At 38.3% G+C, this 144,179-nt stretch overlaps 7 protein-coding genes and 1 long non-coding RNA gene across 9 annotated transcripts; 7 read left to right on the top strand and 1 right to left on the bottom strand.

Moving 5' to 3' along the window:
- Positions 1-32,811: 32,811 nt before the first annotated feature.
- Positions 32,812-102,874, bottom strand: LOC107320426 (uncharacterized). Of its 2 annotated transcripts, XR_014947864.1 has the most exons (4): positions 102,698-102,874; positions 65,159-65,282; positions 35,180-35,446; positions 32,812-33,179 (listed from the first exon to the last, which is right to left on the bottom strand). It is a non-coding gene; the product is annotated as an uncharacterized LOC107320426 (long non-coding RNA). The 2 variants fall into 2 exon arrangements; XR_001558291.2 differs by having other exon boundaries at positions 32,812-35,446; positions 102,698-102,873.
- Positions 102,875-115,853: 12,979 nt separating this feature from the next.
- LOC146762280 (E3 ubiquitin-protein ligase PHF7-like) lies at positions 115,854-118,225 on the top strand. Its single transcript, XM_085536778.1, has 6 exons — positions 115,854-116,711; positions 117,021-117,128; positions 117,230-117,309; positions 117,560-117,684; positions 117,831-117,993; positions 118,085-118,225. Exons 1-6 carry the CDS (start codon positions 116,669-116,671, stop codon positions 118,223-118,225), a joined length of 660 nt encoding a protein of 219 aa, XP_085392904.1. The 5' UTR covers positions 115,854-116,668.
- A 42-nt stretch (positions 118,226-118,267) lies between these two features.
- LOC146762279 (uncharacterized) lies at positions 118,268-119,776 on the top strand. The gene is made up of 4 exons (XM_085536777.1): positions 118,268-118,332; positions 118,410-118,523; positions 118,680-118,798; positions 118,895-119,776. Exons 1-4 carry the CDS (start codon positions 118,268-118,270, stop codon positions 119,524-119,526), a joined length of 930 nt encoding a protein of 309 aa, XP_085392903.1. The 3' UTR covers positions 119,527-119,776.
- A 4,734-nt stretch (positions 119,777-124,510) lies between these two features.
- LOC146762278 (uncharacterized) lies at positions 124,511-127,065 on the top strand. Its single transcript, XM_085536770.1, has 5 exons — positions 124,511-125,532; positions 125,624-125,730; positions 125,949-126,062; positions 126,219-126,337; positions 126,500-127,065. Exons 1-5 carry the CDS (start codon positions 125,194-125,196, stop codon positions 127,063-127,065), a joined length of 1,245 nt encoding a protein of 414 aa, XP_085392896.1. The 5' UTR covers positions 124,511-125,193.
- Positions 127,066-132,048: 4,983 nt separating this feature from the next.
- On the top strand, positions 132,049-133,487 carry LOC146762277 (G2/M phase-specific E3 ubiquitin-protein ligase-like). The gene is made up of 2 exons (XM_085536769.1): positions 132,049-133,070; positions 133,162-133,487. Exons 1-2 carry the CDS (start codon positions 132,732-132,734, stop codon positions 133,300-133,302), a joined length of 480 nt encoding a protein of 159 aa, XP_085392895.1. The 5' UTR covers positions 132,049-132,731; the 3' UTR covers positions 133,303-133,487.
- LOC146762276 (uncharacterized) lies at positions 133,363-135,164 on the top strand. The gene is made up of 4 exons (XM_085536776.1): positions 133,363-133,409; positions 133,487-133,600; positions 133,757-133,875; positions 134,038-135,164. Exons 1-4 carry the CDS (start codon positions 133,363-133,365, stop codon positions 134,601-134,603), a joined length of 846 nt encoding a protein of 281 aa, XP_085392902.1. The 3' UTR covers positions 134,604-135,164.
- Positions 135,165-139,567: 4,403 nt separating this feature from the next.
- Positions 139,568-141,006, top strand: LOC146762275 (G2/M phase-specific E3 ubiquitin-protein ligase-like). Its single transcript, XM_085536768.1, has 2 exons — positions 139,568-140,589; positions 140,681-141,006. The coding sequence occupies exons 1-2, from the start codon at positions 140,251-140,253 to the stop codon at positions 140,819-140,821; spliced, it is 480 nt and encodes a 159-aa protein (XP_085392894.1). The 5' UTR covers positions 139,568-140,250; the 3' UTR covers positions 140,822-141,006.
- On the top strand, positions 140,882-142,683 carry LOC146762274 (uncharacterized). Its single transcript, XM_085536774.1, has 4 exons — positions 140,882-140,928; positions 141,006-141,119; positions 141,276-141,394; positions 141,557-142,683. The coding sequence occupies exons 1-4, from the start codon at positions 140,882-140,884 to the stop codon at positions 142,120-142,122; spliced, it is 846 nt and encodes a 281-aa protein (XP_085392900.1). The 3' UTR covers positions 142,123-142,683.
- The last annotated feature ends 1,496 nt before the right edge of the window (positions 142,684-144,179 follow it).

Below are 144,179 nucleotides of genomic sequence, written 5' to 3'. Positions count from 1 at the left end.
CAATGAATAGTGACATTCACCCTGTATAACTTCTTTATTCTCAGGTTCTCACATATATTTCTTGGGGTATGAGTAAACTATCCATGAACAAAGATTTGTAATGATTTGTCCATAGACAAAGATGGTATGATAGTAATGTAAAATGGGTGATTGGCCTGATCACGAGTTTACTCATTTATATCTTTATAGTCTTTATATAATTTAAGATTATATAATAAAGATTATGTAATTTATATAATATTTATATAATTTAAAAAATACATATAATTAATGGCATGCATTTTTAACATAGTAAGCAATAAAATTTAATTACACTGCAGTTTGTATTAACAACAGCAAAAGCATGTACAAAAATGCACCATCATATCATAAAATCATAGAATGGCCTGGGTTGAAAGTTAACCACAGTAAACATCTAGTTTCAAGCCCACTGCTATGTGCAGGGTTGTCAACCACCAGAATAAATATTTGGTTTTTTTAATATTGCAATGTGTAGAAATGTTAGGTGTCTAAAGACAGTTCCACAGTTATTGAGTCTTAATGAAACAGTTTTTGTTCTAATTTTATATTGTATTCTGTTTATTAAAATGAATTTATGTAATCCTGCCTAAACATTTCTCAGAAAATTGACATCCAGTGCAGTAATTATCAGCATAATCTTGATAAAAAGGCCATCCTTCAGTGGTCCAGGAGGATATATTTGTTGCTATAAATATTTATATACAGGCATGATTTATTTCCTTGACATTCTTTGAAGTTCTTTGTGTTCTCTGAGTACCAGTGCATCAATGAAAGACAGCAGTTGAATGTCATTTTCCCAAGCAAACTATATATGGATGACACTTATTAATACTAACTATAGAACTGTTTTCATCACCTCCAACTACCATGTTACAACCCAGGTTATTTTCCAATGGCACTACTGGTGCCAATTGCTGTTAATTGTTAAAGGGAATTTAATAATGCAGACATCTCTCCATTAAGAAGGGCTAAGACCACCAAAAAATTTGACTGCTCAGCCTACATATGGGAGCAATTTTCAGTCATCAGTGATTGAAGTGAAGCAGTGACTGAAGGTGAAATACTGATTTTAATTGTTTCTTTATCTGTATGAGTATCTGTGAATAGTGTCATCAGATCTTTTAGATTTGAAATCTGGGACAACTTTTCATTCTGATCTTCTAATTAGTATACTTGAGCAACTAGTGATTAACATAAATTATATTTTAAACATAAGAATCAGAAACACAGGATAAATAACTTTCCTGAAGACCACAGAAAAGTTACTGGTGTTCATTTCAAGGTGAATACCATTCTCCAAAGCCCCAGTCTCCAAACCACATGATAACAACTAAAGGGTGAATTTGAGAGCAACTAAAAAAAGTGGCTGATAGTGTATGACAATATTTTTCAATTAAGATCATGATATTTTGCAAGAATGTGTCAATAACGAAGGATAATGATAGTGAATGTGGTTAACTTCATTTCAAATTCTTTATTGTTAAAATTGATATCATTAAGTATATCTGAAATTACAGATAAAAAGATAAAATACATAACAGTTAATGTCAAATATTTCTGTGATTTCATGCATTTAATGTGAAATTAATAATTTTTATTTGAGTGAAAATGTGCTTGTTTTTCATAAAGTGTGGATTTAGGCTGAAGTTCTGATAGTTTACACATCTAAACTTATTCAAACTTATCCTGTGGTCAAACAAGATTGTTTTTATCTCTAATAAAAAATGTGACGATGGTAACTTTTATTCATTTCACTCATATTATATATGAGTGAAAAAAAATATATATTAAAAAAAAAAAAGGTAAAATGTTATTTTTGTTCTTTGTTTTGTTCTTGTTTTTTCAATTAAGATATATCAAAGTGAACCTTTTGCAAAGAACATAAAATTTAAATTAATGTGTTTGATTTGATATTAATCTTCACTGAAATTAGTAGATATGAAATGACAAACAAGTAGTCTAACTCAGTGCACCGAGTTGTTTCTGCCTTCATCCTACTTTTCTGCTTTGCTTTTCTCTGGTGTTCATCACCAAACTAGTGGGAATGGCTGAAAGAAACTTGGGAGGGCTGAGCAGAAAAACACAAAACCTAGGAAGAGAAGCTGGGCAAAGGAATAGCCATACTTCCCTGTTCTGGCACGCAGCACTCTTCCTCGTCAGTAGTATTCCCTTGTGTATTAGAGTCTTTAAACTCTTCTGTATTTATTTCCCTACTTTCAGACTGCCATTTCTCAGGTTGGGATAGAACTGTGATGGTGTGAAGAAAGGAATGAGATTAAATGAAGTAGCTCTCAACTTGCTATACAGTATTTGGTGTGACCTGCTGGTCCTGCCTCCTAAAAGTGCCATACAATTCTTTTGGTATACAAGTAAGTGCAAGTGTTTCTAACAGGCGGTAGGATAAAAAGAAAACAAAAGAAAAAAGCTAAAACAAAAGCAAACAAATGAACAACAAACCACAAACAAGCAAACATACAAAACAACATGGTAAATTCATTTTGTGAATGTCTGCTAATAACACATGAAATGGCAAAGTTATTTTTAATGGAAGTGCATTTAAATTTTGCTAGGATAAAATATTTAGGAAAAGAGCCAGTTCTCAAAGAGGTCTGTTATTTGAGAGACTGAATTAGGAATATTTTCAAGGCCAGGTTGGATGGGGCCCTGGGCAACCTGATCTAGTAAACATTAAAGTTTGGTGGCCCTGCCAGGCAGGGGGGTTGGTGCTTCATGATCCTTGAGGTCCCTTCCAACCCGGGTCATTCTGTGATTCTGTAAATATAAATTAGGAGGCATGGATTGTCTGATGGAGATACCACTGTCTTCCTACTGCTATGTAGAGTCTAATTAACTCTTTTCATCTGCTAAGTTCTGATGAGATGGACCCCACCTTAGATGGTATGTTCAAGATCTTATAGAAAGTTTTTAAGAGTACAAGGAATATTATCCAGAATCTGGGTCCAGTGCCAGAGCTCTAATTATAAAATTGGCCTGGACACTGCTTGATACTTTGTTGACATTAATATCTATTGCTGATGCACTGAGCATTCCAATATAATGCAGACAACAGTGAATTCATAAGTTACAGTGCAGCCAATAATACCATAATAGGTGGATACTGTTAAATCAGCAAAAATGTTTGAATGAAGAATTTTGATAAAAAGTCTTCATAATTCTTGAAGTCCAACTGTGATCAGATGGGAGAAAGAACCTTTTTGTCATTTAAAACTTATTGTACACCTTTATTTTAAGCCCTTTAAGCAGAAAACATTCTGTCTTTAATACAGCAGCAGATAAGGTTACTCTGTCTGGATTACAGGTATATTATGAGATTTATGTGTTGCTCATTGCTGGGTTATGTTTCAGAGAGCTTGAAGCATAAAAACAAGAAAGACAATTTCTTGAAGGCCAGCATTTAATTATAGACTTATCCAATAATCCATTATTGAACTGACTCGTCAGGTAGGCTCTGTCCAAAGGATTATACCTAACTGTGCAATTTTTCATTGGATTTAGTTTTAAAGGGTAATCAAAAGCTTTTAAAATGAATGCAGGGCTAGAAGACTATCAACAATAAGCTCAGATGTAACCATGAAAACATTGATTATTAGTGAGATATACGCTCAGTCAATTGATCTACTAATTATACTTTGCTATGTACTTTATTTGATGGAGGTTTATTTTCTTTTTAACATTCTTATCTAAATGTCTCTCAATAAATGAATATTTTTAACCTTTGAAAGCTAAGGATAGCAATATAAAAGTTCAATCTTTCCTGTAACCTACTCACATAGAGGGAGAACAGCCCTTAGAAAAAGTATTTGACTTTGGCATTATTTTGTTCAAACTTATTAATAATAAATTAGAACCAGTGAAAATAAGAAACCATTCCTTTCTGGAATATATTACAATAGCAAAGCAAAAACAATAATGGATGGAAAATCAATGAACAATAACATATTAAACCATTTGAACCTGTTTATTAAAATAATTTCAGTGTACATCCATAAGGTAAATTACAGTGCTCCAGTTGTCAGGTACAAATTTGACACTATTTAAAACCAAACTGTATTGGTTCAAATACCTGAAAAACTGTAAACCGTATAAAACATTTCAGTTTCTGAAAATACTACAATGCCACTGCTCCTTGACAGGTTTCCAGGACAGTTCCAGAGCTTTCCAAAATGGAAGAATATATGTGATTCTCTTCTCTATTTTAAGTGAAGTTTAAGAGGATTGCAGGAACATCCGGAAGAATCTATCTAGTCCCTTTGCTTGACTCCCTAACACTGCAGATGGATCCACTATCTCTAAATTATTATTCTGCTCCACTCTGGAGGGACAGGTGGAGTAGAATTGTGTTTTGGATGTCCCTTTCAGCAGTAGCATTTCTCAGATGCTCTGGTTGGTTTGATACTTACTCGCATACCACCAATCGCAGCAGTCTATTGAACTCAGTTTAAAGCCAAGACTGAGAAATGCAAACCTACAAAATATGCATATTTTAGTGTATCTGAAATGCTGAAATTAAAATATCAAATCCCAGTGTTGATTTCCACAATGGGAGATAAAATTACATATTGTCAAGAAGACAAAACGGAACAAAGGAAAGCCCGGACACTGATGTGTCTCTTCTATATGAAGTTCTGTTTTTGACCTTGAAACAAATTTGTCATTATGCAAAAGGGTCAGCACATGTGAATAGGCTGATAGCATGAACACAATAACATCTAAGCAGTTTTGTCCTTCTGGGGTCTGGAATAATAAAAGCAAGAATTTCATGCTCACAAGCTCTTCATCAATAGTAAGTGGTCTGTTTGCATTGGTATGTTGTGCATGCTAGTTTATTTAACCAAAGGTTATTTGTTTTCTTCCCTTTTTGAAAGAACTCACATGTGCAGGAATACATGAGAATCCAGATTTTTGTTACACTGGGGGATTTCATTTGATTAATCTTTCTGGGGCAATAATAAAATCCCCTATTGAGCTCTATAAATACCTACATATAATGTTCAATAAAAAATGACATTCTTCCATTTGGAAAGTTACATTCTGCTGCTTAAAATTACCCTACAGATTTCACAAGTGGAGGGGTTCCTTAGCCCTTAAAGTTTTACTCTCTGGTATTATTAAACTCAACTCTGAATATTGCTTACTGCTTATAGACAATTTTTAGGACTAAAAGGTCCAACAGAACTTCTAAATAATTCCAGATTAGCAACTTGCATACAGTGTAAAGATACCCAGTTAGTCACTGGAGTTTCTACTACAAATTCATAATTGAAATTTGAAGTTGTACCCAAACCAGAAAAAAAGGCTGGCATCCAAATTTATTTTAGCATTAGAAATCTCGTGAAATATTTAGATAACATGTTGCTATGAGGTATTTTTTATTTTGAAAATAGATTTGGGGTTGAAAACTCACTAAATGCTACTTTGCTAAAAGAAAGCAAACAAACAAATATTACACTTCCAAATCCTAATTTTAAACTCTTCTGAGCACACCACACAATATGGCCCCCTTTCCAAGCTAAGTAGAATTATCTTTTCCAACTTTCAGCAAAAGCAAAGACTATAAGAAGTACCAACGCTTTTTCCTGTACTTCTCTTTTGCTGAAGGCAATGTTGTCAATTAATGATGTGAAATGGTTACATCTGACAGGCTGAACATCAATGTCAAAATATGGAACCTGACCTGGACTTGCAATGAGAGGTTCATTACAAGCACACTTAGCTGGCCTTTCATTCTTCAGCATTGCTTGGCATGATTCATAGTTCAAATCAGAATAAGTAAATATCCCTATAATGGTATCCCATGAGTCACTCTAAGGGGTTGAAGTGTTAAACTGTGCAGTTTGGACAGCTCTGTTTTGAGTTTATTCAGTATTTGTTTAACCTGTGCTGCCAGAAACACTATAAATCCATCTTGTTCAATTTCATATGTTCTTTTTCTAAGCCTTCAAAAGGTCAGTACAGGCATACATGTCCTTGAAAAGATTGCCCTTTCTTATGCTGTGCATCCAGGATGGGAGATGAGACGAACTGTGGGAACAGCAAAAAGCATCAGGAAATCAAGCTTGGATGAATAGCCAAGACTAACACACCTGTTGAAGTACGTGTTCCGGTTATTTTTCAGTAGCACATCCATTGAGAACAGAAAAAAAAAAAAAAAAAAAAGCTTCACGTCATCCTTGTTAGCTGAGCGTGCATGTTACAATAACACTGCATCACAGGAAATAATAGTTGAGACAACTAAAACTACTGGGAAAATCGTTAAACATACTATCTGCAATAATATTGCTTCAGTAAATGAAGAAGACATCAAGCTATCAATTTCTTGGTAAATGGTATTTAATTTGCGTATAACATAGCTGATTATGGGCACCTGTACCTGGGAACAACAGTTCTGATCACAGATTCTGCATGAATTTGCCCTTCAGATGGACCCTCTGAATACAGACCAGACACCAAAATTTATTTCTTAAAGAGATCAGGAATCCCACTGGGAAAACTTCTGTAATAACATTTGTATTTCAGCAGGCTACATCCAGACTGCAAAGGTCAAATCATATTCATGATTCAAAATCCCCAAAGCAAAGCTGGGCAATCATTGCAACAAGGCCTTCAGCATTCCTGAAGTTGTAGGACCAAGGGAAACTCCCCTTGTTTTCTGATACTTACTGCTGTGAAGCTGATACAAGCATCTACTATAAGTGAACAACAAAAAAGTATTTAGAAATTTAAAGCATCTTTATTAGATTTATTTATTTATTATTTATTTGATCAAGAAAGAATTTTTCAACAATCAAAACTTTCCAAGAACAGAAACTCCAACATTGTTACCAATGGCAATTACAGAATCTTTCATCAGTATGTTTTATGTTAGTATAACCAAGCAGAGAATTAATCTGACATAGACACCACTTTCAACTGTACACTATTAGGAAATTAGAAGTCAAAACTGGATTTGCCTAGAAGCTGTTTGTTCTCAGAACAGCTTTAAAAGACATTACAGAAGCCTCATACATATAAATGGATGAACAGTAAAATAACATTTTGTTTGGTTAAAAAATTACCTTGTCATAGTATTTAGAGATTTGTTCCGGATTATCTTACGATAAATTGAAAAATTCAATTTTTGAAACTAAAGTAACCTTCAAATGAGATGAAGTACACATGCTTATTGCCAAAACCAGGAATACTTCTTCAGGACTAGCTCATTTTTCACAAGACACTGCTAACACAAAAGTGCTTAGTATGCTAGATATTAGGGTCTTTGTTCCAGTGTAACACAATGTTGAAATAGGAGTTTAAATAACATTTAAACTTCTGGCTTCAAATGCTATTTTAATGAAAAACTTTTCATAAACCAAAATCTTTTATATCAACTAGCTCAAGTGAAATAGGAAATAGAAATCAGAGATGTTCGTTGTTTGATGTGGCTATTCTAGAGAATAAAAGAAGTCATTGGCAGGCTACTTTTGATACAGAGCTATTTACCACAACATTTACTCCATGGTAAATCCCTGATATCTGCCAACTCCTGCTTGGTTTTCAAGAGGAGCAGAAGGAAAAGAAGCAAATGTGAGGTCTTCTAGAAACTAGAAACTGAAAGGATTTGCTTTTGGAATGATTTTAATTTATCTCACCATTTTTGAACTATACTTTCATGAATGGGCATATTTCCCTTAATTCTTCCATTATGTTAGACAAGTGTATTAATTCCTTTCTGCCTCAGTTTCTCACATGTGAAATAATGATTAGTAGCTTCTTCCTTCTAAGATGTTCAGCTGTAGTATCTGAGGTAAAAAATTCACACTGAAGAATAAAAAGACTCCAATCTGCAACATTGTTCCTGTGAGAGAAATGAACAGTAACGAAAATAACATGATGTTTTTAAGATAAATTGCATTTATTGAGCTAAGTATGAATTGCTGAGGGTATTCAGAATTCTCTGCTCCTTCAGCATTGAGACATATTTTTACGATTAAAAAAAAAAAAAAAGAAAAAAAAAAAAAAAAAGCTATGTGTATAATTGCAGGTTCCTAGGAAAACATCACCCAATAGTACAATGAAACAAGACAGTACCATAAGCCTTTAGAAGAAATATTATGTAGTTTTGTTCCTGGAATTATCTCTCATATAATCTTTTCCCAACATTTCATGCAACCAAAACCTCTTTATACCACACAGGTTGCATATATAGTGTTGGAATCATGCATTGCAGTTGTTAGGCAGCTTTGACATCTGCTCAAATCTGAAAGGTTTTCTTCCCATTAAAGTCTGCTAAAAATAAATGAATGAATAAATAAATAGATTCCTTGTACTCCCGAAGAAGAGTCTGCCTCACAGAAATTCCTTCTTTAACAACTGTTTAAGCATGCATCCTGAAAATTTGGTAAGACTGTAGTCTTTGATAAGATGCTTGCATGAGCGTTAGCTATGCGTGTAAATAGTATCGGGTTATGTAGATTCCCCCAGACTTAGAAATTCCATAGCTGTGTTCAGAAGTTGAATTTAGTCACAGTGAATCTGGGGATACCCCATTCATTCCCATCCCAAAAGTGTATTTGACTCACAGGGGGCAATTCAGTTTATCACAAAGTAGAGAAAAGCTCACAGTGCAGGGGCAAAGGAGCCAGGAATGGCGGGTCATGGGGGCTAGGGGAGCAGAATTTGAATGGTCCCAAAACCTCCTCTGAGCAAAAATAGAAAAAAAAAAAATAAAAAATGACGCTCATTAACAAGAACGACTAAAGCAATAGAGCTAATCTTGGCATCCTTCTAACACAGTTTCTATTTTGTCCGACTCTGGAAAACCCCAAAGTCAAAATAAACCTGAAGCAGTTCTAAGCAGGACACACAAATCTGTTCTATCTCTGTAAGAAGCATTTCTTCCTCACTGCTGTTATTTATTTGCACAGTTCCCCATAGTGCCTTTATGTGAGGCAAAATACATCAGTGTATTTTATGTCTCCTGACACTAAGTATCTGTAAGTTTAACCTAGGAAAAGCAGTCAGAAGCTGAAGAATGAAACCATCTCTGTCGTCTCATGAGGACTGAACAGTGCATACTGAAGGAAACCCTGCACACTGCAGGGGATTGTGACTAGGTTATCTTTAAGGTCCCTTCCATCCTAAGCTGTTCTATGATTCTGTTATACCTGGATGTTGTGATCATACTGCAGAACAAATCCACTGCCACTGGCGCAGGTGATTGTAGTAGGTAGAGCCTAAGGAGGCTGCTTCAACATGAACAGAACCTCAGTAATGCTTGTATTACAGCTGGAGTTCCTGTTTCCTCTGGAAACTACCCTGGAATTGATAGGTGCAGAAGGGACACTAAGCCATTGTAGCCTTGCACTTTTAGACGTGAAAATGCTGCTTTGTTTAGCATTACAGCTTGTAATCTTGCTAATGTCAGGAAATGTAGAGACAGGCCAAAGTAAAAAAAAAAAAAAAAAGAAAGAAATTCATATTTTAAGCTTGACTTGGAGTAGCTAATGAGAAAGTTGCAACTAAAGGCAAAGGAGTACTTATTAATGCATCTTCAAAGTAAAAAAAAAAAACAAAAAAACTTTGCAAGACTCCTGGCTACCCAACTATTTAACCCAAAATTTAAAAAAATATAATAAAAAAAAAAATCATCCTTTTAAAACCGCTTTAGATAAGACTTGGGCCAAAAATAGCACATAAATGCTGTACAGTGGGTTTGTTTTTAATGAACTCAATTAAAGTAGTTGTAAAAATACATTTACATATGCTCAGTAATTAATGCCATAAAGTATTCACACACAGACAATAGCAGGACTATAATTATGTCTCTCCCAGTCTGTCTATGTAACTATTTTTACCATACAACCTTTTTTTTTTTTTTTTTTTCCCCTCAACAATCAAAAGTTTTGCTTTTAATAGTTCCATTCCCAACTCATATTATTATGCCAAGATTTTCCAATAGTTGAAAGACTAATTATCCCGTATTCTGTTCTAACACTTTTTGTCCTTTTACTGAGAATACTGTGCTTGTAAGGGAAATTATAAGATCATTTAAAGTTAGTTTCTGTACTGATGGGCTGGGGTCATTAAAAGAGTCCACTGTTTTCTATGTTGTCCATGGTATTAAATAGTTGAATAATATCTTCTTTCCTGAGTTGAATTACTCATACCTCAGTGAGCAAGATCAGAGTTGGATACGGAAAGCAGAAAACAAAAAACTAACACAAAGATTCCAATTCGAAGATCAGACTGAAGGGTGTTTGATATTTGACATGTTTGTTCAATGTCTCCCATGTTGGACTTCAGAACAGTTTGGCGTAAATGGAAGGGCTACTACAAAAATGAGGTCAATTATTACATTTTATTGCATTTTATCGCATTTATTAATATTTATATGTTAATTATTTAGTATAGTATGCCTTGTTGGACTTAAACATTCATTGGAACAGAACTATGTTCTTAATGTTAACATAGAACTTAACAGAACTATGGTCTCAAGGGACACATTTTCTACTAATACCTAATCATGTACCTCATCACTAGAAAGGGTAGCTCTAAAGATAGGTTTTAGTCAACTGCAACAGACATGGGATATTAAACCCCTTTCTTTGACTACAAGATTTTATTACAATTGTAACTGAATTTAGTTGAGATTTCCATTAATCAACTGACTAATCAAGCTACTGAAATAAATTCAAAACTGTCCCTAACATGTAAGTTCTAATATCCACTATGCCTCTTTTTCTTTATGCTTTAATTCAGTCAATTCCTTCTGGCTTGTGCTGGTAAGATTTTTCCTGTCTCTCAATGGATCATTTAAGAGGAAATTTTGAATTTTACTTGAGTGTGGAGCCAGAATATTTTGGCTCTCTGCTTTTAAACTGTAGGAAGGGAAATTCATTGCCACAGCTTAGCATGAGTCTATCTCCTTGGCACTGAGTACCTTCCCTGTGTTATTCCAGGCTACAAGCTGTATTACCACCCACAGTTCTGAGAGCCAGGGGCACGCTCTGTTATAATAGGAGCTTTACTAAGATTGGTTTGCAAATACTGAATGTCTACAAAAATCAGGAAACCACTGTATCTCACAAAGGCCCAGAACTGCCAACTGATTTTGCATTTCAAGCTTAGGAGATTTCCATGCTTTATTGAGGAGGTGGAATGAAATGTACTATGAAAAGTTGACTGGTGTTTTTTGTACATTATTGCTACTGGAGTGCTGCTGTAGAAATGCATAAAAACATAGCAATAATATTTCTTTTCAAAGAACTTTCAGTGAAATTCAGTCATAAAGGTTGTTTACATTGATTTCTTAAGGGATAATGCTTAAGGAATATTCTTTGAGAGATTAAAAAAATCAAAATAAAAAAAAAAAATTACCAAGTTTCCAGTCTATGTTTATTATGCTTAAATTTCAGCAGAGTTCAAAACAGTCCCAAATAGTGAGTAACAAGACCTGTAATTTGCAGCAAAAAATGCCAGCTCAAAAGTATGTAGCATTATGACTAAACAGAAGGGCTGTCGGCTTTTTGTTTGTTTTTGAGTATAAAAACATATAGGGCCCCAAAAAGAATAAAAGAACTACAAGAAACTATGTCAGTGAAAACCCACACAAAAGGCCAATTCTAGAGCAGACATGTTACATTGGAACCATAAACGCAGCACAGTTCTCATTTTTTCTTTATCTACCCATTTTTCTTTTGTCATTTTTCGCTGTGCATTTGGCTTACCCTGAGGCCTTAAACATCTGGCAGGAGTCATAAAAGCTTTAATGAGTCAGAAAAAAAGTCAGAAGGCATTTGCAACTTGTAAAAGCATCCTCTTGATTCAAATTGATGGCATCTTTGTAGTCAATCTGCTAACTGGCTTATATTCAACACCAGACTGACTATTTATTCAGACAGAATTCCCTGCTGTGGATATTGTTATTCCAGCAATAATAGGAATGTTCCACAATTGTCTAATAATAAATACATTTCTCTCTCTCATTCTTACACATACATATATTTGCATTCACTTTTTTTTCAACAGTCTTGCTGCACAGACACTGAACTGAACTATCTGGTTTGGTTTTTTTTGTTTGTTTGTTTGTTTTGTTTCTGCAAAGATCTTCCCTGAAAAATTACTGTGGTGAAAATACACAGCAACTTCATTGGTTTCAGTGGAGCCACTTTGAATTTGTGCCACCTCAATTGATCAGAAAGAAGTATGAATTTTCTGTCTTTCTGTGGAATTGTTGAAAGTGAATAATTTTCTGCTATTTGAGGACACCAGACTATTTATAATTTATCTCCAAAATATGTGATTTTTTATTGTTTTTGAACTAAGAAGATGGTAGAGATCATGAAGAAACAAATATGAACCAAGAGACTGCAAAGCAAAATGCCTGTTGCCTTTCTTGTAGGAAAAGGAGGATTGACTAGGTGCCCTGAAGTCTGAAAGTCTTTACATTATAATGCAAACAAATATTAACATTTTGAATGCATTGCTTGATGCAGTATCTCATCTTTAATGTGACAGAAATATAACTAACTTCTATGATTTATGTGTAATATTAAAATTCGAAGTATATTCAGCTATGATGGTGACAACATATCTCTCTTCCATGTTAACTAGCAGTAGCGATACATTTTTTGTATGGCTCTAGAAGTAAATAACTAGAATAATTTTAAGTTGTAAAGCATATTCTTATGCATGTATTAGTTATAACACCTACTTTTTTACACAATTATTTTACCTGCCATTGCAGCTATAAGTACTGTTCACTGATAAAATCTAACTAAAGTCATTGCTATACAACTAACGTTACTGTTTGTTTACTTGTTTCTCTCAGTAACTGTTGTAACAAATAGATTTTTTATAGGTAATGTCTTAGCAGCTTTTATTACACTAAGTTTCCAAAGGGTTCAAAGAATTTGGAGATAATATTACCACAAAATGAAAGATATTTTAGAAAAGGATGCCATAAAGAAACCACTCAGTGATAATGTGATATTAACATATGTAAAGCAATAGAGATAGGTAGTATCTGTAGGTTAGAATCTCCTAAGTCAACTATGTCAAATCCACACCAGAACCACCAGCTGCTTAGATACTTAGACCTAAAGACAAAGCATATGCTAAACTGCCTGTAAGCGATTAAGTGTTCCAACCTCTTCTCCCACATGAATAGAGATAGGACAAGAAAAAATGGCCTTAAGTTGCACCAGGGGAAGTTCAGTTTGGACAGTAGGAAAAATTTATTCTCTGTAAGTGTGCCCCGGTGGCGCAGGTGGTAGGAATGCCGCATTGCAACACCGGAGGCCCTGGGTTCGAATCCCTCCTGTGGTGCAAGTGGTAGAAGTGCCCCTCTGCTACACAGAGGCTCGAATCCCAGGGGGTTGGACTCGATGATCTCTAAGGTCCCTTCCAACCCGCACAAGACTATGATACTATGATACTATGACCTGAGGCTGGAACAGGCTGTCTAGGGAGGTGATGGAGTCACCATCCCTGACTATCCCTGGAGGTGTTCAATAAACATTTAGATGTTACTACTGCTGCTGCTACTAAGGACATGGTTTAGTGGTAGGTGGACAGTTGTACTAGATGATCTTGGAGGTCTTTTCTGATCTTGATGATGAGCCTATGATTCTAATTCTTGCTTTTTTTGGTTTTGAGAATTGTTTTGCTGGACATTTGAAATATGTACACAAAAAAGGGAATAATATCTATAGACCTCACTCCTGAAGGTCTGTATCTGTTTCTTAATCAGTTTCTGAAAGCACTGTTTATTTATGTATTAATAGACCTCTATGTTCTTATTTTCTATGCTATTAGTTATTGACAACTTCTTAGGCTAAGAGCAGGAAGGAGAATGCTCATTTTTAAACAACAAAGCATTATGGCTAGTGTCTGTGGGAGCAGGGAAGGTTAGATATGAGTTGGATATGCATTCCTGTAATTTGATGGGTTTTAGACGTCTATTCCTCCTCCAAGCAAGGAAAATGTTTTAATTCATCATATAATCACATAATCATTCGGTTTGGAGACCTAATGAGATCATCTAGTTTAACCCTCCTGCTCATTCCTCGGTCTTTTCAAGTAGGGTCAAGATCTGCATTTAAACCTCTGCATTAACAATGCTCTTTTCTCAGTAACTGGCAAAAAGTGAGAGAAAGAACAGAAAGAGATGGAAAAGCTGAATAAGTAACTTGAATCCAAAGCAATGTTGTGTTAGAAAACGTGTATAAGGTTTTACTATACGTGGAAGTAAGTTCAATTTTCCTCACCAGTACTCTCTGGAGAATAATTTGTTTATTATTTCTAAAGCAATTAAAAAAAATAAAATATGTGCAGCTTTTTTCCCTCCCAATAAAATATTTTACAAGTTTAGTAAGTCCGTGGTCTGTATTTATCATCCAATATATACACACTACATGTTGCACTGGGGCACAGCACTGTACCCAAATTTTACAGACACTGGCCAGCTGATGTACATCCTGTCATATGCTATTGCTCATTCATTTGGAGGAAACTGGAGCCTGTGGGCTTTGATTTGCAATTCCCATTTTTATACTTACAAAATCGTCTTTCCAGTCAAACAGTGCACATTTTTCTGATTTAGAAAGATGTTTTCAGAGGTAGGTCACTGTTTTCATGTCCCCTTTGCGTGAGTTAAAATGTTCAGCTGGGACCAAAGTACTAAAAGTTGTTAAGCATCTGAAGCAAGATGCTGAGAACTCTTAAATTCCTACTCTATCAAGTTAGATTAAATGGTAAACAGCACTTGAGTAATCAAAACCCTGATTTCAAGTTTACTTTTAACAAATAAATGGGACCCAGAAAGCATTTCTGCATTCCTTTTCATCCAATTTTCCATTGCAAAAGCAAATATGATTTGTTTGTTATAGCAAACTGAGCTGGAGGTGAACCAAAAGATTCACTTTTAAATGGCAATCATTGAACATACAGCTGTGAACTATGCTGTGAACTTAATCTGATCTTGTGCAAGGAAGGGGCCTAAACTCTTGCAATATTAATGTCACGTTGCGCCTCCTGCCCCAGTATTGCAGAACTGACATAAAACATCTTGGAACAAGCTCCTATTAGACATTAACTATTTGCCATGCAGGTTAGATTCCTGTCCGATAAACTCAGAGTGAAAACATCCCATTTACGTGGTACCTTGTTTCCCAGAAAAGGAAGTTAGGAAAAAGCCACAGAAATCCAATCTGTGAAACATTATGGCAGTCTCAAGAAATTCCTCTTTCCCCCAAGTGTGTTCTCCTGTTTTATATGTCTGAAAAGGGGGTGCACACATTTGTGGTGAAAGAGTTCAATATATTTCCATGAATAACAGGAATGTGGAATAAAGATACACAGCACACTGATCTGTGAAAGTCTGCTTATTATTTATATGTATATTCATCAGTGTACATATATACATACACCAGTTTTAAACCGAATATTTCACTTTTAATGCCATGAAGACTTTATCATTAGTGCTAAGAGTTTAAGCTAAGACATTATCAGTAATATTTCTACCTTTTATATCTTCTCACAGAACTACTTCCTTTTGGTATTTTCTTCTTCTTTTTACTCTTATTAGGTCTCCTTTCTGTTTTAATATGACAGATTTTATGACCTACTTCTCCCTTGTCCTTTATTTTACACCTCTCCTAAAAATCTACTTACTCTTTCCTCAGTACACTAAGGTGGCAAAGTACTGATAGAATGGATTAGCAAATGATCCACACATTTTTGTTCACACAGAAGCAAAGCATAAGACAAACTGCACTTCACTCAGCAGACCACTATTTACAGTTGTGGCATACAGAAAAGGAGAGTATGGGACAAAATATATGTCCTTCCAAAAAGTATATGGATGGAGATAGTTCCTCATTGATTAAAAGTAAACTAATTTGTGAGCAATCTTACAAGTTCTGTGATGTAGCCTTATGAAATGAAAGCAAAAATAATGGGAACATTTCAATTCAAGAGGATTTACATCAGGTTTCTGGCACCTAATCTCCAAGATTCGGGGAATGTATATGCTGACTTTTACTAGTTCTTACTGTTTTCAGTGGGAATTTTGTAGAAATTTGTCTTCTTTTCCCTTCAGGACTCAAATACTGTTACAAACTTGCTATCATTAAGATGAAGCAACTTTTAAGATATGTACCAAAATCAGCTGTTCTCTAGTACAAATCTGAAAAAATAATGATGCAATTCAAAGAATAACTGAAATTCATGCTGCAATTTATCTCCTTCAGCTTAGAATCTCCTCATATTCTCTTATCCTGATTGTTCCATTTATTCCTTCATCTCTGGTTTCATTTTCTCACTTTGTCACTTCCTAAAAATGCAGTTTTCTTATTGTCAGGAGATGTTAGCAAAAAAAGCACTAAAATTGTTTTCTAAAACCACAAAGTTTACACTGTCACTTTAGGAATGTTAAATCATATTGAATCAGTCTGAGAGTCCTGCGGATGGCCACAAACATGATGAGGGGCCTGGAGCATCTTCTACATGGGGAAAGACTGAGAGACTTGGTGCTGTTCAGCCTGGAGAAGAGCGGGCTGAGAGGGGATCTCATCTCTGTTTATAAGTATCTAAAGTGCAGGAGTCAAGTGGATGGGGCCAGGCTCTTTTTAGTGCTGTGCAGGGTCATGGCAAGGGGCAATGAGAAAAAAACTGCAACACAGAAGGATCCATAAAAACTTATTCACTGTGTGGCTGACAGAGCATTTTAGCAAGCTGCCTGGTGAAGCTGCAGTGTCTCCTCCTCAGGAGGTATTCAAGGAGGTTCCTCCCAACCCCCATGATTCTTGGATTCCTCGATTCTTCTGAATGATGTTTCAAGTGATATAACTGATCACATACAAGTCTTGTAATGGTTTATATCAATTCGACCTAACACTACATTCTAAAAACACAATGATGTATTTTGTGTCTGCAATAAAAAAGTGACTTTTTAAAATGACTTTTTAAAATCAAGTGAAACATATGACAAAAGAACACATAACTACAAAAATTAAGATAAAGGAGGATTTCTTTTCCTCTGTAGTGACAAAATACTTGTTCTCCTCATACTCCAAGCACAAATAAAGATTGCCACTGTCAGAAAAGTCTTGTATTCAAGGGGCATCAGGATTAAACTTTGTACAATAAAATTCACTGTTTAGTGAATTTGCATGGAAGTCCAACATGTATAAATGAAGACATAGTTTCAATGTGAAGTTAAACTATTGTGTACATACTATTGGCCAGACGGTAACATTTATTTATTTACTTATTTATTTATTTATTTATTTATTTATTGCAGCTGCTTATGCAAAAATTTAAATGAAGCCCCAGTTGTTTAACAGATCCTCTTATTCATTGCTTGTGTATGACAGCTGATTCTCATTATTATTCAAAAGAGATAATTTTATTTCTTTTAATATATATATGTTTATGCATCCATTTAATATTCCTCAACATTTCTCACTATCATATTATTTCTCATAACAACAATTACAAATTTAGAATAGCTTTAGTTGCCTGTAGCTATTTAGAACATTGTTGAAGGTAAAGCTGGGAATGTTCAGTGTTTCAGTGTTCTGTGCTATCTTCAGCAAAACACAATTTGGAAAATGGAATATAAAAATGTGCAGATGACAAGTAGTCTACAAGTTAGTGGGCACTTAATGGAATTATGTAAAAATGGATCACATCTCTTATTATAAAAAACAGAAGTTTTGATGCCAGATCACTTCCACTTGAAATAGAATCATGCAGAAAAATAACAGTCAGGTCAGTTTACAATAGGTCTTCTAACTGAGGTTTCACTCAGTTGACTACTACACTTCAGTAACTCCTGTAGAAAATTAAACCTCATTAGAAAGGTCTTGACCACTGCACTGGTTAAAAATTGATCCACCATTGAGATATTGAACAAGATCAGGATGTTATACAATGTAGTTTGTCAGAAAAATATTCTGAGGGAACAGAATAGAAATGATGAAGAAAGAACAACTCCTACAGGAACAATTCCCTATCTGAGTTTCATTTTTTTTTCCTGAATACAGGTAATCAAGCTGTGGAACAAGTATTATACCTCTGCAGATTTACCTTTAGTCCAAATCCAAGATCTGAATGCCTGGATAGTTCATGAACAGAACACTGATTCTGTAAGTGCATTTCAAATAAATTTTAAAAGAAAATGTTCAAGAAATGATAAGAAGGAAAGCCATAAAATGACTAATAAAAAGAAAGAGTTAATCTCTTTGCTGTGCATTTATGCTATGGCACAAGATCAAAAGAACTACTCTTAACATGTTTGACAAGTTTATCTGTCTTGGTAGCATTCTCTCCAAACCAGCAGCAAAACGATGATGAAATATTTATCTGTATTTCTAAAGAGAGTTCATCTTTTGGTCATACAAACTTATGTTTGTAGTTTCTTGTGGATGAGACTACTCTAATTACTACTCTTCCATAGTTATCCTAGCCTCCCAGTTTTGTCACGGCTGTCTATGAAAGGCTATTGTTATAAACTTGAGTAACTATATTAAAAAAAACAGATACAACTTGCACAAATCACATCTGTACTACCCTAAAGTGTCTAATTTGCTGTGGTTTAGGTAAAAATGCAGGAAAGAACACTTCAGGATGTCTAAGCCAAATTTTTATGGCCAGTTTGTGGATAGCAGAAAAACACCTTTAGGCCAATGAAAGCACATTTAGACTTCCTTGAAATCCTTCTGTAAAGTTTTGCAAAATACTGTTATTTTGCAAATAATACTGGGATAAAATAACTTTCTATTAAAGCAAAATCAAGAGGTAATCTGCTTACAGTTCTAACTTAGAGTTTCTGTTGAAATATAGGACCAAGCAGGACACAGAAGAAAAATCTTCAGCTCAACCAAAATTCACAAATTCATGTATGCAACAATACATGTCCTAGAACATAGAAAATGGACAGTAAATTACATGAACACATATGCTATTTTTGCTACATAGCAGAAGTGTGAGGATGGTATAACAGTTAGGTATAAAGAAAACTAATTAATTCACATATCACATATTGCTGTTAATTAGTGTACTTATTTATTTTTTTTCCTACAGTTCACCTAGCAACTACTTTTATCCAAATACTGTCTTTAAAATCTGATTTATTGTTGTCTTTTATTTGTAGCTGTGTTTTTTAAAGTATCATTGTAGTATGAAGGGTATTTCAGTGCTGTAATGCTTTTATCACTCTTCTAGTAAGCCATATCTACTTTATATCCCTTGCCCAGATGTGCCAGCTGCCTGCAGTTTTAATGTGAGCTGTCAGAAACAAGGCCCTTGGCATTAATTATTCTGTGAGGAGTTTCATTGTTGGTCAATAAGAAGACCATGCACTTGTAAGTTTAGCATCTCCAGGGAGCTCAAAGAGACCATTTTCCCATTGTAGCTATATGTGAGGCAGCTGCAAATGTGTAATTTAAAATCACCTTCTGCACTTTCTCCCATTCTGAATCCTGTATCCATTTGGTGCAAAATCTGGGATACATAGAAAGAATAGTACAAGGTTTCATATGGAATGTGAATGGTACTTATTGACATACCCATTTATTTTCTTTTCCTTTTTCCTGGAAGGTATGTTGGTCTGCAATTAGGTCTGAGCTGTTCCATGGTTCAGACATATAATTAGTTTTGAGTTTGGCTTGTTTTAATTAGTAATGACTCTGGTAGGAGGGCTTCAAGGTCTACTGAACAAACAGCTGCAACAAGATAGTCAGCTCCATTACAAGTAAGAACATGAACTGTCTGAGCACTCAAAAACTCATTGAGGATAAACAGAGCTGTTTTTTTTTCCCCACATGTTAGACTGATCTAGTAAGACAAAGTATGAAAAATTAAACATAGCTGCTATATTCTTTGTAGCATCCAAACCCATATTTTTCCAATCACTTGTGTTACTTCCATTACTTTTCATGTTTGCAGCTGTGACTTTGGTATCAAAATATTCTCTATTTCTGCTATTTTCTTTTCCTAAAACAAAACAAAACAAACCAGCAAAAAACCCTTTTTATTTAATGAATTCCTTAGCTACATTTTCTGGATTATTTTCTTTCTTTCTTCCTTTTTTTCTTTTTTTCTTTTTTTTTTTTTTCTTTTTTTTTCCCCATCATCTGTTATTAAACATTCTTCTACTGCACAGGAAATAAGAAATAGATGCCTTGCAATAGTCCTTGGATTTTCTATTTAATATAATTTAAAAATATTTCTTATTCAAGTTTCACTGAAATGAACAGAAATAGCAACTCCTCTCAAAGACCTCTAAAAAGGGAGGCAGACACCAAGTAACAGGTGAGCAAACAGCCAAATGGAGAAAGGAAATAGAAGGACAGAGAGTTATCATAGCAGATGTTGCTTCATAAATTGCATCAGACAGTTGAATAATAAGGAGATATGATTAAGTAAGGACTATCTTCTAGTTTGAGTTTCAGCAAAATAATTAGAAAATAACATAAATGTCTTAAGGGTGTTCACTGTGATGTTTTAGTGATGGGTGTTCTTTCTCTCATGACCTATGAGCTCCTGCTCCATTAAACAAGTGAAATAAATCATTTTCAAGCCACAAAATTTATGCAATGGAAGATATATTCTGTTTTTCAGGATTAGCTAGAAAATAAATGTTAAGTTCTATGGACAGCATTAGTACTTTTATTTCTAGATGCATTTGGAACAAAAATAATAAAACAAATCAGGTTGGGAGAATAAATTAAGGGTACATTTTCTCCAAAGTCTGAAAAGGTTGACTCCTGAATTATATATTTGGAACATGGAGCCCTGGTGGAATGGATGCTCTTTCTTGGTAAGTGATTTAAATACTGGACTACAGAGTTAGTAGTTAGCACTCCTGATGATGGAGTCTGCCACAATAGCTCTTTCTAATGGAACCATAAGTTCTCAAAAAGTTTGTTATCTTCAAAACATACCAATAATAACAAGCTTTAGTATGTGGCAGATACCGTCTTTTTAATAATATTAACAATATTAATAATAATCCCTAATCTTCATAAGGTTACTGAGTTAATTTTAATAAGGAGACTTATATTTCATTTTTATTTATAAAGTTTATTGTAAGCCAATAAGATTAATTACTAATAAAAACATTCTGAAATAATTATTAAAGTAGAAAAGTATACAGTTCTGAGATTGGGATTTTATTTTCTAGCTGTTGCTCTTAAAAGATGACCATCTCTTGATCTTATTGTTTGCTTCCTAACCATTCTCTCCACCTCTGTCCTTTATTTTTAAATTGCATGTCACCAGTCATTCAGGTGTCTTCACAATTACTAAAGCAAGTAAATTTCATTGCAATTAAAATGTTTAAAATGTCTCCTGAATTGTATATGGAAATACTGTTTTCATTGACTTTTTTGTTAGTTTGTTTTTAATGTGAATAAAGAGAGATATTTACAGAAATAAAAAGAAAAAATAAAAAAGTTTTTTATTTTTTTAGATGCTGTAGTAAAATATACTTTACAAATGACAATGTGAGTATATTCGTATTTCTTCCTCAGTCCTACCCTGCCAGTTTACAGAAATGCTAACATGCCTGCCTGATCAATAACCTCTGTGGATTCCTGGACAGCAGCATCAATTACTGCACTGTTCCCCAGTGCAAAACAGCTGCTGATATGATGATTTATTAAGCAGCATGGCTGATCTGGATAAAGACAAAAGGCCTTATTCTTCTCTCATTTTCCCATACATGAAACCAGAAGAATTTCATTGACTTCAAAGGAGCTACTACTCCTGTTTTACAGAAGAATGAGACAAACTTGAATCATGTTTGAGTCCCGTGTGCTGACAGGTTAAAGAAAAGTGTATCCATTACACAGTTAGTATATAGAACAAAGCAGATCTGACTACTCATGAGTTCCTCACTGGGATAAGTTGTTTATTAAAGGAAGAAAGATGTCAAAAAGTAAGCGGATGAGAGTATCAATAATATTTCCTCATTAATCATCTAGAAGGTCAGCCCTTAACACACTGTTGTCATTCTTAAAGTCCACCAAAAGCAACTAAATGAGAATACCCTTGAGGAGATGGTAACTCAATCAGCAGCAATAAGAGTCCCTACAAGGCAGGTGTTTCCTTATGCTTCTGTTTTTAAATTGTGACAAATGATTTATGCAAATCAAAATGACAAAACTAAAACTGACATGAGAAAAAGAATTTTTCATTATAAGAGTTAAAACCTGTCTGGGTTTTTCATTCAAACAAATGGTAATTAGGGAAAAGGAACCCCCAAAGTTTCTTCCATCCCATTTTCAGCTACATCATACCTTTTCTCTCACAATACATCTAAGAGAGCTCCCAAAAGGGAGGATAGATTACAGTGTTACCTGAAAAGAGGCTGCAGAAAGGCAGTTGGGCATTAGAATTTCAGTGTCCACATTTTAACAGACTCAAACAAAACTGAGCTGATCTTCATTAATGAAGAACATATTCCACTGGGAGAGAAGGGATGAAATATTTTGAAGATTTAGAATATGGTTATTTTCCCTCCTTTAATTTCTTAAATAAACGTTGATGAGACATTTCTGTATATGTTGCATAAAATTAGTGACTAGTAGTATCATCAAATCTGGATGGAAGCAATGTATGTAAAACACCATTAAAAAGTATTGTAGGGTTCTAGGATGGATATAATTTATTATTATTATTATTATATTTTATTTTTTACATATTATTTATTTATTTATTTCCTATAGATGAAGTATCTCAGAGAATGAGATAAACAAACTGGAAAAAACTGGTCTTCCTGTAGTGTGTGTGCAGAATGCTAGCTTCTACACACTGTAATTTCTATTTTCCTTAAGGTCCAGATTTAGCAGTTTCCTCTGATGATACTCAAAACTGTTGTGACAAAATTTTCTTTTTAAAAATTCATTTTAAATGGAAAAAATCCATTTTAATCTGTGCCTCCATGGAAATATTTTTTCTAGGTACTTTGGTAGTGGAGAAGATGCGAAACTGCGGTTTCCATACACTTGTCATTTCTAGGATAATTTCTGCCCTTTACATATAAAAAATTTGTGAGAATAATGAATAAATAACAATTTTGACCTGAGTGAAGATCATCCAGAGTATGTACAATATAAATTCAATAATCAGGTGTGATCATGAGAGAGACTGTGTGTTCCCTGACATTTAAAAATGCACTGGGTATCCTTTTTACAACCTCTTACAAAGTCAGTCTTAATTCTCTTTAACTAAATGCATCAACATTTAATTTAATCGAGCTGTTATTATTGACAACAGTAAAAATGACAGTGATGAAAATTGTGGGATAGAAGGACTGAGTATCTGTTTTTTGAATTAAAAACAAAATCCTCCCATTACTGTAGCTACAGCAAACCACTAAAACATATCTCATAGCTTCTTATGTCTCGACCAAGCCTCTTCTGATACAACTTGCAGCCACTTCTTCAGGTCCTGTTTGTTGCCTGGGAGAAGAGGCCAAACCCCTCCTCATCACAACCTCCCTTCAAGAAGTTGTAGAGTGTGATGAGGCCTCCCCTGAGACACAGGAAAGCTGGTTTGTAAAGAACAAAGTTGTTTAGGAAAGGCAACTTTCACTAAACTACAGAAAAGCAAATTGACAGTTTATTTGGTATGACTCTCAGTCTAATTTGCTAATATTAGACATAGGAGCACACACATGGAAGTAGAAGCTAAACGACCAGAGAGCACTCTGAACTTTCCCAGTGTATCACAACAGCAGTTCTACTGCAGTAGTAGAGACAGCAAAAGAAACTCATGGATTGTATTTTGTAAAATGCCAAAGTTTTGTGAGCTAGGCATCCCAGATCCCTTTCACAGATTGTGAAGATGAGTGTCTACCCCCAAAAGATAGCTCATCTAGTCCCAAGACAAATGTCTACAGTATAGAAGAGAAACCAAAGTCTGTCTGTTGTGCATCTCTTCTTTGACCTTAATGGGACTATAGGAGAATTAGCTCAGATTTACAGAAATTTATGCTGTTGGATGTACCAGACAACATTTTGTTGAGTTTTATAGCTTAATTTTGCAGAATCTTTACCTACTTGCTAAATTTAAGTGAAAGATGGTGAAAGAACCTAAACTTCACAGAATCACAGAATCACAAAATGACCCAGGTTGGAAGGGACCTCAAGGATCATGAAGCTCCAACCCCCCTGCCTGGCAGGGTCACCAAACTTCCACGTTTACTAGATCAGGTTGCCCAGGGCCCCATCCAACCTGGTCTTAAACACCTCCAGGGGTGGTGCATCCACAACCTCCCTTGGCAGCCTGTTCCAGGACCTCACCACTCTCCTAGTAAAGAACTTCCCCCTAACATCCAACCTAAATCTTCCCTCTTTCAACTTAAAACTATTTCCCCTTGTCCTGCTATTATGCCCTTTCAAAGCCCTATAATCTCCCCTCCTGATTGTAGGTTCCTCTTCAGGTACTGAAAGGCTGAAATGAGGTCCCCCTACAGCCTCCTTTTCTTCAGGCTGAACAAGCCCATCTCCCTCAGCCTGTCTGCATAGGGGAGGTCCTCTAGCCCCTTGATCATCTTTGTGGCCCTCCTCTGGACCCTTTCCAGCAGCTCTCTATCTTTCTTGTACTGAGGGCTCCATTCCTGCACACAGTACTCCAGATGGGCCTCACAAGAGCAGAGAGGGACAATCACCTCCTTATCCCTGCTGGCCACCCCTCTCCTGATACTATTGTCTTAATCATTCACCTAAAATGAAACTCTTAACAAGGAAAGAAAGTTAAACCAATAAAACTTTGAGAATTGCACTTGGATGAATGTACCACGAAGGTTCCTTAGTGTATATAGGCTTTCTATTACTAATAATAAGTCATAAAGAAATCACATACACAAACTAGACAAGACTGAATGCTCTATCAGAGGTAATCATCCCCCTAGGCACAGAGAATGAGTTTCTGTCTCACTGGCCTTCTGCAATTTGCCTTCCTCTCGCAGAAATGATATCACATGAAAGCTATGTAAACTATTCTGAAAATCTAAATCATAACCTCATTATAAACATGAGCACCTCTCTTTTAGTATCACATATTTTATACCATATTTCATAAAACAGTTTCAACATTAACAACCTGGAACTTTCTTCATCCATGTTTTATACTGATTTAACCTGAATTGTTCCTGATTGTTCTCTCATTATACATGCTCTACACTCAGTGCGCTTCAGAAGTTCAGTGTTAAACACATGAGTTGCAGGGCTAAAAGCAACTAATTACAAGATCTGTGTGGAAGAGGAAATTGCAGTCTTTGTGATTCAAGATTTATACAGACAGAAGAACACAGTTGCAGCTATAAAAAAAGATAAATGCAAAATGTGGTTCAGGAACTTATAATGCAGTTTCTAACCTATGAATGAACTTTTATCTCCACCCACAGTACTTTTATTTTTTTTCCCATCAGCTACACTCTGGGAAGGTTAGGAGATATCTCCTTTGTAATCCATGAGTGATGAGATTTCTTGACTTCTTTCTGAGTGAGTAAAAGCTTTATTTCTCCATGGATGTGTGCTATTTATAAAGTGAAAGGACTGATGCTATACAGATATTTTCTGGCATGTTTTCCTATAAAAGTGTGGATCAGTGAATCAAAAAAAAATTAAACAGAGTAGCCCCTTAGAAGCTGAGCAAGTACTGTATAATTAAAAAATAGACAAAATAAACAGTGATGAAAAAGAGTTAGAAAAACAATAGGGTCCATCAGGGATGTCTTCTCTTTTGCTGTGTGCCAGGAATCACAGGATGTTCTGTGTTACCTGAAACCCTGTCACCAAATGGTCAACCCTCTTTTCCAAGATGGCAAAGCCATTGAAGTGGCAGTCATTACTTAGTTGGAGGTTAAATTCAGGATAGAAACAGCAAATGTTCAAGGAAAGAATTTCCAACACCAGCTTGCTTTAGGGATGTAGTACCTTGCCTGAACATTTAGGTAAATTTGTCCTAGTGATTCTACAGTACTGGGTGAGGAGAGGAGAGGAGAGGAGAGGAGAGGAGAGGAGAGGAGAGGAGAGGAGAGGAGAGGAGAGGAGAGGAGAGGAGAGGAGAGGAGAGGAGAGGAGAGGAGAGGAGAGGAGAGGAGAGGAGAGGAGAGGAGAGGAGAGGAGAGGAGAGGAGAGGAGAGGAGAGGAGAGGAGAGGAGAGGAGAGGAGAGGAGAAAAACCCCAAAGTCTAAAACCCAAATCAAACCTTTTATTTTTTTTGCCATTGTTTCCTTTCCATGTATTACTCTGTTCCTTACACTTGTCTTTTAGACTGCTGTCTTTGAAATAAGGACGGTCTCTTATATATTTGAAAAATACCTCTTTGGATCTCTTAAGTACTTTGAACAATAGGCATCGTATATAAATCCTGAAATCTGAATCCCACTGCATAAGTAAGAGTAGCAGACAAGTAAGGTATGAAGTTTTCAGATGGCGAAAAGAATGTGCTTGACACTACTTGCTGATATTAGATGTCTCTAACATTTCAGGACTCAGGTTTTAAGGCACATAACACAGGATTGAATATGAAAATATATTCAGTGCTTAATAACTCAATAACTTAACTCTCTATGCCTGGAACCAAAATTTAGGAGGAATTTAGCTGCATTGTATCTACACAATAGTAAAAGCTCAATCCCAAAACATGCAAGGGTATTACACTTCTCTCCTGACCCGGTATATACCTAGTTCCTTTCCTAGAGTAATATTTCTCCTCTGCATCTCTACTTAAGAGCCTAAGAGCAAACTCCACCTTTTCTTTCTTTCTTTTATTTCCACTTCCCTGCCCCCCACCAGGAAGTAAGGGATTATAGTATTTCTTGTGTGACTTTAGAAACTTCTTCTGTGTCCTGTCACAACTCCTGAACAATGTGTTAAGCACCAGAATTATCGATAGGAAGAGATCAGAAGGTGTGATCTCATTTATGTGAAGTTTAACGGCTATAGATGTGATTCCCGACACTTTTCTCCAGCAGTAAATTTTGCACCAGCTGACAAGACTAGAAATGTTTTCTAAAGGATGGATCTTCTAGTTTAAATAATTAAATTGTTTAACTACTTAGATTTAAATCTGTGTATGACACCTCCTTGCAGACATAAGCATAAAAGCGCTTGATGCTTGCAAAAAAAAATTTTTTTTTAAGTTGTCTGTTGCCAAAGTACGCAGAAGTTTCACATATCACTATAGAAAGGTAAGAAACAGACTGTTTCTAAAGCAATAAAAGTTTATTTTATGTTCCATTCTCTTTAACGATGGCTGCTATTACTTCAAATCTCTGTTGGCAATAAAATAAAGGGTACAAAATAATCTCCTTTAAATGTGGAAGTCCAGCACACAGCGTTTACAGAAAATGTGGTTGCTTAAAAAAATAAATACATAAATAAATAGAAATAATAACAATAATAACAATAACAACAACAACAACAACAACAACAACAATAATAATAATAATAATAATAGCTGCAGCTACCTTCCAGTGATGGCAAAATATTACTGGCAGACTGGATGTGGATCAGAGCTGAGAGTAAAGAAATAATAGTCTTGTAAAAATCAGTATCTGAACATAGAAACTGCTTTGTACATAGAACAGCCTGGAGGGAAAATATCAGCATGAAACATTTCTGTGCTAAGTGGCACCTTTGCAGATCAACTTTATAGATGCATCTGCTATGTCAATATCAGAGTATCTGAAAGTGGGAGGGTTTGTAATATAGAATCTACAAAATAATGGGTTTACAAAGGTTTTTAAGAAACAAAGTTTGTTTCAGAAAAGTGTAGGAATCTACAAACCTAATTCTGTCCACTGCTGAGTGCATTTACCTGACAAGAGGGAAAAAAAAGACTCTTAAAGCAACAGAGTCTTAAATAAATTGTGAGCAATCTCTGACAGCAAAAATAATTAAACTCAGACCACTAATCTGATAATCTGATTCCTTTCTTCCTAAATTCCATTATAAAGCAGAGAATATACATACATATATGTGTATGGTTATCATATGATGGAAAATACAACTTGGAAAAGCTTTGATCTTCATTATTACACCTTAAAATCAGCCCCATTTGAAGAGGACAAGAATCATTGGACCATACCTCAAAAACTAGTATATTTAATAACTAGACAAGATTACACTCAGCTAATTCTTTTCTATGTTAATTTCTTAATTAAGTACAGTTCTATATATCTCCAATTTTAGGAAATGCAGTATAATAGTGTCTATACAGACTATATTAGCATACCTTAAAAATTAGTTGTTGAGACGCATCTATTCATGATAAATCATGACTTTATTGTTATCTATTTTAAACAATTATGTTTCATGTTTCCTTTCTATTTTTATCATTTTATTAGATTGCCTAAATTCCTTCCTAGAAAAGTTCTTAAACTGAAACATTGGTAATATAACACCTTAATGACTCTTTTACTGATGTTATTTCAAATGTACACTTCCTTGCTTTGCCTATGCTGGAGTATTTTAAAAGACTCAAGGCTGATTCCCTCAGTATAGGAATTTAGAGTACACTGCACTTACCATTAAGACACAAAGGCTTATATATACTTACAACAGTCTGAAAATTAGAGAATAATTTTTTATTGAACATCATATAATTTAAATTGTATTCTCCACTGTTTAATGGATAGGGTAACAATGGAAAAGTAGAGATTATGTACCTTGTGTTTTTCCTTCACTTTTGTCATGAAAAAATTTGTACCTGCGCAGATTTTTGAAAGAGAAAGTGATCTTCTGTACTTAGGTTTGAGTTTTAGCTATAAGCTGATATTTTTTTTAAAAAGATATCTTGGAGTAGCATCATCTGCAAGCTGCTTTGCCTGTAGCAAGCATACTTCCTAGCAGGGTAGAAGTACATATTATATTTTTCCAAATCCATCTTCTGACACCTCTTTAAATAAATTATTCTCTGTGTTTGAATGGAAGCACTTAAATGTTAGTGATGGACATTATTATTGGATTTGTTTATTTTTATAAGAGCTACTGTGCTTGCATGTGATTTTCTTACCGAGCCTTGCTGCACTCTTTGATGTATGTTAATGATGAGATGGCATCATCGCCTTACGTTGTATTCTGAAAATGAGACACTGATTTCTTCCCTAAGTTGCACTAACCATAGTGTGCAAGGATCTTTTCCAAAGGACAATAGGTATAAGTGGTTTTTGTTGACTCCATGCATCTTTATGTATGCAAATCATGTGCAAGAAATGTGCTCTATTTCATTTGGTATTAAATTGAAGTTGCGTATATTAAATATTGTTTTACACATTTATATATCTTCAGGTTTAAAAAAAACATTCTTTTGACTGATGTGCAGATTGCTTTAGCTTTCTTTCTAGACAGGAAAGGTGACAATCATCCTCCTCTATTTCCATATTCTTTGACTTGGAGAAACATTTACATGTTATACATGTATTTTGAAGAATTAGGAACATGAGACTGGAATCAGTACTGTCTATTAAGCATATTGTGCTAATGCAGTCAAAATCCATATGCAATTACTATCATGATTAGAACTAGCTGAAGGGCATGTGATCACAGTAAAAAAGAGTAGATAGTTAAGCATATGAAATGTTATTAGTAAACACAAATATGTGGGCTACAGTTGGGCCTTAGATTAATGATAAGAACTGCACATAACAGAGAGGGGTAAAGTGTATTAGAACATAAGCTAAGAATGAATTACTTTTTACTTGAAATTTTGAATGTGAAAAAATTTCAGTGACAACTCAGACTAGCTGTTTTGTGGGCTATTGTGTTTTCACTAAAGAAGTAAAGTTCTGTGAAAAATATAAAGCTAATATTTTTTCCTTAAACGAGAATTAAAACTCAGTTTCAAAACTATGATAAATTTCATCATTAATAAATTAAAACCAACCAACCAACCAAACAAACAGACAAACCAAAACTGTAGCGACACAGCATAATCCTAAATAAAAGTACCTTTGTCAGGTGAATAGGAGATATTGGCTATCTGTGTTATGGTCATTTGGTACATTGAAGCTGATGTTCTGGCAGTATTTTTTGTCTTGATAATAGCTGTAGCATTTCCATTTGAACAGTCCAAATGATGGAATTCATCTAAAAAGCCAATATAATTTCATTTCGGGAGAAAATGTGAATACTTCTTCAAGACTCTGTTCATTGTTTCTGTTTGATCATAAATTAGTACAGATTAGCTTTCCCATTATGATCAATGCTAGGTACTGTTTTCATCTTTCTTCAAAAAGGAAGCAGAACCAAAAAAGCATATTTGTTCATCTTGTGAATCGTGTTTAAAATGAATTCATTAGCAGCTGTCAGCCCTCAAGAAAGAGTGTCAACACTGATGAAGACAGCCTCTAAAGGTTTCGTCTTACCTTCATTTATCTGTTGTCCCCAGAAGGTATGAATTCATTAAAAAGAAATAAAGAAGAAAAAAAAAGGAAGAAAAAAACACAAGAAACTCTGGAGTAATGACTGCTTTTGTCTTTTGTTTAAATGTATTTAGAAAGCTGTTCAGGCTTGAATATTGGCTCCAAATGTTAATGACACCTGTTTCATTGTATGAAAAAAAGAACAGGGCTTACAAGTCTGAACTTTACTGTAGGCCTCTGTGCTACTGTTCCCATGAAATATTACCTCCATCAGTAAAGCTGATCTGATTTATTATTTCTACAGTATAGTATTCATTACTTTGTTCTACAATTCTGCAGGAAAACATTCTGTCTTTAAGTTGTTGTTTTTCCTCAAATAATGAGGCTAAACCCATGTAATGGGCGATAGTTGTTTAAGCAAGATGGTTGAAATCATGAAACTGCTGCTATGGATATATATTATTTTCTATTGCAATTTTCAGTCATTAGCATACAAATGTGATAAAAATTGAATGATTGAAAGACTAGTTCTAGAGCCCAGCATATGCTCCTGGAGGTACTGTCACGGGTTACTTAAATTTACCTATGCCCTTGACAGGGGAAGCCACCCCGTAGGGCCCCCCCCAACCCGGGGCCCAGAAAGGAGGGGGAAAAGCGGAATGGGATAAAAACAGCGGCAATCTAAGGAGGAAAAACTTATTCTACTAAATATGATATCGAAATACAAGATAACACAATATAATATAATTGAGGCTAATAAATCGAACGAAACAGAGAGAGAGAGTCCCCGAAAACCGAGAGGCCTACTGTGAACTCTAGGCGACACGGTTGGAACGCTTTCCACTCTCCGAGAAGTTCGAGAGAAGAAGGAGGGCACTCCAGCCTGGGAACAAGATTATATAGCGTCCTGGTCCCATGACTTATCATTACCCCTGTTGTTCTCTGGGATATGTAGTCTTCTTCTGTGGACTTCACATTCAATAGAAGTATCCATGCTTTACATGATGTTATGATGTGGAATACTGATAGCAAAATTGCAAAATTACAAAACCATGACAGGTACGTAATAAGTTAGGTATTAAGCCTTTCAAGAATAGCTTCTACTCTGGAGAATAATTTAACACACAGCTTATGTAAGAATTCAGCAATTAATGGAGCATTCTGTCCTTGTAGACAAATTTTAAGTATTCTGCATTCAACATGCATTTTAGCTGAAAAGTTAGGTTTTGTTGCTACACAGTCATGCTGCATTATAGATTGTATTTGCATCTCATATATATGCATATTATTATTTTAAACACATTTTGACAAAACATACTACTGTTAAAGGTCACTTGATTTGATCATTTTTTGTTGCCCAGATAGGACTTTGTGTTCCCCTGACAATTTTGCTGGCACCTGAAGTGGAGAAGAGGAATGTGGCTCCAGCATCCGGGAGAAGGCTGAACACCTGAGTTCACATGTTGAAGGCAAAGAGCTTTTCTAGCACGCACTGTTCTTATCCACAGAAATTAGATGAAACACTAGTGAAATCAGGCATTTTAAATAGATCCTTGAAAATTAATTGATAGTCTAGCTAAAAAAATGAGAGAATTAGCAAATGATTCAAATATTCAAATATTTTACAGATTGTTCAAGTAATGTGCTTATAAAACATCTTACATTTATAAAATTTATTCAGAAATCTTAAAAAAATATTTTTCATCACTTACATTTTCAAAATATTCCCCATATGAGCTTTTTTATAAATACTAATTGATTATTTTTTACACATAACAAACTCTACCACAGTTAAGCTACAACTGCATGTTTAAGTTCCACATTTCCCACCAAAAAAGTATTTCTGCTGTGCCAATTGCTACTGCTTTAGAAAAGTAAAATCATTATGCCTCTGTTGTGTTAGGAGTCTAGATGAGGAAATCATTTTACAGAACTATTGTTCTTTACTTTTACAACCAAGTAATTATTGTAATGATTATGTTTCCAGTGAAAGTACTGGCAGAACTTTTTTGGTTTCAAAGGTATGGTTTCTACACATAATACTGATGCAAAATGCATTATCTTTGTTTTCCATGTTTGAAACTGAACATAACATTGGCATAATAAAAAAATAGGGCTGGAATAATCTTTCAAGCTCTATGACAGTGAAGATCACTGAGGAAAAGAAAGCTTCTTGCTTCATCTTTATTTATTGCAAGTGAAAATTTGCTGTATATCCATGTCCGTTATGAAGCATTCATTACACTGCAGAGCAACATTAATCAAACATTCTAATTGGCCTTGATACATTCTCAGTATCACCTGGGCTATCAGAGACGAAAGTGTAAGTCAATATTAATATATTTATAAGAATGAGGTATCCTGCATCCAGATACAAATAAGTAAAGTGAGAAAAGAGAGAAAAGGAATCTACATTCATTGATTTTATTTAGCTGATTATGATGAAAAAATCACTAAGTGTTACTAGCCATAATGTTCCTTGATGTAGTAATTTCTACCTCCACTTAAAAATGTGCGTGCCCTGTAACCAATTAGTAAGAAATACAGATAACTGCATGTTGTTATGTAAAGGAGTTCTTCATTTGCCTTCTATGAGCCTGGCAATGCATCTGCATGTAATTAAAAAAATGGCAACTAACTTTGAACTTCAAATTTCATGAGAAGCACTGCTTCTTCTAGATGCCAAACATAAAGGATGATGTCAAACACACACTGGCACAAATACATCATTTCTTCTCTTCATGGATGCGATCTATCCGTTTTATTCCTGTGGCATCTGGGAAAAGAAAAAAAAAAGAAAAAACAACAACAAAAAAAACCATCTTGAAGCCAAACTTACAACACTGTGGGTAAAGTTTCTTTTGCAGTATGTAATTCTAACTGCCCCTGCCCATGCTCCTATTTTTCCTGTTAAAATCTGCTGATTCTGTACGTAAATGTAAACATGGAAAATAATTACTTATTTTACTTTTACAACATTAATAGCATTTTGTCTTAGGCAAACACTGTCTAAGTACCACTTCGATACTCTGCCAAACACACTATTATTGTTGGGGGAGATCTTATTTGAATTCTTTTTATGTTTTAAAGGTTGTGTTTGTACAAACAAAATGTATGTATTTATTTATTTATTTATTCATTTGAAGATACCTCTGTCACTGGAATAGTGTCATTTTCAAGTGGATTTTGAAATTGTTTTGCAGGACAATATTATTTGCCCATTATACTAGAAAACAAAGCCCCACAATTATTGAACAGATTAGTCTTAATGTCCTTTCCAGACAGAAGTGTAAAAGTTTACCACAAACTTGCACTATTTTTTCTAATTATCATGCCAAAATCTCCCTGTTCTTATTCTCACCCAATTCTAGCAACAGAATTATGTGATTCTTTGAAGTAGCATTTATAAGGGTGGGGTCCAAAACAGGTTGAAGTTAGTGCTTTTATAGCTTGAAAGTTGCCTGTCTTTTTTTATCACCTTCCCTAAGAAAATGTCTTGACCTAACAGGCTTTCTTTCAGCATCATTAGCTCTTAACAGGTGGCTGGCATTCGCCACATGTTTTTAAAACATAACCCCTTCACAGAGGTTGAGGATCACAAGAAAAGTGCTACAGAAGGCTGCATTTAAAATGATGCTTATAAGTGAAACATTACTCCAGGGAACATTTAAGGAAAGCCAAAAATTTGGGGCAATGGCCATTAAGGTGCTGCTCTGGAAATTGAACGTAAAATGTATAATAGCAGAACCGATTATAAGGAACACATAGAAAATTTATCCTAAAAAGCAACAACAACAACAACAAATGAACCACAGATTTTTAGTAAATATTTTACATCTGTAAAATGTATTATATATGATTTTTTCCTCATAATTTTGTCGCATTATAGTGGAAAAAAAGGACGGAATGAATTCTATTGTGCATGGTAGGCAATTATTTCCCTCAGTACATAAAGGATGACTTACTTACAAGTGAATAATTCATTCTATGTACTCCATTTTATTGTTGCTTTTGATATCTTTTTTTCTTTTCTTTTCTTTTTTTTTTTTTTTTTTTTCCTTCCATATCAGAAGTACTTACTATACATGAGCTAATACTAGCATCAGCAGCTATGGCCCAAATAGCAATCATTATTGGATGACATAATGGCTTTTATTTAAATTTCCATCTCAATAACTTAATATATGCATTACATCTCTATTACAGTGCAATCTAAATGATACCCAATAAAGAAGGTGTCTTCTTCACATAGATCTGTTGCTGATGTGAGTAGAGAAGTAGTCAGCTTGTTTGGTCATGAGTGATAGCTGTACATTATTGAAGAACAACATGGTAATTCTTTCACAGGCTTACTTAATGACATACACAGAAATCTTAACAAATTTCAATGAGCTTGCAGAAGTCATGTGCGTATCCAAGTAGGATAAGGGGAAGAATTAAGTCTAACTGATTTTCCCCAAGGACAGCTTAGAGTTTTAGTGATATACATTATTTCTAGACTTTTGTCAGCTATTGTATGCAATCAGATAAATAGCCAGGACTACATGCTTGTTGAACAGCACCTTTTATTGCAGTTTTCAGGAAAAATGTGGATAAACTTATGAAGTTAATGTCTGTCTTATACAAGACAAAGTTTAAGGTTATTGTAAAACTGAGCATGCATTCCCAATATATCTGAAAACAGGTTATTTTCAGTTACAGATGACTACTTTTTTCCTTTGACTTTCATGTGTAATACTGCAATAAAATGTGTTTCACTGAGTGAGTACACCCTACCATGGGCGTTTTAGAGACTTCCTATGACACAGTGTGCTGGTATTATGGCATCAGGAATGGTGGGAGGGAATGCCTTTGAACTTCCTCCTCTCTTCTTTGACCCGAACACCTGCATCCTGGATGGTATCTCTCCAAGTTCATAATGACAGTTCAATAGGAAATGGCAATCATAACAGATCCAGTGAAGTCCTGCATACCACATGGAAATAAGGTCAGGTCTCATATGAGCAATAGCTCTTCATGCTGTGGTCTTCAAAAGTCGTCATACTGTGAGGAAAGGAACGTGTAATTAGTGTAACATTTAACAAAAAGCAGTCTATATCTGTTAACTGTTTCTTGTGTGAACTTTCTTTTATTTTTGTTTTATTTTTTTCCCAAATACTAGCATTTGGCTTTGAGAATATGTGTATTTTATGCATAACTATGTATTTTATTTTGATATATGTTACATAAGGCTGTATACTTTTTAAATTCAGACATATATAACTTTAAAACTGTAGTCCCTTATGCTACGTGTGGGACATGCTATTAACTGCTGAATAATTTATCATTTAGTAGTTCTGATTCTAGTTTCTTGCTTTTCTGACTTGGCAAAATGCATGTAAGATTTCTAAGACTGATAGAAGAAAATTGCATAGGTAGTTAAACTATCCCATTGAACCAGGAAGTGAGCATGAAGAGGTCAAGGAGAAAATATAGGACAGATGGATAATAGTACAGATTTTTGCCCAGGGGGGCAAATATAAATTTGGATCTATGTGTTGAGTGAACTGTAGAGACAGAACATTTGTCTGGCGTGGCATTCTGAAATTTGCTAGTAATGTAACCACATGTCTAGCTAGAGAAACTTCAAGGTGAATGACATAGTAAATGACACCTGCCAAGATTCTCAGTCATTGGAAGTTCAAAGTTCCACCACAGTGCTTTGAAATTGCATTTGCTTTGGGGGGCTGACTTTTACTGATTATGAACTGCCCTTATGTATTATAACTGTCTAGTGCTTTTTAAAGCACTAAAAGATAGTTTTGATTCATGAGACAGTATTTCACTGTTATATAATTGTTGAATCTTTAAAACAGTACACATACATTTTCAGGATTGTCTGTGGGAAAAAAAAAAAAAAAAAGTATTAGACAAAACATGAGTATTTATTTCATGGCAAATGAAGCAAGAAACTCACAGTGTCCCTAGTATTCATAAGGCTAGGTAACTTACATTCAATCTGATAAAATTTTAAGAACAAATATTGGCAGAACACTCCGAGAAAACTTCTGCCTGAATTTTCTCAGGCATACACTCTGCTTTAATTTAATCTTTAGTCTAACCTTAGCTCACTGAAAAAGGTCTTTGCAGACCTTTCTTTGCTAATGTAACCATTCAGAAGCATTACCATATGTCCAGGGCAGTCCAAGCCCAGAAAAATAGAACAGGGAATGTAAAGGTAGACAACATGATTGAGTTAATCCTTTCCCTTCTTCCTGTCAAATGGGCATGATTATTCTTATTCTGTCTTTCCCATATTTACATGCCTAAACTATTCATATTTTTATATTCCTAAAAACGTGTGGTCACTACTCACATGAAACTTAGACTTGCTTTACAAAAGTATATTTTAGCCCTATGACTGTTCCTTGTATTTAATGGTTTATGATCTAATTAGACAAATTCACTGTTACAAAGATCCATCAAAATGCCACATAGCTTAAGTCTCTTACATTTCTGACCTCATAACCTGCTATGATTCTCTCAACACAGGTAACCCGTAATGAATAAGGAAGGTGTAATGCTGAACCTGGAAGTCTGCTCTGAAACAGTAGTCTAAAATAAGCTGTAGTATGCATATGCAGTTAACTAGCTACTCTCTACTAATTACCAATCAGGACACCACTTATGTATATCATCACTTAATAGGTCGTTCTACCTTTGTCTGTTCTACCAAAAGCGTTGAGATTCCTGGCCCTATGTCAGCTTCTCTATGACTATTCTAGCTTCAGGTACTTTCACTGGGGAGAGTGCTGACCTGGAATGATACCTCCCAAACTCTATTAATATTTAAACCCTTTGAACTAGGAATGATCCAGAACTGATATCCCTGGTTGGCAGAAAGAGAATTGCTCTGCAGTGTTTGCATGGGATGTTCCATGGGTGGAACATTGCTTAGACTTCACTGAATAGATCAGGATTCAGTGGTGATTAAGGTACTGGGATGCAATGGCACCAATTCTCAGATGTGATAAGCACTTAGGAACTCAGATCAAGAATTTGCTTACCTTACCACTGCAAATAAGAAGGGTTTTTATACTACCTTGCAGATATTATGTTTCTGTTTGTTCTTTCTAAGAAGGCTGTGATTTCCACATATGTCTCAGAGATGCATACACTTTCACAAAAAGAATATAAACCTACCATGTTTATCAACTTTTCTGAGACCTCATATGCTTATTCTTATTTTAGAGGCATATTTCCTTCAGAATGTGAGATTTTCAAGTTTGTATGTATGAAATAACCAGAATTTGCAAATATTCTCCATAGAAAATGTTTGCTAATAAATTCAGGTGTAGTCACTGACAGCCTTTATTAGAAAATCTGTTCCATGTAGCAGAATCCGTCAATAATCCCTAGCACACTCTCACTGCAGTACTGTAATTAAAATACTAATGGAACATTGATTTTGACTATTGATTGAACAACTGGAACAGGTTGCCCAACAAGGTTGTGGATGCCCCATCCCTGGAGGCATTCAAGGCCAGGCTGGGTGGTTGGTGACCCAGCACATAGCACGAGTGTTAGAACTAGATGATGATCATTGAGGTCCTTTTCAACCCATGCCATTCTATGATTCTGTGATTAAAACTGCAAAAAATATAAAACTGTTTTAACACAATAGCTGAAATAATAGGCTGGTCACAAAGAGCAGAAAGCTAATAGAAGTTATATTGCAATTACAAGTAGAAAATAAATTCCAAACAAATTATCAATATGATTTACATCTCATTACAACAGCAGAGGTCATCTTGCCTTTTGAAAATCTGCAGTGAACTGGCAAGATAAAAGGTAGCAAGTACTCATATGACAGGAGTTAAAATAAGTAAAATGTTTTTCATAAAGCAAAAGTTTTCAAGGAGTGTAATTTATGCCTTCTATTTTAAATGTCCAGACAAGGCAGGTGTTTCCTGAAGGAGCTCACAAGCTACATACAGTAGCATAAGAAGAAATATAAAAATGTGATGTGTTCAAAGTTTCATTTGTAAACACAGATAAATTGGTACTATGTTTTGTGGGCTTTTTTGACATTTTATAACCAAACATGGACTTTCAAGTGTTATTTGTATTTTAAATTTTTAACTGTTTTTAACTGCAGAAAAACCATATGGAATCAATAACTACACATCTTCAGCTAAAAAAATAAAAATAAAGAAAAATAAATAACATCATGTTTCTTTTTCTGTTATCAAAAGTTAATGTATTGTTAAGCCTTGAAAACACTATGCATTTTGACACTTTTTAAGTATATATTAACTTCCACTGAATTTGTAAATTAAGCTTCTAGATTTTATATTTTGCTCTCTTTAAATCTACATCAATCTACCTGTGTTTGTATCCATATGTTTTCAAGCAGTGAAGAGAAAATACAAAAAAAAAACCTCAAGTTTTTGCCTTGGGACTTTACACTGTAGTACCATACGACTGTAATGTAAGCAAACGTTGAAGGCAACTCTGAAAGTCATCAAGACCAAGCCTACACAAAACAGGGTTAGCAACCCAACGATATCGGGTCACTTTCACTCTCATCTAGCTGTGTTTTGAATTTCTTTAAAGACAGATGACGCAGCTTCTATACCCAGCTGGTCTTTGACTGTCAGTCAATCTCAACAAATAGTTCTCTCCCATTAGTCATCTCTTCTCCAGACTGAACAAATGCAGCTCCCTCACCCTTTCCTCTTATATGCATTGCAGCCCTCTCACCAGTCTCAGTCTTGTGATTCTCCATTGACTGAGCTGGGAAATAAAACATTTATTTCAGCAGAATTCAGGGGTTTCTTACAGGCAGCAAAACTGAAGAATAGTTCGAGAGAGACAAATAAAGAACACACAGATCTTTTATCATAGTCCCACCAGCATGGTGGTTAGGAGTACTAGAATTCAACATCACTGAATAAACATCCTGATCCTTACAGTTTTTTTGTGTAAGCACACACACATACACATATTCATTTGAGTATTCTTGTGTTTATATTTTCCAATGCAAATGTAATAAACCAGGGCTTTATTTTCATCCTAAACAGCACAAGTCCACTTTCCATGGAAGGATATAGGAACAATGTTGTTGTTTATATAACAGTTCAGAAAAAGTTACCCTTCATCTGATATGATTTCTATATGTTTTAGAGGATGTTCCAGAGCCTGAATTTTACTGCAAGGTCAGAACACTGCTGCACCTTTGTATGACAGCCTTTTTCTCTTCATTAAAACTACAAAGCCATCTGTTCACCTGTCTACATTTTTACTAAAACTCAGCTGGGTGTCTATGTCCTCTACAGGCCTACTGTACATTGACAGCTATAAAGTTGTTGTTACTCTTGACGTGTAACTAGTGATAACCAGGATATATTACTTGGTCTAAAAGACAGCAAAGTGACTATAACTGAATTAAAACAAACCTATTGCTGAACACTAATTTCCTTTTAAGTAAATTTGATTTACTTCCTTAGTTGTACTGAGATACATTCTTAAGAGATAGCGAATCAAATATGAGCAAGAGGCTTCCATAATGTAACCCTTTAAAGAAGACAGTACATAATTATGGAGCTTTATTTAGCCTAGAATTTACCCTAAGTAATCGGCAAAAGTGGTGACACTTTTCTGCATAGAATGTTGGAAAAGCTAATTATTTTAAACTTCTGGAAGATGTAAATTTGGGTAAAGTCAGAATTATAAACCAGGTGCATTACTGGGTAGTTATGCATACAGAGGAGAGGTCTTTTGTGGGCAGAAATAACGTTAACTGGAAGTTACTCTTTAAACATTTAATAAGAACATATGAGTGCATTGCCAACTGTTAGTTTCAGTAGCAATTTTCTAAATATATGAATTGCATACACTAATTGTTCCTTCTCTATTACTTTCACTAGAAACTCCTCGTGCAGTGCAAAAATTCTAGGTTAAAAAATGAGTATACCTTTTTCCTAGCAATACTATGGATGCTGATGAAAACTTCTATGACATTAGCTAAATAGTTACAATATCTTGCTTAAAATAAAATTGTAAATAGTAGCGGTACCAGATTATTCTTGGTCATCTTCAATCATTTTTCTTCTCAAAGAAGGAATTAAGTTTAAAATGTAGACTGTATCAAACTTATAATTGCAAGGAGATTACTATGAAAATCTTTATGAGGTCATGGTGTAGAATTTATGATAAAAATGCAGGATTATACAGTTAAAGGAGTCCCCTTATAATTACCCCTAAATAACTGTTTGTACAAGTGATCTTTACTTTCAAAGACTTTTTTGAGAATGCACATCTAAGTGTTCTTAAATATATATATGTTTTGACTTGTTAAATAGGAACAATAAGGAATATTGATCCAAGATATTGGAACCAATTGCCATGTTCTGAAAGCTTTGTACCATTTTCACTTAGTATCTTACAGTTCGATATGCCTCTTTATCATAAACAATAAGCTTGCATCTGTTCAAAGAAAATGGATTATCTTTGTTGGAGGAAGACCAGAATATCTCCTGTCTGATGAGGCTAACAAGCATCAGAAAACAGATTAATCATGGAACACCTATCACCGATGTTAACCTGTCATAGTTAGATGAAGCCCAAAGTAGTCTTGTCAGTCAAAATGGTCATTTATATTGTCAGTGTAAAACAAACACAGATGTATTCTTTTCTTTAGGTTTCTGAAAGAAGTCAAACAATTTATCAATATTTTCTCTCAGAGTACCTGTGAGAAATAGCTCCAAATGAAACATCAAGCACAAGCAAGTGTCCTTTGGAAAAAGAACATGAAACCTAACACAAACCCTCCTAACCATACTATGGGGATTTTCTAAATCATAAAATCTGCAGGATTACTCCTTTCATATCTACAGCATGAACATGGCTTTGAAAGTCCAAAGGAACAGTCACATTATTTGCATACTTATTGAAAGCATATTTGACCTTAGACAGCACTGCTCTTTAATGTACAAATTTATGTCATGCTCATCTCTTTTGAATAAAAGTAGTTTAGCTACAACATATTGGGCTTTGGGCAACCTGTTCATGCTGGAAGAATAAAATGTAAGAAACAGATTTGGGGATGCACCGATGAAAAAACAGAGTCTTATTTTTTCAGTGTAGATCTAATAGAGAGAATCATCTATGATATATACCAAAGTGATTGTAAGCATCTAACTATAATTACTATCAACTCTAATTAAACATAACTGGTAGATTCAAATATCAAAGAACCTTTTAGAACTTTATTTAAATTTGAAGAGCTTGTGTTTAAATAAGCAAATACTGCAAAAATACAAATGGAAAAGAGATGGATGAAAAGAGGTGACAAACATGCCACACTACAGTTAAGAGAAAAACCTAGAAGAAAAAAGTAATGAAAGCCACAATATCATAACTTTGGCTTTAATGATCACTTGATGATCACTGCTTCAACAAATATCCACTATTTCTCCATAAATATTCATTCTAATACATTTCATCAGTAGCTGTTTTCCCATTCTAAATATAAAAGGCTAATGTGTTTTCTTGAGTTTCTTTTTTCTTGAGCAAATTTGTTTCACATGCACATGCAATTCATGAAATATTCATACTGTATTTGCTACATCCATGAGAAGAACAGAATCCTGCCATATGTTTAAAGTGCATTATATTTTAAAAGGTCATGAAAAGTTGTCAGTTTTGTAATACTGTCACTTTTTAAAATGTGTGCAGTACATTTCACCAGACATATAACATATGTGCCATATAGAAAACTTACATTGTTTCCTTATGGGCATCTCTGCACTCAACAATCTTCAAAAAGATGAATCAAATGACTTAAATATAATAGATTAGGATCATTTTACAGACTGGCTAGTAGCATTAGGAACTGGAGCAGACTTAAATGGACTGATCCATAAAGTGGCTAAAACTACAGCTGCTGTAACTTATAATAGGACCTCAGAAATCTCATGGAACCATTTCTCCTGTGAAGGCCAAGTGATGCTCGTCATTACATATCAAGTCTTTTTAGACAAGCACAAGAAGAAATAAGACAGGGACTAACATTGTATGGAAGCTTGACACTCACTATATTAAAAAAAATAAAAATAAAAATAAAAATAAACATTCTACAAAAGTAGAAGACATATGGGACAACAGGAAGATTAAACTTTTTCACCCCAAGGTAGAGCAAGGCCTTATGTGAGACCAATATTTCTCACTGTCTGCTGCAGTTCTGCAGATTCCTGCTGCCTATCTTCAGTTCTATGGAGGCAGGTAATTGTTTATGAACACCAAAACAGTCATTAAAACCCTTGACCACCATCACTGTACAGTCTCCATGGAGCATCACTGCCCTCTTCTGGGATTTACTCATTATAAGGACATGCAGCATTAAGGATGTAGGCTCCATGCATTGACTTCATTCAACGTTCTCCTTAAGAGACTCTTACTTGTTAAGTGTCTTATTCTTCCCAGATTCCAGTTTAAGTAACTGTCCGATCAGACTCACTTATTTCATTAGTCTATAGTGCTTATTTTCCGAAATTGCCTAATTGATTCATCAACAGTCTGCTTAAATATGTAACTAATTCCAAATACATTGAATCATTACTCTTGCTGTTTCTCTGAATGTTTAATTAAGTTATTACAGAGTTTATTACCTTCCCAATTAATCATCTATTCCCTAATAAATTTACTAGCTACTTATTTATTTTCAACACATTCTTTTATCATGTGCTTTCACTTCCTTGTCCTTCATCTCTACTTAACAACAACCTTTGCCACATTCCGACCTATTTTTAACTTTTTTTCATCAGTTACCCAGTCCTTTGCTTACTCTACTGAAAACATTGTTGCCTGCCCTCAAACCTACCTTCAATTAGCTTTTTATAACCTTCTCAGTATTCTTTAAGCAATTCTTTCACCATCGACTTTGATGACCTCACCTGTTGTTTCCATCTTGATTTCAGACTCTATCACAATGACACACAAGAAAGATGTTTAAATTTCTTTTTGTGACCAAGAAATTTGATATAAAATTTCTTGGATGAGCTAACAAAGTTTGGCAAGATTTTTCATTTCCTTGGCAATTACATTTTTCAATGGCAAAGTATACATACTCCGTGTGTAGCATGATTTTAGCAACATTCTTTAAAAATGCACTTCAGAAGTACAATAAATGATTAGTCTTTGCAGTAATGAAAAATTGTTAGTGGATTTCTGCATGAAGATCTGTACCATCCCATGCAGTTTGCCACATATGCTGAAACAAGTGTAATAAATAGAAGTGAATACTGGGATGATAGTTTTCTCATGGTACTAAATTATTTAAGGCAGTAAAGACAAAGATCTAGAAAGCAGAACTGAAAGAAAACCTTACTAGAGAAAGTGACTGAACATTAAAATGGCAGACAAAATTCATTGCAGATGGATGCACTAATTCATTAGTGATGCACATGAGCAAAACAATTCCAACCATGCTAATAAAATAATGGTCTCTCGTCCCCTAGGAACGAGATCTTGGAAGTATGATAGGTATTTCTATGAGAACATGATCACAGTGATCAGAAGTAGGCAAAACGTATGGAAATTTTTAAGGAATAGAGAACAAAACACAGAAAACCTGAATATGAATTCATGTGTTGCTCCAAGAAAGCTTATGGAATGATTTATGTGCAAGGAAGAATTAGAATAAAATATGAAAATGAAACAAAACTGTATGATTGTAGTATATAAAATAGTGAGGAAAAAGAGAAAAAGTAGTTTTGTAGTCTCTGTTCATTATATTAAAACAAACATAAGGCTGCTTTATACCCATCCAAAGAATGACTGTGATACAAGACATCTTTAAAGCTGTAACTTTTCTGGAGAAATTTGCTCCTTGTTTCTGTATTCTGTAGATCTCTGTGATTTAGTCATTACAGAAGATAGGCACTGAGCTAGAAAGTTTTTCTCTACTGATTTTGCTCGCACTTGCATCCTCATATATTTCTTTTTTTTTCCAGACTAAATCCAAAGCAGATATTTTTATTATAAATCTCTTAGCAGATATACTCCAAAATTGGTCTGTCTGTCTTTCTTTCATTAGGAGCAGGCTCTGCAGAAAAAATACTGAGTTTCGTCATACCTATATGCTCAACATGCTTCTGTGATCACCTAGTGAGACTGACCCAGGAGTGAACTACCTAGGTTGAATTTCAGAATTTAACTTTAGGAGTAAGAACTTGTGCTCTTGATTATGAAAAAGTGCAGGAAACTCACAGTTATTGCTGAAGTCAGTCAATGCTGATTCTAGTCATGACTTCTCCCAGTAGGTCATCAATGTAACGTGGAGATTGTAATCTGAACTACTGGTTCTATTCATTTTCCTTAACTTTTCCACTAAATGTTCTTACTTGGAACTAATATACGACCTTCTGCTCAGTGATTCTTTGGCATGTCTTTAATTATATGTAACACCCTCAAAGAAATCTAGACTCCCAGTAAATTATGCATATAAATGTGATAATGCTAAGGTAATTTTCCATATTTTTCTCATCATTACCTGGTGATTTAAATTGCTTATTGAAATACAGAATAGAATAAAGTCTGTCTTCTCTAATACTACTATAAGCAAGTCTTAGTACAGATCTCAACTTGGATATAAAGCAGACCAATCTTTTGGCCAATGAATATAATGATAATTTTATGGCAACAGTTTCAGGAAAGTTTCAGATTTCAGCATAGCTCAGTTTGAATGCATGGATAATGTTTATGTTGATTTTCAAATACATATATTTAAAAACCTTACCTGAGCCCACATTTCTTAGTATTGTGAACTTCCCTTGAAGTCAGGTATGTCTTTCTGATTCAGCTTCTTTTTCTTTGAAAGGTGTTTTAAATGTTTGAGTTATAACATTATAACATCCGTAAAACAAAAGTATATATTCAGAATCTGTTACCAATCAATATTTTTACTTTTTTTTTTTTGAAGCTGTACAAACAAAACTCTCTATTTCTAATTTTATAATATACTGTGTCCCAATCAGTCATTTGAGCTCACATAACTAAATAAATATTTTGCCAAGAGCTGGAGGATTACAATAAGGATTACAATTGGCTTTAAATTATCATAGGAATTTCAAACCAGTCAGTATTCATAGTTCTATTAAAATTGATTCCTAATTTTGTCTAGTCAGTTCTGACATATAATTGTAATTGCAGCCTGCTGAGAAATTTAAGTAAAAGTAAACAGGCTCCTTTCATCTGTGAATCTGGAAGAATGATTGTATCTACAGTCCACAGGAAAGAAAAGGTTCTAACATGCTTGGTCTCTCCCATAGAGATTTTCAAGCTAAGACATAATGAAGGAATGCGTTTATGCTGTTAAAACTCTAATTACTAACAAATCCACTCAAATTAGAAAAATAAATATAAATAATTACATAGAAAACATAATTAATTTTAATTTCCTTGTCCAAGGACACCTAGAGTATATGGATAATTTTGTGGGTTTTTTTTATTCCTGCTAATTCACTCAGCCAGTCATTAGGTGTACTCTCCTATGTGGTATTGCTATCCTCAGAAGTATACTTGACCAGGTTCACTACAATTACAGTGGCTTTCGAATATGTATACTGCTTCTTATGACTGAAGCTAATTCTGAGTTGGTTTGGAGCCAAATGGGAGATCACAGCAATCCTGATACCTGTTCCATAATGTGTTATGGCTCAAAATTTGCCTCTCAATTTAGTTTTCTACATTGTTCTGAAGGAAAGCAAAATACAAACAATGGTTCCATTCTGAGAGCTTATCCCTACAAAGAAGCAGTGTATTTGAGGAAAAACTGATTGTGCCTCCAAAACTTTTCTAAACAGAAAGGCTCCAAAGAACAAAGGTGCTTGTGACTATTTTAACCTCTTAATAAAATAAAAGATCTCCTGATTTAGACTCATTTCACAACCAATCAATCAATCAATCAATCAAGAAGTGTTTCATGTACCAAAAATGAAAAGAAAAAAACAAAACAAACAAACAAACAAAAACCCCACAAAAACAAACAAAGGAAGTGTCAATAGATCGATGTTGACAACATACATGAACTGAGAGGCTTTGAGTTTTGAATCCCTTCAAACTAAATTTACACTTTTGTCTTTTTTGTCAAAATTTATTTTATCTGCATAGGTGTGAAAGAATGGAAAAAAAAAGCAACAACAACAAAAAAACCCCACAAGTAACAATAATACTGTATTTACCTTTGTTCCTTTCTCTGAATGACGCTGGTATCATAATTGTATGCCCTATCTGTTATAACAGTAAAGATCTGAGATGATTTCCTTATCTGTCCCAAGTCTCTGTGTCAGTGAAGACAGTTGCTTTCCTCTCCATGAAGGAAGATAATAACCAATATGCTATTATATTACTTCTTTAGGAGTTCACTGTAGGCAGAATTAAATCACATTGTGGTCTCTTAGACATACAGACATATTTAACTTGCACCTAGGAGGTGAGAATTATTTCACAAAATCTCCTACATTACGTCACAAAGTCCATTGTAATGATAATTATGAACTATTTCCAGTGGCTGGATTCCTTAGCTCATTTAGATTTTAACTACCCCATGTATTTCAATAGAACTTTATTTTTGTTAGAAGTCCCTTATGGTATTTCCTTGATTGTATGCATTCAAGAAGATTAAATTGAGTTTTTGAAAGTGCTTATCTGAATCTTAGCATCTAGTTACATAAAATCACAGTAGTAAAAGAATTTCTGTCCTCTGGCAGTGACTATTCTTCCCCTTCATTTGATTACTTTCCAAGCACAGTGAGAAGTCATTTCAAAAAGATGAACGAAGATGAGAATGCTGATGATGAAGGGCAAAAAAATGATTCTTCATGCATACCCAACTTCCAACATATATGCTGAATCATCAAATGAGTCTGTTGAAGCTTAGACCTAACTGCAAAGATATTCATAAATACCTAAAAATTTGGAAAAATATTTTTTTTAGTTCCTCTGATTATTAAATCCAAACAGTGTAACTAGCAATAATGCTTATCAGAGAGCTGCCATTTATAGTAGCTTTTTTAAAAAGAATTTTGATTTTTTTCTTTAGACTTGTGGAAAATAAAAACAAACATTATATTTATATGACTGAAGTTTGCCATCTGTACCTGAAATTCCTGTCCATAGTTCGCATACTTATCCTTTCTCTTCAGATTTCATTTCACATTCTTCTGCAACTGTATTTCAATGTCGTTCCACATCGTCCCTTATCCCTTTCATTCATCCATGCTTTCTCTTCTTTCACCATTTCAGGCAAAACTGAGACATATCCTGGTAGACAGCTTACAAAGCAGTAGAAGCTCAGATAAGTTTGTAGAGTATTTTCTTGCAAGGACAACTTTTTTCTTGTAAGGACAACTTAATGATCAGTGTTCTTTGAGTATATTTCTGGAACAGTTTTAACTACAGAGATGTATTTTCATAAGTGTAAGAAAATAAAACTAAATTAAACTAACAAAAATATCGTATTTTGTTGCATAACTTGTGTGATTTTTGTTAGTTTTGTTTTATTTTTTATCAAAGAACAATCCTGCTATCACAAAGCCATTTTTTCTTTCCCACTATACCATCTCAGTTAATTTTGAAAAGCCCTGAGAGGAAGGAGATGTGCTTTGCGGGTTTTTGGGAGAAAAATCACAGAGCTCATAAATCTGAAAAGCAAAAGTAGGAGAAACTGATAGATTAACAGTTTTAGGCACTGAATTGGCTACTGGAAAACACTGAATTGAGTTTCTCCCATACTGTCCTTTATGCCTATAAGCATTTACTGGAAATAATGCTCCTGCACTGCTTGCCTTAAAACTCTTAAAAAAAGAGAAATCATTCCTAAATAATGTTAGATTCCCAGTGAGTTTCTTGCATTGTTAATTAATTTTGTCTCTTTTCTATTCTTTGTTTTGCTTTGATATCCCTTGTTTTTATACTCAAATGTGTCATCTTCTGCTTTGTATTTTTTATGAAGATGTTGGCTTTGTGTTTGCATCACCCCTAACAATTGGAGTCCTCAACTATGAGTAGCAGTAATACCTAGAGATGGCATGACTTGCTACTTCTTTTCCAACAATATTTAGAAATGACAGAATAACTATGTAAAGTGATCAGAAGGCAATAAGTCTAAAATTCATAAAAGTAACCATGCCATGTAAGAACGATGCATAAATTTAGAAAGTAAATGGATTTAATGGAAACACAAGTTTGCATTTAAAAATGTCACTGTTAAGATACAAAACAACCACAGCTTCCTGAGTAGCAGCTCAATATATTTCTAAATGTGTTTCGAAAAAGCTCTTAGAATTCCTCAGAATATGTCAGTAGCTCCAGAAACACAATAAAATGGAAAACACTCAGAAGTAAAGCACATTGAGGTACACACACACACATACACACACACACACACTCATATATATATATATAGATTATTTTTTTTTTTTTTTTTTTTTTAAGCTACTTAAAAGGCAAAATGGTCCAGAAAGCTTTGCTGCCAGTATAATTTATTATGGAATTAATCTATTATGTGTTTGCACCAGGTCAGGCTGCTAAAAGAAACCTGTATCTTATCGAAATCAGATTGAGAAGTACAAATCGAGAATCCCTAATGGAGTACTAAGCACACTTCAAACAGCCAGCCATATGGACTGTGTTACGGCCTGGGGATGGTTTCTCTTGAGCCATAAACTTAGGCAACAGAGTGTGGAAGACACTTTATTTGATACAAGGTCTTAAAAAACAATGCTTTTTAAACAAAAAATAAAATAGGTTAATGCTTGGCTAAGAAACCAGGGCTTTAGACATCTGACTGAAGGCAACTTTCTAGTTTCATCCTAATCCATACTTTCTAAAAAAGCCTTTTTAAAAAAGATGTTTAGAGGACAATGTACTTAGCTCCTGATTTCAGTGTGTTTGAAGAGGAAAGCTTGCCTAATTATAGCAAGTGAGAGATACCATATTATCAGATAATACCCACAAGAAATTAGAAAGGGACCAGGTTCAATCCCTATATGTTCATAATTAGACCATCTGAAGGTCTGATTCCATGATTAAGAGGCTTATCATCTGTTCAGACTTCCAGCCATTTAACAAAGCTTTGCCTTCATCATAAACCTGACTATTCACAGCAATAAATAAATAAATAAATAAATAAATAAATAAATGAAAATTAAAATAAAAAAAAATCAGTTTTCTGTCTAATGCAAACATACTGTGTGCTTGTGCTAGTAAGGCACCATTTGTGGCATTCTGATAGCCAATACAAAATCCCTAGTAGTTTCAGCTAGAAGTCAAGGGAGTCAACTTAATAGATAAATAATGTCACTTGATTATATAGGATTGGGCAGGATTTTTCTAACTAACTTTCTGCGCTCAGAAAGCTCTTTTGAGTATTTTGGACTAAATTTTTATTTTTCTCTGTACTATATCTGAAAATTGAAGAGCTTTTATTATTATTTATTATTATTATTACTATTATTATTATTATTATTATTATTATTATTATTATTATTATTATTATTATTATTATTTTTCATGGCAGTGATTAACTATGGCAAAATGGAAGACCTTATTATGAAGAAATGATGTTGGTTTTCTTTTCTCATTATCATGTAGAATTTTACAAAAGTAACTCTTATATATAATTTTTATTTTTTTATCACATCATTGAAATTTGTATTTCAAATTTTGAGCATTTTCTTCAAATAATTTATTTTAATGTCTTTTCTTTTGCTTACACACATAGCTGGCAAAACATTCATTGTCATAATATTGCAAGTAAGAATTGTTTGTTATATCTCATCTGTATTTACATTATAAAGCAAGTAATCATGGAAAATTAGAAGTTATTATATCATTCAGACTCATTGGCTGGATAGTTTTGTCTGCAGCATTTATAAACCGTGATTCCTTTCAGAACTTTTAAAAATCTGCTGGTAACCAGAAAGATACAAAGAAAGTTTTTACACCTGGGAAAAAGTGATGAAAAAATCATTTGTTCCAGATTATTCTGCAGATGGCTGACAGTACATGGTCTTGATCTCATTTTCTGCTTCTACCTAGAAGAGAGGAATAACTATCCCACATTTTAAGAGTTATTTATTCTTTACAATTTATGCTTTGTTGTCTTAAAGGATAATATATATATATTTTTTTAAAGTTTTATTTAAGTCTTCAGACATAAAAAACTGCAATGAAAATAAATGTTATGGGTCATTTTCCATATATATGGATTAATATACATGTTACTGTCAATTTGGATAAACCGTCAATGCAAATATATCTCAAACAACTCACAAAAATAATACAGAAACCTAGAACTTTAACTGATGTTTAATGGAACAAAATAATTTTCCTACATATAAGGTGATGGTATGAGTTCATAAAACCACACTTGTGCATTACAGTTGATGCTGGTATTGGAATCCTGAAATGCAAATCATCATTATATTTACCAGGTGTGAAAAATATGAAACTACACCTGACCTGGGAGTAGTTATGCTATACATGAATAAAATACTGTTCAGGTAATGCACTTTTCTTTCATCTGCTCCCTGAAACACTGCCCATCAAGCAGTTTTATCCTGTGCCTTCATAGGTGGGAACTGAGTGTGTAGACTCAGTCAGACTCTGTAGATTTGGGTTTGAATCCCAGCTGTAGCACTTGAGCCACTTTATAACCTGAAGTAAAACACTTAGCTGCTTTCTCTTTTGTATGCAAATAATGTGGGAAGAGCTCTTCCTCATTGTGTATTTGTACAACTTCAGATGCATGGCTCATTGTCACTGAGTATAAAAGCTAATCATAATAATAAAAGATGATGCAAAATATTTTATTCAATTTCATTCAGTTTTATCTAAGTTAAAACATTTGAAGATCACAACTTTGTACTCTGTTCATGTCCTTTAATAACTCCACATCTGAACAGACTTGGTTCAAAAGCTGCATTCAGCTGTGACCACTCTTGTTCAAATTGTTCACCCCACGGAATGCTGAATATTTTCCATTTCCTTGGGAAAGCAGCCATCATTTCTTAGGCCAGCATTTTAAAGTGAGTAGATAAAAACTGAGAAGTGGGGCAGTGCAAATAAAGATTGAATGCTTTATTAGTCATGCATTTATTGAGGCAAGTTTACAAAGGTTCACAGTACAGATAACTATAAGAGTAGGATCAAGTTTAATTAGAAATTAAAAATATATAAATTAAATTCTAGGTAAAAAATATATCGGAGCTTTTATGTGAAATGAAAGGTACTTCAGCAATATGATACTTTTATTGCATTCTGTTTTAAAAGGAATATAGACAACATTAGTTGGCACTACTAACTTTGCTTCACACTACCAAAGCAGATTACTCCAAAGACTTCAAAATTCAAAGTATATCATTTGAATTTGCTAAGTGGTTCTCTCAGGATGTTAGGGATGTAAAAGTTATATTCCAGAAAGTGCCAAGATTCTTAATAAAGAAGGTAAAAACTTTTTTGTAAAATCCATATTGGGACAAAGTACATGCCACTCAGCTGAAAACAAAAATTTACACTGAAATAAGAACTGGATTAATACAAACCTGATGTGCCATTTTATTAGTTCTGTAACATCTGACCTTCATCAAAGAAGCAATCATCATAGGGTATCAGAGACTCAGTGGACCGGATTTAGTGGTTGTGTAAGTTAACGCTGTGTCAGAAGCTATGCTGACACTAAATAGGAACTACTGTTCAGAGCTTTAAAAGAAGTGAGTTGCTTGTTTTCAAGAGATGCTGATCCATTGTGATCTATTTGAGATAGAGTTTGACTATTGAGTCTTTTAGCTTTGACTATTTGCAACCAAGTTAGGTTGGCTAGGTTTCCCTGAGAACGAATCTGCATATTGTCCTTCGTACTTGTGACTTTTGTGGTATTTTTGGTTTGACATGAAAACTTTTATTTCACTTCTGTTACTATTACAGTGAGAAATTGCTATTTTTTTTTTCTTTTCAATATGATTAGTTTGATGTTGAATATATTTCATTATAAGGTTAAAATATCATTCTGACTTAACTAGTTGTTAAGGGAAGACATACCTGCAGTACCATAATGCATTTAAAACCCAAGGCAGCATTTGCAAATGCAAACTGATGCATTTTGATATCACAGCAAAGTTAACACAACGTTTGTGGATTTTGATTCCATCTTCTAAATTGCTGGTGCAGAGATGCCGAAGCTTTTGGAATATGACACATCAAAAAAAGATATAACCGATTTTTCCTTTTAAAGGCACATATTTTTAGGAACTATCTAACTACAGTGAGTGCTATTACACCAGTGAAGTGGGATAATATCAGTGTAAGTAAATTAACAGTGTTAAAGTACTGACCACGTACAGATTACAGGAAATATTTTTGTAGGAAGTTTAAATCTCCCAGGACAAGCCATGGACATCCCCACCTCTGCTATGAAAATACTTTATATTCTTTGTTGCTAGTTTATCCCTTATGGATTAAACTTTATATATTTTCTCCATCTTGTAAAATTCTTTTTGTAAAACTTGTTCTTGGAGTATATACACATATGTCTGATGTTTTAAGGATCTTTGAAAGTCTTTAGAACTAACCCGCATCCTTGATTGATCTTCCTAAAGAAAATTTTTAATCAGGAGCATTACATTTTACTTTTGGAAGTCAAAGCACTAAAGAGGATGACAGGTTTACTCTCTTCCTACCCTTTCTCTTAGTCAGACAGGCAATGTATTTTCCAAAGGCACCAGTGCCTCAGGAATGTTGTGTTATTTCATTTCAGTGGGGATCAGGGGTTTATACCTTTATTTATGGTTGTCATTTTTTGCTTCAAACCTCACAAGCTTTCTCTAACTATGTAGTCATTCATATATCCTGAAAGAATTTCAGATAATTTACTGTTGCTGAACAGAATTCTCTTCACTGTGGCGTGAAGAATTACATGCTCTACTCCTCTTTTATTGCTTATAGGCAAAATCCTGCACTCATTTACACCACTGCAATATTGAATAGACTTCTTTGAGAGCATTAATGTGTGCTGCTTATTTGATAGAGAAGAAAATGTTATTCTGCAGCAATCTAAAAATTCTTCAAAGACTACTACTTTTTTAACCTGTTAGGACAGACAGAACATCCAGTGGTTTTAACAAAAGGAATTAAAATGTTTACTGACTGAGTACTAAGAGAAACAGTTGTTCTCATTCAATTTAACATTTCCTGAGATCAGACAAAATAAAATTAGATATTCCAAGACACTTTAGTTTGGGTTAGCCATGCCTGCAGCTTCAGCTTCCTCTGTGATTTTTTACCCTAAGGCCTTGAGGAAGGTCATTAGTAAAAAAAAATCACTCTGTAGATAGTCTGGAAATTATCACAACTTCAACACCTTATCTCCTGAAGAGATCAGTCAGAGTTGAGGGCTTTCAGTCAGGTGTGAATGTCTACCCCTTCCCAACTTTTGGGGCAGGAATAAGTGGAAGGTATTCTCCCTCCGTCATTCTAGAGACATTCTCGTCAAGGGATCTCTAGAGCAGGAGCTCCTGCAGGTCTTCTCAAGTAAACAGGTAGAGGTGTTCATGGGCAGCATGAAGTCTTCAAGTCAAAGAGCCCAAAAGTGCTCTTGTAGACAAAAATTAAGTCATGCCCTGAAGGGAGGGTAAAGGTCATTGTGACTTAATAAAGAAAGAAAATGAAGTTTGGATGGAAGCAGGGAGTAAAGAAAGTATCCTTGAAAGCAGAAGGGATTTGAGAGTGGTATATGGCTAAAAATGGAAACAGAGTGAAGGTGAAATGATACAAGGAGTCTCTGATTTATGCAGTGAACTTAAGCTATGGCTTTAAAATAGATGACATTTTAATACAAAAATTGGGTTTTAGACCAAAAGACAGTGTTCTCTCACAGCCAGAGCACATGAATCAATTCCTTGTCTCATTCATCATCCTGCAATACTGCAGTGGCAATGACATCAATAGTTCATGCTGAAAAATAGCATCACAGGAGAATCAACTTTATATTTTACATAAAATGTGGTTTAACAGGTGGAAAGAGTAAGAAAATTACTGATCTCTACGCAAGATTCGTTGTAAAAAATAAGTTTGATAGCCAGAAAATTCTCGTTTCAGCTCCCAAGTAAAAGTCACTTTCACAGCAAGTTACTTAAATTATCTGGCTCAGTTGGGATAAGTAGTCATAAGCCATATTGGCAGGTGGGGATCTTTTATCCTCTGGGTCACAGATGTGATTAATCCTTAGGCAAAGTTCTTTTGCACAATCCTTATAATATTTAAAGCACTAAGTATAACACATATAGTAATAATAACATTTAAATGCTTTAGTTGAGAGAAGTGTATACATTTCTTTCTATACTAGAAATACACTAGCGTATACACTAGAAATTATCTCTAAACCCAGCTAGAAAATGCAATATTAATTATTTTTAATAATAATATTTTATTAATATAAAATATCTTAATTGTGCATTAAGATATTAATGCACAAGATTCAGACTTAGGAACAAGCAGAGGCCACTTCACAATCCAAGTATAGCCTTTGGAGATGATCAGCTTTGTGAAGTAGGCTGCCAAGTATGTTTTCACAAAATTTTAAAGCAATTTACTTGGTAAATATGATTTATAAATACAAAATACTTTATAAAAGTACATGTTGAAATAAAAAAACTTTATATATGAAATGTTTTCACTGTTCAAGAAAGTATGTAGGCTTTCGATACTGCAAATAGAGAGGAAAAAAAAATAAAAAAATAAAAAATTTTCAGATCTATTTGGCTAGCCCTTCAAATTTGATGGACCAGAAGATGGCTCTTAATACAGGATGAACGAGAAGTAAAGCATCTGGTTAACATTCCTTCTTAGCGCCAGCTTCTACTCCAACTTAATCCTTTAAATACCATAGCTCACTATCTTGAGGTTTAAAAACATTCAACACAGTTTTATTAAGGCTAAACTAGTGGCTTAATGCAAGGAGAGCTGCATTGCTGTTTGTTTTTTGTTTGTTTGTTTTTTTAATAGTATGAAATTGAACATTTTTTTCCCCAAAAAAAAACAATTAAAAAGAGGATATAAATGATTATTTCCCCTTGTCTTAATTGTTAAGACTGAATACATTTTATCTGGAAGTGAAATTAGTTTGCTTAAAAACTAAGGCATGTAATTCTTAAGAAAAGCTAGTCTTTTGATTCAGCTGGGGAGAGATTGCTCAGATGGTCTGACAATCACAGAATCACAAGGGCTGGACTAGATTATTTGTAGGCTGAGTTGGTTTGTTACTGTACAGCTACAAGAAGGAACAGAAATTTGCAAGGAAAAAACTTCTATGTAAGAAAGATAGTACTGACAACCTGAATGCAACAGAGAACTATAAGAAATAGAGGCATATACCTAGTATTTTATGAATTTGATATGTGAATATCTATGTACAGATCATTGTGATCTTTAGATGTGGAATTACAGTAGATGCAAAACTGGGCTCAAAGGTAAGAAAAGCTGTTATTAGTATAAAAAGAAACTGAAGACTATGTTCAATACACCGTGGATGTTTATGACAGTAGTTAATGCAGAAAGCAAGCAGGGACCATTTATGTCTGTCTGAAAAAAATCTATGCAAACCTAAGAAATCTGCCATATGATCAGAAAAGTGATATCAAAAGTTTAGAAGAATTTGTATCTGCTGGAAGAAGTAGCTCTCATCATGCAAGATGGAATATGTGTTTTGGGACTGTTTCAGACTTTAGTAAGAACTTGTGTAGGAAATGATGGCTTTGTCAGTCTAACATCCTCCTTGCTTGCATATGCACATTTTTTTTCACTCTTTTGGCTGAATTTACCAAATCTGCCATAAAAAACATAAATGTATAACGCAATACATATACTGTATATACATGTATACGTAAATATATAAAGAAAAATATATTAAATTCCTAAGTTTCTCAAGAGAAGAGACTTGGAATACTTCTTGCCAAGTTGATAGCTTTTAATACAGTTACTCTGGAGAAAAATTTGAATAGCTGAGGTGAATAATGAATTCAATTACATATGTAAAGAGAAGAGCAGTCAGAAAGATAACAACGCTGGATATTACCCTCTTTAACCATGTCCTTCCTTCTGCCATAGAAGTTTATGAAGTAAATCCTTTGCCTGAGTCTTAAAGCTGGTTTTCCCTAAGACTGTAGTCTTGATTTACTGAAAGATGAGGGACAGGAATTTGCAGAAGTGCTAAGCTTCAGAATTACAGTGTAAAGTGAGGAGATGATGTAAATTTTTTAATCCATGCTCTTTTATGCTTGGAAAAATTAGGCCATGTGTGTCTCAAATTGTTCTTTTTATGCTAGCAAATTTGTTTGACCTTTAATCTTTCCATACTTGCCCTTCTGATCTGAAACATATGGAAAATAGCATTTTTTTAGCTCAAAGAATTTCAAAGGAAATTATTATTTGAGAAGCATTCAAAAGTGACAGAAATAAGTATCATACGTGAGCCTCTGGAAAAAAGCTGCATACCTTTTGTAACAGGAATGATGAAGAAGAAAAGGAGTTATACAAGTTGAGCTTAAAATTAATGAGAACTATTCCATTACATGGAAGAATATTAGCCATTCATGGAGTTAAAGACTAAAAATATATATGCAAAAAGGGAACAAATTAAAGATGTACAGATGCAAATCTGTTTTCCAACTGTTTGCACAGTATTTTTTTAAAATAACTTTTACATGAACACACACAGAATAGAAGATATGAACATCCCAAGATTCAAGACCTGTATAGTACACAAGGAATGGGAGACAATTTCAGTATAGCAGATTTGTGAATGCATAGATGTCTCTTTCAATAAGTTGAGAACTCTCCTGGCAAGATATGTCTTCTGCAAGTTCTGAACAGTAAAACAAAAAAGTTGCTGAATCAAAACTTTATAAAAGGAAAGTAGAGTGACACAAAACATGATCTCATCAATACTCAGTTTTGAGTAGTAGAATCATAGTGACTTATTTTACTTCTTTTGAATATCAATGGCAATTTATTATTAAAGCCATGCAGTAATGGAAGGAATAATTGGCTGTTGGCACTTCACTCCTATTCCTAGGATTTCCATGAGAAAACAAAATGACAAAAGTGGTTTCTACTGACCGTGGAAGAAGAGTTAATATTCCAAAAATAAACTTTTCTGATTCACTTTTTATTAAGCACTGGAACAGTCTCCCCAGAGGTATGGTCGTGGTACCAAGCCTTTTGAAATTCAGAAAGCATTTGGACAAAAATAGAGACATGAGACATGGGCATGAGAGAGACATCTAGATGAACATATAAGTGCATCTCTCTCTTAATAGTTTAGTTGCTAGCATGAATACAATTCTTGGTCTTAAACCTAAATGTTTCCATGTCTTTACCATGTCTTTATAATTCTAATTCTGTTCTCATCTTCATTCAATTCAGAATGGCCTAAATTAATTTGATGTGTGACAATTGCAGAGATATGTGCCATCATTAATAACTCTACCAAGGAATTTATGTAAAGGCACATAAGAACACAAAGAGAAGTTAATGCTTTTCATAACTTTTCTACTTACATCTTTATTTTACTTGAATATTTAAAAATGATTACAGAAAACAAAACAAAATAAAACATTATTTTCTGACTCTTCACACTGTTTTGTAAGTGTGCATCCATTGGTAGAACAGAATTCATAACTTACCATCATCTAGAACTGATTATATATTGTCAAACAGTAAACTACACAATATAAAAAAGTCAGAGCACTTACTAGCAATGACAATATATATTCTTTGTCACTGAATGCATAGCGTCAATACAGAATAAATATACATGACACTTTTAACTTCTGTTGGTGAAGAAGGATCTGAGTGCCATCTTAAGGAATTTTGAGACTGATGAGGAAAAGAATCTGCAGTTCTCCAAATGCCAGAACATGTGCTTGGAAGATGTTACTGTTTCCTGAAAATTCAGGTTCTGTTGCTCGAAACACTCATTTACACAAAATTAGTACAAGGCCTAATACATGAGAATGGAGTGTAACAGTCTTCTGTCAAACACCGGTTTCCTAGTGATAGATCTACTTCTTGACTCCTATGCTTTTTATACATTTAGAATGTAAAAGAATGCTTCAGTAAACTTCTTCTGGGATTTTTTTTGTGTGTGTGCGTGTGTGTGTGTGTCAAGTTTCTAGGGTATTTCATTTCAAATATCATCACAATTTAAAGAGAATTAAAGAATAGAAATGGTACTTTAAGTCAGAACAACAGCAAAGATCTGTTATTATAAATACTATCCTTTAAAGGCACTGAGTAGCTCAACAGTTCAAGAATTCAGATTTCTGAAAAATGAAATAAAATAAGAACAGTCACAGTAAATAATTGAGGTGAAAAGAGGTTTTATTCTTCCATTTTTTATTCCATGAAATATGGTTTTTTTTTTCAGCTTATATAAAGTGCTTCATTAAATAATAATAATAATAAAATCCCTCAAAAAACACCCCAGAATAAATTCATTTATTTTAATAGAGAAGGACTTATCCAGTCAAAAATATGCCTACACCAGCTCCCACAGAATCTTTTGATTACAGTCTACTGCATTACCGTAAGTGTATGCCATATAATACTTTGCATGAAAATGCCAGATTTCATACTCTGACATTTAATGAAAAAGCCACAAGTGTTTGGACTCAAAATGTGCATAATGGTTTGAGGATTCACTTTTGTGAGAAAGAAGAAAGGCAAGAGGAAGTATAACTGGTCAATCCTGTAACAGAAATATACTCAAATTGACGAATATAACAAGGTGAGAAACAAGAGCCCGTTTGAACAGCCCAGCAACTCCAAAAAATACAGATCTACTCATCATAGTAACTCTCTGTTTCTACTTGGCAACTGCCATTAAAACATCAGCTAATAGTGAAAGTATAGCTTTTTTTTTAAAAAAAAAAACAACAAAAAAGTAAATGTCTGGTAACATAATGTATGAGTCAAGCGTTTATTAACTTAAGAAGTCTCAGATTCTTAAATACTGAAATTTCATAACTGCTGAACTAAAGGAAATAAAATAAACTGCTTTCTAAAGGAAATACTGAATGTTGACCACTTGAATATTACAGAGGATTTTGATTTAGATCCAAACTAATATACTTTTGAAAGTGGAACATCTAGATAGTCACGTACCTGAAAGTAGGTTTAGACTATCACACAGACATCTTGAACACATTTTCATTTTATAAAGGAGGCAATTCATCAAAATGCAGGACAATATATCTTATGTGATGAAAGTGCTACTGGAAATCTTCCAAGTGAGAAAGTAAATATTTTTTTATCAAAGAGTAACATTTTCAAAATGACTTCCAAGCCTGAATCAAGTAAATCACTTCAGTGACTTTTAGGCATCTGAGTGTTTTGTAGCTCTTGAAATTCTGTTACAGGCTCAAATGAAATTTATAAAAACCACTAGAAGTACTGTCTATATGGATTTAAATATTCAAGATTCAAACATCTAAGTTTGAGCTAGTCATCTGAGTTTCCTTTAAAGTTAGAGAAGAGATCAAAATACAATTTTAGATTACAATAGAATAGAGTCATAGAATAATTTAGGTTGGAAAAGACTCTCAAGTCCATCAAGTTCAGTAGCCAGCTGGATCTACTGAGTACCACATGCCCCTTAGTGTCACATCCATACATTTCTTATAAACCTCCAGGGATGAAGACTCAATCACTTCCCTTGAAACTGCAGTCACTAGTCACTCTATGAAGAAATTATAGAATCATAGAATCACCAAGGTTAAAAAAGACCTAAAAGATCATCCAGTCCAACCATTCACCTAGTGAGAGCTACCAATAGCTCTCACTAAACCATGTCCCTCAACACAACATCCAGTTGTTCCTTGAATACCCCCAGGGTCAGTGACTCCACCACCTCCCCGGGCAGTCCATTCCAGTGCCTAACCACCTTTTCTGAGAAATAATACTAATGTCCAGGTTGAATCTCCCCTGCCATAGCTTGAAACCATTCCCTCTGGTCCTATAACTAATGACATGAGAGAAGAGGCCAACCCCCAGCTCACTACAACCTCCCTTCAGGAAGTTATAGAGAGCAATTCTTCCTAAAATCCAATTTAAAAGTACTGTGGCACAACAACAGATTTTTAGCTTTAGTTTTATCACTTGTCATGTGATAATAGAGAATGGGAAATCAAACAGTAATAGATACACTGGAGTCTAAGGTATTTGTTTTTGCTTTTCAATTTGACTTCTGTATTTGATTAGGACTTTTTGAGGTGAAGTCGTTTGAAAAAGTTTTAAAATTCTCAAATGAAATGTGATGAATGAATGAAGAACATCATTGTTATATCAACTATGATTTCAAGCAGCAATGCTACATCTATTTGTCATTGCTAGGCAATTTATTATTTACTAAGGAGGTTGAATGATGCTGCATTTTTCAATTCTTTTCAGTTCCCATCTGGAGTACTGTATCCAGGCCTGGGCCCCCCAGTACAAGAAGGACGTGGATCTCTTGGAATGGGTCCAGAGGAGAGTCACTAAGATCAGAGGGCTGGAGCACCTCTCCTATGAGCAAAGCTTGAGAGAACTGGGCTTGTTTAGCTCTGAGAAGGCTCTAGGGAGATCTCATTGTGGCCTTTAAGTATTCAAGAGGAGTGTATAAGCAAGAGGGTGAATGGCTGTTTATGAGGGTGGATAGTGATAGGACAAGGGAGAATAATTTTAAACTAAGACAGAGGAGGCTTGGTTTAGATATTAGGAGGAAGTTTTTCACTCAGAGGGTGGTAACACACTTCAACAGGTTGCCCAAGCAGGTTGTGGGTGCCCCATCCCTGGAGGCATTCAAGGCCAGGCTGGATGTGACTCCAGGCAGCCCAGTCTGGTGGTTGGCGAACTTGTATACAGCAGGGGAACTGAAACTAGATGATCTTTGATGCCCTTTCAACTCAGGCCATTCTATTATTCTATGATTCTATGATTCTTATTTGGTAAAATACATTGTCTGTCAAAGGAAAAACAAACAACATTTTGACATAAGGAAGCATGCCTTCCAGCACAACCTTAAAGACAATAGGGGAAAAAAAAAAAAAAAAAAAAAAGGAAAAAAGTAATATTGTCACGGTTTTGTAATTTTTGCTTTTGGTATTCCACATCATGACATCATGTGGAGCACTGAGAAGAAGAACTTAAGGTCTCAGAGGACCTCGCAGTCAAAGAAGGAAATACATCACAGAAGTGACACTCCCTCTCTCTCTCACTGCCTGGCAGTGGATGTGGGTGTGCTCCCAAGCCATTACGCCTTCAGTTTCAAAGTAGGCTTCTGGTGTTCAGAAAACTCTCTCTCTTTCTTATTTTACTTGATTTATTAGTCTCAATTTCAATTAGATTGTATGATATTGTGTTATCTTGCATTCCCATATCATAGATAGTAAGATAAGTTTTCCTCCTTAGGTCATTGCTGCTGCTCTGTTTGTTTCCTTGAGCCCAACTCCCATCTCCCTCCCCCTTTTCCCTTCCCATTTTTTGGGGCCAGGGCTTACTGCCCCCTGTCATGGTCATAGATTGATGTAGATAACTCCATGACAAATACCAAAAGAAATTTTGTAATAAATGCCATCTTCTATGGGAAGAGGGCCATATTCTACCATATTCTACTCTTCATTCAAGCCAGGGCATTCAAGCTATCACAGCAGGAATAGCACATGGAGTTGCAGTAATGTTTTTCTGCACATATGGAACTAACAAATTAGGCCAACTTTTTTTTTTGTAAAAGATGATGGAATCACTTCTCCTTCAATGTAATAGTCATTTTCCCTAGCAGCAAGCATTAATGACTTCCCTGACTAATGAAAATTAATTGCTGGCCCGCCTTGACAATTACATTGTGATCGATCAAGTTTAAAGGAGCTGCAGGGGTCATTTGCTGTAATTCTAATGCAATCCATTAAATCTGCTGCAGAAGATAACCTTTAGCTTAGTTGCATATTAGGGAATACTAATGGCAACTTGAGATGTCACTGTTCATACAAGAGAAGATACATCATAGTGTCTATTTCTCTTCACACTACTGAGGTGCTGCTGTTTCTTGGCTAATATGCAAATTCCCCTTGACATCAGAATACAGTCTCTCTGTAATCTTATCAAAGTACTATGAAGACAGCGTTGTACAAATCCAAGAGCATGCTGAGAGTGCTCATCCTGGCTGTTATATGAAACAGCTGAAAATGAGATCAAGTTTTCTAAGTTTAAATGGGATGTACTGACAGAAAAAATACCAACAAAAACAAACAAACAAACAAACAAAAATACACAAAAGGAACTAAAACACTTTAAGCACACTTTGTATCTTATTGGTCCTGCAGAAGCTGTCAGCTGTGCAATGCTCTTGAATGTCATGTACTGACATTTATGCAAAATGCAGTTATAAAACAAGGTTCAGATTTGTGAAGTTATTGGACTCAAAATATTACACTCATTGGGCTCATAGTGAACCAGCAATGTAATTATCCCTAAAATGACATAATTGCAGTGGATATTTTTTATTGATTCTTACAGGCACATTATCCAAATGTTTACAGCATATACATGCTGAATTATATTTGTTTGAGTTTTTTCAATAGAAATTAAGATCAAAACACATTGTATGTAATAGCTACAGCAACAAAAAAGGCAAACAATTAAACAAGGACCTTTAAATTGAGGCTTCACAATTTATCAACTGAGTTGATCTACCCTATACACTGCTGATCGGGGGGAAAGTTTGGTTTTCATGAGATGAGAAAATGTACCTGAAGTAGTGAATGAAAAAAATAATTTTAACATAATTCTGATCTGGTACATTTCATATTCTTCATAGGCTATGTAGGCAAGCAAGGAAAATTTGAAACAAATATGTCCTGATGCATCTCTTACTAACATGCTAACACGTACAGCCATAATATTACAGTGATAACTGCAGAGATTTTCTAAAGCAAATTTTGCATATCTCTACCAAAAATTAGCTCTGGAAAAAACAGAGCTAATAACAGAGCAACAACAAATCAAGTATTTCTATATATTCATAAGTATCCATAGTTTCTTCTAGAAAGTCTGAATTTTAAATCTATATGAACTGTTTTGTAGGAGAAAAAAACTATCCCCAAATATACAAGTACTTTGGCTAGATTTTTAATGAAGTTTAAATTTTTAAAAAATTTTTAATTTTTTATTATTTTTTTTTAATGAGACAGATGCTCAGTCAGTAAAACTGAACTATTTTTTTAAAGTTGATATAAAAAGATACTCCAAGAAGTAAGCCTACATCTGAAAAAGAACAAAGGTGAAGCTAGTCAACCTCAGGTTATCATGTCAGAACTTTTGTGAATTACACTCAAAGACAGTAGTCTGTAAGGAATATAATTCTGGGGGAAAAGAAGTATTTAAGTCCTTTTCCCATACTGCATGAGGAGTTACTTAATTTTAGATTTACTTCTGTTCTAGCCAGTTTGTGATTTCAGACAAGAACAACACTGGCAAGAATTTCACTAAAATAATAAGTAATTTATTGTAAATTTATTAAGGTATAATCAAGATCAGATGATAGAAACTGAAAAAAAATAACATAGAGATATGAATTCCTTCAGACTACACACTTAGACAGGGGACAGAGAAAAGCCACACAACTACCTACATGCAGTAGCATGACCATATTCAGCACTGATATTTTTGCTCCAGCAAAATGCTCTGAGTGCTATTTTTTGGGTGGGAAAATGTTACTGTCATTACTGTGTTGTGTCTTGTCTGTTTGTCTGTTTGTTTCGCTTTTTACAATTCTACCATTAGAAAATATCTGTATGGCATCTTAGTCTTATATGCATGAAATATTTCTCACTTTATCCAAAAGTGCCACATAGTGATACTGAAGCTGTTATAGAAACCATGTTCCATATAAAGTGTTAATATTTCAACTAGAGTGTAATAGTCAAAATTTGCTGGAGTCAATGAAATGAGCTTATTTGCCTTACTGTTTTTTATCAAGATCACAGCATGAGTAGAAACTTAAGGTTTAGTCATGAATGTATTTTATATACCTAGTTTTTGGGAAAGCATTTCAACTGACGTTAGCGGCTTTCATATTCTTCTGCACATTAAGGATGTGTTTATATACTGTACTGAATCAAGGCTCTCATGCCTGCTCCTCAGACAAAACTTCTGCCTTTTAAACAAATCTCAGCTCAGGTATACTTATGGATTCTGACATTTTCAAATAGCCAGAGTTTAAAAATGAAACTTCTGACTAATTATGGTTGTGAGGCATTTTAGAAAATATGCCATGTTAAGTAAAAAGTTTTGTCTCATTGAGTAAAGGTAAAAATCATACCATTATCAACAGTGACAGTGCTGATGTGGGGGGTAAATATATATATATATATTGCAACAGGTTATTAGGTTATTACATTATTAATGGACACATTCTTTTCTCAGGTTTGTGGTTTGATGTAGTCTGGGCAAAACGTCAAACTCTATCAGTAGTAACAGCTTCTGACAAGCTCAAGGGGGAAAAAAAAGCTGAATGAACAATCTACTCTGTAAGTAAGGAGATACCGTATCCTTTTAAAGTCAGACAGAATTTAATTAAGGAAATTAACACATATTTTTTAGACATAGCAATTTTCTGAATCTCATTCTTCATTGCTGTGAAAACTTTATATTCCTTTCTAACGAGAAATAGTGTCTACTTACGGATCTGAAGTTAGAGATATCATCTACAGGAAAATGGAGAGGAATGATGATGAATCAACATAGCTTCAGTCATGGATTTTCCTTTCTCTGTTTATCCATTATGTGATTAAATGAGTTGAGAAACCTGAGAAGAACAGAAAATCAGTATTGTTGGAATCTTAGAAATACTGAGTATTCAAATTCATTCAATGATTTTAAACTGGGTTTCATGGAGAAATATGCATTTATACTGCCTAAGCCATTGAATTTGTTAGACCATGTTTCTTTCTCAATTACTGCATTTTGCTTCATTTCTTGTGTAATAATTCCTGGACTAGAAATACTGTTAGTATCTCACATCAGTTAATATGCTTTTGGTATTGAATAGGGATGAAATGTTGAACATAGGGTTGGACAATGGATCTTTACAACAGTATTGCTATGTAGGCTTCTTGAACTATATCACAAGGTATGATTGCAAGGGGAGCTTAAACATCTTGGTCATATATAGAGATATATATGAGAAACACCACGTTTCTTAGTCTGGAACCAAATTCCACCACAAAAAACACAGTTTATAGTTTTGTTTCAGTATAAAGTTAATACTTTATAGGTAGTGTTTCCAGGTAGTGTTCTAATTCATACAGATGCACATAAAAAAACACTTGTTGAGATCATCTCATCACATTTTGTCCCGGGAATCTGACGCTATTCTCTGCTTCTAATTAATCTTATTCCATCAGCTGTTTTCAACAGCTGGAAAGCGTTATCATTCTGAGGTCTGAAGCAGTAATACTTCAGTAATGTGCTAATAGCAGATCTTTGCAGATGGTAGCCAGTGAGGACATGTATCATCTACATTTCAGCTTTTCAATAAGAGCCATGCAAAATTTACAAGGGAGTATCTCCCTTTCTCCTTAAGAGTGCTAAGTAGGAAGACTGTGTTCCACACTTTGAAGACTACTTCACACTACTAAAGATAATAGGAGTATTTTGGACCAGTGAATAACTTTTATTGCTTCTAAGCTCATCTGCAACTGATTTCAGTTTCTACAGATCAACTTCTCATCACAGTCCAATATAAACTTTTAGAAACAATAGGAACTTTAGAACTACAATGGCATTTCTGTATAAATACTCTAGATGAGGCTGATATTTTCAACAATGTCTGTTTTGTTTGATAATACCTTAAAAAATATTATTGATCCTGAAGCTTTAATGTAGAACACTTGTTAACTTTATGCTCTTCCATTCACTCTGTTGTTTACCGAAATCTAACTGCTATGGAAATTCCTTATTATAGCAAGTTTATCACAGTTATTTACTTGTAGTCTGATGCTTCAAGAGTGTGACTAAGTCCTGCAGAATATACTAACCATCCTTCATTTGCTTTGATTGTTAAATGCTTCTATCATATTTCTGGATCTGATCACAAGCATGAAGCTGTTCATTGAACTTTTGTATGTTTTGTACCACCATACTTACAACAGCTGTAAAATGCTGTGAATCAGCTGAAGCCTGGGCCAGCATGCTCTAACTAAGTAGGTCCCAACATAATTTTTCCTTATTTCTTCTTTCTTGGTGACTGCACTGCTATTTATAATTATATTAATTATATTAATTAAATTATAATTGTTTTGTATAAAAATTATAAATCATTACTAGGACTTATGACATTGTAAGCTTTAACATCTACATTAATTTTTGCTAAATTCTGAAGAAGAGCCTAAACATTTTTTTTCAAAAGTTTTGCTGAATTTGTAGTCTCAAACATCATTTCCAAATGTGGGCCGTCAGAGACACTGCCATGACTACATGACTTTTTACAAAGCAAGACAAGGAAGGAATATCACTTGTTCTTATCACGTTAATCTAAGGACTTAAATTTATTTATGATGATTTAAAAAGTTCACTGATATATCTGTCTCTGATCCTCCCCTATGCATAACTGAGACAGAAGTTGTAGAGAAAGTAATTTTCTTAACCTGATTACCAGTTAACAACTCACATTAATACTTCTTTCTTGAGTCAATGTATAAAATAGATTTCAGTAAAGTAACAAAATTTGGAATCTTAATTCTCCAGTTACATTTTTGTAAAATTCAACTAGGCCTGGGACAATGCTTTTGGCACCCTTATTATTTATTTATTTATTGAAATAACATTATTTTCTTCTCTTTGCTGTGGCTTCTATTTTCAAGAAAAAGAAGCATGGGATTCAGTTCTACAATGTCGAATTTTTTGATTTCTTGGATGAAGCAGAAAGTTGGGGTATGGCATGGTAAGATTAGGTCTCCACTCTAACTTGTCATGTCTCATATGACATTGTATACATTATTCTCTTTTCTGTTTTCTATGAATAATTCATTTCATGAAAATAAAATAAAAAAAAAAAACAAAAAACAAAAAACAACATAGTGACTTTTTAATTTTTTTTATTTTTTTTATTTTTAATACAAATAGACAAAATACCTATTATAACTTTGGAATACATAAACATAGCTTAGCACCACATTTACCATCAGTTTCTATGCAAGTTTCTTTACAGACCATATGAGCTCTTTGGACATTGCATACCGCACACACTTAAATACATGTAAGATGCTTGTTAGGATCCCCATTCAGGTTAATGGAGAGTTAACATGTTCAAATGAGAAGACATTTCATCATTATTAGTTGTTTAGAAGCCGCCTAGGATTTTAACTTTTCAGATATACCCTAAAAGAAGTATATGACTCAAATTCATTTTCTGGATCATATACCTCAATTAGCTCATCTTCAGATGAAGAATCTTCATAACTCCAGATGAAATGAAAACACAGAGACTACAAGTTCACTTTTACATCCCAGACTGTGCTGGCAGATCTAATAATTTCAGGTAAAACCACACAGTCCATCCTTCAACTGTTATTCTAAGCAAGCTTTACCAAGAACCATCAACTAACAAACAAGTCATTTTCTGGTTTTGTGCATTCCTTTTTTGCTTCCTGAATGAATCTTGTTATATTTCTACAACTTTTGATTCTCCAGCAGGCACACATCTAACTTAACTGGCCTCCAAAAGGTTTTATTTCTTAGTGACTCTAGCCATCTTACAGCCTGACAATGCTCAGTTGGCAACCTGCATAGACATATTTCTTGCCAAACAAGACAAATCAGAAGAACACCAGGCAACTTTACTGCTTCCTGATGTCTGCTCTGTGGCAAAGAAATGGAGAACTCTGAACCTGACAGCTCCACTGAATGCAAGAGAAAAGACAAGCTGGCATGCCTTTAATAAAGTTGGACAATAAAATAGATAAATCCTAGATATGCAAATCCAAATGGACATTTCAGCAACCATTCAGGTATCTAAAATGTTGATTTATAGATGGCAGGTAGAAGTTCTGCTTTATCCCTGCTAAGAATCACAGGCTGCAATTTGCCAACACAAGGAAGTCTCTTTAAAACTGGGCTGTTGGTTGAGCTCAGTTAATTTCAAAATGTAAGCACAAAGGAGCTAACCATTCCAAGCTCACCAGTCCAGATGTTTATTACCATTATTTCAAATTCTTTCCAATGAATATTACCTTATTGGAAATTAGAGTCTATACTACTGAAGAAAGAATGCAATGATGGAAAATTAAACCAATGCTCCCATTGGGGCAGTATCTGTTGACTACTAATTCAGCCGCATTTTGGCTCCAGGCATCAGTGTTTGGACAACACCATCTGTGAAGTGTCAAGCACACATTCAAAATAGTAAAGGAAGAAGAAAATTGGTTAAGATAATTGGCATATTTAGGCCAGAGCCTTGGGATCATTTTATTTTGGGTTGAAGAAACATCAGGATGACTGTTTTTTAAGCACAACACACACCTAAAAAACAGACAGCTGTTAATGATTTTCTCTACCCTTAACCATAAAATTCAACACTGTGTGCCAAGTATCTGAATTATGAAGCAAAAAGAAAAAAGGGAATAAGCTTCCAGTAATGAAGTGTCACACACTGAAGAGGGAGGAAAATAATGAAAAAGTTATGGTTATCTCCAGTCATGGATAATTTTCAGTAACATAGGATGATGATTATTAGTGTATGAATTCAATCAAAAACCATGTGTTTGATCTTCTTTACTTTGCAAACTGTAATGTACCTAAAAGTTGAAGGCATCATGCTGAAACAGAAAGTCACTTCATTTCTGAACTTCCTTTATTTGTATTTCCCATAGATCATCTTTGATAACTGATATAATAATGCATGTCAATTGCTGACATCATTATCTCAGATATACAGGTGCTATTTGAAGAATTTTCTGAAACTGTGATGAATGAAATAGGTTCTATGTGAACAGGAATGAGGAGGCGGTGGAAGTCAAAATGATAATGTTTAGAACTGTAAATCATATTGTCCCATTGTTCATTCTCCCAGGCTTCTGATTTGGCACTTTGACAGTCCATTAATTAAAATTCCTGGTCTTACCTGCAGCACGAAGCAACCAAATAATCATTTTCAGACCAACTGACATTATTATCTCTAAACAGATTTCAAAGTTTTGCTTGGGTAACAAAGCAGAAAAGAACAGTTAGGAAAGAACAGCAGGAATCTAGCTGGAAAGAAATAAAAGTGAACTGAATTATGTTTGTGTCTGGCGTGGGAACACAGTAGATACTGCTACACAGAACTTTACAAATGGTTGCTGTCCAGGAAAGACTGAATAATGCAGCTGGGTAGCAGATAAATTTTAAAATGTGTTGTTTAGAGTTCTGGTGTAAAATTTTGAGATTTGTATACTCATATGCTTAGCTTATATATTAATAAAATTTTAGGCTATTTAAATGAATGACTGCCTACAGTGGTTTGGAAATAATTCTTACAGAAACAGATTTTTGTAATTATTATTACTCTTTTTTTAATAAAAAAAATGTTTTTTTCTATTTAAAAAACCAACAACAAAACACAACAACAACAACAATACAAAAAAACAAAAAACAAAACCAAACCACAAAACCCACCAGGTAGAACATAGAATAATGTTATTTATATTTCTAGAAGGAATAAAAAAAAGGTCCATTTGTGACTTCTCCAGGGGTATCATATCCATTGCAGATACGTGAGTTCCTATGAACTTCAGTGAAATGACATCAGGTCGCAGAGGACATTTCTCAAAGAAGCATGCACTGAAGTCCCATTTATTTCCCTTTATTCTAGTCCTTCAGCTATGTACTGTTTTCAGACATTACAAGAAACTTGTTTTTACTGTACTTATAAAGGGCACTTACGATAGTTATCCATATCATTCTTTGTCCTAATGGGACAAATCTCTGTGGATTATATATTTCCATCAGCTTTAGCTAACATTTTCAGTTCAATTACGTATACTTAACTATTTTCAGGCCCTTACTTGCCTCATTGGTTGTCAAATTAAAAACTAAATATCTTACAGAAACACCAAGTGTAGTAATTCAAAATCAATTTTTTTTCTGTTTCATTTTTAAATAAAATTTAATCAGAATTTAAGTTTCCGAAAAGTTTTCTCCTTCTCAGGTAGAGAGACAGTTTTCAGTCAGTTCTGTCAAACAATGACAAACACATTAATTGAAAATATTTATACCTTTTGTGTAAACCCTGCAAATAGAATGATAAACTAACCTCTACAGGTGAAATATTTATGCTACTGTTACTTTGTGAAATTGCATTTCAGGTCTGGAATTAGAAGGAAACATCTGAGAAGTGAGACCGGACAGTGTATTTTCTTTCATTATTTTTTATTTTATATGAAAAATCTATCAGAGCGTGTATTCAATATCAAAATGATTCATTCTTTTCCTGATATACATAGGAATATAGGGAAATAAATGAAACCAACGTAATTATTTTCTATACAAATTCTTTTAAGACTATATCCACTGTCTCATCATGCTTAAATTTTCAAAATACTAATAACCCTAACATGATTTTACAAGCCTAGTCCACAAGTATTCAAGTTCTTTCAGTTTTTCCGTAACTCCAAGTTAGTGTGACTGTAACTGGCAAACACTAATAACAATCTTTCATATAGCATCTTCCATCTGAAGCAATTCCCAAGGACTTTGCTTTGATTACATCAGTGCAGAGGTCATTCATTTCCAAACGAGTTTCCTTACATTTTCCTTCCTATTATGCAAAGACACAGAAATGAGATTCTCGGAGCTAACAGGCTGAGCGATAATGCTTTACATGTTCCCTTTATGATTTCAGGTGACTTCTCACCCCTGTGTTCTTGCCCCTGAAAAACAATGAAGTGATGTAAAATCAGGATGGTAATGCCTAGCCTCTAGAGCCACATTTGATTAGAAATGCAGACTCATGTGCCATTGGCTTGCTATGGTCTAAGCATATAGTTTATTATCCAGTTAGAAGAAACATGTTATTCATATAAATGGCATTATTAGAAACATAAATTATAGTATATATACATATCTCTGCTTTCAACTGCTGTGGCTTTCATTAGGAATAGTTAAAAAATACTCTGATCAGTTGTCTTACGAATGATCTATGTTAAGATGCTTGTCTTTTGTCTCTCCTGTGTAATCTTTTGGTCTTCTGGGGAAAAAAAAAAAAAATAAAAAAATAAATAAATTACTGCATGAAAAGACAAGTGGAAATAAAGTCTACAATGGAAATTGTTCAGTTCATGTTTGGTATTATAGCACAGCTTTGAAAACTGAGAGGTTATAAAGAACTTAAAATGAAAAACACCAGAAATCTCTCAGCCCATTCTACCATCTTCCTTTAAACTTACAGGTTTATTAATTTTAGCAAATGCTTAAAAGTATTTTAAATTCATTAAAGAAGTCTAACAAAAATGAAAGCCATCTTACAACAGAAAAAAACCTATCACAATTGCATTACTTTGTGTATAGCTGTTTTTGGTTAGTTGCTTGAGGTATTGCTTGAGGTCAGTATTTTTTCGATGCTGTTTGTTTATTGCCTCCTTGACTTTTAAAGGTAACAACAAAAGCAATGCAGTATAAATGGGTTTAAGATTAAGTACCCAATTAAGTTAATTAGAATTTCATAGAAAGATTTTTTTGTCTTTTTAAATCAATCCTGAATATTTGTTATTCAAATATTTGCCTTTTCTCCTAGTCTTGGATACCAGAAAAAGAACAAAAGCGTATTTCAAACACAACAGTGTTGCATATAAAAAAATACATATATATATACATATATGTGTATATATATATATATGGCATGTGTAACTTCAGTCCTTCTGAGTTCAAGTAAGCCAGCAGCTACTGCATTGTGCGTAACTTTAGAGTAATTCAGAAAGACTCATAAAGCAATTCAAAGAGGGTGTATATAAAGTTTAGCATGCAATCTTCTTTAGTGTTAGAAAACTTAATTTAACCTCTTATCAACAATTTCCTCCATATATACCGGCAATGGACAAGTGTCTCGAACTATGCTGTAAATACCATACAGTGCACCAAAATATGACCATAGTAATAAAAGAGCAAGAAATCTCTGATTTGATTTCACTTCATTTACTTTCTTACACAGAATTCAGATAAACAAACAAACTAACTAACTAACTAAAACAGCAGTGTTTTGTTTTTTTTTTTAATATTTTATTTGGAGATGTCAAGTGGATTTCTAAACATGAGTTTAATTGCAGTAGTATGGTTCAACACTGTAGGTTAAATTTTCAGCGTATTTTATACATAGCTCTGCTACATCTACTGATGGGAACAGGCTGGCTTAATGCAGTGACCATGCAAGAGTCTAGTGCATAGAAAGCAGGTCTCTGTTTCCCTTGTTCAAATAAGAATTTTTTACAAGAAAGCAAGAAGATTTTAAACAGGATTGTTTTCTGAAGGGTGAGAAAAAGAAGCCTTAAATAAAGAAAATGTCATCTCCACATTGCTACAGCATCTATATGGGAACACATAACCAGGCAGATGCTGAAGCTTGCTGACATCGCAAATTGGCATGAGCATCCCATGCCTCGACAGAAAAAAAACACATCTTCACAGGGTCTTTCTGCCATATCCGTGTAAGTTAGGCATTTAGTTTCCATACAAGTACTTTGTATTCATCTAGAAGAAATTGAAAAAACAAAAACACCAGCAACTTTACTCTTACAAGCATATCAACTTCCTCTTATGACTGACTTAAAAAAAAAACTAAAGGGCAGAGATGAGCTGATAAAAGAATAACGAACTATCCACGTGGTTTTGTAAACTGAAGAATACCTTTTGGACAAAGAGGTTGAGAGACATGGAATAGCCTGCATCTGTGTTCATATGCCTATTTGAATCTAATAATGTTGTCTCTATTTAAACTTTGAGACCAATCTTCAAGAAGTTCCAGGCCTTGAGCATTACTAGAAATTCTCTGAGCTGGCAGTTGCCATCTTTCAAAATCATCTCACAGAACAGTCTAACCATTAGCTAATAGAGACAGTCATATTTGACTGCCAGAGAATGTTCCTGCATATTATTTAAATTATTAATATATCAGTAAATAAATAAATAAATAAATACAATTCTTTTAGAAGAGCTAACTGTGGGGGATAAGTTGACTAGAGTATTTTTCTTTGTTAAATAACAAACTTTTTCAGACAAAGTCCTCATTTTTCAGTCACTTACAGAAATTTATAGGCATAGTTCTGTCAGTGAAACTGCAGCAGACTTGTTCCAAATCTACACCAATATAGGTTACAGCAGGACTGGATCCCAACATTTTTAAAGATTTGACACAGCACTTACTTTTATGGAGATCTATAAAAAAGGAGATAAAGTAAACCGTATCATCTCCTTCATCTCCACAGACAGATAAGATTAAGTCCATATGGATTTCTACAATGAGAATGTGGAGGGACACAGTATTAACTTTCAGGGTTTCTCTAATCTTGACAAAAAATCATTTTATGTTTGTTTCAAAAGTTTCACAGGATTCATGAGCAAGAATAGAGCTTGTGTGCTGGCTGTTCTCCATGACGCTGCTGTAAAACATTGTGACCATATGAGGTAAAAGAAAGAGGATGTATCTATAGTTGAATTATGGTATCTACACTGCATGCAAAAAACTCATATTCCACTTGTTCTGCTGGCATGGATCACAGAGAGGAAACATGATCTCCGAAATTTCAGATGAACACCAAAGTCAGCAGATTGTTATGCATACTCCGGTTATCTTTTTAACATGAGAAATTGGTTTGAAAGTGCTGCAATAGGTTGCAAAAACACCAGACTCAAAACTAATTCTTTATGTAAGAGCCGTCATTTGAAGTCTTGCCTCTTAAAGCATGTGTAAACTGTTTTTCTCAATTTGATCATTTGCGAGTTTTTGCACTCTGTACAGAATATTCAGATATTCATCAAAGCATGAAACAGAACTCTGAGATAACTCATCTGCTGCACAGTTTTTAAGGTACTTATCACATTTGTGATATGAATCTCTGATCTAGAAAAATCCATATAGTTTCCATAAAATTACACAATTTCATTTGAAAAGATCTAATTATTTATCATGGATATAAAATATAATGAATAAGAATATTCTGATACTTAGATCAGAAACTATGTTTGTCCTTATGCACAGATGAATATTATGTATCTGTGTTCTTTTGTAACATGGAAGCCATTGTTATTTTGGGAGAACTATGTAAATCCTCTAATACTCTGTCATTAAACATAACTAAAAGTTTTTAATTTGTTTTTCAAAATGGAAAAAATAATAGTTTATTTTTCTAAGTAGAGAATCTGAGGGAGAAGTAGTTTGTTTTATAGATAATAATGGAAAAAAATCACACTTGAGTTATTAAAAAAAAAAAAAAGAAAAAAGAAAAATATTCCTTTTCAAGTTTTATGGATGTTCTGGAAAAATAATTAATCACACAGTTCTTCTGTGAACAAATATTTGACAATGGCATGGGAGCAGCCCATGTGGAGCCTGTTAGGATGCAAAATGTTAACAGCAGAAGCAAGCCAATTTTGTAGCAGTTAACTTTTTATGTGAGAGTGATTACAGCTGGAAGCACACTAAAAATTAACAACACATAACTACAAAACATTAGCGAAAATTGAAACATTGAACTCAACCACAATAAAAGTACAGAAGAGAATACTGTATTATTACTTTACATCTATAGAAAAAAAAGAAATATGTTTCTTGTTGAGATTTGGTTTGGGTACATTTTAATGTTTTTATCAACATGAAAAATCTCTTTTAAAAATATAATTATTGTTGGATATGTGCTGTGTAAATATTTTATTCACTTCCAGAAGTGAATTATGTTTACTGATTTGCAGTGACCAGTGCATTCAGGTTTCTAATGCCCAATGCTCATGCTTACTTCCTGATTAGTAAAGCCACATCAAAGATAAAGATTAAAAAAAAATAAAAATAAAAAGAAAATGTGTGATGAAATAGAAAGAAAAAGAGATGTGAATGTGGGGCAATAAAGTAACTTTTTACTATGATGCTTTAAAGAAGAGGACTGAAATTCATGCTTAGTTCCCTGGAGGCTGAGTCATCCAATATCCATCAGCATTTGAACTAGAAATTTTTTGTATGAGTGAGCAGAAGAGAAGAAAAATATGAGTGTTACCACTTCATTAGATTTTTCTTCTTGGTAGATTTATATATGTATATATTTAAATTACTATTAGTTTTCTTTTTGTTTTTGTTGTTGAAGTGCCACTCTGAGGCAAAGGAAATCTAGCAATCTTGTCAGTGGAGGCCAAATGGAGAATAGGGCATATCACACTTCTCAGCAGAAAACAAGGACAGCAGCAGGCACAAAGCCTCCAAGAAAAGGAGGGATGATAACAAAGCTAGATGAGGGGGCTTATGGACAGGACTTTTTCTGACGAGGAAAACATAGCTTTATATAGGATGTTGCTATAACACTAACTGGTTTTTTGTTATTGTTGTTGCTTTTTTGTTTGTTTGTTTATTTTTTCCAATCAGTATTTAATGCGTTTGTTTGTTTTTCAGCAAGCAGTGTTACCTATAGCACTGCAGAATCATTAGTTGCTGATTACATTACTGTTTTCTCTGCAGAACAGTTTGAAAAATACTGTATATATAGTGCTGTTGGAACAGATAAGGAATATGTAGGAGGCAATATCTGCAAAAAAAAAAAACAAAAACAAAAACAAAAAACTGTTCAAAGATGATTACTGGGGATTAGTGCAAAATATATGTTTATATCATGAGCAGTGCAAAATATCCCCAGCTTGATGAGGTCATAAAAATATTACACTCCGTGTAGTGTTTGCAAGGCCAAAGATACTAAGCTGAAAACCCAGAGCCAGGTACATCGTAATAATTTTCACACTGGTGTCAGTAAGGTTTTTCTACAGTTAATAGTACAGTGGGGGTTCAGTCCTCGGAGAACTTAATGTTGAGAAAAAAATCAAGTTTTCTTCTGTGTTCAATACTGATATCTTAAAGAATAAATGTTCTCAGGAAATATTCTGATGATAACCTCTGGTATATAACTGGATACAGAACTAATGTAATTCTGCTTAGATCAAATGTCTTTTTTTCTTACATAATAGAGCCATCTCTATCTGAACTTTGTCCTACAAACTGTCTTCCACCTCCAGTTTCCATGTGCAACTTTAATGCAGCATCCACCCACATTTTCTGACCCATTTATCACCAAACTTACTTTATTTTTGAGCAATTTCATCTAACCCTTTCAAGGCTAGAACACACAAGCATTATTTACTTGGTTTTGCATTCCTTTCTGTGCACTTTGCCATTCCTTATAACAATTTAATTTACTGACAAGAGTAATTTATCTTAAAGATCATCTCAGATGAGCTATTTTACTGAATATTAGTGAGGAGATGACACTAGAGACACACAGAATTTTCTCTTAAAGAGATGGTTCCTTAAAAAACAAACAAACAAACAAACAAAACCACAAAAAAACAAAACAGAACAAAAAACACATAAACCTACATTTCATGTTAAAGTTCCATCTGTTCACATCATTGAAATTAACTCCCAGACAGTAACACTCCACAGACAAAAGCATCACCGTCTAGAATGATATGAAACCACACACTTTTTCAATTTAGGTGGCAGACATGCTACTGGAGTTTTAGGAAAAGCCGCACTGTCTAGTATTAGTGCTTCATTTTTATGCAAGACAGCATGACAGATCTGGCACATTTTGTGCTTCTGACTTGATATATATATATATTTTTAATATATTCTCTTGAATTTCCAAACTGAAAATAGAAGTAAATTCAAGTGTTTTTCATCATGATCATAAAACAGCTGCATATATGACTAAATCTAGGTGCCACAAATCTGCACTTAGTTTAGCTATTGTCCTTTTGGGAAGAGATGATACAATTAAAACTACATTTCTAAATTACATAGTGGAATTCTATGTGAAAATATATTTAAAAAGAGTTTTTCTTCCCTTTATGCACTGTAATAGAATTTCTTAATTTCCTGCTTCAGAGTAAGTCAATTTGATTAAGAGTTAAACCTTATAAAAATATCCACATTGGGGACTTGTACCAATTTGACAGAACTCTTTTTTTAAAAAATGAGTGCAAAAAGTAGGACTCATTTAAATTCTAAAACCAAAGTCAGTCTCAATGAAAGTTAATATATGAGTTTACATTCTGAAGCCAATTGGGTTTATTTGGCTTTGCAAGTAACTTCCCAGACTTCAGTAGACACAATTTTGCTTAAAAACTTCTTGGAAAGCCACCTTTAGACTGAGACAGCCTTCAAAGCCAGCATGAAGCTCAATCACTAGGGCAGATTTTTAAAGCTCTCCTTTACACTATGTAACTCACCAGTCATAGTCAAAACTATATCATAGAATTGCTCTGGTTGGAGGGGACCTTAAAGATCATCTAGTTCCAACCTCCTGCCATGGGCAAAGTTGTCACCCAGAAGATCAGTCTGCGCAGGATTGCATACAACCTGGCCTTGAGTACCTCCATCCACAACTTCACTGGGCAACTTGTTCCAGTGCTTCGTAATTGTCTGAGTTTTTTGTTTGTTTGTTTGCTTGCTTGTTTGTTTTGGTGGGTTTTTTTCCCTAACATCTTACCAAAATCATCTCATCTCTCCTCTTTTAGTTTGAAGTCATTCCCCCATGTCCTATCAACATCAGATTTTGTAACTGGTCCCCTCCCCTTCTACTCAGTCTCCCCTTAAGTACTGGAAGGCTGCAGTGAGGCCTCTCAGATCATTCTCCAAGCTATACAAGCCAAAAATCTAGTCCACTTAAAGAGACTTTTAGGGTCAGAACTTACTGAGACAGTCAGTTGAAATTCTGGAAGCATTTACACGAGTAAAAGTAGAAAATTGTACATGTAATAAGTCTTTGAATTCAAAACAACTATATGGACAGACTTACTCAGTTTATAGTAGCTAAAGGAAAAAAACAAATAGACCTATGTTCAACAGTAGAATTAATTGAGAGAGTACATATCAGCAGATACATTTGGACATGAGGAAAAACATAAGACAACAAAGCTTTAATTTCTGTTATTTTACACAATAACTGTTGGCTAAGAAGACAGATTCTGCTCCAAAATGGAAAATATTCTGGTCTCACATGAAATGTAATACTTACAAGTTTAGGAGCCTATACAATTCTTTAGCTCAACAGTCAAATTAGCCAGATACTAAGGAGTACAGTAATTTGATATACAGAAATATATTAATACAGTACTTATAAGGAAAGTGTAAATTATCAGGGTATAGGACTGAAAAAGGGCCACAGAATCTGCCACTGTTTTTCCAGACTAACTAAATAGTCTGTCAGGGACAGCATTTCAAGGAAACAGTTTCTCTGAGAGAACAGTTTCTGATTAAATCAGCAATGATAAATCAGAGTATTCTCTAGTGCATTGCACTGTTTTAGTCATATAAAATGAAGGAAAACAATATGAACTGCTATGTCTAAGGGAATCTGTATAGTGAAAGGGAGTTCCTAAATCTATAGAGAACTAAATATAAAAAAAATTAATTTCTATCTGTCTCTCTTTTTCTCTCTCATCTTTTAATAATCTCCAAGGTAGGCAGTTTGTACTTCTTATGGTTTTGATTTGGTATGCAGAAATGAAAAATGTTTCTAGAAGAAAAATGACTAAGCATAATCAAGATTTAAAGTATTCTAACAAAGTGAACTGCATTTCAATAGATATGCATAATATATTTAATAACCACAATTTAGTACCAATAGTACTGATAAAGCAAGCACTGAAAAATTAAAATTGCTGAAATAAGCTTCACTTAATTTGATCCTTCAATTTAGTGCTTATTCACGTATATAAATGTCAAAGTCTTTAATATAATCCATGTTTTTCTGACTTTTGGTCAAACGTATTTATGTGCGGATTTCCTGTTATTGTTTCCACCAAAAATATCTCATTTATTGCATGGAATAGGTATTGTTCAATAAACATTTTTTCTTCATTCTTAAATTTGTCTCCTTGGGCCTCATTAAAACAAACAGTTCAAACAATACCCTGAATTTTACACTGAAGGTAGATCTTTGTAGACATTCAAGGCATTTGGAATTCTGGGTTTACTAATAGGAATATTTTAAAAGAACACAGGAGGGTCTTCAATGGTACAAGAAAAGAAAACAAACCACCTTGGTATTTTATTCTAGAAAGAATGTAATAAGAACACTGTTATAAGCAGATCAACAAAAAAATGTCCTTTCCCCTTGGAGCCTAAACAAAAGAGGCAAACACAAAACTGAATTACTCCACTTTGCTTTGTAAGAAGTCAGAACTGATCTTCTGGTTCAAAGTGCCACTAAGAGCATGATCATGGACATAACAGGTAGGACTATATATGACTAATTGTAAATGACTTGAGATCTCTAAGGGGTGCTGAAGTAGCAGAACATTAAAGCATTTCCAAGAGATTCATCCCACACTGTGAGAAAGAGCAGTCAGGGGTCAAAAGAAGTCATAACCTTCTTGTACAGCAAAAGAAGGATGTGCTCTTTTCAGAGCTTTTCTGGAATCAATCTTCCATGATCTGAATGTCTAAAGCAGCCAGGAGGGATAAACATGAGAGAAAAGTGAAAAATGGATGTATACTGTTCATCCTAAGCCATGAAGTCATATAAAAGTAAGTAATAAATGGACACAGAGAAGAAACTATTTAATTTTACTGCAATATACTGTGAGAAGTTTAAGTAGTAAACAAATGAAAATGGAATTTCTTATGTCTGCAATGAGTTTGATCTAGTTAGGTATTACTGAATTGGGGCTGAAATATTTCAGTAATTCCTAAATGAAATTGTTTTATCAGGCTCATATTACCAGAATCTTTCAATTGATGATTATAACCCATTTAGGAAAAAAATCAAAGGGGAAAAAATGAAGGAGGAAGGTGCAGTATGTAAAAAACTGTCAATTTTTTTCCTACATTATCAAAATTGTTAAACAAATAAACTTTAGTAAGAGGTATGATGGCAACAAATAAAGCACTACATACAGAGCTCCACATTACTGAATCAAAGTAGACAACAGAATGATCAACCTACTAAGCAAAACTATCTCAGCCTAGGTGGAAAAAGATGCATTACTCCTCTATATTTACCATCCATTTAAACTTTATAGGCTAGCTTTGTGAAGTTGAGAACAATTACGAGTAAAATCTATTGGGAGAAAGTAATTAAATGCAACTGATACTGGGAATTATTTAAATGCCCAGAATTTCTGCTAATGAAGAAGGCTATGCTAGTAAAAACAGACATAGAAGGGATGTGGAAGTATCAATTAACTAAGTAATAATTAACATAGAAAAGTGGAGGAGCTCTTTGTTATAAATATACAAGGAAATATAAAATATCTAAAAGGAAAGAAAAAACATATGATGAATATACATTTGTGACTAACAGTTTTATATTTTCTTTTCAAACTATTAAACATGTCTTCAGTACACCAAGGCAGCTGAATCATAAGCCTCATGTTTTCAATGTATGTACACTAAGATTAGGGTTTTTTTTTTTAATTAATTGAGGAAACACAATGTAAATACGTTATCATAAAATTTGCCAGCAACAGAAAGATCAGAAGAATCAGCAGTAGTAAATTTATGTCAGGATTGAACTCAATTTCTTGGTATACATATTTGGGGAAAATGCTGTGTGTTTCAATTTTACCAAACATAATTATCAACGAGGAATGTAAGTCATTCTTCAGGATTGGGAATTCTAAGGAATGACAGAAATATTGAGTGACTTAGAGGTCAGTATGTATAATTATTTGAACATGAGTTTTCAGTGTGGAATACTGTAGTCCTTGAAAGTTTTAGTAAGAAAATGCCAAGTATGATCAAAAAGGTTATATTATATCTGTACTAACATTGAAGCCATCAGAACTAGATTATTGCATCTAATTATGTGGTCATACAAATATGATGAAAAAAATAAAAAAGTTTCAGAGAAGTCAATGGAAATGATTAAAGGACTGGAGAATATGACTTATAGGAAAAAGAAAAAAGTCAGAGGAATAATTTAGTTTCCAAAATTGAGGGCTAAGTTGTTGAGTGACATGATTGGTGATTAAACATACTTTCCTGGTGAAATCTGATAACAGAGAACTTCTCAAACAGGGAACATTAATGACAGTAATCCCTTATTATTCTTCCCAAACAATACCAATGTTTCTTTCGGGATGATTCTGATCTCCAATGATATGTACTTTAAAGCCTCAGAATCCTTCCCTGAAGGTAACTTCTGACCCCCACATGATTTTAATTCTCAGTCTCAAAAAAAAAAAAAAAAAAGAAGAAGAAAAAAAAAAAAAAAAGAAAAAAGAAAAAAATACCTGGGCAATTTCTACTATAATCATCTGTTGAAAACTTCATCCTGAGGTCCAGCAATGAAAGTTTCAAGTTAAAATCAGGCAGCTTTCTAAGTTCCTATGGATATATCATCATGATGCACAATTCTGATCGGCATTGTCTCCTTCTGAGCTTTTTATAAATTTTCTGTGCTTTTCATCCATGTAACCTCACAATGTCTCAAAAGATGGTGTGTACCCTAATCTGCATTTCATCATAGAATACTCTGAGTCAGAAGGGACCCACAAATTTCTAACTTAGCTCCTGAAAAAAAACCAAAACAAACTAGGGCTTTGTGGCTTATCCAAAGTCACGAATACAATGGTGGCTGGTGACAAAAATACAAAACTGAACACCTGACTTCTATCCACTGTTCAAGTCACTTGTAGAATTCCCTGCTTTTAACACATACATAGTAATTGGCACTTACTTTGTTATATCTGCATTGTAGTATTTACATGTACTACAGACTCTGAATTCTTATTCATAACTCTATGGTTTTCAACCTGAAATTTATTTAGCCAAAGAAAACAGAAGTAATTCTATTAAAAACAACATTTTAGCAATGTGAGGTATCCAGTCTCTGGGTAATCTCGGACACTAAACTTCAGTTTACAGAAGAACCTCAGTTTAAAAAGTAAATTCTCCTACAAAATGTAGAGGAAAGATAGGGGAGGTCTGAGTGAGGTTTTGAGGTTTTCAGAACTAAACTCAGAGACTTAAGCCTCCAGCTTTAATCCTAGGCACTGGCACAATGCATATGGAAAAGTTTCCATGTGCTACAGTTTATGTTCTAATCTAAACAGTACAATATAAACTGGTGCATGTGTTATTTCATGGATGACACAGTTTTCAAGTTATGACAGTTCAGTAGTGTCCCAGACTCTTGGTTCCCACACATTCCACCTCCTTTTCATTTTCCATAACTGTCATCAAAAGCAGTTTCAGGCTGCTGGAGAACACAGAGAGAAAAGAGAGAAAAAGATATGTAATACATTTTGATAATAAATTGTAATGGATCTGTGTTATGACATTATCTGTTGCTATGATGATAGGTCAGGATTGTAGTCAGGCAGTTTAGAATAGCTAGTGTAAGAAAACAAAATTATTCGCAGTTGATTTCTAAAGGCCATTAAAAGTAATAGAGAAACTCACTTTTCTCATCCTCTTCTCCAGCTTTCACTCTGTCATAATGAATCACAATGATATACAACTATATTTTTTAAAATTCATTTTCTCCAAACTCAAAAGCATATTTTCTCCAAAATACTTTATTTACCTACCCCACTGAACATTAAATTGATGTCAGGGTCCTCTTATCTTTGGACCATTTGGTGTTTTCCTTCCTGTTTTTAAATTAGTTTGATGCTAGTCAGTTTATTTTGTATTTTCAATACCAACCTCATTTGGTGAGTAAACAAACACACACTTTACCAGCTCTTCCTTAACTGAAACAAATTAAGAAACATGTTTCAGGCCTAGACCTTTAATTTTTCCCTTGGAATATATGCAGAACTGTCATTAATCCCCGTACCAGTTGTTAAGTATCATGTACATAGATAAAAGTAAAAAATTTAGGATTTATGTAGCATTCCCGTGTAATGAAACTGAAAATTTTTGTTTAGTATGTCATACATATGTGGTTTTCTTTTCTTTCCAGAGATGCAATTCCCAGTACAAATGGAACAGAGAGAGAAGTACACCAGAGCTTAATGGAAGCAATGTTCTGAAACATCCTAATCTAATGTTTTAGAGATGTGTCCTTAAAACAGAAGCTTTTCATATATAATTTGCTGTTAAAATCAGAAAGTCAAAATACTTGATTGTTACAGATGCTTTGAAGAATTACAGAATTAAACTTTCAATTGATTTAAAATGCAGGTATCAAGTTCTGAGTACACTCTCCAACTCAAACTCCACATATTCATTTATGGATTTAATCTAACCCACTTGCCATCAGCAAAATGAATCATTATATTAGTATGTTGATGTATGTTGTTCAGAAGTACTTTTAATTGTGGCAAAAGAGCACCATAAAAGTATACTGGAAAAAACAAAAGAAAACAATTTTATGTAAGGAAAATTGTACGTATCTCAGTATGCATGTGTTCTCTTCCTGGGTTCAAGTCAGTAAAAAAACATATAATTAATCTTTAAATCCTAAATCTGATGAATTAATCTATAGTTAAACTTCATGTCACCATGCACTCTAGATTTGTTAAAATATTACCGGCACCTTCTGAAGTGAAGAAAAATTGGATTATTTTAACTGTCAGCCTAGGTAGATTTATTCTCAAGGTTTGTGTTTGACAACTTAAATTTACCTGAGATTTTCTGTTCTAATCATCAATATTCAAGGCTCATACTATCTCTCTAGTATTTGAGGAGAATAAACGGACTTTAATGGTCAATTGAAAAAGATAACTTCTCTTTCTACCCTTTACTATGTACTAAAAAACCCACTACTATTTGAAGCAAAGCACCTTGTTTTAAAGAATATAAATAACTCAGAGCAAGCTAATGATTTCTGGCTTTGAACATGCATATCTCTTCCTGTACACATAACACAATCATACCATCTGGTTTATTTGTGCAAATACCGATCTTTGTTATAGGAGAAGTTAACACCTTTGTGCCTACACTCCCATCTAATGATAAGAATGCTCAATTATGCCTGTATACTGGGCAAAATATAAGCTCCATCACTCATTCTTACTAGCAAACCATAGCACCCAAACCCCAAACACCTATGTATGACAACATTCACATTCCAAACACCTATGTATGACAACATTCACATTTTGGAGATTGTCCCAAACCAATAGGATACAGCTTAGTTTAAATAATCCAAGCAAATTAATCTGACTTCTCAGATGAATCCTATTGAACTCGTTGATGAAATGTGTATTTTAACCAAGAACATCAAAAATGTTTTATGTGTATTTAACAACTTAATTCTATTTGTAACCAATTTGATGTTGAATTAAAATATCACTTTCAGTCCAGATACAATTGCTCACTGAGACACCGTACTTCAAACAGGAGAATGCTGTAGTTACTTCACAGGTGCTTGTGAAAACTTGCATGAATTACCAAGTCTAAACAAAAGAGTAGCAGCAAAAGAACTGTTAAATATATTTAAATGAAGAGTCCTATAATGCTATGTGATGGGTATAATCGCTCCCCCTTTCCTTGAAGAGCAAATACATAGACATTACCTAACACCTAGTTTTTTTAAATCTTTTGCAGTGCATTACACTGGAGCAAAATAGCTTAGCAGTTATGGAAAAAAAATCACCTGTAGAAGATGAGTTTAGATGAAACAAGAAGGCTGAAAAGGAAGCTACTCTTTGAGCCCTGGGAATACATGATTTATCCTTTGATCTTTTCACTCCAATTATATTCAGTGGGCAGGGCAAAAAACATTAAGTGCCATTCCCTCCCTAGGACCACAGGGAAATGTTATTTCTCATCACTGCTAATCCATCACTGCTGGATTGCAAAACTCTTCACTTCTGAATACACAATTCTGCTGTTAGTTCAGGGCCTTCTTAACTCTTCATCTGAAAGCTATAGTCTTGCTGTCTCATGTCTTCACTTGTCTTTTGTCCTCCAACTCTGGCAGCAGGTGTAAGATCTTCCTGTAGGGCTAAAGGATGTTTTTATGCAGATCTTCACTGCTCTTAGAAGACAAGTAAATTCATTGACCTTAACTAGGAGGCTCACTTGGTCTGGAGGGCTGCTCTTGAGACCAAAGGTAATAATTCTCTACCTTCTTTGCCACTGCTTCTTCTAAAAGAGCATATACCAAGAAGCATTCATAAAATAAAATGAGAATAGAAATATTAGTTCTGTCTGCCATGTTGTTAATATTCAGTTTTGCAAGGAGAAGGTTTAAATGCAGCTATTAATTATTTTCCTCTCAATGTTTTTTAAAACTTTACTTTTCTTTGTCTCTTACATCTAACCTTCAGTTTCAAACTCACAGAGTTCAAAACATGACCCAGGCTGTATAAGGCAAATTGTAGATCTTAAAACTCTGCTAAAAGAAAATGAGTACCACAATATTAATGATTATTTAGAAAACAGCCAGATGGTAGGCATCTTCTTATATTAATCATTATTTTTAATTATTAGAGCAGTATTAACTCTGAATATAAAAGCATTTAAAACCAGGATTCAGACTCGCCAGATTAAGTCATCTGCTACTGCAATTCTTCAAAATAATCATGATTGACTTTGTGAATGTGATAAGGATAGCGTGTGGAAATGCTGCTATTTACCTCTGAGGCAACTGTGAGTAAACACTGCACTGTGGCGAGATGGAAATAAGAACTTTATTTTTTTCATAAAACCAATTTTACTTGAAGTTAAGGGTAACCAAATAATATATACTTCCTCTTTTGTTTGTCCCTCTAGAATTACTTCTCATACATCAGAAACTGAGCACTATAGGTCAGAAGTTTGTCTCTTTGTCAAGTTCAGAAATTTTGTAGCTGCCCAAAATCTTAAATTAAAAAAAAAAAAAAAAAGATAAAAATGGTTAATTATTTCCTATGCTTCCACTACTAGCAGAAGCATGCAGTCAAGTTTTTGTTGTTGTTGTTGTTGCTGTTGTTGTACCCAACAGATGAGTAAGGGCAGAATTAATGGTACAAAAATTTTGTTGAAACCAAGCTCGTCATCATCCATCATGGTCATTCTACAAACTTCCGAAAGCCAAAATAAGATTCAGGGATAGTACTTTCCTCATACCATCTTTATTTTCTGGTAGCCTGACATCTGCCTTCTGAATATAATTCATAAAACTTTCAATACCAGGCAGAAATGAAGACTGCTATTAAGGCATTTCCACAATTGATGTGGTTACAGCTTAATTTTGGTGGAGGTTTTTGCCAGACAGAAGATCACCAGATGGAAACACAAAATCATTAAACTACTCTGTTTATCATGAATATTTGAATTATGTTTGCAGTAGTTGTACTTCCATACTTGTATCATGAACATTAATGAGAATACAATGGAGTGAGGACAAGAAGTATTTGTATTTTGTCAACATCATTGACCGTAAGGAGTTCCCAAGGTGCTACCAGATGAAACATTTTAAATTGCTAAAATAAAGTGAGATTCCCACTGCACACAAAAAGAAGATGTATTCATGTATAATTATAGGATTACGACCTATTTTTCTACTCAGGATTTGATCAGTAGGTTTGCAAAACAGCATCAGTTCCTAAGGGAGCTTATTCTTATTTTAGATCATTTCCTTAAATTAGGATAAAAGAACAAAAATGAAGTACATTAAAATCAGAGATTATTATTATTATTTTCATTACTCAATATTGTTTCAATCAATCTACAATCCAGTATAAAATATTATGTCAATGGACAGTACTCAAATAAATATAAATAACCCCAAATTATGTGTATTTTGCTATAATTGTATTACCTATTTTTTCCTTTAGAACAGCAGTTTCTTTCATCTGCCCTGTCTGCTGTTGTACATACACTGCAATGTACATTATTTATTGATACATTATTTTACCCCCTTCAGTGTGCAGCCACTAAAAATATGGAATGTCTGTGAGAAATTTCTTTTTCTCCTCTTAAGGATCAATATTCTACAAACATCTGATAACTATTTGTTTTAATATTTGGGCTGTACGATAGCCCCCTTCCCACCCCACCCCCCTATTTATCTTATTATTTTATCCTATTTATTTTATTTTATTTTATTTTATTTTATTTTATTTTATTTTATTTTATTTTATTTTATTTTATTTTATTTTATTTTATTTTTTAATGCTTTGCTGATATTATTTATTAATTTACTTATAATTTCCTATGTTAGGGAGAGTAACATCTGTGTCTACTTCTTGATGGTCAATCAGTTATCAATCAGAAAAAATATCAAATGATAACAAAATCATCTGATGGTAAATAATTAAATTGCAAAATAACATAACTAAACAGAATATCTTTACATACAAATTGATGTAATAGTAAATAATAATAATAATAAATCTCTGTAGTAACTACAAAAAAATTTCAAAGAAACCAAATAGGAAGTTCTGATAAGAGTAATATATGGATACAGTCAGAGGATAATTCCCATAAAAGATTAATTACAAAGATCAAATAAACAGAGTTGATATTTAAAACAACCCCATTCTCCTCCCTCCCTGCCCCCCCCCCCCAAAAAAAAAAAAACAAGAAAAAAAAAAACAAAACAAAAAACCAAAAACAAACAAACAAACAAACAAAACCAACACCCTTCATCTTTCACTTTCCTTTTCTAGTGTAATTAATCCAGTAGAAGTACAGTGCTTTAGGAAGGAATTTTACTAATTTAGAAGAATTTAAAGTACTGAACAATAAAATATGAAATACACCTAATAAACCTAATGAAATACACTGATGAGGCGTAGTATTAAAAATACTAATTTTTCTGTGTTTTACAGGATTTTCCATTGTGTGTTTGACCAAAATAAGCAATTGAGTGAATATGTATATATTATTATTGTATTTTTATATTTTAGAAGAATAACAGAAAGTAATTCAAGTAAAAAATTAAGGGAAAATAAATGCAACTTTTCTCTTGCTGACACTTATTCTACCTGTGATTAGAAAGACTTCACCTATTTTAATAGTCCTAGGTCACTAAGTTGGTATCTCCATGGACATTTATGAATTCTTTGAGGTCATGTTTTGCCATACTTGAAAAGAAAAAAAGAGGAGAGGAGAGGAGAGGAGAGGAGAGGAGAGGAGAGGGAGAGGAGAGGGAGAGGAGAGGGAGAGGAGAGGGAGAGGAGGGGAGAGGAGGGGAGAGGAGAGGAGAGGAGAGGAGAGGAGAGGAGAGGAGAGGGAGAGGAGAGGGAGAGGAGAGGGAGAGGAGAGGGAGAGGAGAGGGAGAGGAGAGGGAGAGGAGAGGGAGAGGAGAGGGAGAGGAGAGGGAGAGGAGAGGGAGAGGAGAGGGAGGAGAGGGAGAGGGAGAGGAGAGGGAGAGGAGAGGGAGAGGAGAGGGAGAGGGAGAGGGAGAGGAGGGGAGAGGAGGGGAGAGGAGGGGAGAGGAGAGGAGAGGAGAGGAGAGGAGAGGAGAGGAGAGGAGAGGAGAGGAGAGGAGAGGAGAGGAGAGGAGAGGAGAGGAGAGGAGAGGAGAGGAGAGGAGAGGAGAGGAGAGGAGAGGAGAGGAGAGGGAGAGGAGAGGGAGAGGAGAGGGAGAGGAGAGGGAGAGGAGAGGGAGAGGAGAGGGAGAGGAGAGGGAGAGGAGAGGGAGAGGAGAGGGAGAGGAGAGGGAGAGGAGAGGGAGAGGAGAGGGAGAGGAGAGGGAGAGGAGAGGGAGAGGAGAGGGAGAGGAGAGGGAGAGGAGAGGGAGAGGAGAGGGAGAGGAGAGGGAGAGGAGAGGGAGAGGAGAGGGAGAGGAGAGGGAGAGAGGAGGGAGAGGAGGGGAGAGGGAGAGGGAGAGGGAGAGGGAGAGGGAGAGGGAGAGGGAGAGGGAGAGGGAGAGGGAGAGGGAGAGGGAGAGGGAGAGGGAGAGGGAGAGGGAGAGGGAGAGGGAGAGGGAGAGGGAGAGGGAGAGGAGAGGAGAGGAGAGGAGAGGAGAGGAGAGGAGAGGAGAGGAGAGGAGAGGAGAGGAGAGGAGAGGAGAGGAGAGGAGAGGAGAGGAGAGGAGAGGAGAGGAGAGGAGAGGAGAGGAGAGGAGAGGAGAGGAGAGGAGAGGAGAGGAGAGGAGAGGAGAGGAGAGGAGAGGAGAGGAGAGGAGAGGAGAGGAGAGGAGAGGAGAGGAGAGGAGAGGAGAGGAGAGGAGAGGAGAGGAGAGGAGAGGAGAGGAGAGGAGAGGAGAGGAGAGGAGAGGAGAGGAGAAAGGCAAGGCAAGTAGAGAAGTGGAAACAGTGCAAGAACTTTCTATTCTGCTTTTATACATGAGCTGTATAAAAGGCTTTGCTTATGTGCCCATAAAAGACACAATCAAAATGTGGAGCAGAACTTATTTTACAACACAATGTACGTTTCTGTATATACTGGAGTAGATGATAACTGCAGGAAATTGCAGCAGGACTGAACTTTGTTGAAAGCTCCTACGCATTCAGAATTTAAAACTAAAGCCAAGGCCTATAAACTGTTGGACATTTTGTGCTAATTAACTATCACTTTGTTTATGACAGCTATAATTACACCACATTGTAAGCCATCATCACACAAGACAACTTTATTATATATACACATTACTTTTTAGGGGTTTTGCAAACCCACGATAATTGTTGGGTGGTTCTAATTTCACGATGAAAAAATACTGATAGCATGTGCTTATATGGTTTATTAATTTCTTCATTAGTTATTTCTGAAAGATTTTTCTTCTGTGTAATAGACAAAATTGTTTCAGCCCTGAAACAGCTTATGGAAGTCTAATTGTCAAATGTCTTTCTATTGCTCAGGCCAATATTAAAATATTTTCCATTAGAGCCAATCTTTAGTTAGTATAAAACCGGCAATCGAAACCTTTCGTTCTTTAAGTGCTTTTCTTTATCTGTGGAGAGGCTAAAAAATGTCTCTGTAGATGGTAACCATGGCTTTGGGGAATGTTTTACAGCGGATTTTCGCAAACTGATTTTTTTTCAGGTTTATTGGCCTCATAGCAGATAATACAGAAGACCACACAATTAGAATGATCATTTTTCTTTGCATTAGCGAAATACATTTAGAATGGCAGGAGTTAACCTTAGGGGAACCTGTACTCATTAATGATGTTTCATGGGCAATGGTTCAGCATTTAAGAGAGAGTACAGAGGGGAATCTTCAAAAGTGCATCCGAACTGAAGTCCAAAAGTCACAGCGAGATACAATGAAACTGTGCCCTTAATCTCCTGGGGTTTGTTTTTGTTCTAATTAGTCCCCAATTTTCAATCGTTTATGAATGTACTGTGTGGAGAAAGCAGTTTAATGACTCACAAGGAGAAAATTCCTCTTCATTTAACTTCAGTGAAACTACAAAGCCCATTACTTCAAGAGAGAGAATCTCCTTGCTGTAGCATGCTGGCTTGCCATAGCAGTTGTAAAAATGTCTGAGTAAAGAACACATCTATAAGGAAAAGTATCATGAAATCCAACAAACTCTTCCAGAGGATAAGAAGAGATTTCTTGCCTATTCTTGAATTGACACGTGTATATATAAAGTGATTTGATTTCTCTTTCTTCTGTGCAACATGAACAACTGCAATTCCTTGGGTATGGGAGCTCATCTTTTTTTATTTATCTTTTGACTGCTGACTTCATAGTCACATCATAAAGAATCATTGAACTAGAGCTAGGAAAACTATTATACCATCCCTTTAATCTTGTTTCAAAGTTAGCATATGATACAGCTCTCCCACAGAGACTAGTGCAGACAACTGTCTTCTGCAGAAAGTTTGTGAAAATGCAGGAACATGGGTCAATCTCATCCATATTCACATCTTACACCAGGAATGAATTTGGAGACATAAATATTAGTTAAAAATAAATTATTAAATGCTAGCCCCGAATGCTGTTTTCATCACATGTCTGAAAAATACAAAAATGGGGAGTGAAAATGCAAAACATCTTGTCACGATCTGTAAGTAGCACTGTTTATTAATTCAGTAGTTAAAGCAGTTTTCAAACAAACTGTCATCCAGCCAATGACATCTTCTGCGAAAGCATAAAAAACACACAACACATTTTAAGTAAACAAAAATTATTTTCTGGGTGTGTTCTGTTTGATATCACACATGAAGGATTAGAGAAAATGAAAAGCTAAAAGAGTGAGTACATGAATTTATCACTATGGTAGCCTTAAGAAAAAATGAAAACAAGCAAACAAACAAAAAAACAAACCACCAACAACAACAAAAACAAAATGAAATAAGAATAGTTGGAAACTGATGCCTTAACCCCATGATCAATATCATGAAGGCTGGCCAGTTTCCAGAGCACATAAGCTTGTTTCAAATATTCCAAAAATTAAGAAAAGGCTCTGAAAAACTTAGATGTAAGCTGAATTAATGTGTCTTTTCAATGTTCACAAGAAATTAACAGCTTTGTGTACATTGCTGTATGGTTCACAAACAGTCCTATCATAATCATGTAAAGAAAACAGAACAGTTTGCACTTCGTGACTGGTATCACTGTCTCTCACAATTCACTTTGAAAACTGAGGATAAAGATGTGATATTATAAACCAAATAGCGTATGAATTAATTCTTCCTTCCACTGCTCATTTTAGCATTTATCTTTTTCTAACAAAATACATTTAAAGATGACTCCTACTTGACCACACTGAACTCTCCCAGTTTCTCTATTCAAACAAGGACAGGTCATCTTTTCACAAGGATGATACTTCAGTTTATTTTGCTATGTGGAATGTGCAGACAATTATTATTATTATTATTTTTTATTTTTTTTTTTACCGCTTATGGGAATCATGCCTTATTTCTAAAATGTTTCTTAAATATTCATGCTTAGAGTATTGATTCATCTTAAAAATAGACTTTACAGTGGTATGACAACTCAATTTATGTTTTATAAAGATACTTCTTTAAAATAATTTAGAATATCAAACATATAATGCGATTTGTTTATGTATTTGTAGCAAAATAAAATAGATATTGTTGAAAAAAGATATCTAATTTTTGATGCTGGTCATATTCTAGAATGTGACACCCAACTAAGACTTGGTATGACAGTAGTATTTATCATGTAGGCCGTACAATTGGCAAGAGTTGAAATAAAACAGAATTTGCAAAACTTTTTGTGTTTGTGTTTCACCAAGTTTATCATTAAAAATGTGTAAAACCCACTGCTTTAATAGATTGACTTTAGGAGCAATGAACTGTTTATGAATTTGAAACACAGAGCAGAAAAATTAGGTTCTTTTTATCAATCTGGATCTTTCTTTTTCATAAAACATAAATAAAAACACAAACAAACAAACAAAAAAACCCCCTTGATTTAGTTTTGTTTTTTTTTTTTAAAAAAAAAAAAAAAGCTTGTTACACTATTTTTGTTGAATTTATTTTGTTAAGCTTTCTGTTTATAAACTAAACAAGCCATTAGAAGCTTTCTACATTTCTCAAACAAGCAGCAAATCTCTATGTTTCTAAAATGTGTTTTCTCTAGCACTGGAAGGCGCAGTTAAGAATATGCTGGAGTCCATGCTTTAAATCTAGGAATTATAGCTTGATCTTTTTCTCCATGCAAAATATTAACCTTTGCCAAATACATTGACAATAATTAAAAACAGATCTAAATCTTTTATCAGTCAAGATTTCAAAGATGTTTGAAACAGCATCTGCCTTTTGCAACTATGATGAAAGCTTTGCATCATCATGATCACAATTTATGCACTATATGGTTCTACAACTTGAGTTAAGCTGAGGGAAGATTTAAAAACTCTGGTCTTGTTTCAGAAATGAGTAGTTCCATGCTCGCAATTAGTAGGTGAAAAGCCAGAAGAATTTCACTGGTAAACACTTCAAAATGGTGCTTTACATATGTAGCTAATAGACTGAAAGTGAATCAAAACATCCCCAAAGAATCTGAGCAGTGAATGTACTTGAAAAATGATTGTGATATTTCTAGGGAACTAATCTCTTCCGTGCACTATCTTTAACAAAACTGGCCAGTGGGCAACTGATACCAGAAATACTTTAGTTTGCAGTCGTGGTGGTGGTGTATTTTTTGTTTGGTTGGTTGGTTGGTTTTGTCAGGTTGTTCTTTTTACCATGCTCAGCAATGCATTTCATGTCCTTTAAAGTGAATAGACATATTTTTTGTTCTTACAAACAATGCATCTAAACACTGTTGGATTCTCATATTTGACTTAAACAGGAGTTCTTACTCCCTTTCATTTTCTGTGAAGTTTTATTACATGTGTAAACCATAGTTTAAATAAAATATACCTATAAAAACTGACTTCAAAAGGGAAAGACAAATTTGTTTAACTGTCATAAAAACTGTTATCCCATTTTTAAGTTAACAAAATGTATAAATATTCTACAGTATGGTAACATTGACATTAATATTGTTTTATGAAAAGCCTATGAGCAGTAGTCAAAAGGGCTGTTACAACTTATAATCTCCCAAAAACAAAATGTTGTGTGTATCATCTCATCTTTTTTGTAAACTTCTATGTAAGTACTAATTATGTTTATTATCTGAATGTCTAATGTTTCTTTACTATTTTAAATATAAAGAAAAAAAAACACATAAAAATGACTTAAATTCTTCCTTAAGCTTTAATTCCAGCATTAATTTATATGAATATATTTACCATGCCTCATTGTCTCTGAGTATTGGATTCTAACTATTAATGTTTTGTTAGGAGTGTGAATATTTTTTTTAGCATTTCAGTTCCTAGAAGTAGTTTCCTCTTTACATAAATCTGATAACAATTCAGGTGAACTTCAAAGCTGCAGTATACAGGTTGATGGTATTCAGCATGCAGACAAGATAAACCATTTTTCACTTTGCTGATCTCTTTGGTCAGTCTACTGCTGAACAGATTTCTTTGCCTTGCTTTTCCCAGGACCATTATCTGAGACATACTTCTTTCATGGGAAACGTTAACCAAAAGCACAGCGTTCTTTCTTGCCTCTGAAGTCTCTCTTGGCAAATAAGAAATATGAAACACATTGTTTAGATTTTACAAATACTAAATCATCTCAAGGAATAAAGAATGGGCAACTCAGACATTCTCTAGCAACTCAAACTAGGTAGTGAAAAACCACCCAAGAGGGAAGATTTTGTGAGAGATTTTTTTACAGTGAAGAAAATACTTGTTCATCAAAGACAATCCTTTCCACTGCCAATATAACTAAGCATAAGAATAATAAAGTTGATATTTTAAAACTCATAAAATGTTGTGCATGCTAAACTAAGGTTTTCTAATCATCTCTACAGCTGTTGTGTACCTGCCTGAGAACCTGTATTGAAAAGAGATCCAGAAAGACCACCCATCCAGAGACCATATCACCCAACAGGGAAGTGCCAATTTCAATCCTTCAAGGGTCTTTTTACCCTACCACATATCCACTTCCATCAAGTTACAGGATTGAGTGACAAGTGATTTAATGTTTTGTAATGAGAGGCTAATTTTTCAGGAATTATACAGGGGGCAGAGGGTCTCTGTAGCAGAGCTGTGTCAATGAAAATGCCACAATGGTGATATCACATCCAGGTTGCTAAGATTACCACCTACTGATGTCCCAAAGGTGGAGACTAAAGAATGAACTTCATAGATTCAGCTAGGAGTTCAAATTACAGAATGCAACCATATGTTGGCACTTATGTTGTAGAAGAAAAGCTCCCAACAGTGGAAGGAACTGGTAAGACAGAGTGAGAGAGATGGTCACGTACATATATAACAATAACATTTTTACATTTATAATTATAATAAAAAGCAGAAGGTAATATTTGCTGGATTTTTCAGAACAAAACAGCTTTTCACCTAACTTTATCAAAACACATATATGAGTTATTATGGACTAACAGATTTTTTCTTTTGTCACTTGGTCACTAGGGAAGCAGAGGGTAGAACATTAAATGTAATTACCTGTAATTGTTTTAAGCACTAGATTCATTTGTTTAGATGAAATTTGAAGAAAAAACATTTATGGTTAAAGATGTGTTCATGGTAAGCTAGGCATGGGTACTCAGACTGCTTAGGGGCTTAAAGAAAGACCCTGTTCTCACAAAAGTACTTGACCTGGGAAGACATTCAAAAATTGGGGTCAAATGTGCACAAGCTGAGTTAATTTATAAAGGCCTCATTTTTCAGAAGTAAAAGTATCAAGAAAGTGATGGAAGAAAAAAATCTAATGAGATGCTAGAATTTTAAAATAGCTTCAGGTGTAAACAACAGCTGCTAATGTGAGACACTGTACTATATCTAACGAACATGACTGAAAAAAAAAGGGATAATAAAAACATGCTTTAAATCTCCTCAAATTCACTTGAATACTCCAGTGTGAAATTCATTATTTAAACAATTTCAAGCCTTTCTTTCAGTCAACTATTCCCTATTATTATTATTATTATTATTATTATTTTCCAATGTGCAATTATTTTATTTCATGCTTAAGGGGAGAAGTCTAGAGAAATGTTGGTAAATATAAGGACAGAGAGAAAGCATGAGTTTAAAGGATATCTTTTAAAGGTTTTTACTCTTCAAAGAAAAGTAAATCAAACTAACCAAAGTGATTTCTTAATCCCTTGGAGGGAGAGAGATTGTATAGTTAGAGGTTTTTTTCTTCTGCTTTGTAAGAGTGGCAAATCCTTATTGAAGATGAAAACAAATCATTATAACGACATTGTTAGTATATTGATAAAAATCTCAATTATGACCCATGTTTGTTTACATGTATGCTAAGAGAGATGATAGAATGCTTTATGTAATAGACTGAGATTCCCTTTTTACACTTGAGAACACATTTTGTGCCTTTCATTTCCTCATCTGAGAACGGGAGAAATGACTGATTTACAGAAAGGAAAAAAGCTGGCACTCATAAAATGTGAGCCCATATCCTGGCAAAATGGCTCAGCAGAGTAATACCTATTAAAATTCAACATGTGCTGAGAGTGCAGCATCTTCTTGGTGATCATCACCTATTTTGATAGAAGGAGTTATGTTAAAAATTTAGCTAAATTATGTCTAAATCTAAATTTGGCTTTGCTCAGTCAATAGAATGGAATCTATCCAGGCATCAGTAGCTCAATATATTATTCATGTATCGTGCTACTTTCAGTGAAGTAAATTTTAGTTAACAGAGCAAATCTGTTTTTTGGTCCTAAATAATGTGATTGAATTTTACAAGAATTAATAGATGTGAACTTTTTCAGGAATTGACAATTCTGGCATAACTCAAGTCTGTTCCAAAATTGACAGATTTCTCCTCTTTCACAAAGTATTTATGATTCACTGTGTGTCCAAAGTCCCTTTGGCTTTGTGAAATTTAGTACTAATAAAGGTGACTTCAGAATTAGAAACTAGCTTTTTTAACACAGTTCATAACACCAGATTTATTCTTCTTTACCCTTTGATAGAAAAGCACACGTATATCCAGTCTTCTTCTTCTTTTTTTTTTTTTTTTGATATCTTACTGCAATCTTATGAAAAAAAAAAAAAAGGAAAATGGTTTATATGATATATTCTTAAATAACCTCAGTTATCTTAACTACCAATTCCCCCTTGCGTATGTTCACATATAGAGTTCCCCTTACAGCTTCCCTTCCAACAAGAATGAAGAGATGAAGAATATCGTAAACAATTATAGTAACTTATAAAGCATATTTTTAGAGTTCATCAAAGTATTTCATACCAGATTTCTTATAGATTTCTATATGTATCACAGATATTTAATAATAATAATAATAAAATAGAATAAAGGCACTGAATAAGATTGTAATAATAGCAATATCACCACCTGAAAGAAATGCAAAAAATGAATTTGGTACATTCATTTTAAGATCTGGGATTCCAGTGAGTTTCTACAAATATATCACTTTGATATACAATGGATATCATGCACAACTCACATCTTTGTTTTTCCATATAAAAAAAAGAAATGTGTAAACTGTTATGAAATCTGAACATCCTCTTGTGCTGTGCTAGGGTCTAGTTTCAAACAAAGCTGATCTAATTTCTTATCTGCAAGAAAATAATTTGGGAAGATCTGAAGTAAACCCAGAAGAAACTCAGCTTGTAAGAACCACTTGGTTTCATACAGGTCCATAACCCAAAAAATTGGTCCTAATTGGAACAAGAGTATTGTAAATTATTAAGATATGTTTCATGAAAAATGTAGAAGTTTGAGGTTTGGAAATCTTCCAGATAGTGAAATAAATACAAAAGTTTACAAATGTTATGATATATGGGCTCATGAACATTTTTTGAAGGAAAATATAAGCTCCTTTCTCTTATGAGTTCCATACATGTTGACTACCGTACAGCACTTAAAAATTTGTCTTTCCCAATCAACCTTAGATGAAATCCACATAGACTCTCAAAGGCTAAAAACTATATTGATAAATTTCCAGGTACTGAGAAACTTCATCACTCACACTGCCTAAACTTTTGACGTGGACCAATTAGCACAGTCTCCATTTCTGAGCACAGTCCAGAGGGTAGTGAAACAGTGCATCATTCCTTGTTGGTAGTTTACAACAGTCAAGTACTTTGATTAGGATAACCAGTTTTAGAAATAAAGCTGCATGACATTCCATGCACCCAGGAGTCAGGACAAGAGAATGATCTGTTCACCTTTCATATGTTAGCGCAGAGATACGTTCAGTGTCTGGAGGTCACTTGTTTCGACTTCACTAATGATTGAAAAAATTGCTGATACAAAAGTAAAACTGAAAGTATTCTACACAATGATAGAACAAGGTGTACAATGTAATAAATTCACAGAATAGCTTGGAGTAAGCCTATGTAATTTCTCATGAAATCAAAATGTATTAACATCAATTTTGCTAGGTCATAGTTTCTCAGGAATGTCTTTTGGAGAAACAGATTTTTTCGTGTAATAGATTATGAGCAGGTCTAATGTGAAACACAATATTTTCCCAGTACTTCAAATTTTACTGACAGTCTCTTTGTAAACCTGCTAACATTCTCTTTGTAATGCAGAAACTAATTAATCTGTAATATGAAATTGAGGAGATGGATTAAGCCTCAAGCTTTTTCTTTATGTTTGTTGCATATACCAGAGGGAGTTGTGATGTGTATATTTTCTGCACAATACAGCCAGATTCCATTTCATGTAAACCAGGTTTCTTTTGTGTTTAAATAAGAAAATCTGCATACATTTGCCCCAATTGTCTCTAATGTTATCCAAATCTATTTTACTCTCATCATCCCTCTTCAGTCAGCTCCCAAAGGCCAGTGAATATCAACACTATAAGAGCAGTGTCTTACAAGGTCTAAAATTATCCAATGACTTGATATGGAAGGCTAATCACATTAAATTGCAGCTATATCCTTTCAACTGTATTCCCCAGCTTCAAATAATCAGCATCACAAAGAACAAGGTTCTCTGATTTAATTCTCTCTGGGTAGTTAAAATGAATCCTACATCATCACTGCAGTGTTTGAAAACCAACTTATTTTAAATCCAATTATTTTAGTTCTTGGGCTTTTCACAAAAACACACTGCTTTCAGTGTTAAATTGTAAGCTAATTGCCACAATGATTTGCCTAGACCATAAAATGCCTATTAGAATAAAGTTTTCATGAGTCAGAGATAAGTTTGCCAACAAATCCTTAAGGGTGAAAACGAGAAGCAGGATTTATTGTCCACCCAAGGACCTTTATCAAATTATTACATACCCATCTCTAACTGATACTTCAATCCCTAGAACAGTTTTTAATGTCTACTATTGTTAACCTTTTAAACATTCCAATTACTATTCAAGGAAAGGTAGTAAAAAGAAATTGATGGAAATACAAGAAAGAAAATATTTCAAGTGCATAACCTGGATGTTTTTCATAAAAAATGCAAGCATGTGAGTTTTTAAACATTGTGTACAGACAAGTATGATACATTTGATATCTTGCACACATTTTCAGAAAATATGTATATTAAAAAACAACAACAACAACAAAAAACATAATAATTTAAATTTCGTTACATTCCAGGCTGAATGTGGCTCTGGACATCCTGGTCTAATTGTTGGGAACCCTGCCCATGGCAGTTGGGTTGAAACTAGATTATCTTTGAGGTTCTTTTCTACCCAGGTCATTCTATGATTCTATGATTCCTTCAGTAGTCCTGAACCACTTGCTTCTAAAAGCTGTATGTCCCATTCTAAACAATCTTTAATTATATGAGATTAAGAGTAGCAAATGCTTTATCAAATAATTAGGTAATGTACTTCTAAAAGATGAGACAAATGAGGCAACTATAAACAAGAGTTTTTATTCCTTACAGAAAGTTTAACTTCCTTGTTGAATATTTAACATTTTGCATCTTAGTGGAAATTCTACCCCAGTGATAGCAAATTCATTTTGAAATTAAAATTACAAACATACAGATTATATGGTATATCTTGGGTGGGGGTGGTGATATTAAGTTATATTTCTAAAACCCTGAGACACATACCAAATAGATTTCAGTTATAGAAACTGGCATAGAAAATGCCCAGTGTCTCTGCAGAAGTTTTGGACAGTGCATTAAGATGGAGATGATCAGACAGAGACATTACTGAATGCCAAAAGTTTTATGTTGTCATTAAAGTGATCACCAAATACTTAGAAGAGGGGATATAGTTTATGTCTTCAAAGGTGTAAATTATCTGGTGAAAGTATTTAAATAGCTTAAGAAAAAGACCTTTCCTTCCTCAGAATAAGTTATCAGAACACACCAAAGTGGAACTCAAAATTCTTTGTTATTGCTCAGACACTCAGCCTTGCCAGTATTTACAAAGATGTTCAAACCAATAATTGTGCACAAATTAAATTTATTCTGCATTAAAAACACTGAAATCAAAATAAAGTACAACAGAAACATCATTTTCCATGCAGCCATTCTGGGAGAATAAGGTAATGATAGTTTCACCTCTCCTTTTATCAAGACTAGGCTAGGTCAATTCTGCAGGAAACTGAATACTCATATTCCCTTAGATTGGACCTACTTCTGATTAATCACTTTATTTATTTATTTATCTATTTATTTATTTATTTATTTAACTAGAAAGGTACCCTGCAGTTTTGTAGGTTTAGTTTTCTAGCAGTATTAACTGGAAAACTCTACTTAAATAGGAATCACTATATATATATATATATATATATATAAAACTCATATATATATTATATATATATTACTCATATATAATTTATATATATATATATATATTTATATATATATAAAGGAGGGAGCAGAATGGAGAAAGCAAAGCAAAGGGAACACAATCCTATAACATCTGTGATCATATCAATCATATCAAAGTCTTACCATCTTGGTTTGATGCTGTTTATATGATTTTTTAAATCACAGTACATAAGAAATCATTAATAGATGCAAACAGATGAGTATATACAGAAAAATGTCTTGATATAATAAGGAATAAAGCAGTAGTACAAATCTGCTAATATTATTCTGTAGCAAACTTTAGTTTGCATAAGAGTAGAAAGGCACGGAACAATTTAGTTTAAAATAGTCACGATTCGCCACAAGAAAAGATGCTTTCACACCACTGAAGAACATATAGATCTAGAACAATGATGCCTTGATGTCAGCCAATGATGCTGAATGGAACTGTAACATTAAATAATAAGACAATGAATTTACAATATTTATAATCCCCTTTTAGTTTCCTGCCTAGAAAAGCTCACTAAGTGGCTCCTTCATTAATCTTACTGTGAAAATTGAAATAAGGCAAAAAAAACCACACACTTTGAATTGAACAATTGTTGGAAAAAAAAAAAAAAAAAAAAAGTAGAAGAAGAAGGAGAGGGAAGACAGCAGCTATAGCAGCTATAAAGCTGGAGAACTTACTTTCAATTATGTAATAATTTAAGGGAAATGCCATGTGGATGGCAGCCTGCAGAGCTGAGGAGGAAGAGATAAAATAAAAAAAAAAAAACCAACAACAGAAATAAAGACATCAGGTGACCATCGAGGTAGAAGTATGTTAACACATTGGGAGGAGGAAGGAAGCATTAAGAATCAATCCATCCACTAGCTTTTATTCTTCAAATTGCAGGTGTGGTGTTACAGGAATTTAAAGTATCCATTAGCCTTTTATAAGGAGACTAGGTAATGAATTATAACTTCTAGGGAAACAACTGAAGGAAAAATCAGCTATGGCACATTTTTTCTTAGCTAATTTAAAGATTAACCACTCTGTAAATTCTTACCCAAAAGAGAGCAGATTTTGGTCATTCTTATTCAGGCTGAATAAGAGCTCCTCACTGAAATCTGTGCTGTTGTTTGGAATTGCCATTTTTTGTTTCATAATCAGGACCACTGAGGTGCTATAAAAGCTAAATAAAGTTGCTAGTTTTACTCAAGTCATGGCCATAGGATCTGTCCATAACGTGTAATTAAAAACAAAACAGCTACATTGGGAAAGTATTCATAAAGGTCACTATTTGAGCAATATTTTTAATGATTTTTTCCCTTTAAAAGTACAAATGTAATGTCTCATTGCAATGAAAAAATATAATAAAAAGGAAATATTTGACCAAATTCTTCTCTGCTTCACACTGAGCATGTACAACAGGTTCCAGGGGCATTTCTGCTACAAGAGACAGAGTTTATTGCATTGCATGAATGAATGATAACAGTTTCTTTCACTTTTTCCTTTCTCTGCTTCCATATTACTAGGTTTTCTAGTTGCATATTTCCCATTATTATTATTATTATCTTTTAGATCTCTAACATAGATTAATGAGAAATAAAGTTCTGCACAACTCCCATCATGATGCACAGAGATAGAGATTTACAACAGCTCAGTAAGTACAGATTCAGTATTTGGTTTAAGCTATGCAGTGTATTTTTTCTACTTCTCAGTGCACTGAACTTCTTACCTCATCTGCTGGCTGTCAAGTCCATGTGGATTCAACACTTTAAATCAAGCAAAGATAGGGAAGCAAGGGCTACTAGCCAGTGGATTTTATGAACAGAGCTGTAGATGTCCTAAAGTCTTCAAAAGAGATTTCAAATTCAACCTCAGTCATGTATTATCCCCATACAGAAGACTGAATTTCACCCTCCGGGAGCTTACACTACCTCATACAGCAGTCTTATTGTGAAAAGTCACCTCTGCTTCAATTTGTAGCATTCCTTCTCTCTCTTCTTCTCTGCACTTCCTAACCTCAGGCCAACAAAAGGAAATCTGGTTTATATTTCCCAGCACAGAATTTGTTTTCACCTCTGACACACACTGAAGAATCCATGCATGCCAGCACCATGTTACTGACAGTGCCACACTTCTCACCTCATGCTCTAATCACTCATGGCCTGCAGGGCCTTCTGCCCAGCTCACAGCCAAATCAGAAACACCCCTCCTGATAAAGCCATATCAAGGGATTTTATTCTAGGAAATGAGAAAATGTGCAAGACCATAATTCTAACTTAAGTGGAAGCTTATCTTCCCAAAATTGTAACCAGTACTTTCCTACAATGGACAATTCCTGTAATATGTCTGCATATATCCAAGTGTCAGAAATCAAAGAACAATTTTCCTGTAAATGATGTGTTTCAGAACCACCTCTGTTTCAGCAGCAAAACTTTGTAGAATAACAGACTAACTCAAGACATGGAAAATAAAATCAAGTTCTTACAAGTACTCACTGACAGCACATGAACTAAAAGTAAAAACAAAAAACAAAAAAAACAAAACAAAACAAAACAAACAAGATTATACATCTTATATAAACAAACAGGTCTTAGCCTGTACAGATATGTTAATTAAAAGTCTTGTGTCTGGATCGCAATGAGTTCTATCTGAAGCTGGATACCAATCATGCTGCTCAGCAACCCCATTATATGCTTGAGCAGCATGAAAAGCAAATGCATTTATAAACCATGATATGATTCTGAACTAACATGAATTTATGACTTGATAAATATTCATATTTCTAGCAATCCCAGATACACCTGATTTTTGATTCATGGTAAAAAACATTTTCATTTTTGCTTTAACATAGAACCAACCCTCAGCTCAGGACAGTTATTCTAAATTTTGCTCATTTTACATTGCCTTTTCTGGCATTTGGAGAATAAAATCCCATAAATGTTTGTGCTCATGCTTAATATTCAGTAAATGAATTTTCAGATGGCCTCACTGAGACCATTCCTATAGTTAAAACTATGCGTAGTAATGCAGTTGGATTAAATATCATGGTTCTAAACACTATATACAGACAACTCCTCCTCAAGGGCATATAAGCTAAATAGACTAAACAGACAATGCCTTGCAGGGAAAGCAGAGGCAGAGCAACCTATACTTGACTTAGAAAATTGCTATACTTCTACATATGAAACCTTGACCTGTTTTTTTTAATGCATTTTTAAGTGTAGGTCTAAAGCAGTCTGACTACTGTCAGCAAATTTTGTTTGAAAGAAGAATCGGGACTTGCCCATGCTGTTAAGAGTAGCTGCCTGGCTCGGATGGGAATGGGACTGAAGTCTCTCAGGCTCTATTCAGCAGCTTTCTTCAAGCTCTGACAAATTTGTGTTTTAGCACTGAAACCCTAAATAAATGCATGTTTGTAGGAGCAGTCTTCTTTTTTTCTTTTTTTTTCTTTCCCCCCTCCCCCCCCCCCCCCGCCCCCCAATTTATTAATCAATATTAATCTTAACAGAGACCATACTGGTCAAAGGCATCTTTCTATTACATCAGTGTCATTTTCTTTTCTCAGTTGCTGAACACCAATAAAAATGAGCCTTCTCTGCTTCTTCCGCACCCTTCTCCAGGTCCCCTTCCCCCAAACAAAGAGGTTGTTTGCATGTGCAGGGAGAAATAAGAGAGCCAAAAGCCCAGCTTGTGTTCAGCTTCTCCACAGGGATAAAAGAGAATTAAAAAAATTAAAGCTAAGGAGAATCTCCATCCTATGTGGAGATGTATGTGTTGGTGAACATGTCCACTGAAAATAAGGAAATGCTGAGGTTCTCAATGCCTCCTTTACATCTGTCTTTAAAAGTCAAACCAATTATCCTCAGGGTAATTTACCCCCTGACCTGAAAGGGGATGGAAAGCAGAATAAACCCTGTACAATTCAGATGGAAGCAGTTAGAAACCTAGAACTCCACCTGGAATGTCACAAGGAGAATATCTTTTACAGTTAGGTTGATGAGGCATTCGAACAAGTTGCCCAGAGATGTGATGGAAGCCTTCTGTCCCTGAAGACATTCAAGACCAGACTGGACCAGATTCTGATCAACCTGGTCTAGCTGTATGTGCCCTTGTTTATTGCAGGGGAATTAGATTTGATGACCTTTAAAAGTCACTTCCAACTCTAATGATTCTATGTTTTTATGATTCTAAAATAAATGGTTTAATTTGTTGATGGGTTCATTTGCAGGCAGTGGGACTATTGTGGTGTCTGTTGGAACAGGTTAGAACTGTCTATGTACTGCAATGGACAGCCTCTGTCTCTCCTCACGGTGGTTCATTTGGCTTCTTACTGCCGAAGTCTGATAATGGATACCCAGTAATGCTCTTCCAGGTCAAAAACACTTCAGTTGGATGTGAGATGACCATTACCTATGTTTAAAACTGAATTTAGGTACCTAAATACAAGTAATGCAGGAATGTTAAACCAAGAAGCCAATTCAGCTGCCAATTTATCTCAAAGAAAAAAAAATAATAATCAGAAAAGTAATTTCTCATTGCTAACAATGAAGGGTCTGCAAGCACTTCTGATGTCAGTCCTTTCTCAGGTCACAGATGACAGGACTTGAGGAAACACTCAAGTTTTACCAGGGAAGGTTTAGACTGGGAGAGATTCAGACTTGATATTAGGATGAATTCCTTAAATAGAGGGTGGCCAAGTACTGGAAAACAGTGTCCATGAAAGGCTGGAGTCCAGATTGTTGGAGGTATTGAAAAGTCATGTGGCTTTAAGGGACATGATTTAATGACAGAACATCGTAGTTGATGGTTGGATTTGATCTGGAAGTTCCTTTCCAACAACAACTGGTCTTACATGACCTTCAAAACAAAATTTTCAGCCTAGGCTAATTCTGATCCAGCAATGTTGTTAGCTTCAGAATATACCAAATGTATAAATTACGGTAACAACAGAAATAAATAATTTCATCCAGATAATTGTTCAATTTGTATGCTGTATAGTCAGCAAGTCATGCTCATATCACTCAGTTAGGTTGATGGGACAGCAGTTGTTGTCACTTTTGACCCTAGTTATTCATTTGATAAAAGCATTTAGAATCCAGATCCACCCACATCCTCCCTCCCCCCCACAAAAAAAATTAAAAAAAAAATTAAAACATTCTGTTGGCTTAAAATGATATCTCTGTACTCAATAACTGAAAACTTGCTGCTAATATTTTAGTAGCTCAGTGCTGCTGCTGCACATTAGATGAAGTCTGACTAGAAGTAATTTATAAGTTCTTATTGGAAGCTAAGATGGAAATGATAAAGAGGATGTTTCAATGTTTTAATACCATTTAGATTTTTTTCAAATGCTTTTAAAAATTTTAACAATGCAGTCTTAAATGAGATCAGTCTGATTTTACATATGCTGAACTTTATGAGATAATTAATTCAATAGATGCAAGTTGCAATAATGGATTGTTAACAAAATTGTTGACAACTAAAAATTTGTCATGACAAAGCTGAATGCAGATAAAAATCTTCATTTAATTTCTACATCAGTTCATAAATAATTGAACTAGTATTTACTTTCATTAAGAAAACTTGTTTTGTCCTGATTGCATACTTTGTGTGAAAAAATATGTTGATTTTTTTGAGAAAAAATATAATTGATATTATCAAGACTGAAAGTTCACAAAAATAAATGAGGATTGTTTGTATGAAGAATGATTTTTCTTGTTTTCATTAGTATGTGTGTCTTCCAGTTTATGTAATAAGAAAGACTCCAACTTAGTTTCCTCAAATCCTATTGCATTCGTTGTTGTTGTGCTGTTGCTATTGCATTACTGTAGATATATCAGTAGGGTGGATATTTGTCTTTTACAAACAGACATGGCTACATCACAGAACAATCCCAAGTATTGAATCATCTAGTCAGTCTAGAGTCTAAATTGTATATTTAAAACTATCAAAAATAAAGAAGTAATGAAATGAGTCAACCTTTCAGTAAATACTATTTTTCGTACTACTCTGTTTGAACAATACTTTTCAGTACCACAGAATGGTTCCTATTCACATAGGAAAAAAAATTGTGATGTACTATGCTATTTTTTCTTCTTTCCCCAAAAGCACTTCCAAAATTATTTATAGTTAGATATCATTTTTATTTTACATTGCATAGCTATTGAAGGGTGGGGAATGAAGGAAGGAGCAGGGATAAATCTGTGAGTAAAGGCAGGTGTCCAAGATTGCTTTTTCCCATATAAGTGACCCTTGGCTGTTCTGACACTGCAAATCCTATAGTCCCCGCTGAGTAACTTCACTCAACACAGTGGAACATCCCTGCTCAGATCAGCTCTTAAATGTCAGCATACTTTCTGAACATTTGGTCAGGAGGGTATCTATTTGTTGTGCCACTTGCTGGATAAGAGCACTAAACACCAGGGAACTATGGAATAGTAGTGGGCTGATAAAATGTTTTAGTACAAACATCTTGGCCTACTCCTACAAAACTGCATTGCAATTCTCTTCCCTCAAGAGACCATTTCACAACAAGCTGACAGATCTTCATGAGTCTGAGATTCCAATCCTTCCAACCAAGCATTGCTGAAAGTAACCCTGAAGGCATTTTGTCTCAAATCCACTGGGGTCCTTGTTTGAGTCCTATTAAAAATTATGAGTTTGAAATGACAATAGGATGCTTGAATCCTTGCATGGATTTGGGACCCCAGACTTGCAGCAGGTCTCAGCTTAATCACTGAAACATGACAACTGAAATATTTAGGATTTAAGACAAAATTCTTATCTTACTAACTGAATTCACTTAGTAAGTATATTGATCAGTTGTGCTTTTAATTGAAGTGCAAATTCTGTGCCAAATATCTCAAACATTAGGGGAACGCAGATATGTGCTAAATACCATCATTGTGCTAACGACATTTTTAGCAGTTTTCATTTGTTTTTATATAGTCAGAAAATGTTTAATCAGTATTCAGCGATTATTTTTAAAAAGAAGAGAACCTGTGTATTGATATAGGGCTCCAGCATCTTGTTTTCTCATTCTGTATATTAAAGGAGACATCTTTCAGCATGTCTTCTACAGTCAGGAAGAAAGTAGGAGTAATTCTTCAACAAAGAATTGGCAAATAACCACAGCCATGTCAGCAGACTGAAATCCTGACTTTCCAGGCGTCTACAACAGCTTAAACCAATAAATCCATTTCATTCATGCTTTTTCCTGAAGGTTCAGGAGGTGAGAAGCAGCCTTTGCTGTGTATAAACAGTTATCTACAGCATATTTGACAAAGAAATTTTATTGTCTTAAAATGGCTTTGCTTCTACCACCCACAGTGTAGAAATACAGCAGTGCAGCTTGTAAACCAGCTTCCATCCTGTTCTAATGATAGTTTAACAACCAGAAGAACTATAATGTTTAAATATAGAATGATTTCTGTTTACACATTTAACTATCCCCACCATTACAGGGACTTTGGCAGTTTACATAATAACCTCAGAACAATAGACTTGTGCAGTCTGCTCTGGGTGAAGTGATACAGCCATCCTGTAAAGGATTAGAAGTTGTAGCGTTTTTGTTGATTTTTTAAATTGTAGCTAATCTTGTCTTTGATATGCACTGCCTGTGTTGGCAGCCTCTTGATGCTGACAGCAACTAGATTCAGCTCAGGAGCTCCGGCTTAAATTTGCCACTCCAGCCAGACTTATAGGCACCAGACGCTATGGTGATTTCTATGTTAGTAAATAAAACAAAGGCAGGCCTGTGGAGCAACGAGGTATTTAAATAAAAAACATTAGAGTGAGTCATGAATCTGAAATCTTCTCCTAGTCTCTTGTACATTTAAGTACTAATGCACCTATATGATCCACGTACACGGAGACCGGAATTGCCTCTGGCCCTTCAGTACCATGCTTCCTTAGGGAGTTACCTCCTCAAAATGTGACTGCTTAATATCACTCACATTTTGCTAATACATAGCAACGTTCCTTGAAACTATCATATATTTTTTTTTCCTTTTCTTTTTACCATAAGACTCAAACACTGAGATTTGAATTTACTCAGCCAAATAGATCCAGTACTAATTTTGTAATGTAAAATTGTTTCCAGCTACATATAGAAATGTAGTACAAAAAAATTCTAGTATAGATACCTCCATAGAACGATTTTGTACTGTATTTGTAGCACGGACTGGATGAATGACATTAACCAGTGTCCACACCATGCAGTTGTTTTTGTCTTTATTTTTTCTTCCCATACTTCATAATAATGCAGATTCTTCACAGATGTATTCAAAAGTACAACCAGGCATTGCTAGGCTTTGATTTTAAAATAAATGAATAAATAAAAAATAATGAAAAAATAAAATATATATAGATTGTTTTCTTAGTTTTGAGAAAAATGATATAGCAAGAGTCAATCAGTCCTGATTTCCTTGCAGAAGTAAGAACTGCTGTGTTTGAAATTTGGTCCAAGGTCACATGAAGCACAGCCAAGTCTCACAGCCTGAAAGGTCATAAGGAAGGCAGTGAATGCAGCCTGTTCAACAGAGACCTCAGGACTTCTGGTTATCATTCCTTCCTGAACTATGGCTTTGACATCTTTTTTAATTCAGATTCCAGTGACTACACTGGAAGTAAAATGAAGTAAAGCCCTCTGGGAGTTGGCTCTATTCTTTTTAGCTGATATTTCCAACTCCTTGCAATTTTTCCTTGCACTAACTGAGACACATAGGGTGCAGGTTGAAATTTGCAATACTAAGTGGTGATATTAAGTGGAAAGCACACAACAAAACATAAAGACGTTGTGAAGTAGAGAATTTGCTTTAATTTTACAGTTGGGAAAGCTGAATTCAAATTCTTTACATCATGCTTCATGAGAACTGTTTCACGGAGATTTAAAAGAAAAATGTTTCTTTTCTTCTTCTTTATTTTTTAAAATTTACTAAATATGTATTTTTCTTATCATTGCCAAAGAGAGGTCAATCTAAGTAACAGATTTTGAGGATTGTTCAGGAACTTTTCTGCTACTACATAGCATGTATAAAATGTATTTGGCCATTATTTGCTTTTGGTTGATATCAGCACACAGACTTTTTAGCACTAAACAGAGCTGGTAAATAGTGAGGGAAGGAACAACATTATGTTCTAGCATGAGCATTTCTCTATTTCATAACCTGAAGAATATGTTTGTAATTGAACTCTGCTAATAGGCAGCCAAAACAACATTAGCCACTTTTTCTTTTCCCCAGTCTTTTTAATGTTTTCAAGGATAGTGCAGGAGATGCTGCTGCTATAAAAAGAAAAATATAAAATAATAATTAAAAAAGAATAGAAAAAATAAATATTTAAATAACTCAATCAGAACACGCAGAACTAGCTTGCCATCTCTGTATGCCCTCAAAGCTCACTATCACAGGTCAAAGGTGAAGACTTTTTAAATTCTGATTTTGAAAAGTGGTGACAATTCAGTATCTCTATGTTTATCACTCATACATCTGGTCTGTATCTATGCATGGCTATAATTCATTAGCATCTTGAAGTATTTTTCTTTTCTTTATTATGCTTGAGAGTACCGTGTCTAGTTAGATGTCTTAGCAGTTAATTGACACAACATAAAGGACTGCAAATATTAACATAAGACAAAGCAATATATAAACTAATCCTAGGAATGTAAGTAAGTTGTCAAAGATTGTTAAAATACTGAGTGAATACAATGATAAATAAACCACAGAACATACAACATCCTTTCATAGCGTTTTAATATAGGATAATAACTTGATACAGAAATGATATAAATAATCAGTAACAACTAGAGGGCTCAACTGCACTGCAGGGGTAGGAGTATAACTACAGCTTTTTTTCACACAGAGAATGTTCTTACTTCAAACATGTTGCATGGCTGCTGCTAAGCTGCAGAATGGCAAACCACATATTACATTAGAGAGATTCATTTAGTACTATACCAAAAATATGTGAAAATCAATATGTGAGATTAGGTGAATACAATACAAACTGGTATAATGGTATGAACTCAACAAACAAAACTCAGTGTTGTGGTATAGAGTGTATGCAATGTGATGCAGGAATTAGGACATGAACTAAGAAATCAGAAAAAAAAAAAAAAAAAAAGCCATTGAATTTTCAGCTCTTGAGTCTCATATCTAAGCCATCTACTAAAACCTTTGGGGTGCAAAAATGTCTCTTAGTGTGCTATTACATGTCCTGGCACCAGAGTTAAGACCAATGGTGCCTCTGAGCAATTTTAAGGACACAGTGTTACTTTCATGTTCACAGACAAAATGCTCAGGAAAATACAGCTTTTTTAAAATTATTATTATTATTATTATTATTTTTATTTTTATTTATCCTTATGTTCATTATTCTGGATGCCATCTCCAGGTACCTGGAAGAGAAGAAGGTTATCAAGAGAAGTCAGCGGTATTCACCAGGGGGAGATAATGCTTGATCAACCTGGAAGCCTTCTATGATATTGTCACTGGCTGGGTGGATGGGGGGAGAGCAGTGGATGTAGTCTATCTTGATTTCAGGAAGGCATTTGACACTGTTTCCCACAACATCCTTATAGCAAAGCTGAGAAAGTGTGGAATAGATGAGTGGATGGCAAGGTGGGCATCTGTCTGACTGCATAAGTTCAGAGGGTTGTGATCGGAGGCAGAGTCCAGTTGCAGGCCTGTATTTAGCGGTGTTCCCCAGGGGCTGGTGCTGGGTCTGGTCTTGTTCAACATCTTCATCAATTACCTTGATGAGGAAATACTGTCTACTTAGCAAGTTTGCTGATTATACAAAGCTGGGAGAAATGGCTGACATGCCGGAAAGCTGTGCTGCCATTCAGCAAGACCTGGACAGGCTGGAGAGCTGGGCAGAGAGGAACCAGATGAGGTTTAACAAGAGCAAGTGTAGAGTCATACACCTAGGGAAGAATAATTGCATGCACCAGTACAGGCTGGGGAATGATCTGCTGGAGAGAAGCTCTGCAGAGAGGGACCTGGGGGTTCTAGTAGACAACAGGCTGGCCATGAGCCAGCAGTGTGCCCTGGTGGCCAAGAAGGAAAATGGCATCATGGACTGCATTAAAACAAGTGAAGCCAGCAGGTCAAGGGAGGTGATCTTCCCTCTCTACTCTGCCCTGGTGAGTATACTTGGAGTATTATATCCAGTTCTAGGCTCCCTGGCACAAAAAAGACAGAGATCTCCTGGAAAGAGTCCAGCAGAAGACCACAAAGATGATAAAAGACTTGGAGCACCTCTCTTATTAGGAAAGGCTGAGTGACCCGGGTCTGTTCAGCCTTGAGAACAGAAGACTCAGAGGGGATTTGATCACTATCTATAAATATCTAAGGTGTGGGAGGCAAAGGGATGAGGCAAGACGCTTTTCAGTCATGTGTAACAGTAGGACAAGGAGAAATGGCCACAAACTGAAGCACAGGATGTTCCACACAAATGTACGTTAAGAACTTCTTCATCATAATGGTGACAGCACAGGAACAGGCTGCCCAGAGACATTGTGGAGTCTCCTTCTCTGGAGATACTCAAGACCCATCTGGATGCCTAACTGTGCAACCTGGAGCCAGCTTTGGCAGGGAGATTGGACTTGATGATTTTTAAACGTCCCTTCCAGCTCCTAAAATTCTGTGATTCTGTGTTTTTGTGTTTCTGCACTTTGTGAGACCACCTAGTAACAGTGTTGTTTATGAAGTTACCTCATAGATCTTAAATCCTCTGCACCTAAACTACTGAACTGGAGACAAAATTATTGTACAGATAAAATAGACATCCATGTTTCTCTGGTCATTCTAAATTATATTTAATGTATGCAAAATATGTTAAAAAAAAACAAAAAAAAACAAAAAATAGAAATAAAACAGAAAGTTGTTAATTAGAACAAAATCTTGTGTAACTAAATGGACTTTGTTCTCTTTTTTCTCTTGATTTTGCAGAGGATATGGTGAATATAATGAAGTATTTTTTGAGTAAATATATGTTTCCAGCCTTGGGATGACATGGTGTTCAGGTCCAGGCCTAATTTCCAGATGTGTCCGAGCTTGGGCTTTCCTCCTGAATGTGGGCAGGCTGTGTACTGGTCAGATGGGCCAATGCAACTATGTTTCTAAGCTGGGGTAGGGAAGATTTAGTCAGGGTGGAGGCCAGGAGGAAGTTCTTTGCAGACAGTGCTGAGGTGCTGGAATGGGCTGCTCAGAGAGGTTGTGGATGCTCCATCCTGGAGATCTTTGGAGCTGATGACAGCTCAGCAGGCCCTGCAACCGCTCCAAGCCTCCAGCGGAGGCGGCAGTTGCTCCAAGTGTCATGACGGAGCCTGCAGCTGCTTCAGTCCTGGTGACAGGCCCTGCCGTTGTGACGGGCCCTGTGGTTGAGACAGGCCCTCTGGTTGCTGTAGCCCCTGTGAAAGGCCCTGCAGCTGCTCCAGTCCCCATGAGAGGACTTACGGTCGTCCTGAGAGACCATCATGAGAGACACCTGTGGAAACAAGATGAGTCAACAGCTGAAAAAGTGGCAGAGTTTAGAAAGGAAATCAACTTTTAAGAAGAGAGTCTGAACTAAGCTGAGCCATCACAAGATGTGTGTGGGAAATAGTTCAGGGAGAGGTGGGGGCCTGCAGTCTCCTCACAAATTGGAGGGTTGCAGGGAGTGTTCAGTAGTGAACAAGAACGCAGGGACATTGTTTTGTGGGCAATACCGGGGACAAGTGGAAATTTGAAATAGTTGGTTTTAGAGGTCTTCTCCAACTCTCCTCAAAGATTCGTGGAACACTCATTCTGTGATTCTAAGAACAGAATGTGAAGGAGGCAGAGCTCTCAGAGCTGATAATAACTGTTCAACTGTTGTCCAGGAGTGAGCTGAGAGATTTTTGAAAAGACTTCAGCCATCATCAGGGCGAGCACCGTGCCTCATGGCTGCTCTGTTTATGGGAGAATGGGGCCCATGGTCCATTCGTGTACAGTGGAGGCAGGTATGTGGGATCCCTTTGAAGGGAAGAGGACAATGACAAAGCCAGCGACGAACGGATGTCTGCTTTCATGTTATGGAATTGATTCCTTCTATGCCATGAAGTAAAAGTATCCATTTGGAGAAGATCAGGCAAGTGGAAAGGTGGAGAGTACCGGAGGGAAGTAGCTGTGCTTGGATGTGATGCCTAATTCTGAACAAAGAAAGGAGAGATATATAAAGATTGGATGTTGGGAAGAACATCTTTATTCAGAGGGCAGTGATGAACTGGAACAGGTTGCCCAGAGAAGCTGTGGAGCTGCAATTCTCTTGCTTGGGAGATGAAGGCCCACACCATGTCCCCTACGACCAGTGTGGTGAGGTGACCATGATGCCACAGAGGGTGGCAGGGAGCAGCCACTCTGACCCCTGTGGCCGGGAATCAGGCCTACTTTTAGTGCCAAATGTGAAAGGACTGGGATGCCAGCCTGCATTTCATCTCTGGCTCAACTCATCACTGCAGTGTGGACTTCAGTGGCTTACTTCATTGCTTCTCAAAGCCTTAGAATTCCTCACCTTCAGTGGAACTTCCCTACAGTTGTCTAGTAAAAGCATCTGTACACTCAAACACTCAGGTTAATTAAAAAAATAAAATCCTAACTTCAAAATAAAGGGATAAAGAGGAACAACAAGGGTTTTGGGAAACGGGTGCAGTAAGGTTTTCTCTCTGGAGAGAGAACAAAAAGAGACAAAATATCAGTGCAGTAAGAATGGAACCAAAAAAAGAGAGAGCTCAATGATGAACGCAGCTATAGCCACGAAAGCTCAAGCCCCGCTAGAAGGAATATGCTTGGGCAGCTCACAGTTCATGAACATCAAGTTTTGGGGTTCTCTTTCTGTTGCTTCAACTAAGCTTCATATTGACTCACATATTAAGTTTCGAGGACATTTACTTTTTTGTCAGCGGTTTACAGGCTGGTTTGCTCCGATTCTGTGTCTAGCAGACTGGGGGGACCCACAGACCCATGCTCCAGGAAAGGGAAAAAAGAGGGAAAGTGCAGAACAATGACTACAAAATAAATGGCTGCTGAGATCAAAAAGCGGAGAGAAACTGTTTTGTGGACTGTATTTATGTTTCCCTTTTAGTAGAATACGGAAACACAAATAACACAAAATCCTCTGGGGTATATAGTATGAAACTCTTCCTCTTTTTGGAGAACCAGGCACCCGGCACCATCCACATTCCATACAAATGGAGCATTAGCACTTTAACAGTGCACTGTGGGATGTTATGATGTGGAATACGATAACCAATAACCATCAAACCCTGACACCTTGTAGACAAGGCATAATGCGTATCAATAACACTTTCCCTGCTGCCTTCAATACAGAAGTAGAATGGAGGCATGAGCACGTTTGTCTGAACCCTTAGTTTTTGGCTCTGAGCTTAGTCAACGAGGCAATTCATGCGGTAAGACCCTGACTTATCTAGGAGATGAGATGGCTGTTGCCGTGTGGCAGTTGACATCACAGTGTTACATTTGAAAGCATTTCTTTGGAGCTGTTTGCCTTTGGAAGAGAATGCGCAGGGCTGTTTTCTGGCAGAAGATCTGGCCTGTGCCCGAAGAACTCCAGCTTGCTAAGGGAGACTGGGGGATGATACCACTGTATTATGTGAGGGCAAGATGCACGCTAGTGCCTCCGTGCTCCCTCTTATCGGCTGCCAAGGCAAAGAAGATGGAAACAAAAGGAGTTCCTGCTAAGATCCAAAAGCAAGAAGCTATCACTCCAAAAGGAGCTGACTCGACCTCTTTGGACATATCAATTTATAAGTTTGTACTGCCATTGGAAAGGGTCACTGTCATCATGGTCATCAACCAACCAACAATCTCTGATAACCCATAACAAATGAAGATCAATGACGGAACTACAGACAACACTGGATGCGTGGTGCAGACCACCTCTGACTTCGTTCCCACAAAGACCTCTTGCTTTTATTTCCTATCTTTTCTAACACCTGTCTTCCTATCCCCATGCCCCTAAACGACTAGGATTTGTAACAAAATGGTCACGCTAACTTTTGACCAGTTGTGCTTTCATCTCTCCATTGGGTACACATATATTAAAAGATCCTCCTCTCTCTCCTATAAATTGGAGAGGGACAGTATTATACAAACAGTGATGATATGACACTAAGGTCGTGCCAACAATACAGCAGCAGTTGGTTATCAGAGCATCACAGAATGCTTGGGTTGGAAGGGTCCTGACAAGCTGAACTAATTCCTACCAACTGCCGTGGCCAGAGATTCCACTACAGAAGGTTAGAATAGAGCTCCATCCAGCATGGCCTTGAAAACCAACAAAGACTGGGCATACAGAGCTGCTCTGGGTAGGCTGTGCCAGTGTCTCACCAATCTCAGGGTAAAGAACTACCTCTAAGACTTAGTCTAAACTACTTCTCCAAATTAAGACTAGATTAAACCATGTCCTATCCCTATCAGACCATGCAAAATGTCACTAACCACACACACTAGACACCAAATATGCTGTTATCTAGCAATCTTTACTAGACCATGCAGAAACATAAACTAGAGTCAGATCAGAAGTGTAGCGTGGCACCAAAGGGAAAGCAGCACTTCAGCATCTGCCACGAGGAGCAGTGCCAGCAGGTTGAGGGAGGCCATGCTTCCTCTCTGCTGCAAGGCAGCACCGGGTTCTCAGTCTGTGGCTGCCTGGAAGGGCTGCCACCCTCTTGCTTGAGGGCCTGCGCCCACACCCACTGTGAGGCAGTGACCGTGATGTCACAGTGGGTGTCAGGGACTGGCCATTGTGACGTGATGCTTGGAGCAGAGCAAAGGCTGCCGGGCGCAGCCTGAGCATCAGTGCGGTTTGGTGAGACGTAGAGAGAGCTGTGACTCTTGCAGTGCTCGCTGTTAGCGCACATCATGTCTAATAGGAAGAGGAAGGCAACCAGCTCAGAGGAGCCAGGTGAGAGGACAGCCTGAGCAGAGCTATTGGACAAAAGAATGCTGGGGGTCTGCCTGTGGCTGAAAGGCTAAGAAGGGACAGGCAGGGACTCCCCAGCAGCTGCAAGGCAGGGCCCCTCAGCTTCATGGCAGGTGGTCCCAGCTTGGGCTGTGTCTGCCTACTGTCAACGTTGGGCCTGCCATGGCCCCGTCTCCTCCACCGCCTTCAGCCAGCACAGCAGACACAGAGCAGGACTCTGGGGACAGCCCTCAGGGACACCTGGCTGTGCAAGCTGCTCACCGCTACTCACATTTTCTCTCTCCTCTGCAGTGTGCATGCTGTGTGGCCGGGCAGATGTCGACCCGAACATCTGTGGGCACATGATTCATCAGAGTGGAATTCACGTCCATTGGTTGTGCTTGGTGAGTTCTCCCATGGGCTCCTTCCTGGTCACTGCTAGGGGTGCTCCTTTCCTTCCTGTCCTAAGGAGACCCTGTTCTTTTCCCTCCTACAGGATCTTGCCAGCACCGTTAATGAAGCAAGAGAGACACGGTCGGGAAGTGAGGGCCGCCTCCCTCTTGCTGCCATCAGACGTGCAGCCAAAGAGGCAACCAAGAAGGTGAGGACTCGTACAGAGCAGGCCGATTTGTGCCAGGAGAGGCTGACACCAGCTTAGTCTGGAGCCAAAGAAAGCCATCGCAGCCTTTCCAACTGCCTCCTGGACAAAGTTAGGGGATGAGTCCTGTCCACCAGGCATCTTTGTAGAACATGCCTCAGCAGTGTCCACGTCCTGGGCCCTGCCCAGAGATGTGCGGCCAGCCACAGAAGCCCAGAGCCTGCTGTTGACAGGGTTGTTCTGCTCATTCCAGCAATGCTGTGTTTGTGGAGAGAGGGGTGCTACCATCTCATGCGCAGAGAGAGGCTGTGAGCGCAGCTTCCACCTGCCCTGTGCCCAGGATGGGGAATGCATCACCCAGTTCTTTGGGCAACGCAGGTAAGTGCTGTCAGCAGCAGCCAAGCCAGGGAGGAAACTGCAGTTACACCTCCCGGCAGCCTGAGCCAGGGCCTGGAGCTCCTTCCTGCTCCTCAGCCCTTCTTGCAGCACGTCTCACGCTGCCCATCACTTCCATATTCCCCCAGGTCCTTCTGTTCGGAGCACCGTCCTCTCCAGGAAGCTCAGGAAGCTCCACCTGAAGGCACCAACTGCCTCATGTGCCTGGAGCCTGTGGGGGACACTGTGTCCTACCACACCATGGTGTGTCCAGCGTGCAGACACACCTGGTTCCACCGGGGCTGCATCCAGGTAGGAGCCCTCCCCTCACCCTGCAGGCACACTTGGTGCTCAGCAGCACCAGGCACTGCTCACACTCACATTGCTTCTGCTTCTTCTGCAGCAACTGGCCAGGAGTGCTGGTGCTTTCTGTTTCCTGTGCCCCAGCTGTCGGAATTTCGAAGATTTCATAGTAGAAATGGCCCTGCTGGGGATCCGAATCCCAGTCAGGTTGGTGCCCTTCTGCCCACTTCTGCTGACATAAAGGCTGTTGTGCTGGGCCTGTCCAGGGGCTGTCTTGGCAGGCATGGGCCTTGGCTGGATCATGAGCGTGTATCCCACCTTCATGGAGAGGCTGGGAATGGAGTTGGGGTGAATGAGATGGGAAGACCTTGGATCTTATGCTGAGGGCACTGGGGGCTCATCACTTCCCCTCCCTTCTCTTGTAGAGAGCCAGAATGGGAGGACAATGATGCATACGCATCACTTCTACGGAGGCACAGCCGCTGCGATGCCAGCGAGTGCCTTTACCCTGGAGGCAGAGAGCAGGCAGAGAGCAGAGGGTGAGTTACCGCAGCAGCTCTCTGGGGCTCTGCGGGGGTTCTCAGCCTGACCACAGGCTGGGGGAGCAAGGACTGAGCACTAAAGATGTGCAGTGCTGGGCACTCCCTGCCTTAGCTCACTTGCTACTCACAGCCACAACCCCTTTGCTTCCCCAGACCCTGGCAGCTGATCCTGTGCAGCTCCTGTGCTGCTGAGGGGACCCACCGTCGTTGCTCGCACTTGAGTAACACAACATCCAGGTGGGAGTGCAACAGCTGTGCTGGCCTGGGAACCGGTAAGAGGCAATCAACCGCGTGACACCAAACCGTAGCCAGGCAAGGCCTGGCAGCAAGTGCTCAGGGCAGCTTTGCTTGAGTCTGTCTGCCCCAAGAGGCCTGGCAGATCTCACTGCGGAGCTTCAGCTTCATCCTCATAACCTTCCTGCCTCCTCTTACAGTCTCAAGTTCTGACACTGACAGCGACAGTCCCAGCGCTGCCGCTCAGAGGGCTCAGGGGCCATTCATCATCTCCGTAGAGCCTGAGAATATCAGATCGATGCCTTCCAGCCAGGTAGCACCGGGGACGTCACAGACCTCCCAGCTGCCTGAGCACAGCAACCTGCCTGAGACCGAGCAGGAGACAAGCAGCCCACGTCCATCAGAGGATCGGGCTACTTCGGAGCAGCTGCAAGGACGTCGTGGGCGCAGAACAAGAGCAGCCCAGAGGTCTCAAAGTGGTTCTCGAAGATCCACCAGGCAGAGGGCATCCAGAACCTGCAGGGCGTCTCCATCAGCTGCCCGCAGAAGACGTCCCAGGCAGCGAGGAAGAAGCGGCACACGTAGCCGCTCCCCGCTGCAAAGTCGGGCCTCACAATCCCGGAGCCGGCCAAGAAGATGCCAAGGCAGCAGGCAAATGCCAGCCTCAGGGGAGAGGAGCGGCACCCGCAGATCTGCAAGATCTGCAAGATCGAGATCCACCAGGTCTTCCCGAGGACCTGGACGCAGGGGACGGTCCAGGCGCTGAGGGTGAGCCCGCACCCAATGTTCTCCTCATCAGAGACATCGGGCCCACAGTTCCCACAGCTCACAACAAAGAAGCAGCAGGAGCTGGGCCCAACAGTTGAGGCCTTCCTGTGAATGAAGCTGCTCCCAGGAAAAGCATCAAAGTCCCCACAGACAGCCACCGAGTCTGCGTAGGAGCAGCCGACTGCTTTTCGTACAATGGCCTGGGTCAAAAAGGACTACCACGTTCATCTGGATCAACCCCCCTGCTGTGTGCAGGGTCAACAACTACAAGACCACACTGCCCTGAGATACATCCAGCCCGGATTTCCATGCCTCCAGGGCTGGTGCATCTGCAACATCATTGGGCAAGCTGTTTCAGAATGTGTCACTACCCTTTCTGAGAAAATATTCCCCCTGATATCCAGCCCCAAACTCCTTGTTCTTAGTTTAAAAACATCCCTCCTTGTCCTAATGCTATCCACCCTCGCATACTGATTACCTCCCTAACTTCCCCCTCCTTACTCTGATCCCAAAATTCCATCACAATAAAGATCAGAGTTCCCACACAAACACAAACATTTGTTGGCTTCATCCTTCCCTGCTCTTGCTGAGATGGGCAGAGGTAGGGACCTTGACAAGAGGCTTTTCTCCTCCCCACTACCATCCCAGACCTCACTTCCCCTGGCCTAGTCCAGGCTGACCTGGGTTCAGGTCACATCCCCGGTGGGGCACACAACCCACATTCCTCAAGAGCCCACGCCGCACTGGCAAGGACAGCCCATTTCTGGGCTTGTTTCCAGCCTTGTGATGCCACTGTGTTCAGGACCAGGGCTAATTTCCAGATGTGTCCGAGCTTGGGCTTTCCTCCTGAATGTGGGCAGGCTGTGTCCTGGTCAGATGGGCCAATGCAACTATGTTTCTAAGCTGGGGTAGGGAAGATTTAGTCAGGGTGGAGGCCAGGAGGAAGTTCATTGCAGACAGTGCTGAGGTGCTGGAATGGGCTTCTCAGAGAGGTTGTGGATGCTCCATCCTGGAGATCTTTGGAGCTGATGACGGCTCAGCAGGCCCTGCAACTGCTCCAAGCCTCCAGCGGAGGCGGCAGTTGCTCCAAGTGTCATGACGGAGCCTGCAGCTGCTTCAGTCCTGGTGACAGGCCCTGCCGTTGTGACGGGCCCTGTGGTTGAGACAGGCCCTCTGGTTGCTGTAGCCCCTGTGAAAGGCCCTGCAGCTGCTCCAGTCCCCGTGAGAGGACTTACGGTCGTCCTGAGAGACCATCATGAGAGACACCCGTGGAAACAAGATGAGTCAACAGCTGAAAAAGTGGCAGAGTTTAGAAAGGAAATCAACTTTTAAGAAGAGAGTCTGAACTAAGCTGAGCCATCACAAGATGTGTGTGGGAAATAGTTCAGGGAGAGGTGGGGGCCTGCAGTCTCCTCACAAATTGGAGGGTTGCAGGGAGTGTTCAGTAGTGAACAAGAACGCAGGGACATTGTTTTGTGGGCAATACCGGGGACAAGTGGAAATTTGAAATAGTTGGTTTTAGAGGTCTTCTCCAACTCTCCTCAAAGATTCGTGGAACACTCATTCTGTGATTCAAAGAACAGAATGTGAATGAGGCAGAACTCTCAGAGCTGATAATAACTGTTCAACTGTTGTCCAGGAGTGAGCTGAGAGATTTTTGAAAAGACTTCAGCCATCATCAGGGCGAGCACCGTGCCTCATGGCTGCTCTGTTTATGGGAGAATGGGGCCCTTGGTCCATTCGTGTACAGTGAAGGCAGGTATGTGGGATCCCTTTGAAGGGAAGAGGACAATGACAAAGCCAGCGACGAACGGACGTCTGCTTTCATGTTATGGAATTGATTCCTTCTATGCCATGAAGTAAAAGTATCCATTAGGAGAAGATCAGGCAAGTGGAAAGGTGGAGAGTACCGGAGGGAAGTAGCTGTGCTTGGATGTGATGCCTAATTCTGAACAAAGAAAGGAGAAATATATAAAGATTGGATGTTGGGAAGAACATCTTTATTCAGAGGGCAGTGATGAACTGGAACAGGTTGCCCAGAGAAGCTGTGGAGCTGCAATTCTCTTGCTTGGGAGATGAAGGCCCACACCATGTCCCCTACGACTAGTGTGGTGAGGTGACCATGATGCCACAGAGGGTGGCAGGGAGCAGCCACTCTGACCCCTGTGGCCGGGAATCAGGCCTACTTTTAGTGCCAAATGTGAAAGGACTGTGATGCCAGCCTGCATTTCATCTCTGGCTCAACTCATCACTGCAGTGTGGACTTCAGTGGCTTACTTCATTGCTTCTCAAAGCCTTAGAATTCCTCACCTTCAGTGGAACTTCCCTACAGTTGTCTAGTAAAAGCATCTGTACACTCAAACACTCAGGTTAATTAAAAAAATAAAATCCTAACTTCAAAATAAAGGGATAAAGAGGAACAACAAGGGTTTTGGGAAACGGGTGCAGTAAGGTTTTCTCTCTGGAGAGAGAACAAAAAGAGACAAAATATCAGTGCAGTAAGAAAGGTACCAAAAAAAGAGAGAGCGCAATGATGAACTCAGCTATAGCCACGAAAGCTCAAGCCCCGCTAGAAGGAATATGCTTGGGCAGCTCACAGTTCATGAACATCAAGGTTTGGGGTTCTCTTTCTGTTGCTTCAACTAAGCTTCATATTGACTCACATATTAAGTTTCGAGGACATTTACTTTTTTGTCAGCGGTTTACAGGCTGGTTTGCTCCGATTCTGTGTCTAGCAGACTGGGGGGACCCACAGACCCATGCTCCAGGAAAGGGAAAAAAGAGGGAAAGTGCAGAACAATGACTACAAAATAAATGGCTGCAAAGATCAAAAAGCGGAGAGAAACTGTTTTGTGGACTGTATTTATGTTTCCCTTTTAGTAGAATACGGAAACACAAATAACACAAAATCCTCTGGGGTATATAGTATGAAACTCTTCCTCTTTTTGGAGAACCAGGCACCCGGCACCATCCACATTCCATACAAATGGAGCATTAGCACTTTAACAGTGCACTGTGGGATGTTATGATGTGGAATACGATAACCAATAACCATCAAACCCTGACACCTTGTAGACAAGGCATAATGCGTATCAATAACACTTTCCCTGCTGCCTTCAATACAGAAGTAGAATGGAGGTATGAGCACGTTTGTCTGAACCCTTAGTTTTTGGCTCTGAGCTTAGTCAACGAGGCAATTCATGCGGTAAGACCCTGACTTATCTAGGAGATGAGATGGCTGTTGCCGTGTGGCAGTCGACATCAGAGTGTTACATTTGAAAGCATTTCTTTGGAGCTGTTTGCCTTTGGAAGAGAATGTGCAGGGCTGTTTTCTGGCAGAAGATCTGGCCTGTGCCCGAAGAACTCCAGCTTGCTAAGGGAGACTGGGGGATGATACCACTGTATTATGTGAGGGCAAGATGCACGCTAGTGCCTCCGTGCTCCCTCTTATCGGCTGCCAAGGCAAAGAAGATGGAAACAAAAGGAGTTCCTGCTAAGATCCAAAAGCAAGAAGCTGTCACTCCAAAAGGAGCTGACTCGACCTCTTTGGACATATCAATTTATAAGTTTGTACTGCCATTGGAAAGGGTCATTGTCATCATGGTCATCAACCAAACAACAATCTCTGATAACCCATAACAAATGAAGATCAATGACGGAACTACAGACAGCACTGGATGCGTGGTGCAGACCACCTCTGACTTCGTTCCCACAAAGACCTCTTGCTTTTATTTCCTATCTTTTCTAACACCTGTCTTCCTATCCCCATGCCCCTAAACGACTAGGATTTGTAACAAAATGGTCACGCTAACTTTTGACCAGTTGTGCTTTCATCTCTCCATTGGGTACACATATATTAAAAGATCCTCCTCTCTCTCCTATAAATTGGAGAGGGACAGTATTATACAAACAGTGATGATATGACACTAAGGTCGTGCCAACAATACAGCAGCAGTTGGTTATCAGAGCATCACAGAATGCTTGGGTTGGAAGGGTCCTGACAAGCTGAACTAATTCCTACCAACTGCCGTGGCCAGAGATTCCACTACAGAAGGTTAGAATAGAGCTCCATCCAGCATGGCCTTGAAAACCAACAAAGACTGGGCATACAGAGCTGCTCTGGGTAGGCTGTGCCAGTGTCTCACCAATCTCAGGGTAAAGAACTACCTCTAAGACTTAGTCTAAACTACTTCTCCAAATTAAGACTAGATTAAACCATGTCCTATCCCTATCAGACCATGCAAAATGTCACTCACCACACACACTAGACACCAAATATGCTGTTATCTAGCAATCTTTACTAGACCATGCAGAAACATAAACTAGAGTCAGATCAGAAGTGTAGCGTGGCACCAAAGGGAAAGCAGCACTTCAGCATCTGCCACGAGGAGCAGTGCCAGCAGGTTGAGGGAGGCCATGCTTCCTCTCTGCTGCAAGGCAGCACCGGGTTCTCAGTCTGTGGCTGCCTGGAAGGGCTGCCACCCTCTTGCTTGAGGGCCTGCGCCCACACCCACTGTGAGGCAGTGACCGTGATGTCACAGTGGGTGTCAGGGACTGGCCATTGTGACGTGATGCTTGGAGCAGAGCAAAGGCTGCCGGGCGCAGCCTGAGCATCAGTGCGGTTTGGTGAGACGTAGAGAGAGCTGTGACTCTTGCAGTGCTCGCTGTTAGCGCACATCATGTCTAATAGGAAGAGGAAGGCAACCAGCTCAGAGGAGCCAGGTGAGAGGACAGCCTGAGCAGAGCTATTGGACAAAAGAGTGCTGGGGGTCTGCCTGTGGCTGAAAGGCTAAGAAGGGACAGGCAGGGACTCCCCAGCAGCTGCAAGGCAGGGCCCCTCAGCTTCATGGCAGGTGGTCCCAGCTTGGGCTGTGTCTGCCTACTGTCAACGTTGGGCCTGCCATGGCCCCGTCTCCTCCACCGCCTTCAGCCAGCACAGCAGACACAGAGCAGGACTCTGGGGACAGCCCTCAGGGACACCTGGCTGTGCAAGCTGCTCACCGCTACTCACATTTTCTCTCTCCTCTGCAGTGTGCATGCTGTGTGGCCGGGCAGATGTCGACCCGAACATCTGTGGGCACATGATTCATCAGAGTGGAATTCACGTCCATTGGTTGTGCTTGGTGAGTTCTCCCATGGGCTCCTTCCTGATCACTGCTAGGGGTGCTCCTTTCCTTCCTGTCCTAAGGAGACCCTGTTCTTTTCCCTCCTACAGGATCTTGCCAGCACCGTTAATGAAGCAAGAGAGACACGGTCGGGAAGTGAGGGCCGCCTCCCTCTTGCTGCCATCAGACGTGCAGCCAAAGAGGCAACCAAGAAGGTGAGGACTCGTACAGAGCAGGCCGATTTGTGCCAGGAGAGGCTGACACCAGCTTAGTCTGGAGCCAAAGAAAGCCATCGCAGCCTTTCCAACTGCCTCCTGGACAAAGTTAGGGGATGAGTCCTGTCCACCAGGCATCTTTGTAGAACATGCCTCAGCAGTGTCCACGTCCTGGGCCCTGCCCAGAGATGTGCGGCCAGCCACAGAAGCCCAGAGCCTGCTGTTGACAGGGTTGTTCTGCTCATTCCAGCAATGCTGTGTTTGTGGAGAGAGGGGTGCTACCATCTCATGCGCAGAGAGAGGCTGTGAGCGCAGCTTCCACCTGCCCTGTGCCCAGGATGGGGAATGCATCACCCAGTTCTTTGGGCAACGCAGGTAAGTGCTGTCAGCAGCAGCCAAGCCAGGGAGGAAACTGCAGTTACACCTCCCGGCAGCCTGAGCCAGGGCCTGGAGCTCCTTCCTGCTCCTCAGCCCTTCTTGCAGCACGTCTCACGCTGCCCATCACTTCCATATTCCCCCAGGTCCTTCTGTTCGGAGCACCGTCCTCTCCAGGAAGCTCAGGAAGCTCCACCTGAAGGCACCAACTGCCTCATGTGCCTGGAGCCTGTGGGGGACACTGTGTCCTACCACACCATGGTGTGTCCAGCGTGCAGACACACCTGGTTCCACCGGGGCTGCATCCAGGTAGGAGCCCTCCCCTCACCCTGCAGGCACACTTGGTGCTCAGCAGCACCAGGCACTGCTCACACTCACATTGCTTCTGCTTCTTCTGCAGCAACTGGCCAGGAGTGCTGGTGCTTTCTGTTTCCTGTGCCCCAGCTGTCGGAATTTCGAAGATTTCATAGTAGAAATGGCCCTGCTGGGGATCCGAATCCCAGTCAGGTTGGTGCCCTTCTGCCCACTTCTGCTGACATAAAGGCTGTTGTGCTGGGCCTGTCCAGGGGCTGTCTTGGCAGGCCTGGGCCTTGGCTGGATCATGAGCGTGTATCCCACCTTCATGGAGAGGCTGGGAATGGAGTTGGGGTGAATGAGATGGGAAGACCTTGGATCTTATGCTGCGGGCACTGGGGGCTCATCACTTCCCCTCCCTTCTCTTGTAGAGAGCCAGAATGGGAGGACAATGATGCATACGCATCACTTCTACGGAGGCACAGCCGCTGCGATGCCAGCGAGTGCCTTTACCCTGGAGGCAGAGAGCAGGCAGAGAGCAGAGGGTGAGTTACCGCAGCAGCTCTCTGGGGCTCTGCGGGGGTTCTCAGCCTGACCACAGGCTGGGGGAGCAAGGACTGAGCACTAGAGATGTGCTGTGCTGGGCACTCCCTGCCTTGGCTCACTTGCTACTCACAGCCACAACCCCTTTGCTTCCCCAGACCCTGGCAGCTGATCCTGTGCAGCTCCTGTGCTGCTGAGGGGACCCACCGTCGTTGCTCGCACTTGAGTAACACAACATCCAGGTGGGAGTGCAACAGCTGTGCTGGCCTGGGAACCGGTAAGAGGCAATCAACCGCGTGACACCAAACCGTAGCCAGGCAAGGCCTGGCAGCAAGTGCTCAGGGCAGCTTTGCTTGAGTCTGTCTGCCCCAAGAGGCCTGGCAGATCTCACTGCGGAGCTTCAGCTTCATCCTCATAACCTTCCTGCCTCCTCTTACAGTCTCAAGTTCTGACACTGACAGCGACAGTCCCAGCGCTGCCGCTCAGAGGGCTCAGGGGCCATTCATCATCTCCGTAGAGCCTGAGAATATCAGATCGATGCCTTCCAGCCAGGTAGCACCGGGGACGTCACAGACCTCCCAGCTGCCTGAGCACAGCAACCTGCCTGAGACCGAGCAGGAGACAAGCAGACCACGTCCATCAGAGGATCGGGCTACTTCGGAGCAGCTGCAAGGACGTCGTGGGCGCAGAACAAGAGCAGCCCAGAGGTCTCAAAGTGGTTCCCGAAGATCCACCAGGCGGAGGGCATCCAGAACCTGCAGGGCGTCTCCATCAGCTGCCCGCAGAAGACGTCCCAGGCAGCGAGGAAGAAGCGGCACACGTAGCCGCTCCCCGCTGCAAAGTCGGGCCTCACAATCCCGGAGCCGGCCAAGAAGATGCCAAGGCAGCAGGCAAATGCCAGCCTCAGGAGAGAGGAGCGGCACCCGCAGATCTGCAAGATCTGCAAGATCGAGATCCACCAGGTCTTCCCGAGGACCTGGACGCAGGGGACGGTCCAGGCGCTGAGGGTGAGCCCGCACCCAATGTTCTCCTCATCAGAGACATCATGCCCACAGTTCCCACAGCTCGCAACAAAGAAGCAGCAGGAGCTGGGCCCAACAGTTGAGGCCTTCCTGTGAATGAAGCTGCTCCCAGGAAAAGCATCAAAGTCCCCACAGACAGCCACCGAGTCTGCGTAGGAGCAGCCGACTGCTTTTCGTACAATGGCCTGGGTCAAAAAGGACTACCACGTTCATCTGGATCAACCCCCCTGCTGTGTGCAGGGTCAACAACCACAAGACCACACTGCCCTGAGATACATCCAGCCCGGATTTCCATGCCTCCAGGGCTGGTGCATCTGCAACATCATTGGGCAAGCTGTTTCAGAATGTGTCACTACCCTTTCTGAGAAAATATTCCCCCTGATATCCAGCCCCAAACTCCTTGTTCTTAGTTTAAAAACATCCCTCCTTGTCCTAATGCTATCCACCCTCGCATACTGATTACCTCCCTAACTTCCCCCTCCTTACTCTGATCCCAAAATTCCATCACAATAAAGATCAGAGTTCCCACACAAACACAAACATTTGTTGGCTTCATCCTTCCCTGCTCTTGCTGAGATGGGCAGAGGTAGGGACCTTGACAAGAGGCTTTTCTCCTCCCCACTACCATCCCAGACCTCACTTCCCCTGGCCTAGTCCAGGCTGACCTGGGTTCAGGTCACATCCCCGGTGGGGCACACAACCCACATTCCTCAAGAGCCCACGCCGCACTGGCAAGGACAGCCCATTTCTGGGCTTGTTTCCAGCCTTGTGATGCCACTGTGTTCAGGACCAGGGCTAATTTCCAGATGTGTCCGAGCTTGGGCTTTTCTCCTGAATGTGGGCAGGCTGTGTCCTGGTCAGATGGGCCAATGCAACTATGTTTCTAAGCTGGGGTAGGGAAGATTTAGTCAGGGTGGAGGCCAGGAGGAAGTTCATTGCAGACAGTGCTGAGGTGCTGGAATGGGCTGCTCCGAGAGGTTGTGGATGCTCCATCCTGGAGATCTTTGGAGCTGATGACAGCTCAGCAGGCCCTGCAACCGCTCCAAGCCTCCAGCGGAGGCGGCAGTTGCTCCAAGTGTCATGACGGAGCCTGCAGCTGCTTCAGTCCTGGTGACAGGCCCTGCCGTTGTGACGGGCCCTGTGGTTGAGACAGGCCCTCTGGTTGCTGTAGCCCCTGTGAAAGGCCCTGCAGCTGCTCCAGTCCCCGTGAGAGGACTTATGGTCGTCCTGAGAGACCATCATGAGAGACACCCGTGGAAACAAGATGAGTCAACAGCTGAAAAAGTGGCAGAGTTTAGAAAGGAAATCAACTTTTAAGAAGAGAGTCTGAACTAAGCTGAGCCATCACAAGATATGTGTGGGAAATAGTTCAGGGAGAGGTGGGGGCCTGCAGTCTCCTCACAAATTGGAGGGTTGCAGGGAGTGTTCAGTAGTGAACAAGAACGCAGGGACATTGTTTTGTGGGCAATACCGGGGACAAGTGGAAATTTGAAATAGTTGGTTTTAGAGGTCTTCTCCAACTCTCCTCAAAGATTCGTGGAACACTCATTCTGTGATTCTAAGAACAGAATGTGAAGGAGGCAGAGCTCTCAGAGCTGATAATTACTGTTCAACTGTTGTCCAGGATTGAGCTGAGAGATTTTTGAAAAGGCTTCAGCCATCATCAGGGCGAGCACCGTGCCTCATGGCTGCTCTGTTTATGGGAGAATGGGGCCCTTGGTCCATTCGTGTACAGTGAAGGCAGGTATGTGGGATCCCTTTGAAGGGAAGAGGACAATGACAAAGCCAGCGACGAACGGATGTCTGCTTTCATGTTATGGAATTGATTCCTTCTATGCCATGAAGTAAAAGTATCCATTAGGAGAAGATCAGGCAAGTGGAAAGGTGGAGAGTACCGGAGGGAAGTAGCTGTGCTTGGATGTGATGCCTAATTCTGAACAAAGAAAGGAGAGATATATAAAGATTGGATGTTGGGAAGAACATCTTTATTCAGAGGGCATTGACGAACTGGAACAGATTGCCCAGAGAAGCTGTGGAGCTGCAATTCTCTTGCTTGGGAGATGAAGGCCCACACCATGTCCCCTACGACCAGTGTGGTGAGGTGACCATGATGCCACAGAGGGTGGCAGGGAGCAGCCACTCTGACCCCTGTGGCCGGGAATCAGGCCTACTTTTAGTGCCAAATGTGAAAGGACTGGGATGCCAGCCTGCATTTCATCTCTGGCTCAACTCATCACTGCAGTGTGGACTTCAGTGGCTTACTTCATTGCTTCTCAAAGCCTTAGAATTCCTCACCTTCAGTGGAACTTCCCTACAGTTGTCTAGTAAAAGCATCTGTACACTCAAACACTCAGGTTAATTAAAAAAATAAAATCCTAACTTCAAAATAAAGGGATAAAGAGGAACAACAAGGGTTTTGGGAAACGGGTGCAGTAAGGTTTTCTCTCTGGAGAGAGAACAAAAAGAGACAAAATATCAGTGCAGTAAGAAAGGTACCAAAAAAAGAGAGAGCTCAATGATGAACTCAGCTATAGCCACGAAAGCTCAAGCCCCGCTAGAAGGAATATGCTTGGGCAGCTCACAGTTCATGAACATCAAGTTTTGGGGTTCTCTTTCTGTTGCTTCAACTAAGCTTCATATTGACTCACATATTAAGTTTCGAGGACATTTCCTTTTTTTCAGTGGTTTACAGGCTGGTTTGCTCCGATTCTGTGTCTAGCAGACTGGGGGGACCCACAGACCCATGCTCCAGGAAAGGGAAAAAAGAGGGAAAGTGCAGAACAATGACTACAAAATAAATGGCTGCGGAGATCAAAAAGCGGAGAGAAACTGTTTTGTGGACTGTATTTATGTTTCCCTTTTAGTAGAATACGGAAACACAAATAACACAAAATCCTCTGGGGTATATAGTATGAAACTCTTCCTCTTTTTGGAGAACCAGGCACCCGGCACCATCCACATTCCATACAAATGGAGCATTAGCACTTTAACAGTGCACTGTGGGATGTTATGATGTGGAATACGATAACCAATAACCATCAAACCCTGACACCTTGTAGACAAGGCATAATGCGTATCAATAACACTTTCCCTGCTGCCTTCAATACAGAAGTAGAATGGAGGCATGAGCACGTTTGTCTGAACCCTTAGTTTTTGGCTCTGAGCTTAGTCAACGAGGCAATTCATGCGGTAAGACCCTGACTTATCTAGGAGATGAGATGGCTGTTGCCGTGTGGCAGTTGACATCACAGTGTTACATTTGAAAGCATTTCTTTGGAGCTGTTTGCCTTTGGAAGAGAATGCGCAGGGCTGTTTTCTGGCAGAAGATCTGGCCTGTGCCCGAAGAACTCCAGCTTGCTAGGGGAGACTGGGGGATGATACCACTGTATTATGTGAGGGCAAGATGCACGCTAGTGCCTCCGTGCTCCCTCTTATCGGCTGCCAAGGCAAAGAAGATGGAAACAAAAGGAGTTCCTGCTAAGATCCAAAAGCAAGAAGCTGTCACTCCAAAAGGAGCTGACTCGACCTCTTTGGACATATCAATTTATAAGTTTGTACTGCCATTGGAAAGGGTCATTGTCATCATGGTCATCAACCAAACAACAATCTCTGATAACCCATAACAAATGAAGATCAATGACGGAACTACAGACAGCACTGGATGCGTGGTGCAGACCACCTCTGACTTCGTTCCCACAAAGACCTCTTGCTTTTATTTCCTATCTTTTCTAACACCTGTCTTCCTATCCCCATGCCCCTAAACGACTAGGATTTGTAACAAAATGGTCACGCTAACTTTTGACCAGTTGTGCTTTCATCTCTCCATTGGGTACACATATATTAAAAGATCCTCCTCTCTCTCCTATAAATTGGAGAGGGACAGTATTATACAAACAGTGATGATATGACACTAAGGTCGTGCCAACAATACAGCAGCAGTTGGTTATCAGAGCATCACAGAATGCTTGGGTTGGAAGGGTCCTGACAAGCTGAACTAATTCCTACCAACTGCCGTGGCCAGAGATTCCACTACAGAAGGTTAGAATAAAGCTCCATCCAGCATGGCCTTGAAAACCAACAAAGACTGGGCATACAGAGCTGCTCTGGGTGGGCTGTGCCAGTGTCTCACCAATCTCAGGGTAAAGAACTACCTCTAAGACTTAGTCTAAACTACTTCTCCAAATTAAGACTAGATTAAACCATGTCCTATCCCTATCAGACCATGCAAAATGTCACTAACCACACACACTAGACACCAAATATGCTGTTATCTAGCAATCTTTACTAGACCATGCAGAAACATAAACTAGAGTCAGATCAGAAGTGTAGCGTGGCACCAAAGGGAAAGCAGCACTTCAGCATCTGCCACGAGGAGCAGTGCCAGCAGGTTGAGGGAGGCCATGCTTCCTCTCTGCTGCAAGGCAGCACCGGGTTCTCAGTCTGTGGCTGCCTGGAAGGGCTGCCACCCTCTTGCTTGAGGGCCTGCGCCCACACCCACTGTGAGGCAGTGACCGTGATGTCACAGTGGGTGTCAGGGACTGGCCATTGTGACGTGATGCTTGGAGCAGAGCAAAGGCTGCCGGGCGCAGCCTGAGCATCAGTGCGGTTTGGTGAGACGTAGAGAGAGCTGTGACTCTTGCAGTGCTCGCTGTTAGCGCACATCATGTCTAATAGGAAGAGGAAGGCAACCAGCTCAGAGGAGCCAGGTGAGAGGACAGCCTGAGCAGAGCTATTGGACAAAAGAGTGCTGGGGGTCTGCCTGTGGCTGAAAGGCTAAGAAGGGACAGGCAGGGACTCCCCAGCAGCTGCAAGGCAGGGCCCCTCAGCTTCATGGCAGGTGGTCCCAGCTTGGGCTGTGTCTGCCTACTGGCAACGTTGGGCCTGCCATGGCCCCGTCTCCTCCACCGCCTTCAGCCAGCACAGCAGACACAGAGCAGGACTCTGGGGACAGCCCTCAGGGACACCTGGCTGTGCAAGCTGCTCACCGCTACTCACATTTTCTCTCTCCTCTGCAGTGTGCATGCTGTGTGGCCGGGCAGATGTCGACCCGAACATCTGTGGGCACATGATTCATCAGAGTGGAATTCACGTCCATTGGTTGTGCTTGGTGAGTTCTCCCATGGGCTCCTTCCTGATCACTGCTAGGGGTGCTCCTTTCCTTCCTGTCCTAAGGAGACCCTGTTCTTTTCCCTCCTACAGGATCTTGCCAGCACCGTTAATGAAGCAAGAGAGACACGGTCGGGAAGTGAGGGCCGCCTCCCTCTTGCTGCCATCAGACGTGCAGCCAAAGAGGCAACCAAGAAGGTGAGGACTCGTACAGAGCAGGCCGATTTGTGCCAGGAGAGGCTGACACCAGCTTAGTCTGGAGCCAAAGAAAGCCATCGCAGCCTTTCCAACTGCCTCCTGGACAAAGTTAGGGGATGAGTCCTGTCCACCAGGCATCTTTGTAGAACATGCCTCAGCAGTGTCCACGTCCTGGGCCCTGCCCAGAGATGTGCGGCCAGCCACAGAAGCCCAGAGCCTGCTGTTGACAGGGTTGTTCTGCTCATTCCAGCAATGCTGTGTTTGTGGAGAGAGGGGTGCTACCATCTCATGCGCAGAGAGAGGCTGTGAGCGCAGCTTCCACCTGCCCTGTGCCCAGGATGGGGAATGCATCACCCAGTTCTTTGGGCAACGCAGGTAAGTGCTGTCAGCAGCAGCCAAGCCAGGGAGGAAACTGCAGTTACACCTCCCGGCAGCCTGAGCCAGGGCCTGGAGCTCCTTCCTGCTCCTCAGCCCTTCTTGCAGCACGTCTCACGCTGCCCATCACTTCCATATTCCCCCAGGTCCTTCTGTTCGGAGCACCGTCCTCTCCAGGAAGCTCAGGAAGCTCCACCTGAAGGCACCAACTGCCTCATGTGCCTGGAGCCTGTGGGGGACACTGTGTCCTACCACACCATGGTGTGTCCAGCGTGCAGACACACCTGGTTCCACCGGGGCTGCATCCAGGTAGGAGCCCTCCCCTCACCCTGCAGGCACACTTGGTGCTCAGCAGCACCAGGCACTGCTCACATTCACATTGCTTCTGCTTCTTCTGCAGCAACTGGCCAGGAGTGCTGGTGCTTTCTGTTTCCTGTGCCCCAGCTGTCGGAATTTCGAAGATTTCATAGTAGAAATGGCCCTGCTGGGGATCCGAATCCCAGTCAGGTTGGTGCCCTTCTGCCCACTTCTGCTGACATAAAGGCTGTTGTGCTGGGCCTGTCCAGGGGCTGTCTTGGCAGGCCTGGGCCTTGGCTGGATCATGAGCGTGTATCCCACCTTCATGGAGAGGCTGGGAATGGAGTTGGGGTGAATGAGATGGGAAGACCTTGGATCTTATGCTGCGGGCACTGGGGGCTCATCACTTCCCCTCCCTTCTCTTGTAGAGAGCCAGAATGGGAGGACAATGATGCATACGCATCACTTCTACAGAGGCACAGCCGCTGCGATGCCAGCGAGTGCCTTTACCCTGGAGGCAGAGAGCAGGCAGAGAGCAGAGGGTGAGTTACCGCAGCAGCTCTCTGGGGCTCTGCGGGGGTTCTCAGCCTGACCACAGGCTGGGGGAGCAAGGACTGAGCACTAGAGATGTGCTGTGCTGGGCACTCCCTGCCTTGGCTCACTTGCTACTCACAGCCACAACACCTTTACTTCCCCAGACCCTGGCAGCTGATCCTGTGCAGCTCCTGTGCTGCTGAGGGGACCCACCGTCGTTGCTCACACTTGAGTAACACAACATCCAGGTGGGAGTGCAACAGCTGTGCTGGCCTGGGAACCGGTAAGAGGCAATCAACCGCGTGACACCAAACCGTAGCCAGGCAAGGCCTGGCAGCAAGTGCTCAGGGCAGCTTTGCTTGAGTCTGTCTGCCCCAAGAGGCCTGGCAGATCTCACTGCGGAGCTTCAGCTTCATCCTCATAACCTTCCTGCCTCCTCTTACAGTCTCAAGTTCTGACACTGACAGCGACAGTCCCAGCGCTGCCGCTCAGAGGGCTCAGGGGCCATTCATCATCTCCGTAGAGCCTGAGAATATCAGATCGATGCCTTCCAGCCAGGTAGCACCGGGGACGTCACAGACCTCCCAGCTGCCTGAGCACAGCAACCTGCCTGAGACCGAGCAGGAGACAAGCAGCCCACGTCCATCAGAGGATCGGGCTACTTCGGAGCAGCTGCAAGGACGTCGTGGGCGCAGAACAAGAGCAGCCCAGAGGTCTCAAAGTGGTTCCCGAAGATCCACAAGGCGGAGGGCATCCAGAACCTGCAGGGCGTCTCCATCAGCTGCCCACAGAAGACGTCCCAGGCAGCGAGGAAGAAGCGGCACACGTAGCCGCTCCCCGCTGCAAAGTCGGGCCTCACAATCCCGGAGCCGGCCAAGAAGATGCCAAGGCAGCAGGCAAATGCCAGCCTCAGGAGAGAGGAGCGGCACCCGCAGATCTGCAAGATCTGCAAGATCAAGATCCACCAGGTCTTCCAGAGGACCTGGACGCAGGGGACGGTCCAGGCGCTGAGGGTGAGCCCGCACCCAATGTTCTCCTCATCAGAGACATCGGGCCCACAGTTCCCACAGCTCACAACAAAGAAGCAGCAGGAGCTGGGCCCAACAGTTGAGGCCTTCCTGTGAATGAAGCTGCTCCCAGGAAAAGCATCAAAGTCCCCACAGACAGCCACCGAGTCTGCGTAGGAGCAGCCGACTGCTTTTCGTACAATGGCCTGGGTCAAAAAGGACTACCATGTTCATCTGGATCAACCCCCCTGCTGTGTGCAGGGTCAACAACCACAAGACCACACTGCCCTGAGATACATCCAGCCCGGATTTCCATGCCTCCAGGGCTGGTGCATCTGCAACATCATTGGGCAAGCTGTTTCAGAATGTGTCACTACCCTTTCTGAGAAAATATTCCCCCTGATATCCAGCCCCAAACTCCTTGTTCTTAGTTTAAAAACATCCCTCCTTGTCCTAATGCTATCCACCCTCGCATACTGATTACCTCCCTAACTTCCCCCTCCTTACTCTGATCCCAAAATTCCATCACAATAAAGATCAGAGTTCCCACACAAACACAAAGATTTGTTGGCTTCATCCTTCCCTGCTCTTGCTGAGATGGGCAGAGGTAGGGACCTTGACAAGAGGCTTTTCTCCTCCCCACTACCATCCCAGACCTCAGGCTGACCTGGGTTCAGGTCACATCCCCGGTGGGGCACACAACCCACATTCCTCAAGAGCCCACGCCGCACTGGCAAGGACAGCCCATTTCTGGGCTTGTTTCCAGCCTTGTGATGCCACTGTGTTCAGGACCAGGGCTAATTTCCAGATGTGTCCGAGCTTGGGCTTTCCTCCTGAATGTGGGCAGGCTGTGTCCTGGTCAGATGGGCCAATGCAACTATGTTTCTAAGCTGGGGTAGGGAAGATTTAGTCAGGGTGGAGGCCAGGAGGAAGTTCATTGCAGACAGTGCTGAGGTGCTGGAATGGGCTGCTCCGAGAGGTTGTGGATGCTCCATCCTGGAGATCTTTGGAGCTGATGACAGCTCAGCAGGCCCTGCAACTGCTCCAAGCCTCCAGCGGAGGCGGCAGTTGCTCCAAGTGTCATGACGGAGCCTGCAGCTGCTTCAGTCCTGGTGACAGGCCCTGCCGTTGTGACGGGCCCTGTGGTTGAGACAGGCCCTCTGGTTGCTGTAGCCCCTGTGAAAGGCCCTGCAGCTGCTCCAGTCCCCGTGAGAGGACTTACGGTCGTCCTGAGAGACCATCATGAGAGACACCCGTGGAAACAAGATGAGTCAACAGCTGAAAAAGTGGCAGAGTTTAGAAAGGAAATCAACTTTTAAGAAGAGAGTCTGAACTAAGCTGAGCCATCACAAGATGTGTGTGGGAAATAGTTCAGGGAGAGGTGGGGGCCTGCAGTCTCCTCACAAATTGGAGGGTTGCAGGGAGTGTTCAGTAGTGAACAAGAACGCAGGGACATTGTTTTGTGGGCAATACCGGGGACAAGTGGAAATTTGAAATAGTTGGTTTTAGAGGTCTTCTCCAACTCTCCTCAAAGATTCGTGGAACACTCATTCTGTGATTCTAAGAACAGAATGTGAAGGAGGCAGAGCTCTCAGAGCTGATAATAACTGTTCAACTGTTGTCCAGGAGTGAGCTGAGAGATTTTTGAAAAGACTTCAGCCATCATCAGGGCGAGCACCGTGCCTCATGGCTGCTCTGTTTATGGGAGAATGGGGCCCTTGGTCCATTCGTGTACAGTGAAGGCAGGTATGTGGGATCCCTTTGAAGGGAAGAGGACAATGACAAAGCCAGCGACGAACGGATGTCTGCTTTCATGTTATGGAATTGATTCCTTCTATGCCATGAAGTAAAAGTATCCATTAGGAGAAGATCAGGCAAGTGGAAAGGTGGAGAGTACCGGAGGGAAGTAGCTGTGCTTGGATGTGATGCCTAATTCTGAACAAAGAAAGGAGAGATATATAAAGATTGGATGTTGGGAAGAACATCTTTATTCAGAGGGCAGTGATGAACTGGAACAGCTTGCCCAGAGAAGCTGTGGAGCTGCAATTCTCTTGCATGGGAGATGAAGGCCCACACCATATCCCCTACGACCAGTGTGATGAGGTGACCATGATGCCACAGAGGGTGGCAGGGAGCCGCCACTCTGACCCCTGTGGCCGGGAATCAGGCCTACTTTTAGTGCCAAATGTGAAAGGACTGTGATGCCAGCCTGCATTTCATCTCTGGCTCAACTCATCACTGCAGTGTGGACTTCAGTGGCTTACTTCATTGCTTCTCAAAGCCTTAGAATTCCTCACCTTCAGTGGAACTTCCCTACAGTTGTCTAGTAAAAGCATCTGTACACTCAAACACTCAGGTTAATTAAAAAAATAAAATCCTAACTTCAAAATAAAGGGATAAAGAGGAACAACAAGGGTTTTGGGAAACGGGTGCAGTAAGGTTTTCTCTCTGGAGAGAGAACAAAAAGAGACAAAATATCAGTGCAGTAAGAAAGGAACCAAAAAAAGAGAGAGCTCAATGATGAACTCAGCTATAGCCACGAAAGCTCAAGCCCCGCTAGAAGGAATATGCTTGGGCAGCTCACAGTTCATGAACATCAAGTTTTGGGGTTCTCTTTCTGTTGCTTCAACTAAGCTTCATATTGACTCACATATTAAGTATGGAGGACATTTCCTTTTTTTCAGTGGTTTACAGGCTGGTTTGCTCCGATTCTGTGTCTAGCAGACTGGGGGGACCCACAGACCCATGCTCCAGGAAAGAGAAAAAAGAGGGAAAGTGTAGAGCAATGCCTACAAAATAAATGGCTGCTGAGATCAAAAAGTGGAGAGAAACTGTTTTGTGGACGGTATTTATGTTTCCCTTTTAGTAGAATACGGAAACACAAATAACACAAAATCCTCTGGGGTATATAGTATGAAACTCTTCCTCTTTTTGGAGAACCAGGCACCCGGCACCATCCACATTCCATACAAATGGAGCATTAGCACTTTAACAGTGCACTGTGGGATGTTATGATGTGGAATACGATAACCAATAACCATCAAACCCTGACACCTTGTAGACAAGGCATAATGCGTATCAATAACACTTTCCCTGCTGCCTTCAATACAGAAGTAGAATGGAGGCATGTGCATGTTTGTCTGAACCCTTAGTTTTTGGCTCTGAGCTTAGTCAACGAGGCAATTCATGCGGTAAGACCCTGACTTATCTAGGAGATGAGATGGCTGTTGCCGTGTGGCAGTCGACATCACAGTGTTACATTTGAAAGCATTTCTTTGGAGCTGTTTGCCTTTGGAAGAGAATGCGCAGGGCTGTTTTCTGGCAGAAGATCTGGCCTGTGCCCGAAGAACTCCAGCTTGCTAAGGGACACTGGGGGATGATACCACTGTATTATGTGAGGGCAAGATGCACGCTAGTGCCTCCGTGCTCCCTCTTATCGGCTGCCAAGGCAAAGAAGATGGAAACAAAAGGAGTTCCTGCTAAGATCCAAAAGCAAGAAGCTGTCACTCCAAAAGGAGCTGACTCGACCTCTTTGGACATATCAATTTATAAGTTTGTACTGCCATTGGAAAGGGTCACTGTCATCATGGTCATCAACCAACCAACAATCTCTGATAACCCATAACAAATGAAGATCAATGACGGAACTACAGACAACACTGGATGCGTGGTGCAGACCACCTCTGACTTCGTTCCCACAAAGACCTCTTGCTTTTATTTCCTATCTTTTCTAACACCTGTCTTCCTATCCCCATGCCCCTAAACGACTAGGATTTGTAACAAAATGGTCACGCTAACTTTTGACCAGTTGTGCTTTCATCTCTCCATTGGGTACACATATATTAAAAGATCCTCCTCTCTCTCCTATAAATTGGAGAGGGACAGTATTATACAAACAGTGATGATATGACACTAAGGTCGTGCCAACAATACAGCAGCAGTTGGTTATCAGAGCATCACAGAATGCTTGGGTTGGAAGGGTTCTGACAAGCTGAACTAATTCCTACCAACTGCCGTGGCCAGAGATTCCACTACAGAAGGTTAGAATAGAGCTCCATCCAGCATGGCCTTGAAAACCAACAAAGACTGGGCATACAGAGCTGCTCTGGGTAGGCTGTGCCAGTGTCTCACCAATCTCAGGGTAAAGAACTACCTCTAAGACTTAGTCTAAACTACTTCTCCAAATTAAGACTAGATTAAACCATGTCCTATCCCTATCAGACCATGCAAAATGTCACTCACCACACACACTAGACACCAAATATGCTGTTATCTAGCAATCTTTACTAGACCATGCAGAAACATAAACTAGAGTCAGATCAGAAGTGTAGCGTGGCACCAAAGGGAAAGCAGCACTTCAGCATCTGCCACGAGGAGCAGTGCCAGCAGGTTGAGGGAGGCCATGCTTCCTCTCTGCTGCAAGGCAGCACCGGGTTCTCAGTCTGTGGCTGCCTGGAAGGGCTGCCACCCTCTTGCTTGAGGGCCTGCGCCCACACCCACTGTGAGGCAGTGACCGTGATGTCACAGTGGGTGTCAGGGACTGGCCATTGTGACGTGATGCTTGGAGCAGAGCAAAGGCTGCCGGGCGCAGCCTGAGCATCAGTGCGGTTTGGTGAGACGTAGAGAGAGCTGTGACTCTTGCAGTGCTCGCTGTTAGCGCACATCATGTCTAATAGGAAGAGGAAGGCAACCAGCTCAGAGGAGCCAGGTGAGAGGACAGCCTGAGCAGAGCTATTGGACAAAAGAGTGCTGGGGGTCTGCCTGTGGCTGAAAGGCTAAGAAGGGACAGGCAGGGACTCCCCAGCAGCTGCAAGGCAGGGCCCCTCAGCTTCATGGCAGGTGGTCCCAGCTTGGGCTGTGTCTGCCTACTGGCAACGTTGGGCCTGCCATGGCCCCGTCTCCTCCACCGCCTTCAGCCAGCACAGCAGACACAGAGCAGGACTCTGGGGACAGCCCTCAGGGACACCTGGCTGTGCAAGCTGCTCACCGCTACTCACATTTTCTCTCTCCTCTGCAGTGTGCATGCTGTGTGGCCGGGCAGATGTCGACCCGAACATCTGTGGGCACATGATTCATCAGAGTGGAATTCACGTCCATTGGTTGTGCTTGGTGAGTTCTCCCATGGGCTCCTTCCTGATCACTGCTAGGGGTGCTCCTTTCCTTCCTGTCCTAAGGAGACCCTGTTCTTTTCCCTCCTACAGGATCTTGCCAGCACCGTTAATGAAGCAAGAGAGACACGGTCGGGAAGTGAGGGCCGCCTCCCTCTTGCTGCCATCAGACGTGCAGCCAAAGAGGCAACCAAGAAGGTGAGGACTCGTACAGAGCAGGCCGATTTGTGCCAGGAGAGGCTGACACCAGCTTAGTCTGGAGCCAAAGAAAGCCATCGCAGCCTTTCCAACTGCCTCCTGGACAAAGTTAGGGGATGAGTCCTGTCCACCAGGCATCTTTGTAGAACATGCCTCAGCAGTGTCCACGTCCTGGGCCCTGCCCAGAGATGTGCGGCCAGCCACAGAAGCCCAGAGCCTGCTGTTGACAGGGTTGTTCTGCTCATTCCAGCAATGCTGTGTTTGTGGAGAGAGGGGTGCTACCATCTCATGCGCAGAGAGAGGCTGTGAGCGCAGCTTCCACCTGCCCTGTGCCCAGGATGGGGAATGCATCACCCAGTTCTTTGGGCAACGCAGGTAAGTGCTGTCAGCAGCAGCCAAGCCAGGGAGGAAACTGCAGTTACACCTCCCGGCAGCCTGAGCCAGGGCCTGGAGCTCCTTCCTGCTCCTCAGCCCTTCTTGCAGCACGTCTCACGCTGCCCATCACTTCCATATTCCCCCAGGTCCTTCTGTTCGGAGCACCGTCCTCTCCAGGAAGCTCAGGAAGCTCCACCTGAAGGCACCAACTGCCTCATGTGCCTGGAGCCTGTGGGGGACACTGTGTCCTACCACACCATGGTGTGTCCAGCGTGCAGACACACCTGGTTCCACCGGGGCTGCATCCAGGTAGGAGCCCTCCCCTCACCCTGCAGGCACACTTGGTGCTCAGCAGCACCAGGCACTGCTCACATTCACATTGCTTCTGCTTCTTCTGCAGCAACTGGCCAGGAGTGCTGGTGCTTTCTGTTTCCTGTGCCCCAGCTGTCGGAATTTCGAAGATTTCATAGTAGAAATGGCCCTGCTGGGGATCCGAATCCCAGTCAGGTTGGTGCCCTTCTGCCCACTTCTGCTGACATAAAGGCTGTTGTGCTGGGCCTGTCCAGGGGCTGTCTTGGCAGGCCTGGGCCTTGGCTGGATCATGAGCGTGTATCCCACCTTCATGGAGAGGCTGGGAATGGAGTTGGGGTGAATGAGATGGGAAGACCTTGGATCTTATGCTGCGGGCACTGGGGGCTCATCACTTCCCCTCCCTTCTCTTGTAGAGAGCCAGAATGGGAGGACAATGATGCATACGCATCACTTCTACAGAGGCACAGCCGCTGCGATGCCAGCGAGTGCCTTTACCCTGGAGGCAGAGAGCAGGCAGAGAGCAGAGGGTGAGTTACCGCAGCAGCTCTCTGGGGCTCTGCGGGGGTTCTCAGCCTGACCACAGGCTGGGGGAGCAAGGACTGAGCACTAGAGATGTGCTGTGCTGGGCACTCCCTGCCTTGGCTCACTTGCTACTCACAGCCACAACACCTTTACTTCCCCAGACCCTGGCAGCTGATCCTGTGCAGCTCCTGTGCTGCTGAGGGGACCCACCGTCGTTGCTCACACTTGAGTAACACAACATCCAGGTGGGAGTGCAACAGCTGTGCTGGCCTGGGAACCGGTAAGAGGCAATCAACCGCGTGACACCAAACCGTAGCCAGGCAAGGCCTGGCAGCAAGTGCTCAGGGCAGCTTTGCTTGAGTCTGTCTGCCCCAAGAGGCCTGGCAGATCTCACTGCGGAGCTTCAGCTTCATCCTCATAACCTTCCTGCCTCCTCTTACAGTCTCAAGTTCTGACACTGACAGCGACAGTCCCAGCGCTGCCGCTCAGAGGGCTCAGGGGCCATTCATCATCTCCGTAGAGCCTGAGAATATCAGATCGATGCCTTCCAGCCAGGTAGCACCGGGGACGTCACAGACCTCCCAGCTGCCTGAGCACAGCAACCTGCCTGAGACCGAGCAGGAGACAAGCAGCCCACGTCCATCAGAGGATCGGGCTACTTCGGAGCAGCTGCAAGGACGTCGTGGGCGCAGAACAAGAGCAGCCCAGAGGTCTCAAAGTGGTTCCCGAAGATCCACAAGGCGGAGGGCATCCAGAACCTGCAGGGCGTCTCCATCAGCTGCCCACAGAAGACGTCCCAGGCAGCGAGGAAGAAGCGGCACACGTAGCCGCTCCCCGCTGCAAAGTCGGGCCTCACAATCCCGGAGCCGGCCAAGAAGATGCCAAGGCAGCAGGCAAATGCCAGCCTCAGGAGAGAGGAGCGGCACCCGCAGATCTGCAAGATCTGCAAGATCAAGATCCACCAGGTCTTCCAGAGGACCTGGACGCAGGGGACGGTCCAGGCGCTGAGGGTGAGCCCGCACCCAATGTTCTCCTCATCAGAGACATCGGGCCCACAGTTCCCACAGCTCACAACAAAGAAGCAGCAGGAGCTGGGCCCAACAGTTGAGGCCTTCCTGTGAATGAAGCTGCTCCCAGGAAAAGCATCAAAGTCCCCACAGACAGCCACCGAGTCTGCGTAGGAGCAGCCGACTGCTTTTCGTACAATGGCCTGGGTCAAAAAGGACTACCATGTTCATCTGGATCAACCCCCCTGCTGTGTGCAGGGTCAACAACCACAAGACCACACTGCCCTGAGATACATCCAGCCCGGATTTCCATGCCTCCAGGGCTGGTGCATCTGCAACATCATTGGGCAAGCTGTTTCAGAATGTGTCACTACCCTTTCTGAGAAAATATTCCCCCTGATATCCAGCCCCAAACTCCTTGTTCTTAGTTTAAAAACATCCCTCCTTGTCCTAATGCTATCCACCCTCGCATACTGATTACCTCCCTAACTTCCCCCTCCTTACTCTGATCCCAAAATTCCATCACAATAAAGATCAGAGTTCCCACACAAACACAAAGATTTGTTGGCTTCATCCTTCCCTGCTCTTGCTGAGATGGGCAGAGGTAGGGACCTTGACAAGAGGCTTTTCTCCTCCCCACTACCATCCCAGACCTCAGGCTGACCTGGGTTCAGGTCACATCCCCGGTGGGGCACACAACCCACATTCCTCAAGAGCCCACGCCGCACTGGCAAGGACAGCCCATTTCTGGGCTTGTTTCCAGCCTTGTGATGCCACTGTGTTCAGGACCAGGGCTAATTTCCAGATGTGTCCGAGCTTGGGCTTTCCTCCTGAATGTGGGCAGGCTGTGTCCTGGTCAGATGGGCCAATGCAACTATGTTTCTAAGCTGGGGTAGGGAAGATTTAGTCAGGGTGGAGGCCAGGAGGAAGTTCATTGCAGACAGTGCTGAGGTGCTGGAATGGGCTGCTCCGAGAGGTTGTGGATGCTCCATCCTGGAGATCTTTGGAGCTGATGACAGCTCAGCAGGCCCTGCAACTGCTCCAAGCCTCCAGCGGAGGCGGCAGTTGCTCCAAGTGTCATGACGGAGCCTGCAGCTGCTTCAGTCCTGGTGACAGGCCCTGCCGTTGTGACGGGCCCTGTGGTTGAGACAGGCCCTCTGGTTGCTGTAGCCCCTGTGAAAGGCCCTGCAGCTGCTCCAGTCCCCGTGAGAGGACTTACGGTCGTCCTGAGAGACCATCATGAGAGACACCCGTGGAAACAAGATGAGTCAACAGCTGAAAAAGTGGCAGAGTTTAGAAAGGAAATCAACTTTTAAGAAGAGAGTCTGAACTAAGCTGAGCCATCACAAGATGTGTGTGGGAAATAGTTCAGGGAGAGGTGGGGGCCTGCAGTCTCCTCACAAATTGGAGGGTTGCAGGGAGTGTTCAGTAGTGAACAAGAACGCAGGGACATTGTTTTGTGGGCAATACCGGGGACAAGTGGAAATTTGAAATAGTTGGTTTTAGAGGTCTTCTCCAACTCTCCTCAAAGATTCGTGGAACACTCATTCTGTGATTCTAAGAACAGAATGTGAAGGAGGCAGAGCTCTCAGAGCTGATAATAACTGTTCAACTGTTGTCCAGGAGTGAGCTGAGAGATTTTTGAAAAGACTTCAGCCATCATCAGGGCGAGCACCGTGCCTCATGGCTGCTCTGTTTATGGGAGAATGGGGCCCTTGGTCCATTCGTGTACAGTGAAGGCAGGTATGTGGGATCCCTTTGAAGGGAAGAGGACAATGACAAAGCCAGCGACGAACGGATGTCTGCTTTCATGTTATGGAATTGATTCCTTCTATGCCATGAAGTAAAAGTATCCATTAGGAGAAGATCAGGCAAGTGGAAAGGTGGAGAGTACCGGAGGGAAGTAGCTGTGCTTGGATGTGATGCCTAATTCTGAACAAAGAAAGGAGAGATATATAAAGATTGGATGTTGGGAAGAACATCTTTATTCAGAGGGCAGTGATGAACTGGAACAGCTTGCCCAGAGAAGCTGTGGAGCTGCAATTCTCTTGCATGGGA

This window comes from Coturnix japonica, chromosome 1 (genome assembly GCF_054131305.1).
Source record: "Coturnix japonica strain WE chromosome 1, WE-NBRP24, whole genome shotgun sequence".
Taxonomy (NCBI): Eukaryota; Metazoa; Chordata; class Aves; order Galliformes; family Phasianidae; genus Coturnix; species Coturnix japonica.
This window is presented reverse-complemented; position numbering and strand designations above follow the sequence as displayed.

Excerpts from the sequence above, each read along its gene's own strand:
- LOC146762280 (XM_085536778.1), top strand. The coding sequence starts at position 116,669 with ATGTCTAATAGGAAGAGGAAGGCAACCAGCTCAGAGGAGCCAG. Across the intron at positions 116,712-117,020 it reads AACCAGCTCAGAGGAGCCAG|TGTGCATGCTGTGTGGCCGG; the intron begins GTGAGAGGACAG and ends TCTCCTCTGCAG. Across the intron at positions 117,994-118,084 it reads TCCACCGGGGCTGCATCCAG|CAACTGGCCAGGAGTGCTGG; the intron begins GTAGGAGCCCTC and ends CTTCTTCTGCAG.
- LOC146762279 (XM_085536777.1), top strand. The coding sequence starts at position 118,268 with ATGGGCCTTGGCTGGATCATGAGCGTGTATCCCACCTTCATGGAGAGG. Across the intron at positions 118,333-118,409 it reads AGGCTGGGAATGGAGTTGGG|AGAGCCAGAATGGGAGGACA; the intron begins GTGAATGAGATG and ends CTTCTCTTGTAG. Across the intron at positions 118,524-118,679 it reads GAGCAGGCAGAGAGCAGAGG|ACCCTGGCAGCTGATCCTGT; the intron begins GTGAGTTACCGC and ends TTGCTTCCCCAG.
- LOC146762278 (XM_085536770.1), top strand. The coding sequence starts at position 125,194 with ATGCATCACCCAGTTCTTTGGGCAACGCAGGTAAGTGCTGTCAGCAGC. Across the intron at positions 125,731-125,948 it reads GGGATCCGAATCCCAGTCAG|AGAGCCAGAATGGGAGGACA; the intron begins GTTGGTGCCCTT and ends CTTCTCTTGTAG. Across the intron at positions 126,338-126,499 it reads CTGTGCTGGCCTGGGAACCG|TCTCAAGTTCTGACACTGAC; the intron begins GTAAGAGGCAAT and ends CTCCTCTTACAG.
- LOC146762277 (XM_085536769.1), top strand. The coding sequence starts at position 132,732 with ATGCATCACCCAGTTCTTTGGGCAACGCAGGTAAGTGCTGTCAGCAGC. Across the intron at positions 133,071-133,161 it reads TCCACCGGGGCTGCATCCAG|CAACTGGCCAGGAGTGCTGG; the intron begins GTAGGAGCCCTC and ends CTTCTTCTGCAG.
- LOC146762276 (XM_085536776.1), top strand. The coding sequence starts at position 133,363 with ATGAGCGTGTATCCCACCTTCATGGAGAGGCTGGGAATGGAGTTGGG. Across the intron at positions 133,410-133,486 it reads AGGCTGGGAATGGAGTTGGG|AGAGCCAGAATGGGAGGACA; the intron begins GTGAATGAGATG and ends CTTCTCTTGTAG. Across the intron at positions 133,601-133,756 it reads GAGCAGGCAGAGAGCAGAGG|ACCCTGGCAGCTGATCCTGT; the intron begins GTGAGTTACCGC and ends TTACTTCCCCAG.
- LOC146762275 (XM_085536768.1), top strand. The coding sequence starts at position 140,251 with ATGCATCACCCAGTTCTTTGGGCAACGCAGGTAAGTGCTGTCAGCAGC. Across the intron at positions 140,590-140,680 it reads TCCACCGGGGCTGCATCCAG|CAACTGGCCAGGAGTGCTGG; the intron begins GTAGGAGCCCTC and ends CTTCTTCTGCAG.
- LOC146762274 (XM_085536774.1), top strand. The coding sequence starts at position 140,882 with ATGAGCGTGTATCCCACCTTCATGGAGAGGCTGGGAATGGAGTTGGG. Across the intron at positions 140,929-141,005 it reads AGGCTGGGAATGGAGTTGGG|AGAGCCAGAATGGGAGGACA; the intron begins GTGAATGAGATG and ends CTTCTCTTGTAG. Across the intron at positions 141,120-141,275 it reads GAGCAGGCAGAGAGCAGAGG|ACCCTGGCAGCTGATCCTGT; the intron begins GTGAGTTACCGC and ends TTACTTCCCCAG.